At 39.8% G+C, this 144,179-nt stretch overlaps 2 long non-coding RNA genes and 1 pseudogene across 2 annotated transcripts; all 3 read right to left on the reverse strand.

Moving 5' to 3' along the window:
- Positions 1–9,193: 9,193 nt before the first annotated feature.
- On the reverse strand, positions 9,194–66,685 carry LOC148005871 (uncharacterized). The gene is made up of 2 exons (XR_015620278.1): positions 66,364–66,685; positions 9,194–10,138 (listed from the first exon to the last, which is right to left on the reverse strand). It is a non-coding gene; the product is annotated as an uncharacterized LOC148005871 (long non-coding RNA).
- LOC120103373 (U4 spliceosomal RNA) lies at positions 60,967–61,098 on the reverse strand (annotated as a pseudogene).
- A 3,351-nt stretch (positions 66,686–70,036) lies between the features above and the next one.
- Positions 70,037–75,529, reverse strand: LOC148005872 (uncharacterized). The gene is made up of 2 exons (XR_015620279.1): positions 73,383–75,529; positions 70,037–71,040 (listed from the first exon to the last, which is right to left on the reverse strand). It is a non-coding gene; the product is annotated as an uncharacterized LOC148005872 (long non-coding RNA).
- Positions 75,530–144,179: the final 68,650 nt, after the last annotated feature.

A 144,179-nucleotide genomic window follows, 5' to 3' on the forward strand; every position in this document is an offset into this window, starting at 1 on the left:
CTTCATTAAAAGTTACCAGAAAATGAGGGGAACCTATAAGACACTACCAAGATGAGGATCACAAAACCTAAAAGAAAACGAAGAAGGAAAACAACTAAATAAACTCCTCTCTTAGAAAACAAAACACTGTATTTGTGCACTTTTGATAAGGCAGTTGCTTGTGTTTTACAAAATTTTGTGTAATGTTTTGATTTCAGTTACTACTTTTACTGAAGTATGAAGTACTTTCGCAAAGACTTATTTATTTCCTTTTGAATGTTACCAAAAGGTAAAAAAAAAATGAATTCTAATTTTATGCAGTTGACCAGCAAAAAATATTGGCATTGGCTTTAAATTTAGACATCCTGTTAACATTCACGTACAGTACATGTAGCTTTACTACTTGTTCATTCAACAGCTCTGCTCACATCCACCCTTGTTTTTCTTGTAGAATTTCTTATGTCATTCCTGCTTATCGACTGAAATTTTAATTAATACCATAGTACTGCCAACATCCTTTTTTGGTTATGTCCTTTTTGAGAAAGCCTTTGTATGAAAATATAAACAATGGAAAATAGTTATTAAATTACCTAAACAAAACAGCTGTAAATGAACTGTCAAATAATAAGTCTTTACTATTTTTCAGGCCACTTAATAGTTAAAAAAATGCAACATAAAGTTTACTGAACATCTTCATAGTTGATAAATTGATTTGAATTGAGAGACAGGTTAAAAGTTTAGGAACAACAGAGAAATTTGAGTTAGAAATTAAGTTGTGGGGTTGGGGATTTAGCTCAGTGGTAGAGCGCTTGCCTAGGAAGCGCAAGGCCCTGGGTTCGGTCCCCAGCTCCGAAAAAAAGAACCAAAAAAAAAAAAAAAAGAAATTAAGTTGTACATTTTAGAAGCACAGGCAAAAGAAACTTTAAAATAAAAATCAACGATGGGACTTATCAAATGCAATTGGAATGAGTATGCACAGAGTCTGTGTGGATATGAAGTCAATGTTATTTGGAGAACATCTGAATGACATCATAGGAATTTATCCCCAACACATAAGGGATAGGAATACTCCTTCCTAGGGGAAACAGAACATCCATGTCACTGTGACAAGAGTCTACTGTCCTACTCCTTGGTGTTTTCAGAAGCATGCATACGCTTATAAATTTTATATGCTTTGAAAATAGAATATTAATTAAGCTGAAATGATAATTTAGCCAGAATATATACCATAAAATTGTAATAATTAGTTGATTGTGTTACTAAATTAAAGATGCAAAAATTAGAAATGTGGAACACTTCCATATATAGAACACCGTGGCACCATTATTTTTCAGCTTTCCTGATAAATCTGCACAAAAATATGTTGAATATTAATGCATAAATAATTCATTGGAATCTATTTTTGTCATTCTTCAACAGGCAAAACTTTCTATAACTTATCAACATGGCACCTAAAACATAAAAGGGGCTAAAAAAGCATATCATATTTTATAGTGAATAGATAATTAAATTTCTGTCTCTGTTTTGGGTATTGTTCATGTAAAAACAGTCAGAAAGAGAAAATAATAAAGATAAGGTTTTGCCAAACATTATTTATCCTCAATAGGATTCTGAGCAAAGCCCAATGTGTCCAATGTGAAATCACAGTAGGCAAAATGTTAATCTCTCTTTCTCTATCACATAAAATTCCAACAGTGGATCAATTTTTTTGTAACATTATCAAAATTTTGATAATGTTATAGTAGCCAAGTTTGACAAAACAAGTGACAGGTCATGCTGGTAAGCATGTGGGATAAGGGGAACATTCATCATTACTGGTGGAAGAGCAAACTTGTGCAGTCATTATGGAAATCAGTGTTGGAGTTATATGAGGAATTTGAGAGTAGATCTACCTCAAGATCCAGCTATACAGCTCTTGGGCATCCAAATAATCCTCCATCACACCACAGAGACACTTGCTCATCCACATCTATTAAAGTAGCTAGAAACTGGGAATACTCTATATGTCCATCAACAGATCAGTGGCTAATGAAAATGTGGCACATTGACACAATGGAACATTATTCAACTGATACACACAATGCACACATAACACACACAACATACAATACACTCAACACACAACACACACACAACACACACACACACACACACACACACACACACATCATGAAATCTGCAGGTACATGATTGGATCTAGAAAAAAAATTGTCTCAAGTAAAAGAATCCAGACCCTAAAAGAAAAATATGGTACATATTTTTTACATGTGGATGTTAGCTTTTAAGTCTCGTAATAGGCATGCTACAGTTCCTATAACCATGGAGGTTATATACCGAATAAGGAAGAGGGAATGGATTTTCTATACAAATAGAAATAGAGGAGGAGCACTTGAACAGGATTAAATAAGGAAGAGGAGGGAAGTGAAGGCAAGGGAAGGGAAGGCAAAGAAGGGAAGGGAAAAGGAGGGGAGGGAAGGGAAGGGGAGGGAAAAGAAGGGAAATGAAAGGAAGGGAGAGGAAGGGAAGGAAAAGGAATGGAAGAGGGAACAGTGTGGTGGTTTGAATGAGAATGGGGGATCTGTTAGTTACCAGGAAATAGATCTATTTGGGACAAATTAGGAAGTATAACCTTGGAGGAAATGTGTCACTGAGAGTGAGCTTTGGTGTTTCAAAAGCTGTTGCAGGATATTTGATCACACTGTTAACTCTGAGATTGTGGTATTTACTGAAAAACAAACATGTTTCAAGTTGTGGCATAGCTCAGCCCTAGCACATACCTTTAAACCAAGAACTTTCTGGTTTTTTGTAAACAGGATTAAATAAAGTCAACCATATCATGAGGCCCCCAGCAAGCAAACAGCTGACAGTTAGTGAACATGAACACAAGAGAGTAAGAGGAAGTCAGGAGGACAGATAGTCATACACGAAGTAGAATGAAGAGTCAGTTTGAAGAGTTTTTGAGACAGAGTGAAGGAGAGCTTGCTTTTCCTCTGGGACATTGTCTGAGGAGGATGGTCAGTTGGGTGCTTTCTCTACCTCTGTGAGCTAATCATACTTTCACTAGAGCATCCAGTTCCTGAATCTTTATTGGCAAAATCGAATGATTTTGTTTTAAAATCAGCAAAAAGCCTACACTAGCTACCCCCCCCACCTTGCTGTCTACTGACTGTAAATCAGGACATAGAGCACTCAACTTCTGCTCCAGTGCTGTCTGCTCCTGCCATCATGAAAGCCTCTAAAACTGTAAAGAAGCCCCAGTTAAATGCTTTTTTTACTTTTGTTTGTATGTTTCTTTGTGTTTGAGTTGCCTTGGCCATGGTGCATCTTTATATCAATAGAACAGTAGCTAAGACAAGGGTAAAGGAAGAAATATAGGGAAGGACAACTAATACAAAGGACCATTTAAATGTCATATGGAAAAATACAGTAGAAGCTTCTTAAAATATATACAAATATATAAGAAATATAAATGGAGTCATCAAATGACAAGGGGAGACATTCCCCAACTAGAAATCTTTCGCCACCAAATCAAACTCTCAGTACCAAGAATGGATTATATTCAGTTGAGTTGTTAACCAAAGAAGCACCCATGAAAACTCAAAAGAACTCATGCTGCTGTCAGTGCTGTTGGTGTCTCTCCACAAGCTGATGGCACAACCCTATGCTGAAGACAATACCCACACACCTCAGTGAAGGCAGAGAAGACGAGATGGTACTTACCTGGAGCCTTCACACTTACTGACCAAAATTTGTGATGCTGGAAGTTATCCTGCCTGATACCAGAGGAGAAGGGTAACCTCCAGCCTAGCATCCAACACTCTGATCTACCTGCATGATATGTTCGTGTAATAGTGGCATAATCACTGTGGAAAAAAACCAACCATTATCTCATTGGACTTGAGTCCCAGTCCATGTGATCCCAGAGACTGTTTGGATGGTGAAGAACCATGGACCTAGGGGAACACCAAAAACTATCATTCTCTAAAAGGATATAGAAATAATAAGACTCTTAACAACTTTTGCTATCCCTATAGATCAGTGTCTCCTTCAGTTATCTTTTAAAAAGTGTCCTCTGGCAATAGGCAGGAACTAGTATGGAGACCCATAACTGGACCCACACAGAGAGTGAGATACGTTGAAACATTCAATCCTAAATGGGGTGTCTCCATCAAATCTTTCCCTGCAAGGTGTGGGAGGAGGAAGACAAGGTAGAGAAATTTTAAGAACCAGAGCAGATAATAAGGAAACAAGGCCTTCCAGGAATAACAGGGCTAACACATATATGAATGTGGCTGAGAAACGTCAGAATGTCACAGAAAATACAGCAGTATACACCAGGTTAGTCCAGACCCCAGACCTATGAGAGGGGATGTAACCCACTTTCTCTAAACTAGAAACCATCTCCAATGGACAATCCTTGGCAAATGAAGACTTATTTTCTCCAGTGAAGTCTTGTTGGATATAAAAACTACACTTAACAGTAGGCTCCATGCCCAGCCATAGATGGCAAATACGAAATGATATTTCTGTTGTTTATATGGTCTCGCATTGCCTTATTTGGGCATTTTTTTAAATGACAGGAAGCATTTACTCGAAGGCTTGCTTACTGTTCACAGATTTAGTTCCTCATCATCATGGAAGGGAACATGGTGCATGCAAGCAAGCACTGGAGCAGCGGTCTACAGCGATATTCTGATCCGTAGGATGAGAGACAGGCTCTGAGTTTGGTACGGGTTTTTGAAATCTCAAGCCTATCCCAGTGACATATTTCCTCCAACAAGATCATACCTCTTAATCCTTCTTAACTTAGTGCCACTTTCTGATGACTAAGCATTCAAATATATGAGCCTGTGGGACCATTCATTTTGTTTTTAATTTAAAACAAGTTTTCAATTTAAAAATATTTTAATCATATTCTTCCCCTCTCTCAAGGCTTTTCACAGCCTCTCCTCCTCCCTCCTCATCCAACTTGAAGTTCTTTTTCAAGAACAAACAAAAAGTCAGTAGAACCACTGTCTCCCAAAAATGTAACCAAATGAAATACAAAACAATAACAATAAACTGTGGATATGCCCTAAAGTTGTTGATATATGGTTTTGGCATTTTCTTAAGTAACTGGCCTTTCGCTTGTATATTATGGTTTATGATTTTGTGTTTTTATGTTCTTGTGTGTATGTATGTTTCTGTATATATGCGTATATTGTGCTTTTCTTTTCTTTTTTCTTAACTGTGATGTTTTTTCCTGTTTGTTTTCTAAAAAGAGAGGGAAAAAAGACATGGAATTAGATGGATGGGGAAGTGGGGAGGTTCTGGGAGTAGATGAGGAGGAGAAACTAATCAAAAATATATTGTGTGAAAAATATTTTCCAATTAAAAAATGAAAAAACATTCAAGAAAAGAACCCATCATTCATGCCTTTCACTGTCATTTTATAAAACATCTAAATCAATGGTTTTGAAGTTGGATTCACTGAGCTACACTGTTTCCCTAAACGGCTAAATTTAGAGCAAATGAGTAAAGAGTAGTTTCTTATTCATAATAAAATTGATATGCTTTAAGGGGTTAAAGAATTACTTACTTGTGCTATACATCTTGTGATCTTAGGAGCCTTAAATAACACTTTAAATGCCATGAAATCTACATCATTGCAGACCATTTTAGTGTTCCCAATAAAGCTGTGTGCTATTTTCCACCAGCTTGTTCCCACGAAGTGTGGTATAACTCAGCCATTAGTTAATGCAACCAGCAGAGCAGGAAAGAGCTGAGTCCTGGCACTTGTCCTCTTTTGCTTCCTAGTTCATTTCTCCTCCCCTCTTTCCCACTTCCTTCCAGTCTTGTAGAACTCTAATTTTCATACTCATTATGCAGAAAGCTACAGTGCTAAGAAGTCACTGTCACAAAACCTGCCCTGCCCTGTTCTACATGGATTTGAATATATTTCAGAGCCCTTAAAAAAAAAAAAAAGGAATCAAAGCTAATTCAAATTGTAAGGCAGAGTCTGCTTTAGACTTTTGGAAGCATCACTTCAGTCTAAATGGGGCACTGAAGACAGGGGATAAGCCTGAGATAGCCTGTGCCTTCTTGCCTTTTCCTTTATTTTTCTGTTAGAGCCACGGAAGTCATATGCAAGCTTACAGAAGTTCTCTAGGGCTGTGGTATAGGCATTTGGGTGTAGGAGGACACATGAACAGATAAGTTTCTATTTAGAGTCATTAAAATAAGTAGTTAATTAAAGGCTGCTTGGCACTTACGTGTTGGAGGCAGGCTGAAAGGGCTCTGCTGTGAACCAGTCCAACGTGCTGCCAATGTTCACAGTCCAGACACTTTCTGAAGGCAGTCCTACTGGCCTTTATTGAGATCTGGGAAGTACAGCTCCACAGCCCCCATGAATCAATGTTGTGGGAAAGCATTGTGTATCTAGCAGGTTCAGCCTCTGCCACTCTCGCTTCAAATTGTATTTCTCTTCAGTAATATTTTAAAATTTGGTGATTGTCTTAGTTAGGGTCTCATTGCTGTGAACAGACATGACCAATGTAAGTTTTATAAAGGAAAACATTTAATTGGGGCTGACTTAGAGGTTCCAGAGGTTCAGTCCATTATCATCAAGGTAGGAGCATGGCAGGATCCAGGCAGGCATGGAGCAGGCAAAGCTGAGTGTTCTACATCTTTATCTGAAGGCTGCTAGTGGAAGACTAACTTCCAGGCACGTAGGAAGTGGGTCTGATAGCCCACACCCACAGTGACACACCTACTCCCACAGGGCCATACCCTCTAATAGTGCCACTCCCTGGGCCGAGCATATATAAACCACCACAGTAGTTTAATTTAATTTTAATACACATATTCATTTATGCTGCAGATAAACAAGGTCAGGCTCCTTTGTTTTAGATTCAGGATCATTGGTATCTGAACTACGGTTTCAGGCTGTTGTACAGACACTACCAGACACTGGTCGCTGATACTCTCAGAGTGGCTAATACCTGCATCATGTACTATGAAGATGGAGTGCACTTAACACTTCTCTCAAAAGTCTTAATAGAGAACTTGTAGTCTGATCCTGATTCTAAGTGCAAACATTGCATGGCAGAGGAATACGAACAATCACTAACACAATCCTTCCTTTTCCTGACATCCTTTGGTCAGCCAGTCCCACATCTCCAGACCCTGTGGGTTTACGCTGCTGATTTTATCTCTTGTCACTTGTGTCCAGACCTAATACATTAATGTGGCCCTTAACAATGAGGAAGAGAAAAAAAGAGAGGGAAGGAAACAATATCTTTCCCTCCATCGCTGACTCTGTGTTTGCGTTACTGTAATATTTCAGCCACCAGGGAATATACTCTTTCGAGATAGACTTAGATCTGAACGTGGGATATTCTTGAAAGATGAAGTGCGAAGAAAAGAATGATTTCTGCAAGCTTGGGAAAGTGTCTGTGGCTAGACCTGCAAAAACCAACGTGGCGACTATTGCCTGTCTCATTTGAGGCCACACTGCTTGCTTCAGCCTGAATGCTGTGTGCTCCTGAAACTCATGTTGAAATGGTAACCCCCAGAGCAATGCTATTAAGTGGAACCTTTGGGAGATGATTAGGCCATGAAGGCAGTCTTCAGGAATAGGATTAACATCCTTGGAACAGGAGCCCCACGGCACGTGTTCACCCCATTCCTTGAGACTTGAGCTAGGATGCATGTTGTTACCAGAAGAAGCATCAAATCTACCAGCACATGGATATGATGTTAGACTTTTCAGATCCAAAACTACAAAGTACATTTCTTTAATTTTTATTTACTTGATTCATTGCCTTTTAGTTACAGACTCTTGAAAAGGGTGAGACTATCCTGTCTCATGGAAAGTTCCATACACTTTAATCTGGCATAGTCATCCCAGAGAGTTCCAACGAGGAAGACTTAATGCTAAGTATCCTGTTTAAAGCATTAGATTGGGGGGTGGCCACACTTAAAAAGCTAACCATCTTAGTCATTTTGCTTGTGTTCTGACCAAATACCTGAGGGAAAATATTTGTAAGGATGGGTTTATCAAGGCTCACAGTTTAAGGGTGTAATCCATCACAGTGGGTGCGACACGATAGTGAAAGGTGTCTTAAGCATGACACATCTGCTCACATAGTGCCCAGTCACAGGACACAGAGATGATGGTGGTGTTCAGCTGGTTTTCCTCTTTTTATTCAGCCTAGGAACTACACTGATGGAATGATACGACCCACATTTCAGGTGAGTCTTCTTTAGTCGGTTTAAGGATTGGGAAATGGCCTCACAGACCTGCCCAGAGGCGGATCTTTCAGGTGATTCTAAATCCCATGCAGTTGACCCTGTACCCCTTATTAACATGAAAGGCTTTAAATCATAGTGGGGGTTTAAAACTTCATAATTACATTTATTTATTTGTATGTATGTAGTATTATCTTACTTGTGTTTTCTTTTTTTCTTTCTTTTTATTTTTATTGGATATTTTTTATTTACATTTCAAATGCCATTCTCTTTTCTAGTTTCCTGTCCATAAACCCCTATCCCATCCCTCCTCCCCCTTCCTCTATGAGGGTGTTCCCCCACCATCCACCCACCCCTTCCTGCCTCTCCACCCTGACATTCCCTTACACTGGGGGGGGGGTGAGCCTTTACCTGTGTTTTCTACCCCACATCCATTTTCTCCTTCCAATCAGCCCAGGGACATTTATTAACACGCCAGTTGCCTAGTTATTATAGAAAGACGCATCATATTGCAAATATGATAAGAGGTTGAAGGTCAATCTGGTGAGTTTAAGAAGTAGGAGGTTAAATAAAATATTCTTGTGTCTGGAAATATTAAACTTGTTTAGCCCACACAATGTCTGGGTTTAATCCCTACCAGCATGAGGAAAACATTCTTATTTACTTTCCATATCCTGAGCTTGTCCCTGTGAACTGGGGATGAGAATAGGAAGGACTAACCTCATAGAAATGCTGTGAGAATGAACTAATTCACCACACATGGGAGCCCAAACATGGGAAGCATGGTGGACGTCGGCTAATTCTAAAACTGAATACTTCATTTGTGTGCTATCATACTCACCAACTTTATGTGAGTTCCTTTCCTTCTCACCTGCAGGTTAGAAGGAGAAACCAGACAGATTATTTCAGGATGCGGGAGTTGAGAGGACATTGGGCTAACCCCAGTAGGTTGTTAAAGAAGGCCAGTACTGAAACTGTGACTTCCTCTGATTCTTACAAAACAGTAATCAGGAAAATGTTTAATAGAATAGAATCACAGTAGACAGACAGAATTATATGTAAGCTAGACAGGATCATATTTACCAACAAGATACATTTTACAATGTACAGCATCGTGATAGGAAGCATCGTATTAAACATTTCAGAAGAAAATATACACAGACCCATAGTAGATCAGCAACCACAATGTTTTTCTATCAGATGTGAACCAAATCTTACAAATCCACAGACAGCTACAGAACTGTTCCAACCCAGTTGAAAACACTGAGTAAGGGGCGGAGATGTGAAGAGCTTGCCGGGAAAGCATCGGACTTCTCATGTGTGTGCAATGAGACTAATGGAGGAGCCGGAACTTAAGACGCCATGCATGCCTAAGTTTGTATCTCATATGGCTTTGGGGGAAGCTTACATAATGTCTCTGAAACTCAGTTACACAATCCAAACACTGGAATAATAAATAACAGTAAGTAAAATTGTCAAGAGGATTAGGCATGCAGAGCCTGGCAGAGCGTAAGTGCCTGGAAGGCTCACCGAAGCTCAGCTTCCTTCTCTCCTCTTTACAGTTGTATCCGATCTTATTGCCGCACTTTTGAAGTTTGTCTGAAAACTTCTATTTTTGAATTACATATGTTGTCTCTTAGCTTGCACGTGTTCCTGGCGTTGGAGGAAGGCAGCCCAGCTAGAAAAATCTCTCCAGACTAGATAAGAATACTTAGCCTACAGAGACGTTAAAGACAATAATAATAAAACCAAGCAAGGCCTGGCTGGGCATGGCTGTCGTCCTTACACTTGAGATGTGGAGGCAGGATGGTTCAGAGTAGTACATTTCTCTGCATCCAGAGAGCAGGTGCAAACGAGAGGGCGATGATGTCATCATGATGTTCCAGAACATAAATTACTTGAATGCCAGTATTTGGAAACATTTTCAACCCTTGGGGAAAAAAGAATGTATACATTTAAATTATTTTTTAAACACTCAAAAGGTGGTAAACTAAATCTCAAAGGTGTGAAGGACACTACACTATCTGCACATTCATGTGGTACTGCAAAATGCATTATGGGATAGTAACTTCCTGATGTTATAGCTTAATAAAAATACACCCTTTTATTGAATGAACTAAAACACAGATTGGTTCCCCTGTCTCTAAGGAGAAGTGGGGAGGGACTTCTAAGAGTGGAACTGGGAAGAGAAAAGGGAGGGGTGCTGTGGCTGGGATATAACATGATTAAAAAAATAAAACAAACAACCCAAAAGATGATGTGGAACAAAAGGAAAAATAAAACATAGATAAATTTGCCTGTTGTGTAATTTGCCTGTTGCCTATTAAATGCAGGCAGGAAATCATTTTGGACAAAGCCATTAAGTGAAGCTTAAAGACAACAACTTATGATGTATTATTCCCTCTTACCATAGACCAGTACAGGCAGATTACTTCTCTTCTGAAAATGTGTCGTTAATGCTTTAAAAAAGAATCAGTGCTCGACTTTGTACTGTAACATGCTATCTTACTTTGCTTTTCTTTCCAGTTATATAGTTATATCCTAATCATTAATTTAACTGATTTCATAATTGTTATGTACACTGTGTGTTATATGAGAGATATAATGTCTAAACAATGACTAAGTTTGATCAAATGACCCAATGTGGTCCCATGTTCTGCCTCTTCTCTGGAGGTGTCCAGGCACCTCCAATATATCAACTCAGGGAGGACAAGGTGAAATTCTGTATGGGGGATCTGCAGTCTGAGTCTCCCTATGGGGAACTCAGAGTGCAGCTGTATGCCAGTCCAGAAAGAAAGAGCAGGGTCCTGGACAAGCAGCATCCCAGTCTGATTTGGAGTGAGTGTCGGGGCTGGGGATTTAGCTCAGTGGTAGAGCGCTTACCTAGGAAGCACAAGGCCCTGGGTTCGGTCCCCAGCTCCGAAAAAAAAAGAACCAAAAAAAAAAAAAAAAAAAGATTCTGGAGTGAGTGTCAAACACAGGAGGGACAAGAGAGGCAGGAGAAAGATGACCTTCTTTGGGAGTCTTAGTGTTACAATTCACTTTGTTAGGTGAAGGCCTTCCCTGGGGCAATCTTTAATGAAGTAGCTCTCTGAGATGATCTTAGCTTGTTTATATTTCTTTATTGGAGGTTGATGTGAACACATATTCTTTATTTAGGGTGAACCAGGAATTAAATAATTTTAGGGAAGGGTGTGGGTATACTTAGGAAGGGAAGGTCATTGGCTGAAGGCTAAGGCTACTGAGATGTCTTATTAGAATGAAGAGACATTTCAGGTGCTGGGCTACATGACTGATTACCCAGAGTCATCTTAGCTGAGGGTCATGGGTACATGCTCCCGAGCAGACATGGAGTCAGAGAGGGAACATTCCCTCATGCCATCTCAAATCTCTGAGATTCCTGGGGTTTGAACATGCACCCCCACACCAGTTCCATGCCCATCTGGTGGCATGGTTCGCATGCCCTACAGCCCAGCTGTAGCACTGCTTGTAGTTTATCTTGTCAATGTTTCTATTTACAGTATCTGTCCTTGTTTAGTTATTAGGTCTCTTTTCTCTGCAGACTAAGATAATAGGAATCCTCTGCCATGATAACTGTCTATATTATAGTGAAAATTGATCTGCTTAACGTATTTAATCTGAGAAAACTATAAAGAGTGATGTGATACTAAAATAAAATCAAGCCAAATATCAACACGTTTATGCTTGGTAATAATGTAGCAATTATATCCTGAACACTGGGTTAAGCAGAGAAAGTCAAAGAAAGGTCAACACAGACATTTGATTCTCTAGAATGTTCTAATCCAAAAGAGACTGTATGGAATGAGGAAGTTTAGACACAGTAAAGGACCATTTGAGTTGGAGTTCTTTAGCAGATATCTAGGTAATGAGAAACTTTTTTTTTTATTAACTTGAGTATTTCTTATATACATTTCGAGTGTTATTCCCTTTCCCGGTTTCCGGGCAAACATCCCCCTCCCCCCTCCCCTTCCTTATGGGTGTTCCCCTCCCAACCCTCCCCCATTGCCGCCCTCCCCCCCATAGTGTAGTTCACTGTGGGTTCAGTCTTAGCAGGACCCAGGGCTTCCCCTTCCACTGGTGCTCTTACTAGGATATTCATTGCTACCTATGGGGTCAGAGTCCAGGGTCAGTCCATGTATAGTCTTTAGGTAGTGGCTTAGTCCCTGGAAGCTCTGGTTGCTTGACATTGTTGTACATATGGGGTCTCGAGCCCCTTCAAGCTCTTCCAGTTCTTTCTCTGATTCCTTCAACGGGGGTCCTATTCTCACTTCAGTGGTTTGCTGCTGGCATTCGCCTCTGTATTTGCTGTATTCTGGCTGTGTCTCTCAGGAGCGATCTACATCCGGCTCCTGTCGGTCTGCACTTCTTTGCTTCATCCATCTTGTCTGATTGGGTGGCTGTATATGTATGGGCCACATGTGGGGCAGGCTCTGAATGGGTGTTCCTTCAGTCTCTGTTTTAATCTTTGCCTCTTCCTTCCCTGCCAAGGGTATTCTTTTTCCTCATTTAAAGAAGGAGTGAAGCACCGGAAGTCCCACACCGGCGGATCCCGGACCGCAGCAGCTCTCTGCTCCCAAACGCCGTGGGAGAGAGACCTCACCGCCTGATCAAGTGGGCACTCCTGAGGCTGCAGAGCGGAGGAGACCACCAACACTGCCCACCCCTGCCCACATCCCTGGCCCAAGAGGCAACTGTATAAGGCCTCTGGGTTCCCGTAGGGGAGGGCCCGGGAGCGGCAGGACCCCTGCGCCTGAGACACTGCCGGAACCTGAAGGAAACAGACCGGATAAACAGTTCTCTGCACCCAAATCCCGTGGGAGGGAGAGCTGAACCTTCAGAGAGGCGGACACGCCTGGGAAACCAGAAGAGACTGCACTCTGTGCACATCCAGGCGCCAGAGGAAAACACCAAACGCCATCTGGAACCCTGGTGCACGGAGGCTCCCGGAAAGAGCGGCGCAGATCTTCCCGGTTGCTGCCACAGCGGAGAGGACTTAGGCAGTACCCCACGAGCAAACTTGAGCCTTGGAACCGCAGGTAGGACCAACTTTTCCCCTGCAAGAAACCTGCCTGGTGAACTCAAGACACAGGCCCACAGGAACAGCTGAAGACCTGTAGAGAGGAAAAACTACACGCCCGAAAGCAGAACACTCTGTCCCCATAACTGGCTGAAAGAAAACAGGAAAACAGGTCTACAGCACTCCTGACACACAGGTTATAGGACAGTCTAGCCACTGTCAGAAATAGCAGAACAAAGTAACACTAGAGATAATCTAATGGCGAGAGGCAAGCGCAGGAACCCAAGCAACAGAAACCAAGACTACATGGCATCATCGGAGCCCAATTCTCCCACCAAAGCAAACACGGAATATCCAAACACACCAGAAAAGCAAGACCTAGTTTCAAAATCATATTTGATCATGATGCTGGAGGACTTCAAGAAAGACATAAAGAACACCCTTAGAGAACAAGTAGAAGCCTACAGAGAGGAATCGCAAAAATCCCTGAAAGAATTCCAGGAAAACACAATCAAACAGTTGAAGGAATTAAAAATGGAAATAGAAGCAATCAAGAAAGAACACATGGAAACAACCCTGGACATAGAAAATCAAAAGAAAAGACAAGGATCTGTAGATACAAGCTTCACCAACAGAATTCAAGAGATGGAAGAGAGAATCTCAGGAGCAGAAGATTCCATAGAAATCATTGACTCAACTGTCAAAGATAATGTAAAGCAGAAAAAGCTACTGGTCCAAAACATACAGGAAATCCAGGACTCAATGAGAAGATCAAACCTAAGGATAATAGGTATAGAAGAGAGTGAAGACTCCCAGCTCAAAGGACCAGTAAATATCTTCAACAAAATCATAGAAGAAAACTTCCCTAACCTAAAAAAAGAGATACCCATAGGCATACAAGAAGCCTACAGAACTCCAAATAGATTGGACCAGAAAAGAAACACCTCCCGTCACATAATTGTCAAAACACCAAACGCACAAAATAAAGAAAGAATATTAAAAGCAGTAAGGGAAAAAGGTCAAGTAACATATAAAGGCAGACCTATCAGAATCACACCAGACTTTTCGCCAGAAACTATGAAGGCCAGAAGATCCTGGACAGATGTCATACAGACCCTAAGGGAACACAAATGCCAGCCCAGGTTACTGTATCCTGCAAAACTCTCAATTAACATAGATGGAGAAACCAAGATATTCCATGACAAAACCAAATTTACACAATATCTTTCTACAAATCCAGCACTACAAAGGATAATAAAGGGTAAAGCCCAACATAAGGAGGCAAGCTATACCCTAGAAGCAAGAAACTAATCATCTTGGCAACAAAACAAAGAGAATGAAAGCACACAAACATAACCTCACTTCCAAATATGAATATAACGGGAAGCAATAATCACTATTCCTTAATATCTCTCAATATCAATGGCCTCAACTCCCCAATAAAAAGACATAGATTAACAAACTGGATACGCAACGAGGACCCTGCATTCTGCTGCCTACAGGAAACACACCTCAGAGACAAAGACAGACATTACCTCAGAGTGAAAGGCTGGAAAACAATTTTCCAAGCAAATGGTCAGAAGAAGCAAGCTGGAGTAGCCATTCTAATATCAAATAAAATCAATTTTCAACTAAAAGTCATCAAAAAAGATAAGGAAGGACACTTCATATTCATCAAAGGAAAAATCCACCAAGATGAACTCTCAATCCTAAATATCTATGCCCCAAATAAAAGGGCACCTACATATGTAAAAGAAACCTTACTAAAGCTCGAAACACACATTGCACCTCACACAATAATAGTGGGAGATTTCAACACCCCACTCTCATCAATGGACAGATCATGGAAACAGAAATTAAACAGAGATGTAGACAGACTAAGAGAAGTCATGAGCCAAATGGACTTAACGGATATTTATAGAACATTCTATCCTAAAGCAAAAGGATATACCTTCTTCTCAGCTCCTCATGGTACTTTCTCCAAAATTGACCATATAATTGGCCAAAAAACGGGCCTCAACAGGTACAGAAAGATAGAAATAATCCCATGCGTGCTATCGGACCACCACGGCCTAAAACTGGTCTTCAATAACAATAAGGGAAGAATGCCCACATATACGTGGAAATTGAACAATGCTCTACTCAATGATAACCTGGTCAAGGAAGAAATAAAGAAAGAAATGAAAAACTTTTTAGAATTTAATGAAAATGAAGGTACAACATACCCAAACTTATGGGACACAATGAAAGCTGTGCTAAGAGGAAAACTCATAGCGCTGAGTGCCTGCAGAAAGAAACAGGAAAGAGCATATGTCAGCAGCTTGACAGCACACCTAAAAGCTCTAGAACAAAAAGAAGCAAATACACCCAGGAGGAGTAGAAGGCAAGAAATAATCAAACTCAGAGCTGAAATCAACCAAGTAGAAACAAAAAGGACCATAGAAAGAATCAACAGAACCAAAAGTTGGTTCTTTGAGAAAATCAACAAGATAGATAAACCCTTAGCCAGACTAACGAGAGGACACAGAGAGTGCGTCCAAATTAACAAAATCAGAAATGAAAAGGGAGACATAACTACAGATTCAGAGGAAATTCAAAAAATCATCAGATCTTACTATAAAAACCTATATTCAACAAAACTTGAAAATCTTCAGGAAATGGACAATTTCCTAGACAGATACCAGGTATCGAAGTTAAATCAGGAACAGATAAACCAGTTAAACAACCCCATAACTCCTAAGGAAATAGAAGCAGTCATTAAAGGTCTCCCAACCAAAAAGAGCCCAGGTCCAGACGGGTTTAGTGCAGAATTCTATCAAACCTTCATAGAAGACCTTATACCAATATTATCCAAACTATTCCACAAAATTGAAACAGATGGAGCCCTACCGAATTCCTTCTATGAAGCCACAATTACTCTTATACCTAAACCACACAAAGACCCAACAAAGAAAGAGAACTTCAGACCAATTTCCCTTATGAATATCGACGCAAAAATACTCAATAAAATTCTGGCAAACCGAATTCAAGAGCACATCAAAACAATCATCCACCATGATCAAGTAGGCTTCATCCCAGGCATGCAGGGATGGTTTAATATAAGGAAAACCATCAACGTGATCCATCATATAAACAAACTGAAAGAACAGAACCACATGATCATTTCATTAGATGCTGAGAAAGCATTTGACAAAATTCAACACCCCTTCATGATAAAAGTCCTGGAAAGAATAGGTATTCAAGGCCCATACCTAAACATAGTAAAAGCCATATACAGCAAACCAGTTGCTAACATTAAACTAAATGGAGAGAAACTTGAAGCAATCCCACTAAAATCAGGGACTAGACAAGGCTGCCCACTCTCTCCCTACTTATTCAATATAGTTCTTGAAGTTCTAGCCAGAGCAATCAGACAACAAAAGGAGATCAAGGGGATACAGATCGGAAAAGAAGAGGTCAAAATATCACTATTTGCAGACGACATGATAGTATATTTAAGTGATCCCAAAAGTTCCACCAGAGAACTACTAAAGCTGATAAACAACTTCAGCAAAGTGGCTGGGTATAAAATTAACTCAAATAAATCAGTTGCCTTCCTCTATACAAAAGAGAAACAAGCCGAGAAAGAAATTAGGGAAACGACACCCTTCATAATAGACCCAAATAATATAAAGTACCTCGGTGTGACTTTAACCAAGCAAGTAAAAGATCTGTACAATAAGAACTTCAAGACACTGAGGAAAGAAATTGAAGAAGACCTCAGAAAATGGAAAGATCTCCCATGCTCATGGATTGGCAGGATTAATATAGTAAAAATGGCCATTTTACCAAAAGCAATCTACAGATTCAATGCAATCCCCATCAAAATACCAATCCAATTCTTCAAAGAGTTAGACAGAACAATTTGCAAATTCATCTGGAATAACAAAAAACCCAGGATAGCTAAAACTAAAACATTCACATTTTGATCATCCGTCTTGAGTTTCGTTTGTTCTAGGGATCTAGGGTAATTCAAGCATTTGGGCTAATAGCCACTTATCAATGAGTGCATACCATGTATGTCTTTCTGTGATTGGGTTAGCTCACTCAGGATGATATTTTCCAGTTCCAACCATTTGCCTAGGGATTTCATAAACTCGTTGTTTTTGATAGCTCAGTAATAATCCATTGTGTACATGTACCACATTTTCTGTATCCATTCCTCTGTTGAAGGGCATCTGGGTTCTTTCCAGTTTCTGGCTATTATAAATAAGGCTGCAATGAACATAGTGGAGCACGTGTCTCTTTTATATGTTGAGGCATCTTTTGGGTATATGCCCAAGAGAGGTATAGCTGGATCCTCAGGCAGTTCAATGTCCAATTTTCTGAGGAACCTCCAGACTGATTTCCAGAATGGTTGTATCAGTCTGCAATCCCACCAACAATGGAGGAGTGTTCCTCTTTCTCCACGTCCTCGCCAGCATCTGCTGTCACCTGAGTTTTTGATCTTAGCCATTCTCACTGGTGTGAGGTGAAATCTCAGGGTTGTTTTGATTTGCATTTCCCTTATGACTAAAGATGTTGAACATTTCTTTAGGTGTTTCTCAGCCATTCGGCATTCCTCAGCTGTGAATGCTTTGTTTAGCTCTGAACCCCATTTTTTAATAGGGTTATTTGTTTCCCTGCGGTCTAACTTCTTGAGTTCTTTGTATATTTTGGATATAAGGCCTCTATCTGTTGTAGGATTGGTAAAGATCTTTTCCCAATCTGTTGGTTGTCGTTTTGTCCTAACCACAGTGTCCTTTGCCTTACAGAAGCTTTGCAGTTTTATGAGATCCCATTTGTCGATTTTTGATCTTAAAGCGTAAGCCATTGGTGTTTTGTTCAGGAAATTTTTTCCAGTGCCCATGTGTTCCAGATGCTTCCCTAGTTTTTCTTCTATTAGTTTGAGTGTGTCTGGTTTGATGTGGAGGTCCTTGATCCACTTGGACTTAAGCTTTGTACAGGGTGATAAGCATGGATCGATCTGCATTCTTCTACATGTTGACCTCCAGTTGAACCAACATCATTTGCTGAAAATGCTATCTTTTTTCCATTGGATGGTTTTGGCTCCTTTGTCAAAAATCAAGTGACCATAGGTGTGTGGGTTCATTTCTGGGTCTTCAATTCTATTCCATTGGTCTATCTGTCTGTCTCTGTACCAATACCATGGAGTTTTTATCACTATTGCTCTGTAATACTGCTTGAGTTCAGGGGTAGTGATTCCCCCTAAAGTCCTTTTATTGTTGAGGATAGTTTTAGCTATCCTGGGTTTTTTGTTATTCCAGATGAATTTGCAAATTGTTCTGTCTAACTCTTTGAAGAATTGGATTGGTATTTTGATGGGGATTGCATTGAATCTGTAGATTGCTTTTGGTAAAATGGCCAATTTTACTATATTAATCCTGCCAATCCATGAGCATGGGAGATCTTTCCATCTTCTGAGGTCTTCTTCAATTTCTTTCCTCAGTGTCTTGAAGTTCTTATTGTACAGATCTTTTACTTGCTTGGTTAAAGTCACACCGAGGTACTTTATATTATTTGGGTCTATTATGAAGGGTGTCGTTTCCCTAATTTCTTTCTCGGCTTGTTTCTCTTTTGTATAGAGGAAGGCAACTGATTTATTTGAGTTAATTTTATACCCAGCCACGTTGCTGAAGTTGTTTATCAGCTTTAGTAGTTCTCTGGTGGAACTTTTGGGATCACTTAAATATACTATCATGTCGTCTGCAAATAGTGATATTTTGACCTCTTCTTTTCCGATCTGTATCCCCTTGATCTCCTTTTGTTGTCTGATTGCTCTGGCTAGAACTTCAAGAACTATATTGAATAAGTAGGGAGAGAGTGGGCAGCCTTGTCTAGTCCCTGATTTTAGTGGGATTGCTTCGAGTTTCTCTCCATTTAGTTTAATGTTAGCAACTGGTTTGCTGTATATTGCTTTTACTATGTTCAGGTATGGGCCTTGAATTCCTATTCTTTCCAGGACTTTTATCATGAAGGGGTGTTGAATTTTGTCAAATGCTTTCTCAGCATCTAATGAAATGATCATGTGGTTCTGTTCTTTCAGTTTGTTTATATAATGGATCACGTTGATGGTTTTCTGTATATTAAACCATCCCTGCATGCCTGGGATGAAGCCTACTTGATCATGGTGGATGATTGTTTTGATGTGCTCTTGAATTCGGTTTGCCAGAATTTGTTGAGTATTTTTGCGTCGATATTCATAAGGGAAATTGGTCTGAGTTTCTCTTTCTTTGTTGTGTCTTTGTGTGGTTTAGGTATAAGAGTAATGTGGCTTCGTAGAAGGTATTCGGTATTGCTCCATCTGTTTCAATTTTGTGGAATAGTTTGGATAATATTGGTATGAGGTCTTCTATGAAGGTTTGATAGAATTCTGCACTAAACCCGTCTGGACCTGGGCTCTTTTTGGTTGGGAGACCTTTAATGACTGCTTCTATTTCCTTAGGAGTTATGGGGTTGTTTAACTGGTTTATCTGTTCCTGATTTAACTTCGATACTTGGTATCTGTCTAGGAAATTGTCCATTTCCTGAAGATTTTCAAATTTTGTTGAATATAGGTTTTTATAGTAAGATCTGATGATTTTTTGAATTTCCTCTGAATCTGTAGTTATGTCTCCCTTTTCATTTCTGATTTTGTTAATTTGGACGCACTCTCTGTGTCCTCTCGTTAGTCTGGCTAAGGGTTTATCTATCTTGTTGATTTTCTCAAAGAACCAACTTTTGGTTCTGTTGATCTTTCTATGGTCCTTTTTGTTTCTACTTGGTTGATTTCAGCTCTGAGTTTGATTATTTCCTGCCTTCTACTCCTCCTGGGTGTATTTGCTTCTTTTTGTTCTAGAGCTTTTAGGTGTGCTGTCAAGCTGCTGACATATGCTCTTTCCTGTTTCTTTCTGCAGGCACTCAGCACTATGAGTTTTCCTCTTAGCACAGCTTTCATTGTGTCCCATAAGTTTGGGTATGTTGTACCTTCATTTTCATTAAATTCTAAAAAGTTTTTAATTTCTTTCTTTATTTCTTCCTTGACCAGGTTATCATTGAGTAGAGCACTGTTCAATTTCCATGTATATGTGGGCATTCTTCCCTTATTGTTATTGAAGACCAGTTTTAGGCCGTGGTGGTCCGATAGCACGCATGGGATTATTTCTATCTTTCTGTACCTGTTGAGGCCCGTTTTTTGACCAATTATATGGTCAATTTTGGAGAAAGTACCATGAGGAGCTGAGAAGAAGGTATATCCTTTTGCTTTAGGATAGAATGTTCTATAAATATCCGTTAAGTCCATTTGGCTCATGACTTCTCTTAGTCTGTCGACATCACTGTTTAATTTCTGTTTCCATGATCTGTCCATTGATGAGAGTGGGGTGTTGAAATCTCCTACTATTATTGTGTGAGGTGCAATGTGTGTTTTGAGCTTTAGTAAGGTTTCTTTTACATATGTAGGTGCCCTTTTATTTGGGGCATAGATATTTAGGATTGAGAGTTCATCTTGGTGGATTTTTCCTTTGATGAATATGAAGTGTCCTTCCTTATCTTTTTTGATGACTTTTAGTTGAAAATTGATTTTATTTGATATTAGAATGGCTACTCCAGCTTGCTTCTTCTGACCATTTGCTTGGAAAGTTGTTTTCCAGCCTTTCACTCTGAGGTAGTGTCTGTCTTTGTCTCTGAGGTGTATTTCCTGTAGGCAGCAGAATGCAGGGTCCTCGTTGCGTATCCAGTTTGTTAATCTATTTCTTTTTATTGGGGAGTTGAGGCCATTGATGTTAAGAGATATTAAGGAATAGTGATTATTGCTTCCCGTTATATTCATATTTGGATATGAGGTTATGTTTGTGTGCTTTCACTCTCTTTGTTTTGTTGCTAAGACGATTAGTTTCTTGCTTCTTCTAGGGTATAGCTTGCCTCCTTATGTTGGGCTTTACCATTTATTATCCTTTGTAGTGCTGGATTTGTAGAAAGATATTGTGTAAATTTGGTTTTGTCATGGAATATCTTGGTTTCTCCATCTATGTTAATTGAGAGTTTTGCAGGATACAGTAACCTGGGCTGGCATTTGTGTTCTCTTAGGGTCTGTATGACATCAGTCCAGGATCTTCTGGCCTTCATAGTTTCTGGCGAGAAGTCTGGTGTGATTCTGATAGGTCTGCCTTTATATGTTACTTGACCTTTTTCCCTTACTGCTTTTAATATTCTTTCTTTATTTTGTGCGTTTGGTGTTTTGACAATTATGTGATGGGAGGTGTTTCTTTTCTGGTCCAATCTATTTGGAGTTCTGTAGGCTTCTTGTATGCCTATGGGTATCTCTTTTTTTAGGTTAGGGAAGTTTTCTTCTATGATTTTGTTGAAGATATTTACTGGTCCTTTGAGCTGGGAGTCTTCACTCTCTTCTATACCTATTATCCTTAGGTTTGATCTTCTCATTGAGTCCTGGATTTCCTGTATGTTTTGGACCAGTAGCTTTTTCCGCTTTACATTATCTTTGACAGTTGAGTCAATGATTTCTATGGAATCTTCTGCTCCTGAGATTCTCTCTTCCATCTCTTGTATTCTGTTGGTGAAGCTTGTATCTACAGCTCCTTGTCTCTTCTTTTGTTTTTCTATATCCAGGGTTGTTTCCATGTGTTCTTTCTTGATTGCTTCTATTTCCATTTTTAATTCCTTCAACTGTTTGATTGTGTTTTCCTGGAATTCTTTCAGGGATTTTTGCGATTCTTTCAGAGATTTTTGCGATTCCTCTCTGTAGGCTTCTACTTGTTTATTAAGGTTTTCCTGTGTTTCCCTAAGGGAGTTCTTCACGTCTTTCTTGAAGTCCTCCAGCATCATGATCAAATATGATTTTGAAACTAGATCTTGCTTTTCTCGTGTGTTTGGATATTCCATGTTTGTTTTGGTGGGAGAATTGGGCTCCGATGATGGCATGTAGTCTTGGTTTCTGTTGCTTGGGTTCCTGTGCTTGCCTCTCGCCATCAGATTATCTCTAGTGTTACTTTGTTCTGCTATTTCTGACAGTGGCTAGACTGTCCTATAAGCCTGTGTGTCAGGAGTGCTGTAGACCTGTTTTCCTCTCTTTCAGTCAGTTATGGGGACAGAGTGTTCTGCTTTCAGGTGTGTAGTTTTTCCTCTCTACAGGTCTTCAGCTGTTCCTGTGGGCCTGTGTCTTGAGTTCACCAGGCAGCTTTCTTGCAGCAGAAAAGTTGGTCTTACCTGTGGTCCCGAGGCTCAAGTTCGCTCGTGGGGTGCTGCCCACGGGCTCTTTGCGGCGGCAGCAACCAGGAAGACCTGTGCCGCTCCTTCCGGGAGCTTATGCAGCCTCAGGAGTGCCCACCTGACCAGGTGGTTGGGTCTCTCTCTCACCGGGTCTGGGAGCAGAGAGCTGCTGCGGGCCGGGATCCGCGGGTGTGGGACTTCCGGTAAACACAGGACGTGCCCGGTCCTAGAGGAATTCTGCCTCTGTGTGTCCCAATTTCACCAGGCAGCCTTCTTGCAACAGACAAGTTGGTCTTACCTGTCGTCCCGAGGCTCAAGTTTGCTCTCGGGGTGCTGCCCACGGGCTCTCTGCGGCGGCAGCAACCGGTAATGAGAATCTTAACTTACCCCTTTCTAATGCCTGCACAATCGGAGAAATGTTATTGTCTTTGAAGTCATAGTGCGACTTTCATTTAACAGGACATCTAATGGTGGTTAATTAAAAGTAAACAAGACACAACACTTTAAACATGGAACACATGATTAAACAGCATGACTCAACAATAGTATCTTGTAAGAACTGATGTCTGGATCTTGACAAGTTGAAAACCACTACTGGATTCCTGCCACAAACCAAGTAGGTGGATAGATGGGTTGGAATAGCACATACAGTCACCTAAGAAAGTCCTAATACTAACAATTGCCCTGCAGTAATGCTTTCACAGATCTTTCCTTAACAAAGTATCTTCAATACTTAACGAAAGAAGTCTGAATCAAAATATGATATGCCATACAGTTCCTTCATTTAACATACATAGAGCAAAGCGTAGTAGGTAGTGCTGGGTAATAGGTACTTTGGATCAAATGGTGTCCTCAAGGGAGGGGTAGAACTGGAAAGAGAAGGCATGGCATGCTGAAGCTAGCGATCCTGTTTGTTGATGAGGGTAATCTTTAGACACAACTGTTGTGGGTGTCTAGTTGTCCTAAAATTTATGAGCTATACACTGAATTTTGCATTTTTTGTATATAGAATAGTATTCAAACAAGAATTCCAAATATATTAACTTAGCTTTGATGATTTTGAAAAGGTAAAGGTAAAAGCTCAAGGTAAACATCATTAATTCTGTTGTGAACATTTTACACTAGTAACTATAGTTATAATTAAATTCAGTGATGCATGTTATTTTATAGATGATTTTCAATAAAAAATATATCAGAAGCAGTGTCTCATATCAGATACCATTTTTCTAAGGCTTAATTTATTCATGTATCAAATGTTCCTTAATTGCTAATATTTTGTTAATGTAGATGTTTATATATCTTAAATTTCTAGGAACATAACAGCCTTATCGATCTCTGGGAATTTCACATCATGCACCCCAATCACACAAACTTTCCAGTTCTTCCATGTCCCCTCTGTACCCTTGTGACCTTCCTCCTGAAGAAAGGAAAAAGAAAAACAAGGAAAAAAAAGCAGATAAAAGTTTAATTTGTGTTTCCTATATAGTCACTGGAGCATGGTCGAATTCTCAGTGTCCTGGCCCTTAAATAGAACTAAGTCCTTCCCCTCCCACACCCAGGCCAGAAGCCCTCAGTACTAGAGAACTACGCTTTAACATCTCCATCACACTTTTTAAGAGTGATGGTTTCCTGTCTAGGTATTTACCTTGAGGGGTGCTTCAGGGGAGTAGGGGTTATTACAAAAACCTTTCATGTCTCCCCTTGCATTGATGTCTCAGTGGTGCATCTGCAACTATCAATACTACAACAAAAGTATCTTCCTTCACAATCAGAAACACAAGTCATGGGTCTCCACATGGATTCTGGTGAGAGTACAGACCGCAAACATGGTACTCAAGGCTGCAGTAGGACCCTGGACTCGGTAAAGACTTTCAGAAGCAGCCTGGCCCACAGACATGCACATACCCTCAGAGACTAGTACAGGCCATTCACATCAATATGACCCTGCTGCAAGAGAAGGTCCCTTAGACACCAACATGGCTTCAGAATGCAGCACAGATTACAGACAGCTGCATGGCCTTCAGAGGTAACATGGACCATGAACATCATCATAGACCCTGGGTAGAGCCTGTGGTCCTACCCTATGTAGGAGCACAGACCCAGACATGGCTCTGAATGATAGCATAGCCCATCTATATCAAATGGTCTTCAGGTTGCAGCACAAACTATGGACATCTGTATGGGTCTTTGAGATAACATGAATCATATACAAGGCCACCAGCCACATCACAGTGGGCAGCATGTTGGAATAGGGGGCTACATAGACCCTACTGGGCAACAACATGTTCCACTGTCAACCTCAGTCCTCTGTCACACCTATCACTCCTCTCCTGTCCCTAATTCTGCCTTCTTCCCAGTGCACGCACGCTGTGTTTTACTATCATTCCCATCTTTCTATTACATATGTGTTTATTATAGTGTTGCCCTGATAAACAGAACATGGCTGATTTCTGCAGCATCACCCTGGTGGGACAAAATGAGGCCTCTTAAAAAATTTTTGAGTCATGGTCCTAACCGGGCTAGCCTTGAACTCATTATATAAACCAGACTGGCCTTTGCGTTACAGAGATCTGTGTGGTTCTGTTGTTCAAGTTCTAGAATTAAAGTCATGAGTTACCATGCCTAATATTATCTATCTGTCTGTCTGTCTATTATCTATCTATCTATCTATCTATCTATCACTACATGTGTGTACGTGTTTGTTTAAAATCAATAAAGCACTAATTTTACATTAGTAAAATTTTTATACATGTGTACAGCATGATAAAATAAAACTACCCTGCTCCTGGCCTTCTTAACCCCTAATAACTCTATTCTGCCTTCATCTTGAATTCATTTTAATTTTAATTTAAAATTTTGAGAATTTCATACATAAATATTATATTTGCATAATTTTTAACCTTCCCTCTCCCTACTTCAATTCCTCCACATTCCCCCACTCTTCCTCAAATATGATCTCTTTAATTCTTATTTTTATTTACACTGGTACATATGCACATTAAGCCTACTGGGTACAGTTAGTCTTGCTCATGGGTATATGTATGTGTTCAAGGACGACTACTTGGGATTGGATAACCTATCAAAAGGCTTTTTTCCTCCGTGGGTATGAAAGCTGTTCTCTCTATTATCAGTCACTTTTTTTTTTTGTAGCTCTTAATTTAGTGATAAGAACTTGTGAAATTTCCCCCATGCATGTTGTCATGCCAATGGGTGTGTTCAATATACAGGCCTTCCCTGCTTAGACAACTAAATCCTTGAAATGTCATGGGTGCAGCTTGTCTGTCATACCTTGACATTCTCTTGAAACACATTTTTAAGAAACCATTCTTCCCTTTCTTCCATGAATTTTGGCAGCCTTAGGTTGCATGTATGTATATCATTTGGGGCTGAGCACTCTACCATCACTCATTTCTTGCATTTCAACAAGTTGTGGATTTCCTTAATAGATTCTGGCTATTGCCAAAACAGACACTTTTGTGGAAGATAACACTGCTTAGGACATAAACCTTGGAGAAATCAGCTGAAACAAAGTCCTCCCTGAGGACTAGCTTTCATAGTATTAAACCATGCTATGCAAATGTCAAGGGAAAGAAACGATCAAAAGTCCCATGCAGTGGTAAAGCCTAAAGACCACATCATCGACTTAGTGATAGACCTAGCAATGTATCACCAATGGTGTAACAGTGTCTCTTCTGTCTTGGGGGCAACAAGAAGTGTGGAACAAGAAGAAGTTCTAGGATGAAAGTCATGAGTCACCATGCGTAATTAAACACAAAAAGGCCAACTCAGGAGGAGGGAGTTTTAGTTTGGGGTTTTTTTGTTTGTTTGTTTGTTTTTTGCTGTGAAAAGATGCAGTGACCAAGGAAACTCTTAGAGAAGAAAACATTTAATTGGGGATGTCTTAAAGTTCAGAGGTTTAGTCTATTATCAATCAGGCATAAAGCACGTCATCATATAAGCAGACATGGTGCTGGAGGAGCCAAGAGTTCTATATCTTCATCTGAAGGTGTTTTCACTATCTGTTCAAAGTTTTCCTTAGCAGGTATTACACAGGTATAGCATTATTAATGTCTCAGGGTCTCCAAGGAAATTCAGTCTTCACCTTCACAGCTTCACACAGTAGCCTCTCTGGACCTCTATACAGGGACATACCTACCACATGCCTAGCTTCAGCAACTTTCTTCAGTCTTTGATGGAGATTACATAACGCCTTTCTTTTATTTTTAACTCTGAAGCCAGAACCATGTGGCCAAAGCTGACAAGTTCTGCTGCTTGTTGGAGCTGGTACATGAAACCCTTGCTCAATTACATCTCCAGCAACTTTCTATTTTTGATGGTTTCCTTCACTGTTTAAGCTTGACTCTTCTGCAGTTTGCTCTGCAGACCAGGCTGGCCTTGAACTCAGAGACCTGAATGTCTGTCTCCTGAGTGCTGGTATTAAGGGCGTGAAGTACCACACCCAACCTATGCTTTCCTTTAATTCTTTATCACAAGCTGCGCAGGATCTTGTCACAAGGTCACCACTCCTTTAATTCCATTTAATATCTTTAGTCTGTTTATCTCACTGAACACAGGTGTTGGCTCCATTCCACTCAGTAGTGCCCTTTTGATTCTTGAAATATACGTTTTGTAGTTTTTCTTCTTCAGCTTGCAAAACACTCTATAAGTGTGAACCACAGGACAGAGTCTATATTAGGCTGTTTTGAGGTTTCCTTTGCCAATGCAATTAATATAAATCCCTTTACCTTAGCCTCAGGCAGACCCTTCAGATAAAGGCAAGATGCAGTCACACTCCTCACAAGAATTATCTCTTGGCAACGTACTAAAATTCTTCTCCGAGACCTCTTGAGCCAGGCTCCTACAGACCGAATCACCCTCAGCACCACTGTCATCCATGCTCCTCCTAGAATGGACCATTATAATCTACTTGAAGCTTTCAACTGCTTTTTGAATCCACAATCCCAAAGTCTGCCATATACTTTAAAGAAAATAAAATAGCTTTAATAAAAGCCTATCACAGAAATATGCCAGCCTCTGGTAACAACTTCTGTCTTCGTTGGGGTTTTATTGCTGTGAAGAGACACCGTGACCAAATCAAATCTTACAGAGGAAAACATCTAATTGGGGCTGCCTTACAGTTTCAGAGGTTTAGAGCATTGTCATCATGGTGGGCAGCATAGCAGGAAGCAGACACACATGGTGCTGGGAAAGCCCTGCATTCTACATCTTGTCAGAAGACAACAGAAGCAAATTGTGTTCTACACTGGGCAGAGGTTGAGGACATATGACCTCAAAGCCCCCCTTCCATAGTGACACACTTCCTCTAACACTGTCATACCTCCTAATTATGTCACTCCCTATGACCCTTCTTTCAAACACATATCTATGGGGGTCATACCTATTCAAAACACCACAAGGGGATTGATTCATTGCTGGTTCTTAAATCTAGTCAACTAGCCATGGCTAGGGAAGGCCAGTGTCCTGTAAATAACCTATTGCCTTTTCCCTGAACTAATCTAATATCTAGCTGTATTCTATATATTTATCCTTATACCCACAGATGAGTGTTGCTCTCGCTTTGCTTTATAGTATAATGTTTAAACGCAACCACGAGTGTTAAGTATTTGTCAAAAATAAATTCCTGTGTATAAAAGCAATTAGCGTTTTGAAATAGATTTTTTTCTAGTTTCCTTTCACTATTTGAGCTTATTTATCTCAAATTCTCACATATTGAAATTTGAAGAATGCTACAGGTTAAAAGCTTCTTTCTTTACAAGCTCTGCTGGATTTAGTCTTCAGACTGATCTGTGTTCTACATCACTAGCTGCCTCTGCTTCTTTTTCTGGAATGCTGTTTCACAGCTCTGTCAAGATTGTGTTATTCCACCTTGTCCTGGTTTCCCTAAGAAGTCTCAGATTTTCCAGTTACTATTGTTTAGGGTCAGTGTTTCGCACTCATTCAGACTTAGAGGAAACCTTTGCTTTCTTTAAGAATGTGACTCTGTTTCCCCGTTTATGCTTCAGGCATCTAAGTGAGCATATTTATCTTTAGGTTTTCAACTTTGTTCTGGGCTTTATAAGTTTAGAAACAGACCTAGGGTGGACAGGGTATCCTATCCATGTAATGTGGGAAAGATAGAATGATAGCCAATCATCCACAATTACTACTGATGGAGCAAACCTAGTTCCAAAGGGCTACTCCTCATAATCCATCCATATCAAATAATGTTAAAAATTCTTAACCTGACATTGTGATAAATTAAACTCTTTGTAGTTCATGCAGAAGAACATCTGGCTTGGAGGCCAGGGTTGCGATTTCTGTGTCTTCTCAAATAGAACAAAGAAACCCGAACTTTCCATTTCTCCCACTGCATTTGTATCTATTAGAAAACACAAAGTGCATTTACATCCGACAGATCATCCATATCATCCTCTTCTCAGGCCCTGCATTTCTCCAGGTAGGGGGAGGAAGGCTAATGTAGTCAAGTTTTGTCCTATCTCCGTGAGACAGGGCCTTACCATTCTACAGCATGGGAGGTGGCCACTGAGGTCCGTGCCAGAAGCGGTAGAGCCAGGGCAACAGGCAGCAGATGGCTCAGGGCTTTATCCTGGAGTTATAATGTGCGGGTGGCACGCCTTCCTTCCTGCCCTCTGTTGGTCCTGATTCTGAACCACTAGTCCTTTTCCAGTTTGCTCACCCATTGTCTTTTCCCTGCTGTCATTTGTGCTGGGCTTGGGGAATAATGTTGCTGGCACACAGAGCTTTTGAGAGAAATGTAAATCGCAAGCAACACTGTGTCCTTCTGTTTTCTCATCAGAAAGCAGCATCTAGGTGTTGAGCATGCCGAGCTGGCTGAACTGGCCACAGAGCTGGATAACCATACGCCCCGAGTTCAGGAGCAGCCCCCTGTTCCCAGGCCCTGGTTGTGTAGAAATGGGAGTTTCTGAAGAGGGGGCACTCTGGGAGGGAGGGGAGGAAAGGGGCACTTTCCAAAGCAGATGCTCCTGGCTTTGCAAGGAAAGCTGCTCTCAGAGGACTTCAGCAGGCTCACAGACAATCCACAGCTTTGGAAAGCGACAAACAAAACAGTCTCTTAGTCCTGTGCATAAATGTAAGAGGCTTGTCTTAAGTGTGAGTGCAGGACTCCAGCGGACTGAAAATGTTACCGGAGTCAAAGTGAACCTTTGTTTAGGTTTTAATGAAGGCAAGCAATTTTTTTTTTAACAACAGAAGTTCTGTTCTGAAACCCCCCTCTTGTCCCCCACACTCAGTTCCTCTGCCCCTGCACCTGCTTCATTTTTGGCTTCTTGGCACTGATGTTGCCAGAGACATCAGCTGGCAGTGGCAAACCGCTGAGAGCTCCCCTGCCACGCAGCTCTGCAAATGCCAGCCATTACCCATGGTGCATGCCCGCCTAGAAAGGCCCCCTTCTCCCTCCAGCCCCACTTTCGTCGGTCCCCCAGTTTTACTTCCACATCGTAGTCAATGAGGCCGACTAAGCGGTGGTCGCGCCCTGTAAGAGCTGCCCCTTGATTGTGGCTACATCTCTTTTACTCCATCTCTTTGCTTGGGATCATTATATTTTGATCCAGGATGTGCAGAACACGTAAAGGATGGGACTGTTTCTTCTATTCAGTAAAGAGCGGTTGGTCCACAGGCTCCCTTCTCCGGCCTTGGCAGATGGCGGGGTGCTTTCTTGAGGTCTCTTCGACTTGAAACAGCCTTTTTGTTTTTGTTGCTTACTGAGAGGCAGTTGCCCCAAATTCACTGAATAAAGACATACACTTTTCAGTTTAAGCTAAGCCCCAAGAGATAAATACTGACTCGGAGTCGGGGGCTGACGGACAAGCTGGAAAGGCAAAAGGGGGCTGTTGGAAGTTAAGTATTCAGCACAAGGCTTTGCAGTTTCAAAAAAACCCACGGTGGCTTTAAGATCCCATTCACCACAGCGGTTCAGGCTGTGTACTGAGAAAGTGTGAGAAATCTGTGAGAAATTCCACATATATTTATTTTTCTTGGAAATTAGAGAATATCTTCACAGTGTACACTCTGAAGGGCTTTTGTTTTGTTTTGTTGTGTTTTTAATGATCTAAACCATCTGGGGAGTTGATAAAGAATGTGATTTTCACAAGCTGAGCTTGCGGAGTCTATTGCTAAATCCCAAACCTTTATCCAGCCTACAGATAAAACCAGGGTGGGAGAGCTTCCTTTCCAGATCCAAATACTAAGATCCCACGGGTGCCAAATGCTTTAGTATCTGGGTGGCAAGAAAAATAGACAGCTGACTAAGGGAGCCTGGCCTCAGACTAGAAATTGTAGCTATTTTTTTCTCTTTGCTGTTGTTTTAGATTTGTGAAAGTCACAACTTTCCAGAAAGTCTGTCTGGAACACAAAACTCTATCATGCTCGTCTAACTTTTTTTTCTTTCTTTCTTTTTTTTTTTTTTTTCTCTTTTTTGGTCTTCTTAATCCAGGGACAAAAAAAAAGTGAAAAAGAAAAAAAGAAAAAGAAAATACATTTTTAACTAATTTTTAAAAAAATTCTTTCAAACTCTGGAGCCCTAAATTTTTCTTACTAGACAGTGTCTTACAGAGGAAGCAGACCTAGAGGTATACGGGCCAGAATACAATTGGCTGCTTTTTAAAAACTTATTTATGTGGTGTGTGTGTGTGTGTGTGTGTGTGTGTGTGTGTGTGTGTGTGAAAGAGAGAGAGAGAGAGAGAGGAGAGAGAGAGGAGAGGAGAGGAGAGAGAGAGAGAGAGAGAGAGAGAGAGAGAGAGAGAGAGAGAGAGATGGGGTGGATGACAATGTGCAGGAGTCCATTCTCACATTTCACAGATTGATTCCTAGATTTGAACTAATATCTTAGAAATTGGTGATCAATTTTTTTATGTAAGGATCCACGTCTCTATCCTTCTTGGGAATTTTTGACAGATCTCTATATGCTCCTCTGGATTTGTGTCTCAACAGTCTTTCCTCGGGTGAGTAAGGCAGAGGAATCACATTTAACTGACCACACACTATCTTCATGTATTATATTTTTTATTTTGCATGAAGTCCTTCCTTTCCCCTGAGCTCAATTTCTTCTTTTGTGTTTGTCTCTTAACAACAAGTATCCTTTGGAATACAAACATATATTACTATAAGTTTAAGTTTAACTATGACTTGTGTTAAACAAATAACCAAGAAGCCAAGCAGTATTTACAGGGCTTGGCCATGAACTACCAGTCTCAAGGCAATCTTTCGGTAGTTATTTGATGGTTATCACATGCTACCTAAGCTTTATTCAGACTTAGGCAAATGGCATCGTACTCGACATCCTGTATTTCTGGTTGAAAGGATTTCATCGTTAACAATTTGCTTCAACATTCAAAGGTATCACCCTTCTATTCAGAAGGCTGGAAGATAAATCATTTTGAAGAAATTCAGGAGGCTACAGCTAACTAAGGGTGACTGTTAAAATATGTTTGCTAGAAATAACCATAATAATAAAATTTTAGCAGTAGAGAAGACTAAGCAACAATACTTGTTTTTCAGGCCTTTTCTTATGTCACCAAGTTGGAGAACTCCATGACCCTCCCTCCTTAAATTCTGTGATGTGCTTGCAGTTGTAAGAAATGTATTATGGCACCTGAGAGCCAAGTATAAGCCCCTGCTTCCAAGACCAAGTTAAATTGCCTCTCTGAAGCTAACTGTGATGGCTTGTATGTGTTTGGCCCAGGGAGTGGCACTATTAGTAGGCCGTGGCCCCGTTAAAGTAGATGTGTCACTGTGGGTGTGGGCTATCAGACCCACTTCCTAGGTCCCTGGAAGTCAGTCTTCTACTAGCAGCCTTCAGATGAAGATCTGTTCCAACAGTCAGCTCTGCCTGTACCTGCCTGCCTGGATTCTGACATAAGGATACTGGACTGAACCTCTGAACTTGTAAGTGAGCCCCAATTAAATGTTGTCCTTTTTAAGACTTGACTTGGTCATGGTGTCTATTCACAGAAGTAAAACCCTAACTAAGACCTTCTTCATATGCAAGATGGAAATGCTGAGTTATTACTCACTCATGCTCAGACTTATTATAAGAAAAACTTAGATAACCTTGTTGTACCTCAGAATCACTATATGGTAGAATGCATTGGGAAACACCCAGGACTATACCATTATTGGTTGAAGTAATTATTATTAGGCTAGAGAGATGGCTCAGTGGTTAACAGCATATACTGATCTTCCAGAGAACCTGAGTTTAGTTCCCAGCACTCATGGTAGGCTGCTCACAAATGCCTATAACTTCATCTCCACAGAATCTGATACTCCCTGCTTTCCTCCACGGGAACCTGCACACAAACACACCACATACACATATATTTATAATATTTATAATAAATGATAAATAAAAAAGATCTTTCTGAGCATTTCTGTGAGAGAGACTCTTTTGTTGTTGAATTACAATTCATGTCCGCAATGATGACCCTTTAGAGACAGTTTGCTTCCCACAACTATATGGAAACAGAATGGTACCTTGACCTCTGTGTAACCGTTTAGCTCATGTACAAAGCTTCCTTGGGGAAGAAATTGGGCAAGAAATAGTTTCTAGAAATGTCTGAGAATGCCTTCACTTTGGACAGAGGGAGGAGTGACTGAACCAGGGGAAAAAAGTAGGCATTTGGCTTCTAGGAAGGCCAATAAATATCATCAAATTCCAGTGGAAACTGTAGGCTATCAACTAGCCTTGAAAGCAATCTTTTACACGACAGGTAACTTGTACACTTATTTCTGAATAACAGAGATGAGCAACTGAGTCCTGCTGTTAAGGGCGGTTGTCTTGATTTTTCCAGTGAGCGAGCATTGGAGGTATTTCTTTCTGGTCATGGACTGTGAGGTCTAAAGGGTCAACAAGCAGAATACAATCCTATGTTTCCCCTAAATAATTGTCTGATATATATCGTTTCATGTTATGTCTATAATCACTTATAAAACATGGTGTGCAAGAAATAGTCCTCAGTAAGCACTCCTCTGAGGATAAGACCTCACGCTGTCTCCAAGGGTCTGCTTAGCACTAAGGAGGAAGGAAGCCCAGCAACAATCAGCAGTCACTGCATTAGTGTGAGGCTAGGAAGAGACAATGGAGACGAGACTCACTCGGAACCAATGAAGCGGTGTATTATAAAGACGACCACAGGCACACGGAAGAGGGAAAGCGGCAGAGTGAGAAGGACTGAGGAAAATAGTTAAAGACAGCTAGACCCTGGAGAAAGGGAAGATTTTTCATGAAAGGAGCACCACGCAGGAGCATTCTAGATCAAAGAGCAAGCTTATATAAGGGTACAAAATTAATCTAAAACTAGTAAGTGCTCTCTCTCTCTCTCTCTCTCTCTCTCTCTCTCTCTCCAATGAGTAATAAAAAGGTGGCTGTGAATAAAGCATGTAAATTGGCTAAATGCAAACATAATTAGCAGTACAAAGTATTATGGGAAATTTAAATTCCAGTTAAAAGTAAAGATCTTTCACTTGTTTTCAGGTGCTTGCTTTAAATACATTCAGAAATATATTCTCTAAAACAAACTGACATTTATTCTGTGGTAGCTGAAAATTTTATTATAATTAAAGAGCCATAAATGCCATATTTTCATGTACATGCATGTGTATACACAGACACATACGTACATACATACATACAAACAGACACACACACACACACACACACACACACACACACACACTGATATCATCATGATAGCATGGATTCATAGACCCTAGAGGAACCTATAATACCATTTTGCTCAATTGATATAGTATCCAGATGTCTTCTAAATATTTATTCTTCTACGTATAAATCAGTTCAAATTTCATGCTTCATCAAAGTGGCTTCTTCTTTCAGTGGGTGAAGTCTATTGCAAAGAAACACAACCTATAAAGGTGTAGACAGTAAATGACTTTGAAATGCCATTCCCCAGTGGGATATCTAGAGCATAACTCTAACACATACCTGAGGCTCAGGGAACATTTCAGAAGAGGGGCTAGAAAGGTTGGAAGAGCTGGAGAGGCAGGAGAACTTCTGAATATGACAGGAATGCTAACACTCATTAATTCTTAATTCTATGACTGCTTGCACAAAGTTACACCAGGAAACAATCCAGCATGGATGGAAGGAGGGTTCCCAAAGCCCCACCCTTTTGAGGAGCTACAGGCAGTCAATTGCTGGTGAGAGGAGACAAGTCAGTTTTCTGCATACCTGAGAACATTTGATAGCTCATGTCCAAGTGGTCAGTCCTACACTCAAGTACATACAAGCAACACTGGCTGAACACTAATTTGACTTTGTATGCCTCACATACATTTGTTTTATATATATATATATATATATATATATATGTATGTATATGTATATATACGTATATATACACTTATTTATACTTATATATAGTTATAGACTAAGAAGACATGAATTGGAAAGGGGGATGGGAAGGCATAGATGTGGTGAAAGCACATTACACCCCATATATGAAATTCTAAAAAGAAAATTAAAAAGAGAATATATATATGTATATCACAGTAACATAATGTAGTCATGTTATTTTTAAAGTTTAAAATATTATGTTTGACTTTTTAAATGTTGAATATGTTATACAGACAAACATAAAGGTAATTGCACTGTATTATTTACAAGTACATTCAATATAAAATTATATATAATGATGGGTTAACACTGGTTTTGTGGATGGTTTGAATCACTCATGCATTTTGTAATGTTTAAATAAGAATAAATCCATTCATCAAACCAATGTCATTTATTAAATAATTTTGAAATGAGAACAAAACCAAACAAGAATGAAAAAGCAGCTCTATGATGAGGATGCTGCCTGCCAAAACTATTGTCAATCAGTTCATTTAACAAATAGGGAGTCGAGGCCCAAGGTTGTCAATCTGTACCTTCCTGTCTCCTTTCCCCGCACCTCCCTGTGTCCTCTCTGCAGTCAGAGCTCTTTATGCTGCCTGACATCGATGGTGGCCACAGCCATGCAAAGCACAAGGCGTGCCTCATTGCAGTGTCGATTCCTGGACTGGGCTCTGAAGAGTCATCAGAAGAGGCCTGGGCAGAAATGGATGTTGAGTGCAAGACAATGGGGAAGGAGCAGGGTCGCTGACCTCCTTTCCAGGGTGTTCAAAGGGGATGCAGGTCAGGTGTGGAGAGGTATGTGTGACAGAGTCTCCAATAGCCCCTGCTGCTATGATACCGAATGAGCTAGAAGGTCTAGTGAAAATAATGTGTTCTCAGTGGGAAGAGGATGAAGAGGTTCCTGATGCTGGCTGACAACCACAGAGAAGTCCTGGAAAAACTAGCCTCAGGGTTCTGTGTTAATGAATACCATGATTTCATACTAAGAATGTATAAAAGGCATGACACTAGTTTGTAAAACAGGGTTATGTGAAGGTTTTGTAATTGATTTTGTTGTTGTTATTGTTGTTGTTGTTGTTGTTGCTGTTGTTGTTGTTAGACAGGTTGAGCAAAGTAGGAGCTGGAAGGAAAGAAAAGTTGGAGCTTTCCAATCCTTTAGCTACCACACTGCACTGTGAATCATCTCATTCCTTACCAACTTAACAAACACTCATTTTCTTCACTTTTGCTCTCCCAAAGGATAACTTTGGTGGCTTTCAAGTTCCTGCTGTCCTTTGTCCCTTGCTAAGTATCACTCCTAATCCATATCCAAACACTCCTGGACCATCAGATACATACCCAGTTTGCACTGACCCAAGTCTCTAGTCTGGAAGTGCCTAGCTGCTGCAGAAGGCCATGTGTCTTTGCTGTGATTGTGAGGATATTGTTCCATTCTCGTGGTTCACTCTATCAATGCCTCAGTAGTCACTAAGGCAGAGATTTTCCAGACAGTTGGAATGATTAAGAAATAAGTCATAAAAGCTAAAAAGAGGCAGCGATAATCTAATCTATTTTATAGACTATTGATGTCAAGATACAAAAAAAATGTGAGAATGTATCCAAATCCAGAAGTTTCTAAAGACCCTATGTGAATGCAGGAGCCAAAGCTAAGCTAGACATCCTTCTCCAGTACCTATGAAGGGCAGGAATAAAATACACAACAGTCTCTGAGATGGACTCCATCACATTGCTGGCTCCTAGCCCTTATTTTGCTTAAGTTAATTTTCTGAATGAAGTACAGATAAAAATTTTATGTGTTAACTATATACAAACTGTTCAGCAGAGGTAATTTCTTTTCACTGAGATCATAATGTACTTACACAAGAACTGGGAAGACTCAAATGTAATGGGACCAAATAAAAGTAAGATGATTATAGTTAACCATTGTCACAAGGAAAACTGCGGGCAAATGGGGCAGACATCCTTTCATGGTCCAACACACTTGGGAAAGCTCCTGAGGAAGAAAACTTAGTGAAGATTATAGAGTTTCTACCATCAGAAAGCACGGGGACAGAAAAACGGGGTTCAAAACGAGAAATGACTTGGAAGAATCTATCTATAATTTTGAGCAAAATATCCAAAATGTAGATGACTACAGCTGTAAGAAGGGGGCCTTAGATATTCCTTTAAAGATTGTATCTGCAAGAAAAAAAGAATAAAGCAAGCCTAACCTTTGGTTGATTTCTAATGCAACGTTTCAGAAAAAGATGTATCATGTAATTTGAAATTAGGACAAGAAAAGTCACTGCCTCAAACTGAGAGCAAATTTCCTGAAAGATACAGGGAAAGAAGAGGTGATTCGAAGAACAAGGGCACAGGGAAGGCAGCAATGGAGAAACCAGGTACCTGAAAGACAATGTGGGCACCACTATCAAAGATGCACTCAGGCACCAGCTGAGGTGATAAATTATTAACAGTCATTATAAGCAGAAAGGCCAAAGTCCATTGAGGAAACCTAAAATGGCAAAGTTGGAAGCCAATTGGAGTGGTTTTTCCAATGGCTTGCAGTGATCAGAGAGACACGACACGGCAGTGCAGATCTTGGCACAAGTGCATTATCAAACACTAATTGAAACTTGGGAGACTTCTGGGTTACCGATGATAAAATGCAATAGTTTTTCTATTTATTAAAGAAGACATGACAACACTTCGTGTATCTGATTTCTATAAATTTGGGAAAGAGGATTGGTCCACTTAAACTGAGCTTTTCTGACGCGTTTTGTCTGTTGAAGAAGATAAGCAACAGGAAATGCTTTGTTATCTTCATGACAGTTGGAAAATACTGACCCAATAAAAACCACCTTGAAGTAAGGCTTCCCCTTACACTCAGGAGGACCCACACAACAGCTGGCTTAGCAGTGTGTGCTTGGAGAACCTGCATCTGCCTTTGCTCTGGTCATGCTGCTCCACTTGGGGGAGGCCTCAGTGGGCCCAAGCATTGTTCTCACTTGAGGTCAGTCTACGCTTCCACTTGTAGACTCTACGACAAGTACTTAACTCTCTACCTGCAGTTTCTTCTTAGAGCCATTGACTGCCCTTCCAGACCAGTGCTGGCTTCACTTTCAGAGGCCACTTTCTGGGAGACGGACTATAAGAAGAGCATTTGCCTCCAAGTGTTACAGAGGCCTAGTGGCCGTTGGCTGCAATGTGTGCATTCATAGTAATCAGGGTTCTAGAGAAGTGATGCAAATCATGGGCAGGTACACACGGCCCTTTGAGCTCAGGATGGAGCAATGATTGAATGGAGACTAGATTGCCCTCTAATGTTCCTCTGTGAAACTAAGGAACCAGTCGTGTATAGTATTACCTTCAAGACTGGGGAGAGAGAGAGACCATATTTAATTGGACCATTGTTGGGTTGATTTACATATTTAGATAGTTGGTATGAGTCCAAGCCTGAAAATTCCTGGAGCCTGGATGACTCCCTGGTCCCATTCAGCATATGCAAAATCCCATGGAAGAAAAGATTATATATTCCTTTCTCAGTTTCTTTAAGCCTATCTGACAAGATGCTTTTGTGCATGTCCCAACTCAAATTATACTGAACTGTTAAAACTAAGTAAATTGTAAAGTACAGTGACCTTATAAACCAGTAAGAATGCGCTATCATTCCCATAATCAGAACACTTTCAGGGAAATGGATGGGCTGATATTTTCATAGACTGCTTGAATCACTTTTGGGAAAGTACGAGGTGATTACCATGACAGGATGACTGTTCATTCTCTTAACAGTTTCCAACATGACAATGGTTAACTCTAATCTAGTCTTACTTTAATGCAGGCCCAGTATATTTAATTCTACCTATTTCCTGTGTGCAGTTCCCTGTGTAGTACATTATGAACTCACCAGTACCAGACTCAAATTAAACCGACGGGGAAAATTGCAGACACATGAAGTTGAAGGTGGGGAGAAGATGGAATATTCCCAGAGGCTAGATATTCCTTTATCCCATTGCTGAGAATATGACCTCTTGATTAATTTTTTAATTTATTTTATAGTTTATTTAAAGAAAACTTTCAAAAAATCACACATGATGAAATTAACCAGACCCAAAGTCTACATAGCTCAACGAACGTCTACACAGTCAGAAAAGCCATTCAGAGAGGAAGCTTCCCACTGGATTTTACACTTTTATACACGATCGAGTGTGTTTCTAGGCATGCATCCATCACTAGAACAAAAGTCCTATTGAAAGGGAACCTTGAAAAGCTATCTTTATTTCCCCTTCATGTTCGTATCTACATCCATCCTTCCTCATTTCAATATTTAATATTTGTTGTTCTCCTTCCTCCTTGTATTAATTTCTTTTATATTTTTTTCTTAACAATCATTAAATTCTGTTGCCATCCTTTATTTTTCCCTAGAGTCCATTTAATTCCCACTGCTTCACAAGGCACCTGTCCCATGCATGTCACCTCATTCTGTACAGATGACCCAGTTTCAGGAAAGTGTTTTTCTGCATCCTAAATCCACTGTGAGGAAACAATTGTATTTCTTTATTTCTTTCTGTGTGTTCATTATTTATAAACATAACAAAAATTTACCAAATCATTTCTACTTGCACAGATATTATTGATTTTTATGGTAATTTTATAATAGCACATCTCTTTCACTTAAAAACTATTCTTTTTAAAGTCTGAGTAATTGTTCCAATATCTGGAAGTTAGGTTACAATATTAAATATTTTCCCCAAAGGGATTCAAGTACGGTGTTCCGGCAATGGGAATGTAAGTGTATTTCTCACTTTTTAATGAGATCACTATACTGTATCATTCATTTCATTGTTAACACTTTTGTTTAATTTTTGACAATTCCATACATATTTATAATGTACTGAGAACTAACTCATCCCATTCACTCTTTTATTCCTTCTTATTCCTGGCCTCTAAGTGCTCCTAAGAAAAGAGCCTAATAATCCTTCTCTTCATTTCATTTCTTAGATACTGCTTTTTGCGTGTACGGGCCTCACGAAGGTGGCCACAGCCACTGCTGCTGTGCGTCTGTGATCACATTGGCCATACGATATCCAGAAGACAGTGCTCTATGGGCCTCTTCTTCATCCTCCGACTTTGGCACTTTCTGTGGTGTGCCTGGGTCTTCGTGGGGAAGGTGTATGATGTATATATTGTGTTCAGGGCTGCACTCATCTCCGGTTTATTCTCAGTGATTTGAATCTGTATTAACCACCAGCCATTGCAAAAGGAGACTTATCTGGCCAAGTCAGTATTTCTTTTCACTGATACACCTAGCTCAGCAAATGGGGAAGCCAGGTTACCATGATTGCTACTGCAATGACAGCTATGACATTTCCAAATTCATGAACCCAGGGCATATTTACTTTTTGATTTCGGTTAAGTCTCACTCGTGGAGTTAAGACTTTTGTAATATTTTATGGTAATTCTGATCACTTGTCAGCAGATGATCATCTTAAAATTCTTTTCATATAATTATCTTCCTACAAGATTTGCTTAAACAAAGAAATCATCTTTGCTTACAAAGCTTTCTAAAAGCCTCCAATACCAAACTTTCCCTTTAATTACTGCCTTCCAGTAATTTGGGGAGATAGTCTAAGCCCCTCAAGCCTCAGTTTCCATGTCTGTAATTGGAGTGGTGACACCTAACCTCCAGGGTTCCTATAGGCACGGGAGGAGGAGCACACTGGCATCCTGGAGCAAACAGCAGCAGCATCTCCACCATGACCTGCCACTCCTCAGCAAAACTGTCTCCCACAAAAGGGAGACACGTGGTTTCATTTTAGCCCTTCACTTGAAGAGTCAAATTGTACTTTCCAGTAAACATTTATTATTTCTAAATTGATTTCCTTTGCAACTGGTTGGACTATCTAGTTATATATCAATTTGGGTGGATACTTTTTTTCCTTTTGGTATATTATATTTCTCCCTGCTTTTGTCAAGAGAAGAAAGACATAGCTTTTTCTTCTACAACAGATGGGAATAGCAATTAGAGGCAGCAATAATCCCGACCCTCAGTGGCAGGCCAGTTCCACTGCGCAGAACTGGGATGCAAGATGACCTAAGTCACTATAAGTGCAAAATTGCCCAAAGCAATCCCCTCTATTAAAAGGAAATTCACCAGGTGTCTGCCCCAAAGCCAACCTAACAGCACACAGAATGGCTGCTCTATGGTGTTTTCATTTTGTTATATCCAGGAAATGACTACATTTCCATGCTTCCCTCCCCCACTCTCTAGCATCTCGCTAGCTAAGCACTAAGTGCTTCTTGATGTTAACTATCCAAGTTGTCTTAGCTACGGAAGGAGAGGCCTCTCCCAGTCTCTTGAAGGCTGGCATTAATTCCATAATTGATATTCTATTGATAGATGACTTTAGTAGATACAAGATATTTTTCGTTAGAAGTCCTTCTGGTTATGGGTACATTTGGAAATGATGGCTTTGAAAGCATTTATGCTCTTTTGTGAAAATTCCTCATTATATTAACATGAAATGATAGGCCTTATTCCAATCTAGTTTGGGCATCTACTAATCTTAGCCAAATGATTGTGTTCTGCATTGATCACAAATAAAGATAAGAGCATAATGGCGTTTCTATTTCTAAAGACCAGAGTTGTGCATGTGGTAAGTTCAGTTGATGTTTATATTGAATACTGACCTGACCAAAGAAAGAGACAGTCATTACCTTGGATCTTCCCACATGTATCTGTGTTGTGAGGAGGGGGAGAGAGATACTCCTATTCTACACCTATCTGTACACTTGATATTTTCAGAAAATAGAGCCTTATTTTTCCCCTTATGGTTTTTATCTTTAAATGCCTTGTTTTGTAAGTGGTTAATCTTCTCTGTTGTTACACAGAATCTTTTGGATCTTTCCATAAAGATAAAGGAATATTTTATACTTGTCTATAATTTACCCAACTTCAAAATTGTCATTGGCACATGAGTATTGTGTATCTGTAATATATTCCATATCATTTGTGCACACACACACACACACACACACACACACACACACAGAGCCGTTTTCTTTTCTTCATAATGAGAACCTTTCCAGTAAACTTTTAAAATGCTCAGTGCAATTTTAATAACTCTACTCAGATACTGTACATTAAACTTTCAAAACATTCCTCTATAGATCTGAAATTCTAGACTCTTAACAGCCTCTTCCCAGACCATTGCAACAAGCACGATAGTTTGAGTTTCTGTGACTTTCAATAGTGTTGATTCCTCACATTGATCAATTCATATGTTGTTTGTCTTTCTGTCCTGGCATATTTCTGTTTGCATAATCCTCTAGTGTAGCTATTTTATCGAAAAGTGCCAGAAAGTTTTCTTTTTTCCCTTCTTCCTCCCTTCCTCCTTCCTTCCCTCCTTCCTTCTTTCTTTCGTTCATTTCCTGAGACATGTATGGTTGTCCTAGAACTATGTAGACCAGGCTGGCCTCAAACTCAGCGATTTGCCCACCCCTGCTTCTTGCATATTGAGGCTAAAGGTGCATTTCACTATGCTGGCTGAGATTTTATTTATTTAATGTGGACTAATATGTCATTGTTTATATAGGCATACATGGAATTTTTCTGTATCCTTTTATCTGCTAGCAGACATACTATACTATGCAAAATGCTGAAATAGAGTAAGGGAAAACTTATCTCTTGGTAAACTGATCTCATTTTCTTTGAATATATATGGTTAGATTACTGGATCAAGAGAGTCTTATTTTTAATTTTTCAACAGATTCACACTATTACCCATACTGCCTGTACCAATTTACATTTCCACCAGTAATATGCCCAGGGTCCCTTTTCTCCACATCCTTGCCAACATGCATCTTTGTCTTTGACAATAGACAATTTTAGCAGACATAGGATATGAAGAGAACAATCCAGGATAAATAATGATGGCCGTGGCTTTTCCGAACTGGGAATAATGACATGACTGGACTGAACAGGTAGGTTTTCTTCCTATTTTCTACCTATGTGTTTCTGAGATTCTACCATTATTTAAACGTATTCACTGCATCTTGGTCCTAAGTCATGTGAATGGCCTGGAGTTTGACTGCTGTCCAGGGGATTTGGCCTTCCTAGTTTCCAGTTTGGGGATGAGAGCAGAAAGTAGGATCGTTTTAGAAGAACTGCTTTGTTGTTCATTTGTGCTTAGAAAAACTAGGGACTGAAAAACAATTGCCTTCAAATAGTGACATTTGGCCAGGGAGGACAAAACACCACTCAAGTAACAGGAGGACCACAGCTCTAGGAGAGGAACTAGGAACTGTCTTGCAACTCAAATGGCCCCCCGATTTCATAAATAAAAGTGGTTTTGCTACTGCTTGTTTCCAGGACTGGAGATTGATCCTGGGAACTCCAATCTGGGTGAGGGCTGTACCACTGAGCCATATGTCCAACCTTGTTGTACATTTTACAACCTGGTCTCACTAACGTACCCAAGCTTCCTTGAAGACACTCTGTATTTTGAGCATTTGAACTTGCAATCCTTCAGCTGCAGCCTCCCACAGAGTGATGGTTACACCCCTGCACCACCAACCCAGCCTGGAAACAAGGTGTATTAAAACAGAAATGCCCACTAATTTACATGGTGTTTTGGTGCTGCAGAAGCAGTTATATTACTGTAGACATATTAAATGGACCACAAAGCTTAGAATAGTTCATTGCCCTTTATGCAAAAAAAGTCTGACCTAATGTATAGATGCTTTTCTTATAAAACTATTTTGTAACTTGCAAGTCAGGAAATTCATATGAAAGTCTATAAAAAGAAGTGAGCGTCCAGCGACTAGATCATCTTACTAAGTCAATATTACAATCCTGTATGAAGATGGGAAAACGACTTGAGGAACTTTGGGAACGGTTCTGTTTTTGAGCACAGTGGTAAGCAAGTGGCTGTCCCTTCTTAGTGTACAGGATTAATTACTTCAAGGAAATGCTCTTGGCTTCAGCCATTCTGAAAGTGAATCACATAGTCTCACTTCCCACTAACCAGAGTGCCCAAAAAAGACATTAAAAATCTTTGGAAACAAAAAGAATGTTTCATTTTATTTTTGTTTTTAAATTTAGTTTATTTTTTACTATCTTTCCTTTTAAGTGGCTTGAGAGATATTAAAAATATTGGAGCAGCCTGAGAATCCAACTTCAGGAAAAAAAATAGCCCCACAAACTCAGCATGTTAGAAGTTCAAAAGGTCTGTTGCTCAGTCACTATTAATCTCTCTATACATATTTTATTTAACCTTCTGTAAATATTGTTATTGTAAAGTGCTTTGGACAGGCTAATGGATTGTAATGTTTTGTTAATGGAAACAAAGACAATACTGCAGAAGGCAAACAGAAGATGAGAAGATGGGGGAAGTGAAGGGTGAAGACCTGGGGCAGAGCCTGAGTTGTCTAGGGGAGGTGAGACTGGGATATTGCGTGAATCTGACTTCTTCATTAACAGACCTGGAGGATTGCCAGAGCATTGTAACGACATCACTGGACTTGGGGGTGATGATCAATCCATCATTCCAGCCTTTCCTCCCCTCCCCTCCCCTCTCCTCTCCTCCTCTCTCTTTTCCTCCCTTCCCCTCGTCTCCCCTTCTCTCCTACCCTCCCTTCCTTGCTTAAAAGGGAAGCACAGTGATTTTTTTTCTTATTATAGTTTAGTCTCTTTTAGTTCTGGCTAATCAAAATAACTTCAGCCTATCTTAATAAGAAGTGTTCCTGCGCTAACACTGTGTTCCTCTACAGTGGGTGTACCCAACAGGTTGCTTTCAAGGATCTACATACCCATCTCCCAACTTTTCATCACGCCTTAGCAGCCCTCTAAAGTTATTTCTTAGGGGTTTCTGGGGTACAATCTGTGTCTTGTGGACTCCTTCCCCATTTTGTTAAAGAGCAATATTGTTTGAACTGGAGGAGAAATTTCTCACCCCTCCCTTTCTCCCCATTCTGTCTTCCTCTTTTTCTCTTACTTCCTCTTTTGTTGTTGTTTTTTGTGATTCTCACAGCAAAAATCTGCCCCCAGGACTGTCTGAGTCCACACTGGCTGCCCTGCTGATGGTGCAGGTGTGTGGGAGCCCTCCTCCACATGGTCTCCACAGCAACCCGCCACTCTAATCTGCTGAATATGAAAAGAAGAAACAGAAAGAGAAAAGCCATCCACCCCCTTCTGCTCCATCCATGAGTCCAAAAGAAGGATACCGTCTCCAGGCATTCCTGATAATCCCCCAGCCATTGCCCTGGCAACAGTCACAGGGAGCTGGCGTGGCCTGTGGAGAAAGCAGTCACTGTCTCTAGCTCAGGCGGCTTCCTCCTCCTCCTCCTCCTCTTCTCCCACCATGGATCTCCTAATAGCCCCTAACAATTGTGCACCCCACTTTTGGCCCACTGCCCCATGCCCTCCAGCCTTCCAGTGGGTCACTGACAGAGAATGTCGAAATCCACATATTTTTTTTCTCCTAATGGTACTGAAATGATACTTACATGCATACATGCATGCTTCTAAGCGTATGTAGATGTGATTATGTATGTGTAAGCATGTGCCTATGCATAGATTTGAAAACCTCTTCCCTCTAGGCCCCCTGGAGATGAGCTGTGTTTACATGCTAAATGAAGAAGTGGAGAACATTTCTTATCAAAGCTAAGAGCTTGGAAAAGCCACTGCTTGCAACTCCCATTCTCTCAGCTGAGCTGGCTGAGGAGGTTTGCAGAGCCCTTTGCTCTGAGCCTCATACCCAGCAGTGAAAGCTCTCATTTGTCTTAAGGCCATCATGTTGATGCAGCTGGCTTTGACACTGCTTACCTCAGCATTTTTTTTTTTTTTTTTTTTTTTTTGGTTGAAAGACAGAAGGCTTCCTTGTGATCCCAGCCTTGTCCTATCAAATGACACTCAGCCTGGGTTTGGGTGACTTATTTACTGGCACTGGACCAGTAAAAACAAAAATGAACGTTCACAACTAATAAATCCTCATGCTTAGATAGCTAGAGCCACGGTGCTGGGATTACACCAGAATGCTCAGACCATTACTGGAGGGCTCCCAGGCTGTGCAGAACCTAATAAGTCAGAGGAGGAAAAGGGACCACACCAAGGAGCAGAGAAATTGTGTGCAGTGTGGGTTTCAGACACTGAATCCCTTTTATCTGCAATCTACTGTGTGCTTCCTCGGTTGGGGATTCTAGAGGCAGAAATGGGGTTCGATGTGCTGGCGTCATCAGGATGAGCATGCTAAGCTTGCCACCTTGACCTTTCTTAAAAATCAAGCCACACCCATCTTCAGGAAGATGAAAGAGACCAGCTAAGATTCTAGACAGCGCAATCACAGCTTTTCAGAGAACTGAAAGGAGCTATTTTTATAGAGGGCATGAGGTCAAGAATGTTTAGCAAACAAATTGAATGTCATCTACTCTCAGAAAATTCCCTAAGGATCGTCCTTCTCCCAGGCCCTTGTGGAAAGTGAGGGCACCTCTGAGAGGCGGGTGTGTGGTTTTTAACTTGTTTCAGAATTGATCTTTCATGTAGAAAAACATTTTTATGTTAATATAAATCCAGAAGAATCCCACCATATAATATTGATGTCAGCCAATACTCTCCTTATTCCATGACTACTTCCGATTCTCTGAGAACCCACACTTCCTTTTTATGGTTAGCGCTATTGATGCAGCTACCATTGTGTCACAGTGGAAACCCTCATAGGATTTAACCTAATGAGACAAAATAGAGATTAAAAAGTGGGAATTTTTTTAACTATAACTCAAATGGTCTTTCTCTACATTAATAGGCATTTGACTCTTTGGAAAAGTGACAGACTGTCATTCATTTCTCTCTTCCTTTTTCAATTTGACTTTGTTTTCATGACTGAGAGACTACCACAGAGAATATTGACTGGTGGTGACATAGTAGAACACAGCCACGAGTAGTTCTACTTGTTTGTACAATGCCTTTAATATATGTTGTTGCCACTGTTATTTGCCTGTAACATCCCATCACTACAAAAAGAAAAATCCATAATAAGTGGACAACGTGAGCTATGTTTTCCCAAAACACCCAATGAAAGAACAGATTACAACTCTTTCAGAGCTCTGCGGAATTATTATCTTTGAAGGCTTTGACAGTGCCATCCTTAAACTTGTGAAGGAAAAACCGGAGGATGAATCGAATGGGCATAGACCAGCTCAGTCCCCGTAAAGCTTTTAGAATGTTTGCTGTCTGTCTACTAATGAAGCAACTGCTTCAAATGCCTTTAAAAATTCCCAGGGTTGAAATGTAATCTCTCTGTTATTGAATAGCGTTAGACACCCCTGTCCTCTTCAGGGTGTATGTGTGAGTGTGTGCGTGTGTTGGGGGGAGGTTGAGAGAGAGGGAAAGAGAGAGAGGTATATTCTCTCTACTCATTGTCTCTAAGGAGAATCCAATACTGTGTATGTGTGTTCATATGTGTATATGTGTGGGTGGTATATGCCTTTGGATATGCACATCCATGTGTATGCATGCAGAGTCCAGAGAAGGATGTCATTTATCTTCCCTGTCCTGAGACAAGGTCTGTCACTGAACCATTTTTATTAGACTTTTACCTGGGTGCTAGATTTAACACAGGTCCTTGTGTTTATAGAGCATGCATTCTTAACTACTGAGCTATCTTCTAGTCCCAAGGATCAATTACCTTATGATTGTTTAAACTTTTAGGAAATAAGCTATTATTAATTTAAAGAATTTAAATCTTGTGCAAGTCCTCTATTTCTTTTTATGATTCTTCTTCATTAACTGTTTTGTCTATAGAGGAAGGTACATTTTTTGTGCTTCTAGAATTCATAGATAGGGAGACAGGTACATAATATTTAATACCCAATTTTTACTGAGTGCTTGCTATGACCGAGATGCTATCACACCATTTCCAGAGTGTTAATTCACTCAAGTCTTAAAACAACTCTGTTAGACAAGTAGCAGTATTCTGTCCTAAATGAATCAAGGTGTACATGATTATGTTACCCACCCAAAACTACGTTTTAGCATTATTTATAAAGAAGTACTTTAAAAAATCAAACCATCCTCATGTTTATAAGGTACCGAGTTTAGCATCCTCAACACACAGTCAAGAATCAAATCTTCCAAGAGGAAAAGGCAGAGGAGGTTTCAATGGGGGGAATTTAGAGTTCAAGAGTAGGCCTGGAGGTAGTACACAACTCCTCCGGGTTTCTAAGCACCTCCATTTATGTAAGGGTCAATATGTTTTCAATCAAGATATTTCTAAGGACGGCTGTTTGTACTGCCATTTATATGCCCTTCACCTTACTTAGTTTAGATTATTTGAAATTTAAACGAGTCGTTTCTAAAGCATGTATAAGAACACGCTTAGAAAAACATGCACGGTATTTGGTATACCTCTTTAAATTTTTTCATTTTCAATATTATTTTTAAATTTTGCAAATAAAAAAAATTAATCAGATGCAAAGTCTCCACAGCTAGGTGATCATCTACAGAGTCGCAGTCGTCGCCGGGAGGCTGTGCAGCTTCACGGTGGATTTTATACTTTCCCTTTAAATATATTTTATGAGTTTATCCAACACCAAAAGTGAAAAATCTATGACAGATTCAGAATTAGAAAAACAGTGAGCTCCATATACTTTTTATAACATTCAGCTCATCTTCCTCTCCTAATATTTGGCATGTCCTGGTTTTCTTCTACATTTAAAGTGTACCCAGGTGCACATTTGTTTACACATATATTTATGGCTGGATTTCACATATGAGGGAGAACATTTGGAATTTTTTCTTGCTCAGATTGCATGGTGCTACTTAATATCATACATTCAGAATCTACCCACTTTCCTAAAAATTTTGATTTTATTTTCCTTTGTACCTAAATGGCAAATGCTCATTACCCAGCCTAAGTGTGGATGGATGACTAAAAGTCCTTATCATTATTAGTAAAGGGATTAATGAATACAGCCATTGTGGGTATCAGTTTAGTGATTTCTCCCAAAATGTTAGTAAACAACAAGTTTAGAACCAAAGTATAATTCTGCTTTTTTCACTCTTGGACTTACACACACACAGGAAACTCCATACCCTAATGTGGAGATATTTTCGCCTCCATGATTTTTGCTGCTTTATCCACTATAGTAAAGAATTGGAACCAAACTAGTTGTTCATCAATAGATGAATGGTACATTCAGGTTGGTGCTGTGTTATAATCAGAAACTCACACAGAGCTTTGATCTAGTGGCAGCATAATCAAAACTATGAGAAAAACCACTCTGTGGTGGAGCCGAGGGAAGACAAAACAGTGGTACTAAGGCAGTCCTCTCTTGAATCAGTAGAGCTTCAGTCTTAGATGAACGACCCAGGTAGGCTGTGATGAAAAGAATAAATAGCAAGCAAAGGTGTGGTAGAATCTTACCCTTGCTTCATGTAGAAGATAATGTCTCTATCAATGCAAGGGATCACAGAAGGCATTAAGCTGCAATGGAAGATGAGACAGTTATCCAATATAGACATCATTGTCAAAACCCTGGGAGACGCTGCTATAGAGGCTGCTGACCAAGAGCTGAATAGCATCATTCTAAGGATACTAAGGATGCAGAATCCATAGACTCTGACCCTGAATCATACATAGAGCTTCCTGAGAAAGGAAAAGGGACCTGGGCTAGAATAGATGACTACTGTAGGTTGACATTCAGGATGACTAAGGTACTTGCAAGAGAGGTAGTGTGTTTTCCATAGCTACTTTGTGAAGATTCACAGAATAATAATCTGTTGAAGGCACTGTCTGAATCCCAGGAACAGAAAGATTTTGTATTCACGAATGAAAGGAAGGATTTTATGAAATAAGAGCATATGGAAGCATCAACGGAAAACAAGACATGGAGGAAAACCTAGTGGATATGGAAGAATTTGGGGAACTAAAAGAACACATAGCAATTAGGCAAAACATCCTATAGGACTACTTAATCAAAGACTGTAGATAATGAATGGAACCAGGAAAATCTTTTAAAAGCAGAGATAAAAAAAAAGCCCTTTTTCTTAGTTCAGATACACTGAACTAAGGATACAAACAAAGAGCTAATAATTTCTTTCTATGGCTTCTAGTCCATCATCAGAGCTAATCTCCATTTTTGACACTGTCCAATTGATTTCATTGCACCAATTCATTATTAACACTGATCCTTAAATACACACACACACACACACACACACCACACACACACACACACACACACACACACACACACACACACACAGAGCTTACTGTCAAGCTTTGGAAGCATAACTGACTACCTCAACTCTGTAGAGGTCTTCAAGAACATTCAGTTGCCTGAAAACTGCAGGTACTGTCAATCACTGATTTAAAAGCACCATTTCCTGTAAAGGTTTGTTCTGCAGAAGGCTAAGTAGAGGGGAGATCATGGATCCTAATTATATCCTTTGTTCTAAAGTTGCTTTTGAGAAATGAACATCTAGCTTCTGTTTCTTAGCCTTCAATATTCCACTGTTGGAGAGGAAGCATTTGGGCCACAGAGGAAAGTCACTTCTGGGACAATACACTTCCCTTACAAATGTTTAGCAATAAGGAGACTGTGAACTGCAGGCCTAAGTAAGCAGGACGCTGCTTGTGTGTGAAGCCTGTGTAGGAGAACAAATTGAAAAAAAAAAAAAGTGTTAATTACAATGCTCTACCTGACAAAATTATGATGAAATGAGGCACCTTCCCAGCATTTATTTGATTTTTCATTTCATCTTTATGAATACTGGCAATTGTTTGCATGTGTACTAAAGTTCTCATTTTAGAATAGACCCTTTCTTGGTTTTGTGACTGTAAAAGAAATAAAACTTTGTCCCTGGGACAAACATATGTCTGATGTTTTGTTTAACTTTATAAACAGCTCATTTTTCTCTGGTGCTCAGACTATGGAAGGGGCACGGGCAGATATACATCAGAAGAAAGGCCAGAGACACCCTAGTTCTGTCTCCATAAACAGGGATATTAAAGATATTAAATCTGTGAAATGCATAGGCGACCAATTCAGATCACAAGAATAGTAAGATGATGGTTCCCTATGGGAATAATTCCATTGCTGAAGAGAAATCAACACTGTTAGGAGGCAGTTCAGGTAGCCTTACCTTGGGAGTCTAGTAAGTGCAGGCCAGGGGTGCTGCTAAACACCCTGTAATGTACAGACAACATGTTCATGGCATTGAAGATTAAAATTGCCTTAAAGGCAAAAAGACAACACATGGATTAATGCTGACACTTCTAGGAGAAAGAGATAGCCTTCGTGTCCCAATTCTCAGTGGTGGACAAGTCCTTCAAGAAGCATTACTTTTGGAATAAGAGATAAATGGCGAATAAAGGTGTCATCATTATATGCTCATTGTTGCTCACTTAATCACACTCGGTGCAGCCATACTTCCTGAGTACTCACATAACATCTGAAGTAATGGAAAGCCTTCACCTTGAGATCGACATTTTCTTTATAGATTGTCCTGGGTCACAGAACAGGCAGTCTTGGACAGGGGTGACATGCTAGAGATTGTCCCTGAAAATAACGACTCACCCAATATCTAACACTAGGCACGGAGAACCTAGTCAGGAGTCTAAAAGGAGCTTGTCTGCAGCAGGAACTACTCACACAGGCTACAACCGGTTTCTATCTGTTACCAGGAGTTCACCGGTAAAACAGTTAACCTAAGTGCAGTCTCCTTGTTGCTGCACCTGGTATCTACTGTACCTAACCACTCACTACCAAACCTATGACAAGGAAATGGTGAAGCCCACAATCAGCATGCCCAGGGAGAGCCGAATGTAGCATAACACCCAAAAGATGCATGAGTTTTTTTCATAGTATAATAAAGCAGGCAGGTCTGCTATGGGCATAGAATCCACTCCTTCACATGACCCAGAAGACTAACACATGAGTTTTAAGATGCTAGATCCAGAAACCAGGTCTTGGGGGCACTTGGTAGAGTGCTTTTCAGGCTGGGCTATGTGGGTCTCTTTTCTCCCCAGGGTTGATGGACACCGGCCCACAAGGATGAAGGGAGCTGAGTCCGCAAACTGGGTTTGAGTGTGAAAAGTAAGAGTGGCACACTGGGACCAGCTTCAGGGAGACAAATGAACAAATCAATGGTTATGTAGTTTTAGGGAAGTAGGTAGGAATATTCAGGGTAGGCAATACCTGATTAGCATGGAGAGGCATTCCAGAATCTCAGGTGCCTGCTCATAGGGCTCTTATTGGGAGAAAGGTATCTGAACGTGTACTCTAACCAAGGCTATGGGACATTATGCAAGTAGAGGTGCGTGTGTGTGTGGGGAGTGTGGGGGGTTGAGTCATTTTCTCATTTCATTTTTGTTCCCATTAAATTTAGTGAGGTATAAGTGACACAACGTATTGGATTCAGTAAGATTTAACAAATACATACACCTACTCTCTTATTTTCCTTTCTGTTGTGAAAAGAAAACCTTGGTAACAGCAGCTTAAGGGAATAAGTTTATTTGATTTAAAACTTAAGGTAGTAATGAATGGCTGTAGGGTAATCCAGGTGTCAGAAACTTGAAGCAGCTAGTTATATCACATCCACAGTCAGGAGCATTGAGCAATGAATTAATGTATGCATGTCTTGCTCTGCTCACTTCCCTACTCTTACATAGTCTAGGATCTCAAATTAGGGAATGAGGTCACAGCCACTGTGGGTACATCCCATACCCACTATGGGTATATCCTCTCAAGTCAACTCATACAATCAACTAATGCCCCACAGAAATGTCCACAAGCCAACCTGATTTAAGCAACCTCTCACTGAGACTCTCTTTCCAGGTGATTCTACAGTGTGTCTCATTGACAAAACTATCACATCTTTGAAGCAATCACTAAGAAATACTGACTATATTGATTATCTCCATAATTCACTTATATCCCTTTGCTAACCTAGCCCTTGGGATGAAGTAGGTAATCAAATCTTTGTTCCTTCTTTATCAGACGGCTTTATTGTTAAATGGGCTTTTAGAGTTTCTGTCTATAAATCCCTTTTTAAAGTCACATATTATTTTCAAGTAAGTTCTTCCAGACTTTGGCAAGTATTTTCATCCTATCAATATATATTTTTAAAATAGAAGTTTTTAATTTTGCTTAAATCAAATTTGTATATTTTTAGCTTATACTTAATGTTGTATTTAAGAAAAAATGTTGCCAAACTTACATTCACATAAATGTTTCTTTTTTCCCCAACAAATGCTATGGTCTTGGTTTTGTAAGTGTTGAGGTGTGAGAATTAATTTTCATTATCAACTTTACTAGGTTTTGAATCTTCTAGGAGATACACTCTGGGCCTGTCTCTAAGGACATTTCCTGAGAAGTCTAACTGAGGGACTATACTCTCTGTGGCCAGAACCTTTGCATGGGCTAGGGATTTGGATCAATCAAAATAAGAAAAAGGAGAAAACAAAGCAAACAACAATGTCGCTCTCTCCTTGCTTCCTGAATGCAAATACAATGCAACCAGCCACCTCAAGCTCCTGCTGCTGCAGCTGCCCTGTCTTCCTATGGTGAACCTCATCTGCTCAAACCAGGAGTCGAAATAAACTCTTTCTTCTTTAACCGGATTTTCTCCAGGTACTTTTTTCTCAAGTAGTTAGAAAAATAATTAACCCATAAACTATGTGTTTAGGTCATCATTGTTGCTGAGATGAAATGCCATGACCAAAGCAAGTTGAAAAGGAAAGGTTTTAGTTGGCTTTCACTTCCATCAGAAAAAGTCAGGACAGGAACTCAAACAGGGCAGGAACCTGGAGGCAAATGCTGATGCAGAGGCCATGGAGACTTGCTCATCATAGCAAGAACCCAGGACTTTTCAGTCCTGGGACAAGCACCATCCACAATGGATTGGGCCCTCCTCCATTAATCACTAAGAAAATGCCCTACAGGCTTGTCTACAGTCCAATCTTACAAAGGCATTATTTTTCCTTTCCTTTTCTTTTTTTATTCAACATAACATTTTTATTGAGTCTTTGAAACTTTCACATTATATGACCAATCACATTAACTTCTCAGTCCTTCCATATCTGCTCCACTTCCCTTGTCTCCTATCCTCAACAAAAGGACAACAAATAAACAGGTGAAATACCTTTGAGAAAGAGGGACTTGGAAGGCTTCTCTGTCAACTCCCACTCCCCCAAACACCTCCCACACACACTCAGAGTATCACCTTAAGCAGGAAGCCATTGAAGAGAACTCTCAAAAGGTGTGATAAGGATGCTGAGGTTTAACTCTCCAAAACTGATGGCTTCCAATGGGAGTTCAGGAAGGAAAAGACATTTCTATTTAAGGGCAGACCACAGATAATTTGACCATTCTCCAGGGAATATATAGATTACACAAATTGGAGGCATTTTCTTAATTGATGTTCCTTTCTCTCAGATGAATTTAACTTGTGTCAAGTTGACATAAAAGTATTCAGTACAGTACAGATAAAACCATACTTTCTCCTCCTTATTATTTTTCTATCTTTGTAAATTTCAGATATATGTGCATGAACACATATGTAAGTGTGTTTATTTCTTGAGTTACTGAGCCTTCTGTTGCTGTGAGGGCAGAGTTGATGCTGTCAACCCTTAATGACAAATAAGGCTTTTTGGCTCACTGTTTCTAAGGTCCATGGCTTCTTGACCTCACTGGTTTTAGAACTGTGATAGCATAGTATATCATGATAAAATGTGGAAGAGGAGGTCTGTTTACCTCTTGAAAGACAGGGAGTGGAAGGAGAAAGAAGGCAGAAGTCCCACTGTTTCAGGTCAGGAACAAGTAATACAACTTCATTTCCTTAAGCTCCAATTCTAAAAGCTCCTACAATCTCTCAATACACCCATAGGCTGGTGAGCAAACCTTTGACATATGAACTTTTGAGGTATGATTCAGATGCAGCATTTCTGAACTCTATTTGAGGTGTCCGTTAATATAACCATTACAGTGTTTTTAACCATGTGGGCTTATCTATGTCTACCCCAGATCCCAAATAATAATATGGGAGGCTTACATTTATTTACAGTGCATATGGCCTTAAACTAGGCTTGGTCCTTGATTGGCTCTTAACTTAAATTAACCCATTTATACTAAGCTAAGTTCTGTCCATATGGCTGGTTACCTCTCCTCAGTTTCATATGTCCAACTTCTTCCTAGTCTCAGAGGCCAATCTCCTGCCTGGCTCTTTCTGAGCATTTCTATCTCTGTCCAGAAGTCCTTCCTGTTCTCCCTTGCTCTGCTATAGACTATTCAGTTTTTTAGAGACAGGTGATGCTTTTACTCACTCCACAAGTGATTATCCCTATGCAGTGTGTTTATTATTTTATCTTCCTAATACAGTTTTGAAATCAAATAGCACAAAATATCCATGTATGAGAAAAGGGGTACAGGATTGGTTATGGAGAGAGGGGGTAGGATAGAAGCCCAGAGGGCCAAGAGAACAAATGAAAATATGTAGTCTTTGGGGTGGGGTGTGTATGGAAGTTGGGTGAACCCTCTAGAAAGTACCAGAGACTCAGGAGGTAAGAGAGTTTCAGGACTCCATGGGGGCGACCTTAGCCAAAATACACAATGGGGTGAGGGAACTTGATGAGTCTCCCTCCAGTAGATAGACAGGACCTCAAGTGGAGGAATGGGGTTACTAACCCACAGTCAACAGTTCTGTCTAAATATAGAACTGTTCCTGTCTAAAAGAATTGCAGGAACAAAAAATGAGAAGAGACTGAAGACAGGAGCCTAGCATGGCTGTCCTCTGAGAAGCTGTACCAGCAGCTAACTGAGACAGACGACCAGTACTTACACCCAACCATTGGACTGAAGTCAGGGACCACTATGGTTGAATTAGGAGAAGGATTGAAGAAGCTGGAGAAGAGACTGACCCCATAGAAAGACCAGCAGTCTCAACTAGCCTGGATCCCAGGGAGGTCCCAGAGACTGAGCCATCACCAGGTAGGATGCATGGGCAGATCTGGGAGCTTCCCACCTGAACACCCCCTCACGTGCCCCCTCCCCACTCTGCCCATATATAGCCGAGGTCAGCCTGGTCTGGCCTCAGTGGGAAAAGATGTGCCTTCACCTAATCCTTGAACCTAATCCTTCAGAGACTTGAGGTCCCAGGAAATGGAGAGGTCTGGGGAGGGGGACATCACTCTCTCAGAGGCAAGGGGGAGGAGAAGTGGGATGAAGAACTGTGGGAGGAGGGACCAGGAGAGGAGACCAGGAGGGGGAGCAATGGCTGGAATGTAAATAAAATAATTCTTTAAAAAAATATTTATTCTGTGAGCTTTGTATTTTTATATGATTTTATTATAATCAGGTTTTTTTTAATTGCACACAGGAAAATGCTGTATTTTGACTGAAATTTTGTTGAAGGCATAGACCAGTTTGACAAGACAAAAACAATAATTTGTCCAGGTTCATCTGTGTGCAATGGAAAACACTGTGCTCTTTCCCTCACATTCTTATAAGGTGATTTCTAAAAGTACGTTTTCTACAGCACCTAGAATGATATGTGGTGTCTGTTACTCAAGCATCCTCTTCTTAGATACAGTACAATGCATAAGAATAAAGCCCTAAACCCCCAGCACCTTTCAGTGCATATTACTTCCTGGTACCTACTTCATCTTAAAAGCTATATGACCACTTTATTTCTTGAACCCCCTTCATGGTCACACCAAACCCATTCTCTAAACATTGCACGCTGGTTTTGGCCTTGTGCTTTCTCTCTGTACCATCACTGCTTCTTACAAACAGCCCCTTTCTCTTTTACATAATTCAACTCACCATTCCAGACATGGATTAACTGTTGTCTTATGACTTGAAGACATTGTACTCACAGCTTACTGTTTTGTTGAGTTTAAATAGGATGTACATATATGCACTGCAATTATATATTTGAATGTTTGGTTTGGTTTTTTTTTTTTTTTTGGTATACATTTCCTAGAAGAATTTATGACTCTTCTGGGTAGGACAAATACTACTTTTTGTATAGCATCATGTTAATGCTTATCACAGAGTCAAACTCATAGTTTGTGCTTATTAAATTTATATTGAAAAATATGTAAAGTTTCATATAACTTATTACAATTAAAATCTGTTCTTAATATGCAAACATACTTGCTATTTGTATGGGGATGGGTATTTAAAAAAAGTTCAGCAGTATTTCTATTTTGGTAGTTTTGCCACTAAAGTTGTAGCATGAATAGTAATACATTGAGACAATACAAACTCTTAATTTCTGCCCAGCAGGGAAATAAAAACAAGAGAGAACCAGGAAAGCATCTGGCACCCGGCTAAGAGGGGATCCCTCTCTTCTGCTCTTTTGGCTCCAGTGAACGCCAGAGCAGAGCAGAGGGAGCCCAGCAATAGTTGCCTTAAGGGTTTGCCAAGGAAGCCCTCAGCAAGATAATGGGCTATTTATTAGGGCACTGCTGAAGGATATGAACTCTACCAAAAGGAGGCACTCAAATAACTCTGTGCAAACTCAGTGGACCACCACATCCCCATGGCCAGCAAAAGAGGTTTTAGCCTGCGGAAAGAACCCCTGGCCAAAGTTAAGAGTCTCCAGGGAAAGGTCAGTGGAAATGCTTCTTTGTCTTGCAAAAGAGTTCAGTTGATAAGTGTTTGTGGTTTACCTAAAAGTGAGAAAGTTGTACTTAGGACTCCCACCTTAAATAATTAGCTTTCCCATTGGCAAACTTTAAAATTAGACTAAAATGTTTACTGTAAGGAATATGGCATGCTGTTTTGACAGAAGAATTTCTCCCTAATTCAGTCTTAGAAAAATTATCCTTAATCCAGATGTGAGCAAAAATAAATTGAGAACATAAAATATTTTAAGTCTACTCCCATGATAGGCCAAACTTGGTATTATGGTGAACCAGGGTCTCTCTTTGGAGTAAAGTATTTTCCTCCATGAAGTAAATAACTTCTTCCTAAGCATGAAATGTTACTCTCCAGGGGGTATTTCAGTTGCCTGAAGTTTCTGTAAGATTGAGATTGTTTGGGCCAAATTTGACTTGAATCTTGCTTGTTTTTCCATCTCCCAGGCTCTAGTCTAAATAATTTAGTCAGAAAATAAAAGCGTCCTGTTCAATCTGATTCTTCACGAATTCAAATGATTTTACTAGAACAAAAGGAAACAAAAAGAAGAAAGAAATTTCTGTTTTACAAAATAATGAAGACTCCAGAGTTAGGTGTAGAGAATATCTAAATGTCGAGACAAAGATTATGAAGGAAGACTTTGCGAGTATTTTAACACAGGAGGAGTTTGAGAGTCTTTCTACCTGCTACATCTTCAGGACTAAGTCTAACGAGTCAACAAGCCATAATCACTGCTGGAAAGCGACCACTGCAGACACTCAGCAACCCCTGAACAGAGATTAATCAGCTTAGCCTTCATTGCTTCTCTGAGGGACAGGCAAAGAGAAATAAGAGTTTTACCCAGAATCTGCACACGTGTTAAATCTTTTGGAGTCGTTGGTAAAAGTGGGGTTACATAGACCTTCATAAACATTATAGGCTATTACCGTTGCTCACGGTCATCTTCCAGAACTGGTTCGTAAGATCAAACTGCTAAAACTAGTACATTCTTGAATTACATAACATGTCAAAATCAAGCTGTTATGAACCTCGATGCTTCATCCCTACTGGATATGTTTCATGGTGCTGGAAAGCTCTGGACAAGCCGGCAGAACAGAAATGGAATCATCATTCTTACTCAACAGTGAACTTTGCAAGATGCAGTAATGACCAGCTGGACAACAGTGCCGCTGTAATAGTGGCAAGACTGTTATGCAGGTAACCAACTGCTTTCTAATTGGATTTAAGACCTCTTCTGCAATTAAAAAATGTACCCTCCTCCAGAATCATAAGGGAATTTTACATGCTCTGCTTAAGCTTTCCTATTTCTAGTTTACATGTAACTGTAAAATGGGCTAGTTACTTCATTTTTATTGCATTTTATACCTTAAATGTTATTTTATATAGTGCATGATACGTTTATCAATTTTTGCCTATTATCACCATCATTATGATTATTTATTCCACTCATTTCATTTAGTTCAATTTCCTTTTTTTCCATACTTTTTAGGGATGAACCATCAGGAATAAATCATTTCCATGTTTCATTTGTATGAAAATTTTGCATTTGAGTTTTTGTTTTATACCTAAATGATCATTAACTTGACCATGTTACTTATGTTTTCTATCAATGTTTTCTAATCTTTCCTGTTGGAATTGTATATACTTCTATTTTTACTTTGCCTCTTCTCTTTCAAGTGTCCTGTCTTCAGAATGACATTTCTTTTTTACTGATTCCTATTAATTTACTAATTTTGGGCATGAGTATTGAATGTTTTGACAGAAAAGTAAGCAGAATTCAGACAAAGATTTGCAATGTTCTCTAAGGTTCCTGACCCCTGCACCTTTATAGTCAGGACCTCCGCCTACCAACTCAGCTGTCCTATATGTGCTTTATGTAGTGAAGTTTTGCCTTTTCAAGGATCTGCTTTGTCTCTGGAGTAAAGTAGCATCGTGAAATCGGCCCCCTGTGTGTATTTGTTATTGCATTTTCTGGCAATTTCTCTGCCTGTAGAGTACTATATTTTACTCTGTTATGACTTGTTTATCATTTACAGTTAATGGGTATTGGGCTGTATTCACTTATTGTTGGTAATTATGAATGTCTGTTTGTTAACATTGATATAATACATTTGTATATAGGAATGTGCCATGTATGTTTTATTTCTCTTGGGTACATATGTAAGGAGAAAATGACTGGTTTGATTAGTGTAGTATTGGCTTTTTACTTTTCACTGTCTTTGTAGTCTTATTTTTAGAATGATTTTTACAATTTTATATTTCAATATGGCCATAGAACTTGTTTTTATTTCAATCCTTTATTTAATCTATTTTGATCAGACGGAGTTGGTATCTCATTGTGGTCCAAACTACGGTTTCCCTCATGATTAAAATGTACCATCTTTTAGTGTGCTTATTTATCGCATATCACTTTCTAGAGAGAGGTCTTTACAATTCTTTGGTCATGTTTAAATAATTTTATTGTATCATTTAATTGTAATAGTTCTTTGTAATAATTCTATTCTGGGTCAAAATCATGGTACTATGTGTACTATACAATCATCTCATAATCCATGACTTGTCTAAATCCATAGAAATATATTTTAAGAGGTTTTGTAATTTTTTTCTTTGAAACAGGGTTTCCCTATGCTGCCCAAACTGGTCTCAAACTTCAGATAACCTTCTTGCTTGTGATCCTAAATTGTAGGATTTCAGGCTTGTATGATCACACCTGGGTGAGAGATCTGTGATTCTGATGAGGTTTACTATTATCATTATTTTTCTATGCCGGATTAGTATTTTGTCACAAAATATTTGAGTACAATAGCTTTTCTGAAAAGAGATATTTTGGTTCACATTTCAGAGTGTTCAGCTTATACTCCTTGGCTCTGCTGATTCTATGTGTGTGGTGAGGCAGAATGCCATAGTAGCTAACAGGAAAGAGGGAAGATACATGTGTGTACACATCACGTATCATGTGTGTACACATGCAGGTAAGGGCACACGTGCGTACACAGACATAGACACACCCAGACACACACAGACACAGACACAGACACACACACATGCACACACATGGACAGAGAGAGAGAGAGAGAGACAGAGAGAGAGACAGAGAGAGAGACAGAGAGAGAGACAGAGAGAGAGACAAAGAAAGAGAGAGAGTTTATTTAAGATTCAAGATACAAACCCCAAGAACCAACTTGCTCCCGAGGACCTACTGGCTCCAACTACCTTCCAAACTTTCCAGAACATTCCAAAATAGCACCCTCACTTGGGAACTAATTCTTTAAAACCTTCTGGGCTATTCTCGGGGAACATTCACAGCAGTTATAACTATTTCTTTGATAGTTTATGCTTGAAAAAGATAATTATACAGATTAACAAGACTTTTCTAATTTTTAAGAATTTATTATCTAGTTTTAAAGAAATAGTTTATTTTTAATTGTTTATCTATCCCTAGCCAAGAAATATTTGCCTGGCTTAAAACCATAAAGATTTTGTGCTATGTTTTAAGAAGCTGATTTCAGATACTATGCTTTATTTTGTGTTAGTTCTCAATTAGCAATAACTGTGCCTCGGATAAGCCTCACTGGCTACAACACTGACACTGCACAGAGCTTTTGCTCTGTGTTAGCCTTCACAGTGTGGCAGGCAGGAGTCAGACCGCACGGCTGCACCGAAGCTCATCGTGCTGTGGTTGTTACCGGGAAGGACACCCAGATACTACCTGTGCAGAGGAGAAGAAAGGTCAGTGGGAAGGCCAGACAATGGCACTGTAGCCCCAAAGACTGGCATAACTATGAACATCAATTAAATTAAAGTGACAAATCACTTGATTGTAAAATATAAGCTTTCCCACACTAGGTTTAAACATTATAAAGAAACATTGTCTCCCCTAGATATCTTAGGAGTATGGAATGGATTTTCAACTTGTTGTGAGTGAGTCCTGATAGGACTACTAATTTTAAGTAACAAGAACACCTGCTTTAAGTATCAGCATTTTTCTAGGCTTTAATAAAGGTTTGCAACTTTATTTTTAAAATGAAGCAGAGGTGTGACCATGTAGTATTCATTTTGACTGTTCCTGGTAATAAAGCAGGGTGGCTCTTAGGACCAAGCTGTTTTCTGCCTACTGTTGCTATCAAGATGGCCACTGGCTAGAAGACGTCTCCCTTCAGTGTTGTGTAGATGAGTATTCCTGATTCCTATCCCAACTATCCCAAACCTAACACAAGCCTGGAACATTCTATGTAAGTTTTCTATCGTCTCAGAGGTAACAGCAAATTCTACGAATGTTGACCACAAAAAACTGTGTTTGTGGAAACTTCCTGCCTGTTCTCAGGAATTCTTTTCTTCTTAGGGTTGTTAATGGGGCAAATATGATGCTGAAAATGGTCTCATCCTGTAAGAAATACCCACTGTCCTACCAAGGGGAGGCTGCTCTCTGTAATGCCATCTTACTAACGCAATTCAAACATTCAGAATGGAGAAATTGTGGTTTATTTTCTTTTTCTTTTCCCTTTTTCTTCTTTGTTGTTTGTTTTTGTTTTCGAGGCAGGGTTTCTCTGTGTAGCTCTGGCTATCCCAGGGCTTACTCTGAACACCAGGCTGGTCTCGAACTCACAGATCTGAATGCCTTCGCCTCCCGAGTGCTAGGATGAAAGCTGTGCACTGCGCCACACCAAGCAAAAAATTGTTTCCTTTTACGTGACCAGCTGTGGGCTTAGGAAATATGAAGAATAACAAGACTCCTTTCTTGTTTTTAAGCAATTTATAATCTAGTTAGAGTTAAGAAAATGCGAAGTGGACCCACTGTTGTGGTTCATGCCTTTAATCCCAGGCAGAGGCAGGCTGCTCTCTGTAAGCTTGAGGCCAGCCTGGTCTGCTCGGTCTGTGTTATACAGAAAAACCCTGACTAGAAAAAGGAAAGAAAGAGAGAAAGAGAGAAGAAAGAAAGAAAGAAAGAAAGAAAGAAGGAAAGAAAGAAAGAAAGAAAGGGTAGAGGAGGAAGAGGAGGAAGAGAAGGAAGAGGAGGAGGAAAAAGAGGAGGAAGAGGAAGAGAAGGAGGAAGAAGAAGAGGAGGAGGAGGAGGAAGAGGAAGAAGAGGAAGAGGAGGAGGAGGAGGAGGAGGAGGAGGAGGAGGAGGAGGAAGAGGAGGAAGAGGCCAGAAAGTAAAGCAAACTCAGGGCACTGTTGGCTGGGTGGATTATACCTTGGCATAATGGGAAGTTTGTGGTACATCTCCTCACTGACTACAGTGGGCCTTGTTTTTAGAAGTCAGGTGTTGACAGTGCCTTTGTACATTATGGCCTCCAGTCAGAGCGCATGAATATTCAAGCAGGGCCTGAAATCCCCTGCAGCCTCTTCTCACCAGGCTTTCCTGGTATGAGAATGCCAGACAAGTCTGTTTTCTGCTGGCTTTCACCGAGCCCTGGTTGCTTTCATTTGGGGTGGGGGTTTCTCCTGCTTGCTCTTGCTTTGTTTTAACTATAGGTTTTGCTGAGGGTGCTTTATGCCCGGTGCAGATCCAGACAAAGAAAACTTTTATGCAAGTAAACAAAACAGATCACACCGGGCCAGGATTTCTGTGCCGGCCATATTCCTTAGACTATTTCTGAGCAGTTATTTATGGATGTCTGTTTATCCCCTGGAGCCTGACTTCACCTCTTGGTGCAGTGAAACCACTCTGTGTTCAGTGCAATGATCTGCCACCCCAGGGAATGGGTAGACGTCAAATATTTACCCCTGTGGGATTGAACGCAAGTCAGAGATACACGGAGAAAATAGGAGTTCAGTGCAGGGTCCGCCACGGGAACTAGCAGCAATTTGGGGGAAGTAGATTTTAAAGGAAAAAAGCAAAATGAAATAAAGAAATATCACAGCTTTAGCTTTCTTTATGGGGCAGGGAGGAGAACCCTCTAAAGTATAAAGTAAGTTCAAGTAGAGGAGGATTTTCACCCTCCTGCTTTCTCAGCAACCACACCCACCATTTTCTCACCTGGCTCAGCACCAGGCCCAGAGGGAGACATTTTAAAATTTTTATTCTTTTAATTGGAAACGGATGCTGCACCTTGTCTTTCAAGTCTGCATTGAGAGGGAGTTAGGTAGTGAGGTACTAAAGGGGGGAAGGAAGATGAAGGGACAGTGGGAGAGAAAGGGGGAGAGAGAGGAGAGAGAGAGAAGAGAGAGAGAGAGAGAGAGCGCCAAGTATTAGTTTAGCCCCAATGAAACCTCATAAAACTTTGAAATCAAACTTGGCATTCAACTCTGTAGATAATCACACTGGAAAAATCCAGAAAGTCAAAAGAAAGTTTACTGTCTTCCCCAAGGGTCTTCATTTCAATTCTCGTGTCTCACTGGTCCCTTCCCCTGCCGTTTTCCTTTGGCATTGGACTTACTGTATTATCAGGTACAAAACTACATTTCTACAGGCTCTGTCAAATCATGCCAAGTTGCAAAACGGCTTGTAAAATAATCGTGGACAAGGAAACCGAACAGTCACTAACACCGTAAAGGGACTACACCAAAGGCCAGGCTCGAAATAAAGTCCATGTGACCTATGTAACAGTAGAAGCCTCTCAAATCTGGAAGACAAAGTACAGGCATGTTCCTTCGTTTTTCTTTTCACAGGGCACGGGATTTTACTTTGCTGTAGGCGCACAGAGCGAAGGGGAGTTTGTTGAAGCCATGCTTTCTGATTTGAAACCTGTACACTGTTTAGATAAATGACAAGGCCATCACTGCTTACACATCAGAGTTCAGAGCGACAGTAAATTCCAGTTGAGCCAGGTATCCGTCTGCAAGAACTCCTAACAGCTCACTTGTCCTGGGAAGCGACCCTAGGCTGCCCTGCCTTTGGTGAGGACAGCTTCGCCTTGCGGCTGGGCACACCACATTCAAAAGCAAACATTGGACAGCTTCACCTTCTTCCAGTTTGGCAACGAGAGTAGAATCCACAAAGGAGCATTACTTTAGTTTGTATTTAGAAATGTAAGTCCCGGCAGACTTAAGAGCTGGTGCCTGGGAGGCCCCTGCATTGTGAACCCCTCTGCAGCAGGCCGGCTTACACAAGCAGGCTTTGTTTTAATTAGCACAGGAGTAGCCCTCCCCTCCTCCTGCAGGGCTTCCAGTTTACAATTGTCTGGGAACTCCCTCAGCTGAAAATGGTTACTAAGAAAATTTCCACAGAAATCCAACCCAAAGGGCCAGGCCAATGCTGGGCTTTTAAAAGAACTTTTCCAAATTGAGTCTTGAAGCAAAGTTGTTAGCAGGAGTGGAATGCTTGCTGGAATGGATGTCCACTCCAGGGAGAGCCCCAAGGTTAACTAGGTGGTTTGCTTCAAAACAGTAGTCAGTTCTCCCTTCGTTTTGCCTCCCCCACCCCCCAAAAAGGTAGAAAACAGCACGACTTCCTTTAAATGTGTTATGGATCTGGTGTAAAGTGACAAAAGCCGGGAGGATTTAAAATAAAAGGTGACTCCAAGCTAGTTTTCAAGAGTGCGTTGAATCTGAGTGCAGAAGGTGCCAGCAGCAGCTCTCCATGCTGCCCTCCCTTAACCTCCGGCATTAGAGAGCTTTGGGACCATTGGTGCCTTGAAGTAGTCAAAGAGAAAATCAATCAAGGTGGGCAAGCGGAGCTTTGGAGGCAGTCACAGCTCCTGGAGTAGGCCTTCACAGCTTTGCTCAAGAAAGTCATGTGGTTCCTAGCAGACATATTACCACCTGATTTGTTGTCATTTCTCCGGTTTTCATTTGTCACTTTTTATTTTCCGCACGAGTATTTTCAAACCGAAACTTGCAAGATGTGCACAATGAAAACTTCATCAAATGTGTACATATTTTATAACTCAATTTTGAATTTAATTGTGTTTTGAGATGTATGTGTCATAAACATATTTATGTGATATAAAGTACAATTCATTTGTTCACTTGGAAAGCTAGCACACTTTTTAAAGTAATTAAAATATAGTTTCATTTCTTTATTAGGTTTTTTTTTTTGGATTTGATTTCTTACTGCTCTGTTTTAAGAATTTGCAGCTCAAACTGAACTATTAAGTGTTCTGATCTTTAGGTAAAACCAAATACAAATACTTGAGTATTCTTATTTAATTTCCATGGCGTCTAAGGAAAATAGGTGCATTTCTTACCAAAATTTTGAATAAACCATCCCACTTCTGCCAGTGAATAGTAAGTTGGTGCTGGGAACCACATTTGATCAAAAGTGAAATCTGCAGTTTCCCAGAGCCAGATTACAGATGCATGAGAGGCAAGTTGCTCCACTATAACCCAATGAAAAATAAAATAAAATAAAAACCACAGGTCCATGATGATCCCTCTGGGTTTTTCAGAGACAGAAAGCTTACAAGTTGCACTTATGTCTGCTCTCACACAAAGAAGAGACGAACACCAGCAGCAATTCTTTGATTAGGTAGGTTCTGTGTATGACAGACCTCACAGAGCTTGCTATTCTAGCTCTTTCAGAGCACATTTATAAGCACTGCTAGACGGCTGAATTCAAAGATAAAATTAATGGCCAGAAGAAAGAAATCTTTTATCTCAGTCAAGGATGAAGCCTCTCATGCCTTGGCACTGTTAATGGGTGCCGTTCTACAAAGGGTTATTCACGATTGCTGATATGAAATTCTCTGCCCCATACCTTCAGAGAAAAGGAACTCACAGTGAAGTCTCAGAAGACACCAGTCAAGATAGGAAGCTGCAATTGGGGAGGAAGGACTAGATTATTGGGATCCAGTACTATTTTTCTAACTTGTGACCGAGGTCCCTGAGAAACATCCTTCCTTTTTCTTAGCAATCAATAAAACAGAGATAATAAGTGTTAGGTCTCAGGAACTGCGTATGTTGAGAAATGTCAGTCTTAGCTTACCTCAAGCCGGATATAGAAGCATTTCTGGTGGATAGATAAAAGCCAGTATTCTTCAGGAACTTGTGAAATGGCTTCATTCACCCCAAAAGGAATCATTTCTTTTGCTGCTGACAAAAGGGACATATGACTGTTTCAGTGGCCATACTAAAGTTCTGGTTCATCTCATCTTTCCTCCTCCTCCTCCTCCTCCTCCTCCTCCTCCTCCTCCTCCTCCTCCTCCTCCTCCTCTTCTTCCTCCTCCTTCTCCCCCCTTCTCCTTCTCTTCCTTCTCTTCCTCTACTGTGTTATCTCCCAAGCAGCTCCAAAGGTCCACTCCCTTTGTAAGAGCAGTTTTTCCTTCTGGTATGCTAGTCTCTACTATTCTCTCTCTTACTATTCTGTTAATATCCCTGAATCCTTGGCCCTGGTAATGGCTAATCTGCTTCTTTCTCTCTCTCTGCTCTAAACTATTTCAGATCCCTCTGGACACATTCCCCCTCGCCCCCATCCTCAACCAAAACCTTCCCTCTACTCCTAGAACTGTCATTTTCAGTGATTTCTCGTTTGCACCCCTCACTTAAAGTAAAATCACCCCTATAAGGAAGGACCATACAAATTATAAAACTTGTATTTGAGAGTGAGAGACAAGAGAAACACTTGGTAATGGTGTGACAGGGCAGGCCAGTCCGGAGGTTCCTTTATCTCGTGTGCCCGCTAACATCATATCAAGCTGAACTAGAAATTTGATCTCCTTGATGAAGAATACCATGAAAAATCAGGGCCTGAGGTCAAGATGCCCCAGCTAACTGATCTTATCGTCTATTAAACTGCTTGCTTGTACAAACCTCTCCTGCAACTGCTGAGTGAGTTTGCAGTTTTTACCTTTAAAATTTTCACGATCTGAACGCTGAGGACTATACTTGGGTCCCCAAATACCCGAGTGTAGTCCCAGCAGGATGACATAAAAACTTTCAGTTGGCTCTAAACCGTGACTGAGTGGTCATCTCTAGAGGGCTCCCTGTAGCATTTTGGAAGTCCCAGTGAGATCCCCAGAACGTGGAAGTCAACATTAAGGAACCGTGGAATCTCCAGGAGTGTGAAGAGTATGCCAGATGAAGAAGGGTCTTAGGAAACGCACTCCCCGAAATGTTCCAGGGTCCAAGGAAAATCCCTTCTGACTGATCACTATTTGGTGCACCGAAGGCACCCTACCCAAAAGAAGACAAATTAAAAGTCATCTGCTGTGAACATCTCCAGAAGTAAGTTTGGTGTACAAGAAGCACCATCTGCTTAGGACACAAAAAAGAGACTAGATCCTGTGTCTGGGATCCATGTGAATCATTATTAAATATTCTTTGTCTATTCAAGTGTATGAACATGTGATAGCTACACCTAGGTGTGTTTACTATGTGTCTCTGTAAGACTGTGTCTCTCTGTCTATCTTTCTGTATTTTGCTCTCAGTTATGTTGGTTGAAAAAATGAAAACATATCTAAAAAGGAAGCAGGGCATACTAGCCAAGAATTCAGCCACTGCTGCCATGAGGTAGAGTATAATTTACCACAGGTTCATGGACCATGCTGGGTAACTCACATGAATGCTATGGTAACCTTCTTCCCTTCCCATTGCAAGTGTAGCATAACTCAGCCAGCCATATTTCAGCCACACCTCAGGCAAGCCTTGGGGGTGGCCACTAGTTTCCGTGTAAAAACCAATGGCTTTCTTTGATGCAAGACTTTTCTCCTCGGTTTAAGACCTGTGCCCTCTTGTTGAGGACCCAAATTACTTTGGCCCCAACACATTTCCCAAAAGAACCCCAAAATCTCCTCCAACTTTTCTCTCAGCCCCAGCAGAGGGAATTGATGGCTCCCTCTTCCCTGTCTGGAGCATGTAAATCCAGCATGTTGTTTGATTACTGTGTGTAGTCCAGGAATCCTGGTATGATTCTCAGGGTGGTGGTTGGGAGAGTCTCAGAGTGTTCACAGGGAAGAAAAATAGGTCCCTGAGCTGTATGTTCTCTGTCCCTTCCCTTGCCTCTTCTAAGAAGCTGGCCAGGCCCAGTAAAGAGAGAAGTAATTCCCCCAGTCGCACTGGGGATAATGAAGCTCAAATCCTCCTGCTTCATAGTTTATGCTCTCTTCTCCATTAGTGACATTTATAATTGGAAGATCAAAATCTTCCATTTTCAGAAAAAGCTCCAATCTGTTACCAGCCTGTGAGAAACTATTTTAAAGTAGAAGGGTATGGGATGTGGTGGGGTATTTTTTTTTCTTTAAGCATTATGGTGGGGATTAAAAGCAGCAGCAACCAGAATACCTACCAACTTATTCAAGGTAGGTCAGGCTATTCAAAGACCTGATGGCCCACCAGATTTCTGAAAAAGCTCTGTGAAAGATATTGAATACTTATTCCCACAAACCCAGAAGCCCCTGAAGAACAGAAATCTACTAATACTGCCTTTGTCATGCAGTCAGACTCAGACATAAGGCAAAATCTCCAGAAATTAGAGGAATTTGGATAGGTCTCCACTTTTGGAATTTCTCAGAAAGCTTACAACAGCTCTGATTCAGCTGAAAACAGAAAGGGAAATTCTCCCATGTGCTGATCCCTGCATCTGAGGAACTAGACAAGAGAAAAATGGAGAAATAGACCAGAAGAATGGAGTCAGGGATTTACCAGCATCCTAAATACAGGTATGTTAGAATTTAGACAAAAATATCTACAAAGCACCCTGCTCCAGTGTGTATATGGCTTCTTCATAACTCCAGCCACTGAGAAGGACTGTGGACAGTCAGCACACGTCATTTTAAAGGCTTTCCAAGCCCTGAGGTAGAGAATCAGCTAAGCAGGCTCAGGAATGCATCCCTCAGGCCATGAACCTTTGGAAGGGTGACTTTGGGCTCCCATGGCAGGTTAAGTAAAAAAGCTGCAATGAAGTGATAGCTAGAGTCCAGTGGCTGGCAATTTACCCTACTGGTGTGTTCACCTCAGATAACCACTTGCAATTTTCCTTTTCAGAAGCAACAATTGAAGGAATTATGGGTGATGGAGACTCAACATAGTTTTATCAATTTTTTGATCATTGTAAGTAGACAAGCAGGTAGGACTTGAGAGTTAGTTCCACCCAACCACAGGTGTTTAGTTCATGGGTCATGGTTGCATTTTTCACTGCAAGTTGCAAGGTTTGTTTTAATAATCCTGAAAACATTTCTTCTAACCATATTTTCTTTTTTCCATTTTTAAATTTTTTGGGGTATTTTATATATTTATATTTCAAATGTTATTCCTTCCTCCTCTCCCATACCCCTGCCCCATTCCCTGGCTTCTATGAAGATGCTCCCACTCCCACCCACTCACTCCCACCTCAACAGCCTAGCATTCCCCTACACTGGGGAGAAGGACCTTCACAGGACCAAGAACTTCTTCTCCTATTGATGCCAGACAATGCCATCCTCTGCTACATATGTGGCTGGAGTCATGAGTCCCTCCTTTGGTTGGTGGTTTACACCTTGGAAGCTCTGGTGGGATCTGGATGATTGAAATTGTTGTTGTTCTTATGGGGTTGCAAACCCGCTCAGCTCATTCAGTCCTTTCTCTAACTCCTCCATTGGGGTCCCTGAAAGACCCCCGAAGGGAGCCCCCCACTCAAGTCTCGGGAAAGACGCGCACCCAGTAGGACACAGACACCGACCTGCTGTAATCACACGAGGAAGATTTATTGTGAGCGAGATGAAACGAGAGCTCAGGCCAGCATGCTGGGGTCGAGACTCATACACCACACAGGGAGTAGAGGAGTTCGACCCCGACCTGAATTTTCACAGAGCTTATAAAGGAAAAAACCACAAACCAGGGGGATCAAGAGGGAGGGAGGAGGGGAATTCCAAAACCATAAACTGCCCATACATCTAGGCCATATGCTAGCCACGTGCAACACTAGGCAACACACCCAGGACTTTGCGACATTTTACAGGGCCATTGGACCATTGTGGCCGGAGGCTATGGGTCATTGTGGCTGTTCCAGGAAACCTTTCATGCAAGAATGTTCCGGGAACCATTGCACAGCAAGGGAGGGGCGAAAAGTTCATGTTCTCACAGACCCTACCTCTTCTTTTTGGGTAGCTAGGCGGCTTATTATTAATTTTAATCCTTCATTCCCCACTTCTTCTTTTTTTGTTAATAGTTCTAATCCTAGAACTTCATGGAGAACTCAGCTTCATCTAGCATAACAGCTTGGTATTGTAGTCTTAACATGAGGATTCTAACCTGGACACTATCCAAGCCTATCCACCAAGGTCATGACTAGGTTTTAGAACTTCTAAGCTTATACGGACTGTGATCCCTGAGGCACAGTCCCAAGAAGTGTTAAGAGTACTAACATATGCAATGTTACATCATTTGTAATGGAAATCAAGCCTATCCCACACCTATCTTGATAGAACCCAGGACAAACATGACTGAATTTCCCTCTAGGTCCCAGCTCTCAGCCCCAACAGCTAGTACACGGCTGGTGAGGGCTGAGAATTGACAGCTGTCAGGGTGGTCAGCAGCACCAGGTACGGTCCTTTCCAGCGAGGCTCGAGTGTCTGGACTCAGTGTAGCTGCAACCTGGAACTGATGGGATGTCTCAGGGGTCTCCGGGGCATAGGCTGCTGTCAGCTGTGAGCAGATTTCTTTCTGTATCACCTGTAGGTCTTTTAGCCTGGCACACAAATCATTATTACTATGGCACTATGACATGTTGGTTCAGTAACATCATCTAATACAGTCAGGGGGGCTGAGGCCCCATATAAGATCTCAAAGGGGGTAAGGCTGAATCTGGAAGGGGTATTTCTTGCTCTGAAGAGAGCAAGAGGGAAGGAGTGTCACCCAGTCTGTGCCAGTCTCCATGGTTAATTTGGTCAGGGTCTCTTTTAGAGTTCTATTTATTTACCCTACCTGTCCTGAACTTTGAGGTCTGTAAATACAATGTAATTTCCAATTGACCTCTAAATACTTGGCCACACCCTGGCTTACCTTGGCAACGAAAGTAGGGCCGTTGTCTGACCAGATTACCTTGGGCATTCCAAATCAGAGGAAGATTTCTTCCAGTATCTTCTTGATGATTGCAGAGGCCGTCTCTTGTTTGGTGAGGAAAGCTTCTATCTATTCCTGAAAAAGTATCTACAAGCACTAGGAGATACTTGTGATTATATTTTTCTGGTTTTATCTCAGTGAAGTTCACTTCGACTTTTCACCAAACTCTCTAGGTCTCTTTGCCCTGTTTGCTTGCTAAGCATTCACTTATTGACATACCTTATACTTTCTACTGTCTCTCTGGCTAAAATCTTAAAGTCTATTACATACACTTAACTACTTGGACAAACTTTTTATCTCCTAAATGAGTCCATTTCTGTATTTGGCAAAGTGAGTCTTTTCTTTGTTCTCTGGGAAGTATAGCTTTCCCCTCAATGTGCCATTGTCCTTTATCTTTTAAGCAATTTGGGCCTTTTCTAAGTGAGGCCATCCCTTAGTCCGATCCCAGTTCCCAGTGGCTGTCTCTTGCAGGCCTGCAACCAGGATGGGCTCCTGCATAACCATTTTTCGAGCCACTTTATCTGCTTCGTTATTGCCCCATGTCACTGAATCTCTTCCCTCCTGATATCCTGAGCAATGAATAGTACTCACAGTTGTTGGCTTCACCAGGGCATCCAAGAGATGGTAAAGGCATCTGCAGTGCTGATGTACTGGGGGGGTAGAGGTTCAGCCATCCCAGATGACATTGTGTTGTCCACCATGGCAGCACCCACTTGTCTCTGACCTTCATTCATGAAGAGAACTGTTCCCGTCTGTGGACAAGGTCCTCGGCTTTCAGCAGGGGTCAATCAGCCAGTCGCAGAGGTCTTTCCTCCACCCATGGGCTTCTGCCAGTACTTGACACTTGTGCTGTGGTGGCTCCAGGTCCAGATTGGGCAGCAAGGTGACCAGATTGTCCCCAACCGGTGGAGAATGTAGTCCATGGCAGCTGACCAGTGGTCCCATCTTTTGGGACACTCTATTCAAAGGCAGAACATCAGCCACTCTATCACAGTTTAAGTCCTGGATTGGGTGATAATTGTTAGTGCCCGGCTGGCAGGAGTGATATGTTCCAAGTAGAACAGCGCTAAGCCATTCGTCTCCCAGCATCAGGTACTGGTGCACTGAGACAGGTCTTAAGCTCCGCATACACAGTCTGTAGATATGCATACACATGGCCTCACCCAGCCATTTCAGCCCACGCAAGCCATTTTGGAGAGCAATTTTCTCATGAGCAAGGGATAGGGGCAGTCAGGGATGACTATGAACTAGTGGGTTACCCGGCCCACGCCAAGGTCCACTGTTCTTCGGGCAGTCCATAAGTATTGTTTGTTGCCAGTAGGCCCCTGTACCCAAGGTCTTTGGATATTGGCCCACTGGAGGGGGGCATAGGAGCACAGAGCATTGGGTCCCTGCATCCACACTTCCCTTCTATCTCTGTACATAGCCAGCACTCTAGGACCAAGAGGCTCTCCAGTGTCCCCTCTTGTTCTTTCTGGGGCAGTCCCTGACCCAGTGTCTTTTTTTTTCTTTGCATTAGGCACACTGATCTTTAGCCAGGAATTCTCTTCTGTTGCCAGGTACTGTCTTCCTAGGTTCCCTAACTACTGTGGCCAGTATATGTTCCTCTCTTGTCTTTTATCTCTCTTTAGCTCTCTAGCTTCCTCTTCTTTTAGTCTCTTTTCTTCCCTAGCTTCCTGCACTCTTTACCTCTTTCTTTCTTTCTTTCTTTCTTTTTTTTCTGTCTCTCTGCATCTTCTTCTACAGCTATTAGGTGCTGTCCACTTTTCTGCACAGACCCTGAACCACGCATCAACTTATTTTCTCTGCAACTTACAATAACTCTCTCAGCGACTTAGCTTAACCCTTCAAGTTTCTGTAACTTTCTCTTCATATCTTTTCTTTATCTTAGCCAGATTGGTGGTGCACTTTCCAGCCCCTAGGAGACCCACCCTTGGAGCCTGGGGGCAGACCTGGAGCACTCCCTACCTTCAGGGGTATGAAGAGAGCAGGCAGAAGTGAGGGCCTTCTATCCGTGTCTGGAACATTTTTTTCTGGTCTCCAGTAGGATTCCGTCTTTCATCGGTGGTAAAGAAGACCTGTAACAGTTACTAACAAGCATATCAAATGGGATGGTGAGAAAACAAGAGAATCTTGAGAATAGAGTCTACCGAAGAGGGCAAACAGCATTTAGTCACACAGCTAAACCAGGAGGCCTTTCTTGGAACAAAAAGGCCATTGTCAGTGTCAGCTCCATGGCTTTGCCTCTCAAGAGAACCAGCCTCCAAATGACACTAGGCTTCTAGTAACAACTAATAACAAAAGGATGGAGAGATGGTTAGAACCTGGGTGCTAGATGCCAGGGGGCTGATAAAAGAATTGTAACCAGTTCACCTGGGGCTATCAGGACCTCAGTAGTAGCCCTTTACCAAACTGTCTCACTGGGTTTAAAGGCCCATGGAAAAGAAAACATTAATCCTGACCTTGGCTACCTCCAAGTAATTTAGTGCTGGAGACTGACTCCTCCCTTGGAATAAAGACAGCAGATAAGGCAGGCTTCCTTAAAGAACTTCTCTAAATGAGCACTCTCCTTCTGTGAGCAAATGTCAGAAATTCCTTTCCTGTTCTTATTTTCCTTATAGCCCCACCTAGCTCTCAGCCTTTTTAGATTATTCTTCTGTAGCATTTCTAACACAGCCTGTCCCTTTTTTATAGCCTATTAACAGCATTTCTGATCTTTTAGGCAGCTAAGCACTAAGTGTCATACCGGCTGAAACTCCGCCTTTAAGATTCTTTGCTCCCAAGCAAAATTTAAATCCTTTTCCAGCTTATCTCAGCTGTCCACCCTGAGATTCCCAGAGATCGCGAACCAAGGTGTAGTAATTCACTAAGAAATCTCTCTATAGTGTTTCTTTTTACCTTAAGCCTTTTCCTTTTAAACAGCTCCTGAAGAGCCAGAAAAATTGGGTGAGACTCGAGAAGTCCCCATGCTCGCTGCAGCAGCTCCGCAGCTAATTTCGCTCCCCTCTACTGTGTGCTGCGAGCACAAGCACAGATAAAACACTATTTTAAAAATTAACTTTGGCTATCAACCAACACACCGCCACTAGAGCGGGGTCCATAAGATTAAGTTTCTTACTCACTAAGCATTAAGGGGACCAAGTAAAACTCTTCAACGAACAAAGCAAACAGTTTCATGATTTCAAACACAGTCGTCAGTCCAAGATTTTAAACACGGTCGTCAGTCCAAATTCAAACACGAAACAAAAGTCAAAAAAAAAACACTGGACAATACCACAGAAAACAATCCAGACAAACAAGACCAAGACAAAGCATCCTATAACCAATTTCCACAGATGCCTGGTACCTTCAGTACCTGGCCCAAACTGCAGCTTAACCTTAGCTGCTTCTGGGATACCAAACACAGAAACAGAATACAGACAACAGACACTAACACATCTAAGCACACTTGTCCGTGCCTATACTTAAATAGGCAGCCGAACGCGACCTCCAAAGTCACAGTCAGATCTTTTTGACTGTCCGTTGCCAGGTCCTCCCGACAAAATTCGGCTCGAGGAACGTTTCTCACGCGTCCCAGAGCCAGGACCCAACAAAGGCTGACTCGTGGAACGTCTCTCACGAGTCCCAGAGCCTGCGCGATTGGGGCGTCCCCCGGTGCGCTTTCTAAAAAGGAAAAAAAAGAAAGAAAAAGACTATTCGGAGTAGGAATCCTTCATCTACTCACAGGCGCCATTTCGGGGTGGGGAACCTTCTTCCACCCGTGCACAGGGCAGGAAACCTTCATCTGCCCAGACAGTGCACTAAGACTCTCGTGCACAGGGCAGGAATCCTTCATCTGCCCAGACAGTGCACTAAGACCTTAAACCGGTACCGAAAAACACAGACTACAGGACTTAATTCACACACACTCACACACACGAGCACAAACAAAAGAGAAAAAAGAAAACAAAACCGACGTCGACTTCGTGTCGACCAGAGGCACTGAAACTGATCGGCAGGTCGCAGACCTTGCCTAACAAACCGGTCGTCAAGGAGTAAAGTCTCCTCTGGACCTATCAGATGGGGTTCACCAGGCGTCCCTGGTCCCCCCTTGTCTTCCTGGGACGTCTCCCAGGGCGAACGGACGGTGGGTACCTGGACACGTCTATCCCTATCCACCCCGCTCTCCTTCCTGGAGCGCGGTCTCATTGAGCGTCCGCAAAACCGAAACAGCGATCGCACCAGATTCCCAGACAGAACATAGACACAGACCCAGACACAGCGCTGAGATAAAACAGAGAATCTTACCTCCAAGTGGGTCTAGGACCCCTGGGTGGTCGCGCAGATCCCGGACGAGCCCCCAAATGAAAGACCCCCGAAGGGAGCCCCCCACTCAAGTCTCGGGAAAGACGCGCACCCAGTAGGACACAGACACCGACCTGCTGTAATCACACGAGGAAGATTTATTGTGAGCGAGATGAAACGAGAGCTCAGGCCAGCATGCTGGGGTCGAGACTCATACACCACACAGGGAGTAGAGGAGTTCGACCCCGACCTGAATTTTCACAGAGCTTATAAAGGAAAAAACCACAAACCAGGGGGATCAAGAGGGAGGGAGGAGGGGAATTCCAAAACCATAAACTGCCCATACATCTAGGCCATATGCTAGCCACGTGCAACACTAGGCAACACACCCAGGACTTTGCGACATTTTACAGGGCCATTGGACCATTGTGGCCGGAGGCTATGGGTCATTGTGGCTGTTCCAGGAAACCTTTCATGCAAGAATGTTCCGGGAACCATTGCACAGCAAGGGAGGGGCGAAAAGTTCATGTTCTCACAGACCCTACCTCTTCTTTTTGGGTAGCTAGGCGGCTTATTATTAATTTTAATCCTTCATTCCCATGCTCAGTCTGATGGTTGACTTCAAGTGTCTACATCTGAATCAGTAGGGCTCTAGCAGAGCCTCTCGGGACATCTCCATATCAGGCTGCCAGGAAGCACTTCTTGGCATCAGTAATAGTGACTGTGTTTGGTGGCTGCATATGGGGTGGATCCCCAGATGGTGCAGTCTCTGGATGGCCTTTCCTTTAGTCCCAGCTCCACTCTAGGTTTTCCAGTTTTGTTGAAGATAGGCATTTGTAATAGGATCTGATGAGTTTTTTATTTTTTTTCACTTTCTGTTGTCATGTCTCCCTTTTCATTTCTGATTTTGTTAATTTGAATACACTCTCTGTGCCCTCTGTTTTATCTGGCTAAGGGTTTAACTACCTTGTTTATTTTTTCAAACAATCAGCTCCTGCTTTTGTTGATTCTTTGTATAATTCTTTTTGTTTCTACCTGGTTGATTTTAACTCTGAGTTTGATTATTTCCTGCCATCTACTCCTCTTGGGTGCATTTGCTTCTTTTTGTTCTAGAGCTTTCAGGTGTGCTGTCAAGCTGCTGGTATATATCCTCTCCGGTTTCTTTTTGGAGGCAATCAGAGCTATGAGTTTTCCTCTTAGCAATGCTTTCCATGGTATGCCATAAGTTTGGGTATGTTGTGCCTTCATTTTCATTAAATTCTAAGAAGTCTTTAATTTCTTTCTTTATTTCTTCCTGACCAAGTTATCACTGAGTAGAGCGTTGGTCAGCTCTATTGAGGACCAGCCTTAGTCCATGCTGATCTGATAGAATGCATGGGATTATTTCAACCTTCTTGTATCTGTTGAGGCCTGTGTTGTGACTGATTATGTAGTCAGTTTTTGAGAAGACACCATGAGGTGCTGAGAAGAAGGTATATTCTTTTGTTTTAGTATGAAATGTTCTGTAGATATTTGTTAAATCAATTTGGTTTATAACTTCTGTTAGTTTCACTGTGTCTCTGTTTAGATTCTGTTTCCATAATCTGTCCATTGATGAGAGTGGTGTTGAAGTCTCCCACTATTGTGTGTGGTGCATTGTATGATTTTAACTTTAGTAAGGTTTTTTTCAGTGAGGTGCTCTTGCATTTGTAGCATAGATGTTCAGAACTGAGAGTTCATTTTGGTAGATTTTTCCTTTGATGTGTATAAAGTTTTCTTCTTCTTCTTCTTCTTCTTCTTCTTCTTCTTCTTCTTCTTCTTCTTCTTCTTCTTCTTCTTCTTCTTCTTCCTCCTCCTCCTCCTCCTCCTTCTCCTCCTCCTCCTCCTCCTCCTTCTCCCTCTCCTTCTTTTTCTCCTTCTCCTTTTTCTTCTTCATCATCATCTTTTTGTTTGTTTGTTTGTTTGATAACTTTTGGTTGAAAGTCATTCTTATTAGATATTAGAATGGCTACTCCACCTTGTTTCTTGTGACCATGTAGGGAGTCATATTGGATTTGGGCCTGGCCGCTTTGTGACTGTATGGCCACAGTTAAGATTACTGCCATAAAGTCTTGAGATTGTTGGACAAAAAGCCTCTCCCATGAATTAACGGCACAAGAAGATTACAATCAGGGAATGCTTTCAGCCTGAACAAGACCCTTCTGAGTCTCTTGCAGGGTTTGACCCCTGCTGAGCCCTGCTGATGCATATGGAAGCCTTTTGTTCCTAACAAAGGAGCAGTCTCACCTGGTACCACACACCTGAGTGGTTGTCAATTCTTTCCTGCCTTTTGTCTTCTTGGTCTTTGACTTTAAGATTTAGGCTGGTCTTCCTGGATATTTCCCTAGTTTATTCAGGTCACATAGTAGGTCTTTTGTTACCAAAGTCTCGAGCCAGGGTTTCCCACTGTGCTTCCCAGATATTTTCTACCTGGTGTACTTAGGGTATATAGTTTGGTGAATAAAGTTACAGGAGGCCCTTCCTCTTCTTGCTTGACACGAATAACCCGCGCGCGCGCGCGCGCGCGCGCGCGCGTGTGTGTGTGTGTGTGTGTGTGTGTGTGTGTGTGTGTGTGTGTTTCTTTAATCCCACAGGCTTTCGCCTGATTCTCTGTACTGTGTCGGTGCAGGCGTGGGGCACCGATAGGACCACTTGTGTGGAAAGTTGTTTTCCAGCCTTTTACTCTGAGGTAGTGTCTGTCTTTGTCACTGAGGTGTGTTTCCTGTATGCAATAAAATGCTGGGTCCTCTTTATGTACAGTCTGTTAGTCTGTGTCTTTTTATTGGGGAATTGAGGCCACTGATGTTAAGAGATATTAAGGAATAGTGATTGTTGTCTCCCATTATTTTCATTGTTAGAGGTAGAATTATCTTTGTGTGACTCTCTTCTTTTGGGTGTGTTGAAAGAAAATTACTTTCTGGCTTTTTCTAGGATTTATTTTCCCTCCTTTTTTTGGAGTTTTCCATCTATTACCCTTTGTAGTACTTGATTTGTGGAGAGATATTGTGTAAATTTGGTTTGGTCATGGAATATCTTGATTTCTCCATCAATGGAAATTGAGAGTTTTGCAGGATATAGTAGTCTGGGGTGGCATGTGTATTCTCTTAGGGTCTATATGAAATCTGCCTAGTCTTCTAGCTTTTGTAGTCTCTAGTGAGAAGTCTGGTGTAATTCTGATAGGTCTGTCTTTAGATGTTACTTGAACTTTTCCATTACTGTTTTAATATTCTTTCTTTGTTTTGTGCATCTGGTGTTTTGATTATTATGTGAGAGGAGGAATTTCTTTTCTAGTCCAATCTATTTGGAGTTCTGTAGGCTTCTTGTACATTCATGGCCATCTCTTACTTTAGGTGAGAGAAGTTTTCCTCTATAATGTTATTGAAGATATTTACTGGTCCTTTAAGTTGGGAATGTTCACTTTCTTCTATATCTATTTTCTGTAGGTTTGGTCTTCTCATTGTGTCCTGGATTTTCTGGATGTTTTAGGTTAGGAGCTTTTTTCATTTTGCATTTTCTTTGACTATTGTGTTAATGCTTTCTATGCTATCTTCTTCACCCGAGGTTCTCTCTCCTATCTCTTGTATTCTGTTGGTGATGCTTGTGTCTATGGTTCCTGATCTCTTTCTTAGGCTTTCTACCTCCAGGGTGGTCTCTCTTGGTTATTTCTTTATTTTTTGCTACTTTCATCTTTAGATTCTGGATGGTTTTGTTCAATTCCTTTACCTGTTTGATTGTGTTTTCCTGTAACTCTTTAAGGAATATTTCCTCTTTAACAGCTTCTACTTGTTTACCTGTTTTCTTCTGTATTTCTTTTATTTTTTCCATTTTTATTAAATTGGGTATTTATTATTTACATTTCAAATGTTATTCCCTTTCCTGGTTTCCTGTCCCTCAGCCCTCTAACCCCTCCTCCCTTTCTATATGGGTGTTGCCCTCCTCATCCTCCCCTCATTACTGCTCCCACCAACAATCCCATACACTAGGGGTCCAACATAGGCAGAACCAAGGGCTTCCCCTTCCACTGGTGCCACAAGAAGGCTATTCACTGCTACCTATGAAGTTGGAGCCCAGGGTCAGTCCATGTATATATACTCTTTGGGTAGTGGTTTTGTCCATGGAAACTCTGGTTGGTTGACATTGTTGTTCTTATGGAGTCTCAAGCCCCTTCATATCTTTCAGTCCTTTGTCTAATTCCTCCAATGGGGGTTCTATTCTCAGTTCAGTGGTTTGCTGCTGGCATTCGCCTCTGTATTTGACATGCTCTGGCTGTGTCTCTCAGAAGAGATCTATACCTGGTTCCTGTCAGCATGCCCTTCTTAGGTTCATCCATCTTATCTAGTTTTGGTGGCTGTATATGGGTCACATGTAAGGCAGACTCTGAATGGCCATTCCTTCAGTCTCTGCTCCAAACATTGCCTCCCTATCCCCTCCTATGGATATTTTTGTTCCCCTTTTAAAGAAGGAGTGAAGCATCTCCACTTTGGTCATCCTTCATGAGTTTCATGTGGTCTGTGCATCTTGGGTAATTCAAGCATTTGGACTAATATCCACTTAGCACTGAGTGCATACCATGTGTGTTTTTCTGTGATTGGGTTACCTCACTCAGGATGGTATTTTCTAGTTCCATCCATTTGCCTATGAATTTCATGAAGACATTGTTTTTGATAGCTGAGTACATCTCCATTGTGTAGATGTACCACATTTTCTGTATCCATTTCTCTATTGAAGGGCATCTGGGATCTTTCCAGCTTCCGGCTATGATAAGTAAGGCTGTTATGAACATAGTGGAGCATGTGTCTTTGTTGTATGTTGGAGCACCTTTTGGGTAAATGCACAGGAGAGGTATAGCTGGGTCCTCAGGTAGTGCAATGTCCAATTTTCTGAGGAATCTGCAGACTGATTTCCATAGAAGTTGTACCAGTTTGCAATCCCACCAACAATGGAGGAGTGTTCCTCTTTCTCCGCATCCTCACCAGCATCTGCTGTCACCTGAGTTTTTGATCTTAGCCATACTGATTGGTGTAAGGTGGAATCTTAGGGTTGTTTTGATTTGCATTTTCCTGATGACTAAGGATGTTGAACATTTCTTTAGGTGCTTCTCAGCCATTTGATAATCCTCAGCTATGAATTCCCTGTTTAGCTCTGTACCCCATTTTTAATAGGGTGATTTGGCTCTCTGGAGTCCAACTTCATGAGTTCTTTGTATATTTTGTATATTAGTCCTCTATCAGTTGGAGGATTGGTAAAGATCTTTTCCCAATCTGTTGGTTGCCATTTTGTCCTAATGACAGTGTCCTTTGTCTCACAGAAGCTTTGCAGCTTTATGAGATCCCATTTGCTGATTCTTGATCTTAGAGCATAAGCCATTGGTGTTCTATTAAGGAAATTTTCTCCAGTGCCCATGTGTTCGAGATTCTTCCCCACTTTTTCTTCTACTAGTTTGAGTATATCTGGTTTGATGTGGAGGTCCCTGATCCACTTGGACTTAAGCTTTGTACAGGGTGATAAGAATGGATCGATTTGCAATCTTCTACATGCTGAACTCCAGTTGAACCAGCACCATTTGTTGAAAATGCTATCTTTTTTTCTATTGGATGGTTTTGGCTCCTTTGTCAAAAATCAAGTGACCATAGGTATGTGGGTTCATTTCTAGGTCTTCACTTCTATTGCACTGGTCTATCTGAATGTCTCTGTACCAATAACATACAGTTTTTATCACTATTGCTCTGTAAGACTTTTTGAGGTCAGGGATGGTGATTCCCCAGAAGTCTTTTTATTGTTGAGTTTAGTTTCTGCTATCTTGGGTTTTTTCTTATTCCAGAGGAAATTGCAAATTGGATTGGAATTTTGATGGGGATTGCATTGAATCTGTAGGTTGCTTTTGGTAAAATGGCCATTTTTACTATATTAGTCCTGCCAATCCATGAGCATGGGAGATCTTTTCATCTTCTGAGATCTTCAATTCTTTCTTCAGAGACTTGAAGTTCTTATCATACAGACCTTTCACATCTATCTAGGATCCTCTGGCTTTCATAGTTTCTGGTGAGATGTCTGGTGTAATTCTGATAAGTCTGCCTATATATGTTACTTGACCCTTTTCCCTTACTGCTTTTAATACTCTTTCTTTGTTTTGTGCATTTGGTGTTTTGACTATTATGTGACAGGAGGCATTTCTTTTCTGGTCCAATCTATTTGGAGTTCTGTAGTCTTCTTGTATGTTTATGGGCATCTCTGTTTTTAGGTTGGGTAAGTTTTCTTCTACAAATGACTGTACACAGAGTGGCAGGTAGAAGGCATCTGAAAGGGAGCATATATGTTCTTCAATGACAATACTGAGAATAATCTCCTTTTTGAGTAATACTGATGTTCTTGTTGGGGGGAGACAGAGACAAACAGGCAGGCAAGCAGACAGACAGACACACACACATACACACACACACGAGGAGAGAGATACAGAGAGAGAGAGAGAGAGAGAGAGAGAGAGAGAGAGAGAGAGAAACAGACAGAGAGACAGAGAGACAGAGAGACAGAGACAAAGATCGTATCGTATCTGGCACAGGCAAGCAGAACCTTAGGTACAGATAGAAAATTGAAATGTACCAGACAACAGCTTTCTTAGAAACTTCAGGTACTTAGAAGAAAAAGGTAATTTTCTTCCTTGAAATGTGTTCTGTTACTTAGCTGTTTATTATTTCTCCGGCCTTTTCCTCCATATTTAAAAAATAGATAGATAGATAGATAGATAGATAGATAGATAGATAGATGGATAGATAGATAGATAGATAGATAGATAGATAGATAGATAGACAGACTATAGAGAGATAGCAAAATACAAGTATGTAGATATTATATATGTAGCTATTTTAGTTCATTATCTTTACTATCATCTTTCAAAATTGCTGCAAAATATCCATCATGCATATAAGTGGTACTTTTCTGGCTGGATATTTAGATTGTTTCTAACTTTTCCCTGTAAATAAGCCTACAGTGAATAACCCTGCTCATAAATCTTTGTCTGCATTTGTTTGTTTCCTTGGGATGAATTCCTAGAAATGGAATTACTGTATCTAATGGCATGGCTTTTTTTCAAAGCTCTTTATACACTAAAGCCTAAGAGCTTGCCAAAACACTTATACAACAACTCCATAGTTCACGGTGCACAAAACTGGACAGAGATGGTTGTAGTTTGGGACCTCTGAATAGAAGTCTACATAGTGAGTCTTTACTGCAAATTTTGTAAAGATAAAGATGAACTTATTTATCGGGACAGTCTATAGTGAAGGCTTTTGCTAGACACATTTACATATCTTAATTTATAATTCTGCTGGTGAAGAGATACTTCACAACTTGTGAGTGGTAGAGGTGGATGATTAGTTTTAATTCTGACATTTTGATCTTGCCCCTCAGAGCTTGTTTATCCAAGAGCTACATTGCTATGGTTTGAAGTGTTTCTCACAAACACAGGTGCTGAATGTGCCTGCCCAAGCAGGTGACAGTGATGCAGTTCTGGAGACATGTCATTGAACGGTATATGCAGATTCTGTCCTTTCCTCTTACTGTGCTTCACAGCCATTGTCCCTGGCACATATTCTGGCTACCATGAGGCCAGAATCCCTTGAATTAAAATCTTTGAAACCATTCCTACCTTGGCATTGTTTATTTCATGTATTTTGTAATATTGCAAAGTAATTAATACATAACTAACCCTTTTTTCTCCTCTGAAGATCATATCAGTAACTTTCGTTTGTATTTTGTTTATGCACTCCCTTGGAATGCTGCCTACATCACAGTACCTGTACACTCTGAATATTTTATAACCCCTTCTGTGCTTACTTTTTAAAACATACTGTTGTACCTTTGCACATTAACTCTTATTTCATTTAGGTATCTGTAAAAAGCATCGCCTCTGAACTAGCATACATCCTGAGTAAGCTTAGTTCTTTCTTTAAATTGCTTCATTCATTGCTAGAAATTATCATTTAACATCACATATTAATTTTCCTATTTGCACATTGTTCTCTTCTTTGTTCTACAACAAATTAGACTTAGTGAAGGCAGAGCTTTGTCTGTTTCATTCACAATCATATCCTAGTGTGCCCAAAGTATCTAGCACACAGCCGCTCAATAGAGGATTGATGAAGTAATAAATGAGCCAATAATTTTCCCTACCTTTAACTTCCTTTGAAAAATGGCTGCATACCTGTTTAATTTGCTAATGAAAATAAGCACAGCATTCCGTCTTTGCCTCTTTTCTATGAGGTGCCTTTTTTTTCCTGTGGGACTCAATGTTTTAACTGAATGTAAGACCACTTAAACACCATTTAATGAGAGGAGTCATTTCCTGCCTAACTTCTAATCTGCAAATTAATCTCCCACTGAGTAGAAATATGGACATAGTAATGCTTTCTCTTCCACATTTTTTACATCTGCCTGGGCTCATAGATTTATTATTTACTTATCTCATATCTGCTATCAAAAAGCTGGATAAGAAGCTAGCTGTGGAATGATTTCTGGTGACAGGTATGTATGGGGAGTCCATCAGGGGGCCTGCTCAAAATGACTCACAGTGAGTGTAGAAATAACATTGGATTCCTCTTGCACTTAACAACACGATTTTAAAAAAGCAACAAAAGTTCCTCAATTTTCCCCTATTCAGAACAAACATTATGCAGTCCTTTACATCAGGCAGAACATTTTTGGCCAAACGTGTATTGAAATTTGAAGAATTTGCTCATTCTTGTGGTAGTTAATTTAGCCAAGTTGTAAAAATTGAAAGATTTTATATGGTGAAATTTAAATTTTTCACTTGAAAGAAATGAGGAATATTGTAACCATGGGGAAACATTTCTACTAGTAATAATTGCCAGAGGGAGGAGACACGCCCTTCTTCAGTCTGTGCAGGCATAGTTCCCAGCTGCTTAGTACCTCAACTCTCTTTCATGTGTTAGAGAACTGTGTCTTTATTCCAACTTTATCTGTAATTTATGTCATTGTCCAGGGTTCTGTGAACATTAGAAAGGGATTTTACAACCCTGAGCAGGTGATGTGGTGAAAATTTTTCTTACTTCTGGTGTCTGTCTGTGGAATTAGGTAGTTAATCTTTGTCTTGTGGTTCAGGAATTAGCTCGAAATTACTGAAGTTGCCTACCCAAATAGATATAGAACAAGTATCTATGGACTTGCTCATACCCTCATAAATACTCTATATTTCCAAGTGGGACCTCTGTGGTTTATTGTGGATTTTCTTAATGGCATTGGCTCTTTTTAGGAAGAAATCCCATGAACCTTCTCTTTTCTGTCTCACTGCATCACATGAGGAGACAGCAACAAATGTCAAGAAAAGGCTTTCAGAGGGAAATGAAGGGTTATTCAAACTAGCCACTCTTGTGCATTTTCTTATGGTAGCAAACTGACTATTAACCAACCCTGGTCAGAAATTATTTACATGATCATGAACAGAGAAAACAAGAATGACAAATGAGCTGAGTTTTAAAAATAGAGTATTTTTACGTCTTCTCTTGCTCAGTCAGGGCTGTTGCCTTGATTGTCAGCCCTAAGCAAGCTTGCTCTGGCTCACGTCCCTGCTGATTTACTCTTCAACTTAGGAGAGCATGTGGTTTGCATCTGGACAAATGTACCGTCCATATACCATTGTGCTGGAAATCCATGCCTTCACATCTGTCATGAAATGATGGTGTTGTCTCCTTATGACCCTGTAAGATAATCTCATCCTAGAGAGCTTGGTCCAGCTCTGAGCGTTGCATTTGTTTAAAATATTCACCTAAGAAAAAGTTCTCTAATTTTCTAAGACTTTAAAACTTTAAGTTTATCCTGGTACCATCTTAAAAGCATAGTTACCATCAATATCTTCCTACTTAAAGGCCTTGCCAGTCCAATTTTGTACACAGTTCTTCAGCCAGAACTTACCCAGAAGGTCTTTTTGCTTTGGGTGCCTGTTTTTCTTCTCTGCTGAGATAGGAGACAACAGTTGTTAAATTTCTCAATCCTTCTCTTTATTTTCTTTTTCAGACTCTTGTAGGTTTTGGAAATTACCCTGTGTAGCTTTACCTGTGCATTTCTTTTCACTTTATACCTTCTACTTTCCCAGTACCTTAGTGTTCTGTCCAACTAGGGTTAGCATTTCAGTTCCCGAATTACAAAGTTACAAGAGATACTGTGAAAACATGTCTCTGATATATCAAAAAGAGGATGCAAACATTAGCTTAGGATCATGTAGTTTCCCTACCTTTGCAACTAAAATATCAATCCAAGGAAGTGGGAAACTGATCAGAAGCTTAGCTTTTCGCAGAATTAGATTTCCAGTAAATACTTCTGGTCCATCCTAGTTCCGTTGATTTTAGCGAAATGCTATTACATACTCAATGCCAGATCAATATAAGCCTTAATAATAGTTAAGAGAAACGGTAATTGCAGCCTGAAATTCTCAGCTGAAGTTTCCACTTAAAGACACTCAGTATTCAGGAAAATGGAATGTACACTTTGTTATTCTTGATTTTCAAGTCCTTCCCAAAGCAATAGCCATTTACATCGTTTTTTAGCTATGAATGACAGAGTTGGCTTCTGAAAACCTTGAGATGATCACTGGTCAAATGTTTGGACAAAGTTTTGAGGTTCTTTCCCACCTCACCTACCACCTGCTCTCTTCTATGAAGTTTGAGAGGCCGTGTGCAGAGTCCCATTAGGAGGACATTTCAAGTGGCCCCCTGAGCAGTACGAAGCAAGAGGGGTAGGTAGCCCACAGCAGCAGAGAGCTTCTTCCATTGCTCATACAATTTAACATTGGAGAGCAAGTGTTATTTGAAAGTGCCTTTGTAAATACTGTCCATTTGAGTGAATTTCATCATGGGCAGAGTTCTGAAACACTCATCCATCCTAGAAATGACACAGAAACACAAAGCACAAGCCAGATCAAACATGCTGAATTTCTGATATATAAATTTCTTTAAAAATTAATTTGAGGTGTGTGTGTGTGTGTGTGTGTGTGTGTGTGTGTGTGTGTATGTGTGTATGTGTGTGTGCCATTGTGGAGGTCAGAGATCAACTACCTGGAGTCGCTGATTTCATTCTGCTATGTGGACTCTGGTGATCCATCAGGTCTGCTATGTGGACTCAAGTCATCCATCAGGCTCATCAAAGAGTATCTTTCTCTGATTGGCCATCTCACCTGCTCAGCTTTGTAATCTGTTATCAATGAACCCAACCTTCTTTCTGATTCTTCTCAACTTTTATTTACATGGGCTCCTAGGAGGCCCAGATGTTCACTCCTGTTGTGTGCGATGAGTAGTGGGCTACAGGTCTGCCTTTGCTTTTTTTGTCAGCAATTATGGTGATTAGGGGAAACTTGAGTGGAGTTAGTAAACAATGGTAGTCAACCCCATGTAGGGGCTGCCCATTTCCCTGTTTGTCAGATTGAGATCACTATGGAGACAGTAATAAATTTCATATTCTACTCAACTGCATGCAGCATGTTAGGGATTTCAGATATAGAAGCAGAGAGCTCTATAATTCCCACTGTGATCATAACGGCACAGCAGCCACACCGCGAAGTATCCTCATGTGCTAATAATTACTGGCTGTCCGTCATCTTACCACACAGAACAAGCTGCCCCTGTTCTTCACACACCTGTGTCTGAAGTGCTCCACATGAGTCTGCTAGGTAAAATGTTGTGTTTATGTTATTTTGTCTGAATTTGCCACTCAGAGTTGAAAATAATCACGTATCCCACACTCTCCTCCATTTTGTTTATAATAGTCTACTCATGTTATGAATCAATGGAAACTATTGTATTTATAATTTGCAAACTGAAGTGACCTTTACCTGAAACTGTGTTTTCCTATAATCGGATGTTTTTTTTTAAGTTTGTTTAGAATTTAAAACATTGAGGCTAATTCTGAATTCATGGGCCGATTAATATAATATATAATATGGATGACTTTGAAGTCAAATAGATTCATACAACTTTAAGACAAGAAATTCTCAAAGCAAAGTTTTCAGAGTTTGTAGCTTTAACTCAAAATGGAACTAAATTTAATATCAAACTAACAGGTAGTTGGCTGTCTAATGATGTAAAGTTCCAGTAAAACCCATGGCTCATGGTAACTTAAAATACACTTAACACAACATTTTGAAAGGTAGAAATTTATTTTCCTTCACGGGCATTCAGAAATTATAGTTGAGCGAAGGCATGAATATAAATAGTCTCTTTCTCCTGACTGGAGGTGTTACCATCCACCTGGCTCACTTCCTTCTCAGGTAATTACACAGGCCTCTTAAAATCACCCCTGATGCTCTAATTAGACACAATCTTCTTTGTTTCCTATTGAAAACTGCTGCCTTGAGTCTTGCTCTGGGTGACTTTCAAACCCCAGCCCCCTTTTCACTTCCTAAGCCTTCCTGAGACTCTCCTAATGAGTACTGTTAAGTAACAATTGAGCCTTACTAAAGGGCTCGGGGGCATAATGTCTTATCATTTTAGCACTGTCCCTCAGACATGCTCAAGTCTTCTGAAGACAGTGGAGGTAGAAAAAGAAACAGCACAGTCTACCCTTGTGCTGCGGCTCATTGACCTCTTGGAGTGTCTCAGGCATCCATCTGAGTCTAGAAGAGCATAGTGCTAGATAGTCAATCACGTTACCAGTGGGGCAGTTACTTTATCAGTGGAACACCAAATATGGGTAACAGAATGGACTGGATTTTCTCAGACGGCCTAAAAGACTATTGGAACTGTGGTTCCAACAAAGCACCGAAATCAAGAGTGAATTACCCTTAAAAGGAATGGAGCGAAACAGAATCTGAGAGGTGCTTGCTCACGCTTGTGGTGATTTTCCTGCCATGCTGTTCCCAGGGGCTGTTCAGATGTAAAAATTCTGGTCCTATAAGGTTATAAGAAAACTTCTGAAATTGTATAGAATTAGTTTATAATCTCTGTGTGGACACTACTATAAAGTCATTACTCTTCAAAATATTATAGTTATAATTTTAACTATATATGTTATATGTCCACATATATGTTGTAAACACACACACACACACACACACACACACACACACACATACACACATGCACGCACGCACGCACATGTGGGTCTGCCTCTAGCCCTGCCACTGAGCACAGCCTTTGGGAAGTGGAACTCACATGTCACTGGCCCTCAGTTGCTGCTGGAGAACCATACAAAGAAGTAGGAAATGAAGTAAATGAAGTGTCAGGGGTCTACTGGCCAGCAATGAGTCCAGGACCTGGGGCTTCCAAACTCTCGGACATTTAGGTGCTGCTGAATTACATGGAGTTGAGAACAGAGTCGGGAACCTGAGGTCTGAAGACTGCTACTAACCCAGGGCTGGGATCAATGGCAGCTCCAGCTTTGCTCATCATGGAAGGTTCTTGGCTTCCTGGTGGTTCTGGCCAGAACCACAGATGGGCTTTCTACAGGAGATTTACGTAGCAACTCTGTAGGTGATGTCCTGATCCATGCTCTACATAGATGTTCTCGATGGAAATGACAATCCTCGGTTCCAAACTGTTTATTGGTTGTTAATCATCGAAATAGATGCATACTGTACCAAAATCTCAGGTGGACCTGAGATTAAATAAATACATTTTGCAGGGAGGAATATCTGGGAAAGGAAGCATTTTGCTAAACCCTCAGGACCTCTAGGTACCTCATTGGCATGGAGAACTCTGTTCTGGGCCTGTCACAAGTCATATTTTCTTATGTGAGAAGTGTGGCACATGTTCCAGGCAGGAATCTGGCAGGGATCAGGGAGGCACTACCATCTCAGGTATGCACCCACCAAGTCTGGGCTCTCAAACCACTCTACCTACCAAGTTTCGAGAAATACACACACACACACACACACACACACACACACACACACACACACACACACATGTGTATATATGTATATATATTTCCAGCTCATTGACCACAAATATAATAACATTCCATAGCAGCTTCTGGTCATTATAAAGCTCAATGGTTAATACCAGAGTCACATAAGTAAGGAGGATACCCCTTGGGTTATTTTCTTTAAACTTGACAATCTACATTTTCCAAGAGAACTACTAAAAATGAATATTGCCCATGGACCTTAATGTTAGGCATAATTCCACAGATTCTCTTCCTTATCTCATTGCTTATGGACTTCCTTTCTTGGGATCCCATCAGCTTACCAAGTCTCTCTAGGAACTGGATGTAATACATTTTTATTACACACACCTTAATTTCACTTTCTTATCATTTATCACTTGATACACTGCGTCTGAAACTAACATTCTGGTTAGAATTCTTTTACTGAGTGCCTATCCTGATAGAATAAACTGGGTTCTGGTTAGACAAAAAGAGTCATACCAGAGGGACACCTGGTCACAGTTTAGTCCTCAGATTTCCAGAGACATACTATGAACATTCACAGCCAAATCACCTGGATTCCAGAGTAGAGGAACACTGGCGCTTATTGCCATACTCAAAAGCAAACTAGATAGAAACCATAATGGGAAGAGTCAACAATGCCCATCAGAAATAGTGGGTATTGTAGGTTTTTTGCAACCTACTTTTAATAAGGGTTTAATCTGTCCTCTAGCCCCACTTAGCAGAGGAGGTGGAAGGGAAAAGTTATAGGGTATAAGGGAAGTGGACCTGCTCAGCAATAGTTCTTTGCAGAGCAAACTAGATCTTCTTTGGTAGCAGTTTAATCCCATAGCAAACAGCAAATATGACTCAGCAGCTGCAGACCAGTCGTCTAGGGCAGGCAGACACCACACAGGAACTGTCAGCTACAGACCAGTCCTATCAGCAAGCAGACACTGGGCACGAACCAGCAGCTGTAGTTCAACCATCACAAACCAGCCTAAGGTGAGGCTGCAGAAGTAGCAAGCTGCGGCAGGAACCTCACAAGCAGTTCTTGGGTGAGTTTCTTGCAATGGCAGGGTTACCTACCACAAGTTGAGTTCAACAATGCTATGTAAGGCAAACCAGTACCTGCATGTCTTCAGCAAAGTATAAGAGGCAGAGCAAACCAATGCTCAGTGCTCCTCTCCCACTGCCTGTGGGGTCATATTTATACTCCTTCATCAAGGGTCCTTTCACATGTTTGTTATGTCCAAACATCCTTTCACCTGTGTCTGCTTCAGGAAAACATTCTTTCACCTATGTGCCCCAGCAAAATATCATTTGACATAACTAACTTTCCAAAGAAACTAGAAGTTTCCACTTCAGAGAATTGTGTTTTCCAAATTAGAAAATAACAAAACCATCTGCACATGGAGTAGTCACTTCTTTGTGACGATAGAGTGAGTTCTGCAAAATTTTCTCTCCAGGATGTAAAATGGAAGAAAACTTAACCAGGTTTCTCATTGAAATTCCTTTGCTTCGAGCTGTTTAGAAATGACTCAAGTTATAAGATTGAAATAGACCAGGACAGAAATATATTTGAACAATAATCTCTGTCTTCATTCCTGGCTAGCATTTGCGTTGTTTTCAACTTCTCTTTACTAATCCCAAGTTTTGGACATTAGACATTTTCATATAACATAGCAGGCAGAATTGAACAGCTACACTTCTGACGAGGTAATTCAATAGCACATCCCCACCCCACCCCGGGGCCACTGAGGTGAGAGCTTCTGGAAAAAACCTACTTGAAGACTGTTTCTTCTCCAGAAACTTCCTGCACTTGGAGTAGGTTCTAAGTGCTAAAAATAATTTGATCTTCCACCAATATGTCATTAATTTTTCTTGTTTTCTTCTGGGAAAACTAGAAGGCCATTCTTTAGTTTTCAAACTGTAATTAAGGAATGTTTAGTCAAAGCTGAACCTCTGATTAGAAGAGAGTTGAAAATTACAGGTGCAGATTCTGGGAGGGTGGTGTCAGGTGTTGCAATGCTATTGTTAGTTATGCCAGCGAAAATACGGCCCTGGAAAGTCAAAGGGTGGAAGCTCTTGTGCTAGCCGATGCTGGTCTACTTTCTTCTCTTTTTCAATGAAATCTAAATATGTAGAGCCAGGAGAATGGGATGGTAACTCTGGCGACCAAGCAAACACTGCACATATTTACACCATCAAATGCAGAGCCTCCTGTTCAACTCTGTTCAGACGATGACAGTCCTGTAGGGCACTCCCTACAAGCCTTCACACTGAGGCAAGGCCAATAACAACATAGAAAAATATGTGAAGAAAACAGACACGAGTGCAATGAATTAAATGCTTCTGCACATTGACATTATGTGACTTTCTAATTCACAGTGTGAACCTATCTGGACAGCTAAGTATCCCACATTTCCAAGGAGAGGCACTTACAACTTGGGAGGTGGAGTGGTGGAGTGGAAAGAACATGATTTAACTCATAAGCCTAGGTTCCCATCTAGCTCATACACTTAATAGCTCATAAACTTAGGCCAGTTAGTCTCTCTGTCATTGTTTCCTCGTTTTAAAAGCTCCCACTTTGTGGTGTCTTGTGAGGACACGATTAGAGCAAACATTTGTAGAATGTGTGCTTTGGAAGCCGAAAGGACTCCACCACATGGATGCTTTGACTTCATTAGGTTGGCCAAATGATTTTCCTTCATTGATCAAGCTGACCTCATTTAGCGGTACTAGAAACACACAAGTACTTGTAAGTGACAGTCTTAGTGAATGTAATTCAGTTGGTACTAAAACCTGAGACTTTCCATTAACAGCCTATTAAAAAAGATTTTTTAAAAATTTATTTACCTTATTATTTTACATCTATAAGTATTTTTGCCTTTGCATGTATGTGTGTGTGTGTGTGTGTGTGTGTGTGTGTGTGTACCTGGTACCCAAAAAATTAAGAGGAATCGATACAATTCCTGGAGACTGGAGTTACAGATACCGTGTAGGTAGTAGGAATCAAGAATAGTCAGACATTCAACCTATGAACTCATGAGCCAGCTCTTAATATTCTCTTTTGGTAGCTGTCTGTACTGCCTTGATTTTCTATCACATTCCAACCTCAGTACATAGTTTGCAAAGCCAGTGATCAATGACCTTACTTTCTGGTCTTTGCAGGGCAAGGTTCCTCAGGAGTGTTTATACTCCGCATGATGCATTTATTGAGTCCTTGCTGAACACATAACAGAATTCATAAAACATTATTACTGTTCCACAATGTTTTGACCTAAGAATGTGACTTGTTGATACACATGGTCCTTATGGAGATGGGCAAGTCAGTAAGAACAAAAACGACACCATCAATTTTCTTTTACGACAAATTTATCTTTTCAAATAAGCACATAAAGTTGCACATACTTATATATAGCATGAGGGTTTGAAATATATTGTGGAAAGATTAAATCAAGTTAGAAAAGTCACTACAAAGCTATCCCTTTGTGACAGTACTCATAACCACTCTTGTAGCATTTTTAAAAATATAGGAATTATTAACTATAGCCATCATGCTGAAAGTTCATTTTGATAATTCTAAGCTATTTGATCTGTTTTATCTTAAAATCTTCAACGTCGAACAAAGAGAGGAATTGTGCTGGTCTAGTAAGGTGGTGGTAGCAGATTGTTTTACTAAGGTTGATGACCTCACTAGCCCAGGGAAGCTGGCTTGGCTGCCATTAACAGACATAATTTCCATCCAGGGGAGTAGGCCTTAAGTCCAATTAGGCAGCGGTTGGTTACCACCAACACGTGAGTGCCGTGTGTTGCACTTGAACGTGTCTTGCTGAGCCAGTACTTGCTGTAGTTCCTGCTTGTTGCCACTGGTAGGAATACTTAATTACTTCTCTTCCTTGGCAGCTGCATAGAATTTCCTGATATCATGGAATCTAAACTACAGACAGAGGCCTTCAGGTCAGATCCAGCTCAAATCATCTGAATTCTGTGTTCTAAGTTTGTCGTGTCTTCAGCAACAGGACTTACCTTCTTCCTCTGAAAGGCAACCAAGGGAAAAAGCAATCATCTCTATTGTTTGGGGGTCACTTGAACCACCCTGATGGATCAACCATTAGGCAAGAAATTTTTTATGCCTGGCATTGGGGTTTCTGTTAGTCTAGGGTTCTCGTGGAAGCACTGTCAGCCTAAGGGTCATAAATTCCTTTAAGACGTCTGCATACAAACATGCTCATATAGACTGCACATAATTGTAGGTAAATATAAAATAAGATGATCCCTTAAAGCTTTAGCAAACAATCTTGATACTATTTGTCTCTTGTCCCTCCTTCTACTTCTGTATTGACCTCCCTCCCTCACTCCTCCATAGTTGAGGTCATCATCTATTTTCCTTTCAAAATCTTAACCCACAGATGAGTGTAGTTACCACCCCTCACCAAAGAAGCCTCCTTTACAGCAAAAGGAAGACCATCACTGAGGATCACAAATGCTGAGGTAAAAAGATTGAGGGAAGCCAAGCACCAGTGGATGCATCTGCATCAGATCTAGAAGAGGGCTCAAATATGAGAAAGTCTACGGTGAAACAGTTTGGATAGAAATGGCTGTACAAATAAGACTGGAGCTACAGCAAGTCCCACAGACACACTAGTGTGGAAGATGAAGGAGATCATGGTCCCACATACATAGACAAAAATCTACAGACGGCTGAGAGAAGGCAAAGCAGCCACCCTCAGGGAGGAGCCCCTTATTGGTTGTCCAATAAAGGATTCAGCTCTGACAATATATGCACAAAAACAACAAGGTAGACTGACTCATCAGGTTGTAGTTATAGATCTGTACACACACACACACACACACACACACACACACACACAAACGTGGTTGTGTGTGTGTAATATTAATAATAACAAAAGAAGCTATGAACTTGAGAGTTGGTGAAGGGAGGACAAGGAAATGGTTAGAAGTAGAGAAGGTGGAAGAGGCTGAGGGATGGAAGGAGAAAGGGTAATCATATAGTTTTACTCCAATTAAGTATATTAAATAAATAAATAAATGCCATTAAGATAAAAAATGTTTAGTGTGTGTAAAAAGAGAGAGAGACTCATATAAAGAGACTCCAAGTGCCAATGTTCTTACCTCCTCCTCCAGGTGTGATCCACTCACTCTGAAGAACAAGACGTGTAAAAACTCTGAGGAGGTTTTCTCTCTCAAATAAAGGGTAAGAAACATTCTACTTTAAACTAGGAGACACACGAGGACCTAATCATTTTCAGTATGACAGTTAGGAACACATCAGGACTGGATGCCAAGAATTTTAGTTAATACATGTTCCTTTTAAAACATTACAATTAAACTGTTAAAAAAAACATCTAAACTATAAATTGGGAGAGTGAGAAAAACTCCTGGCAATAATAGAATAAGTCATTCTCCGACACAAAGTAAGACAGAGAAGGCTGGCAGGGTCTCTAAAGAAAAGGCCAGTGAACAATACAATGACAGAGACAGAGTTTTAAAAGAATTAATGAAAAGCAAGAATTCTTATATTTCGGAAGCATGACAAATTATATAATAGAAATTAATTCACATCCATACCCATATTTAAAATTTCCTAGGCATGAAGAACAATAGTCTAAATAAGAGGGGGGAAGATAATTTAAGTGTTACAAATTACAAAAAAATTCCCAGATTTCTCAGTTCTGAGAGTAGAAGCCAGATAACAAGGGGATATTTTAGGTGTTGGAAAAGGAGAGGGTAATGGCTTGTCAATCTGAAGCTGTAGCTTAAGAAAGAGAGTGAAAACAAGGTATTTGTTTTCAGATAGCCTTGGAGAAATAGCCTTCAACCCTTTGGGGTGGGAGATGTTCAGAATGAAGTTCAGTCACAGAATTGGGTGTGGCCCAAGAAACAGGACACACCCAACTAGGCAGTGGCTTTATAAAGTAATTTTGAGGACAAAATTGGGAATTTAATAGCAAGTAGAAACTAAAACAAAGACCAATCGATGAGTGGCAGGAGGCCAGGGAACCGGATAGCACAGGTTAAGTTGTGCTAAGGAGCAGGGCTAGGGATCTTTTGTTGGTTTCACCTGGTAAGTTCTTTTCTTCCCCAGCCACCCTCTCTCCTAGAAGGCTGACTTGAGTGTATTATGTCATCATGATTCTCAGCTTCTGTTTGGAATCTAGACTGGTAAGATTTATGTCACCTTGACATAAGCTGGAGACATTTGAGAAGAAAGAACATCACTTGAGAAAATACCTCATCAAATTGACTTGGTAGCTGACATGTGGGATGTTTTCTTGATAAGTAATTGATATTGGAGGGGCCAACCCATTACAGTTGGTACCATCCTTGAACAGGAGGTCCTAAGATATGTAAAAACAGAGGGCAAGCAAGTAAGAGGGAGCAAGCCAGTAATCACTCCTCCCCTCTGCTGCCTTGGCATCAGCTCCTTCCTTCAGGTTCTGACCCTATTTGAGTTCCTGCTTTGGCCTCCCTCAATAAACTGTGATTCAGGGTATCCAAGACAAAGAAATGCTTTCTTCCTCAAGTTGCTGTTAGTCATGGTGTTTTTCATAGCAAGACAAAACCTAACTAAAACAAAATCTCTGACTGATGAAATAGAAGAAGTAAAGAAAGGTCAAGTGAATTTATTCTCCTTTCTGTATTTCTAGTTTGCACCCAAGACTGCCTATTCCTGTATTCCTGTCAGTATAGATGATTACTGCTCAATCAGGCCAAGATAATAAATAAATAAATAAATAAATAAATAAATAAATAAATAAATAAATAAATAAATAAATAAAATGGGTTTTTCTAGGTCTATCCCTTTTCTTTGAGGCTAGAGTATGTGGCATTTCCAGGGGATGATATTTCAGGGTCATTCATATCTCTGTGTGATTTCACATCTTTGCAAATAGCTTTGGGATAAATAAACTATTCACATGATTTTTATTTGAAAGAATCATTTCATTTTGACCCTTGCCTAAATCAAAACGATAAATGTATCAAGTTTAGACTTTTTTTTATTAGATATATTTCTTTATTTACCCTTCAAATGTTATTCCCTTTCCTGGTTTCCTGTCCAAAAGCCCCCCATCCTCTCCCCTCCCCAATATGGGTGTTCCCTCTCATGCACCCCCTTACTGCCCCCCACAACATTACCCTGCACTGGGGGTCCAACCTTGGGAGGACCAAGGGATTCCCCTTCCGCTGGTGCCCCAACAGGGCTATTCTCTGCTACATATGCAGTTGGAGCCCTGGGTCAGTCCATGTACAGTCTTTCGGTAGTGGTTTATTCCCTGGAAGCTCTGGTTAGTTGGCATTGTTGTTCTTATGGGGTTGCAAGTCCCTTCAGCTCTTTCAATCCTTCCTCTAATTCCCACAAAGGGGGTCCTGTTCTCAGTTCAGTCATTTGCTGCTAGCATTGACCTCTGTGTTGGACATGCTCTGGATGTGTCTCTCAGGAGAGATCTATATCTGGTCCCTTTCAGCATGCACTTTTTAGCTTCATCAATCTTATCTAGTTTTGGTGGCTGTATAGATATGGGCCACATGTGGGGCAGTCTCTGAATGGCCATTCCTTGAGTCGCTGCTCTAAACTTGACCTCCATATACTCTCCTATGGATATTTTCTTCCCCTTTTATGAAGGAGTGGGAGCATCCACATTTTGGTCATCCTTCTTCTTGAGCTTCCTGTGGTCTGTGGATTGCATCTTGGCTAATTCAAGCATTTGGGTTAATATCCACTCATCAGTGAATGCATACCAAGTTGTTTTTCTGTGATTGGTTACCTCACTCAGGATGATATTTTCTAGTTCATTCCATTTGCCTATGAATTTCATGAAGTCATTGTTTTTGATAGGCGAGTGACACTCCATTGTGTAGATGTACCACATTTTCTGTATCCATTTCTCTGTCGAAGGGCATCTGGGTTCTTTTCAGCCACTGGCTATTATAAATAAGGCTGCTATGGACATAATGGAACATGTGTCTTTGTTGTATGTTGGAGCATCTTTTGGGTATATGTCCAGGAGAGGTATAGCTGGGTCCTCAGGTAGTGGAATATCCAGTTTTCTGAGGAACCTCCAGACTGATTTCCAGAGTAATTTTACCAGTTTTCAAGTTCAGATCTTTTAAAGCTAAAAATAAAAAAAGTAAGAGGGGTCACAAGGGGATTGTAAAGCAAGTTATGCACTTGTAAAGACAAAGGACAACAAAGATTATTAAAAATAAGTTCAATTCGATAAAATGCAGCAAAGAAAAATCCTAGTAAATTCAATGCTGAAAACATGCCATAGAAACAAAATGTGAGCTTGGTGCTGACCACTGCACCCACTGTTGGTTAACGTTATAAAAGTTGGACAAAAGCAAAATAAAACCAAACAAGAACAGTACACAAGCCCAAACAGGAAGAAACCACAACTGGACAAAAGAAAACTTGCACTTTCTAAATGTACACAAGATCCAATTGGATCCTGAACCAAATAGCATATCTTAAATTTCTTTAACACACACACACACACACACACACACACACACACACACACACAAACACACACACACCAGTACTTACATTAGGTGACATATGGCCAGCTGGCCAATTACCTTACAATGGGTATATATAACAAAATAATAACTTTAAATATTTGTAGTTAGGGAATACATATTTGGTTCCTATTCCTGGAGTTCAGACAGGTAATTCCTAAAACTCTTGACACTCTTGAGTAATGTGTCTTTTATAGCAACAAGGCAACTAGTACCACTGAAGGTATGAGAGATATTCAGACTGTAAAGAGATAAGAGCATTGACAGTCTCTGGAAAGAACTAATACTAAATCAATACTTGATTAATCAAGGATCAATCAATACTAAATCAAGAGATAAACTGTATTTTATTTTCTTATGGTAAAACTAATTGAAATTTACTCATTTAACACAAAAGTATGTATTAACATGTACTATGTCTTTAATATGCATGATTAAATCTATCTCAGAAAAAATATTTATAATAAATATTGTCAAAAAAGAATGAAACAGCAACTAGTTGGGATTTTTAAATTTCATTATTATTATTATTTAAAAATGTTTCATACTATACATTTTGATTATATCCTTTCCCTCCCTATCCTCTCTAGCTTCATCCCACCTCCCTACCCACCCAACTTCATGTTCTTTTGTGTCTCACAAAAATAAATAAATAAATAAATAAATAAATGGATAAATAAATAGAAAAAGAAAATCAAAACAAAAAAAAACCCTAAATAGGAGCAAAAATAACAAATGTAAAACACACACACACTAAAACAAGTGTCCATTTTGTGTGGGCCTGGGGCCTGGTCTGGACAGAGGTTGACATCCTAGTTACACTCCATTAAAGAAAATGGACTTTCTTTTTCCCTGCAAGTATCACTTGCAAAAAGCATCTGGCCTAGGAGTGGGGTTTTGTGTTCACATCCCCTTCTCCATGTTGGGATTTTTGTCTTGTTTGAACTTGTGCATACTGTCAGTTTCTGTGAGTTCATATGTGTATCAGACCTTTTGTGTCTGGGTGATGCTGTCTTCTTGGAGTCAACCACCACCTTATAATCTTTCTTCCTGAGATTTAAGAGAAAGGCCTTGATAAAGACATCCCATTTGAGGCTGAGCACTCCAGTGTCTCTCACTCTCTGCACATTGTCCAATTGTGAGTCTCTATATTAACTAACATCTACTACAACAAGAAGCCTCCCTGATGAGGATTAAACAGTGCTTTGATCTATAGGTATAGCAAGATCATCAAGAATCATTTTGTTGATACTTTCATTCAGAAGAATAATAAAGCCTACTACTAAGTAGAATGATAATAGGTTTTCTCCTAGGGCCCATGAGCTGTCTTAGGTTTGTGGCCATTTTAGCAATGTCAGGTATGGTTTCTGTATTGTATACTCGGTTTTAAAAGCAGCAAAGCAAAAATTGTTGGCTACTTCCACAAAATTAGTGTCACTGTCACTGCTTTACCAATATATCTTGTAGGCAAGTTAATGTTATGTTGTAGTTCACATGATTTAGAACTGGGCAATGTTCCTGATTACTTTCCTCCTTGGGTAGAATGTATAGTTTATTCTAACGCCATGAAAGCTAGTCACTAGTGGTGAAACTTCTACCTGAGCCCCCTCTCAGTTCTTTCACATTCAATAACACCATTACGTTATGTCTTCAGCAATTGGGTCATATTGTTGGGTTGTGGCAGATATCGAATAGACTTAGCTATGGTCTGGGATGTTTGTGAGGCATATGAGACCTGTTTAGCCAATGATTCACCAAGATGTAGTTCATCCCTGTCTGTGTGTCTTTACACACAAATACACACATTCGTAAAATGTGTTACAGTAGTAGGTTTCCATAGGGTTTTCCAAAAGGCCTTTAGTTAATTGTCCCTCCCCATATATATCTTCTTTCCCTTTCCCTTGCATGCTCCTCCTAATTTAACCTTCCTATTCCAGTACCATCTTTATCTTTCCTATAGCTCTATACTTTATTCATTTCTCTTCCGCTTAAAGATTTTCTTCTCTCCCCTAGTCCCTGTCTACCCATCTAACCGATGTTTGTAATAGAAACACACACGCATAGACACACAGACACACAAACACACACACACACATACATAGACACACAGTCACACACAGACACAGACACAGACACATACACCCAGACACACAGGTAGGCACACAGACACACACATACACACACACACACACATACAAACACACACACACACACACACACACACAGACACAGACACATATACCCAGACACACAGGTAGGCACACAGACACACAGACACACAGACACACAGACACACACATACAAACACACACACACACACACACACACACACACACACACACACACACACTCTTCCATACTGATTTCCAAAGCAGCTGTATAAATTTGCACTCCTACCAGCAATGAATTAGTTTTCCCCTTTTCCTGCATCCTCACCAGCATTTGCTGTCATTTGTCTTATTAATCTTGGACATTCTGACTGGATTAAGATGAAATCTCAAAGCAGTTTTAATTTGCTTTTTGTTCATGGCTAAGAATATGGCATTTAAAAAAAAGCATTTCTCAGCCATTTGTTGCTTAACTTTTCAAGAATTTTGTTTAGTTCTATAATCCCCGCTTTATTTTTTTTATTGATTGATTGACTCATTCATTCATTCACTTTATATCCCAGTCACTGTCCCCCTTCCTGGTATTCCCTCCCATAGTTCCTCCCCCATTATTGCTCCCCTTCTCCTCTGAGAGAGTGAAAACTCCCCCCAGGTCTCCCCCAACCCTGGCACATCAAGTCCCTGCAGGGCTAGGTGCTTCTCCCACTGAGGTCAGACAAGACAGGTCAGACAGACAGGAACGAAATCCTCAGACAGGCAACAGCTTTAGGAACAGCCCCTGCTCCAGTGTTTTGATACCCACATGAAGACCAAACTGTACATTTGATAAGATATGTGCAGGGGGCCTAGGTCCAGCCTTTGTATCCTCTTTGCTTGGTCTCTGAGAGTAAGTACCCAAGAGTCCAGGTTATCTAACTATTGGTCTTCCTACGGAGCTCCTATCCACTTCAGGGCCTGCAATCCTTCCCCCAATTCTTCTCTAAGAGTCCCTAAGCTCCATTCAACGTTTCCCTGTGGGTCTCTGCATTTGTCTGAGTCAGCTTCTGGGTGAAACCTCTTTGAGGACAGCCATGCTAGATTCCTGTCTACAAGCATAACAGAGTATCATCAATAGTGCGAGGGATTGGTACTTGCCCATAGGGTGAGTCTCTAGTTGGGCAGGTTATTGCTTGGCCATTCCCTCAGTCTCTGCTCCATCCCCTGTCCCTGCCTTTCTAGTAGTCAGAATACATTTTAGGTCTAAAGTTTTATAGGTGGGTTGATGTCCTGATCAATTGCTCCACTGGTGTTCCCACCTGACTACAGGAGGCAGCCTCTTGAGATTTCATATACCCACTGTTCTGAGTCTCAGCTAAGGTTCCATTGATTCTTGGGAGCCTACCATACCTCAGGTCTCTGGCATGTTCTAGAGATGCCCCCCAATTCCTACCAGCTGCAGTTTTCCATTCATCCTCATAGCCATCTGGCCATCTCCCTATCTCTCCCCACACCTGAATGCACCACCCCCAGTCTCCTTCCCATCCCATGTGCCACCCAGTTCCCTCCCTCCATCTGCCTCCTATGACTATTTTTTATTCCCCCTTTTAAGTGAGATGCAAGCATCCTCTCTTGGGCCTTCTTTCTTGTTTAGTTTCTTTGGATCTGTGGAGTATAGTGTATTTTAGGATTAATATCCACTTAAAAGTGAGTACATACCATGCATGTCCTTTGGGGACTGGGTTACCTCACTCAGGATAGTATGTATTCTCAAGTTCCATTTATTTGCCTTCCACACTCATGTCTTAATTTTAATAGCTGAATACTATTCCATTGTGTAAATGTAACACATTTTCTTCATCCATTCTTCAGTTGATGGAAATCTAGGTAGTTTCTAGTTTCTGGCTATTATGAGTAAAGCTGCTATGAATATATGTCTTTGTGAAATGGTAGATCACCTTTGGGGTACATGGGTCTTGAGGTAGAACTATTCCCGTTTTCTGAGAAACTGCCAAATATAATTTCCAAAGTGGTCGTACTAGGTTACATTCCAACCAGCAATGGAGGAGTGTTCTCCATGCTCCTCATCCGTGCCAGCATGTGTTATCACTTGAGAGTTTGATCTTAGCCATTCTGACTGGTATAGGACAGAGTCTCAGAGTCCTTTTGATGTAAATTTCCCTAATGACTAAGGATGTAACGTCCCTTTAACTGCTTCTTGACCATTCAAGATTCCTCCGTTGAGATTTCTCCGTTTAGCTCTGTACCTCATTTTTAAATTGTGTTATTTAGGATGTTGGTCTCTATTTTCTTGATTTATTTATAATTTTTGGATATTATGTAGGGTTGGTAAAGACCCTTTTCCAATCTGTAGGCTGTCTTTTTGTCCTAATGACAATGTCTTTTGCCTAACGAAAGCTTTTTGGTTTCATGAGGTCCCATTTATCAATTGTTGATCTTAGAGTCTGAGTCATTAGCATTCTGTTCAGGAAGTTGTCTCCTATACCACTGAATTTAAGGTTATTCCCCACTTTCTCTCCTACTAGATTCAGTGAATCAGGTTTTATGTGGAGATCCTTGATCCACTTGGACTTGGGTTTGCACAGGGTGATAGCTATGGATTTTTCTGCATACATCTCCATGCTGACATCTAGATAGAACAAGAGCATTTGTTGAAGATGTTTACTTTTTTTCTATTGCTTTCTTTGTCAAAAGTTAGTGTCTATGGGAGTGTGTGTGTTTCAAGGTCTTTGATTTGATTTCATTGATCAACATTTCTGTTTCTATACAAATACCACACAGCTTAATAAAAACTATTGGTCTGGAGTACAGCCTGAGGACAGGAATGGTTATACATACAGAAGTTGTTTTATTGTTCAGGATTGTTCTTTCTATCCAACTTTTGTTGTTTGTTTGTTTGTTTTTCCTTATAAAGTTGAGAATTGCTCTGTCTTTCAAGGTCTGTAAAGATTGTGTTGGAATTCTGGTAGGAATTGTATTGAATATGTAAATTGCATTTGGGGAGGTATCCATTTATGATAAGTTAATCCTACCAATCTATGAGTGTGGGACATCTTTCCATCTTCTGGTACCTTTCTCCATTTCTTTCGTCAGCCACTCGAGGATCTAATCATATATGTTTTTCACGTGGTTAGAGTTACACCAAGATATTTTATATTATTCATAGTTATTTATAAAGGGTGTCATTTCCCTAACTTCTTTCTCAGCCCATTTATCATTTGCATAAAGGAGGACTACAGATTTTGGGTTTTAGTTAATTTTGTATCTGGCCACTTAACTGAAGGTATTTGTCAGCTGTAGGAGTTCTCCGATAGGATTATTGGGGCATATTACCACATCATCTGCAACAGCAATACCTTAACTTCTTTCTTTCCAACTATCGTATCCCCTTTAGGTCCTTTAGTTGTCTTATTGCTCTGGCTAGTACTTCAGGTACTGTATTGAATAGATAAGGAGAGAGTAGGCAGCCTTGCCTTGTCCCTGATTTTAATGGAATTACTTTAAGTTTCTCTCCATTTATTTGATGTTGGCTATTGGCTTGCTCATGTTGCTTTTATTATGTTTAGGTGTATGCCTTGTATCTCTCTAATACTTTCAACATGAAGGTGTGTTGAGCTTTTCAGCTTCTAATCAGATCACCATGTGGTTTTCCCTTTTAGTTTGTTTATATGGTGGGTTATGTTGACGGTTTTTCACATATTGAACCATGCCCGTATCTGTGGGATGGAGACTACTTAATAATTGTGAATGATGTGTTTGATGTGTTCTTGAATTTGGTTTGTGAGTATTCTATTGAATGGTTTTGCATCAATGTTCATAAGAGAAATTGGTCTGAAATTCTCTTTCTTTGGTGAGTCTGTGCAGTATAGTTATTGGGGTGACTGTAACTTAATGAGTTTGGAAGCGTTCCTTTTGTTTCCATTTGCAAAATAGTTTGGAGTATTGGTACTAGCACTTCTTTGAAGGTCTGGTAGAATTCTAAACTAAAACCCTCTTGTCCAGGACTGTTTTTGGTTGGGAGACTTTTAATGACTGCTTCTCTTTTCTTCGGGGTTATAATACTGGTTAACCTGATCTCAATCTATCTTTGGTAGGGCTATATATCTAGAAAATCATCTGTTTTGTTAAGATTTTCCAGTTTGTCTCTTGTTATACTTACCTGTTCACTTCTTATTTTGCCTATTTGAGTCCTGTCTCTGTCTTTTGGTTAGGTTGGCTATGGGTTTGTCTATCTCGTTGATTTTCTCCAAGAACCAGCTCTTGGTTTTGCTGATTCTCTGTATTGTTTTCTTTGTTTCCAATTGACTGATTTCAGCCCTGATTTTAATTACTTCCTGCCTTTCACTCTTATTTGGTGCATTTGCTTCTTTTCTTCCTCAGAGCTTTCAGAGATACTTTTAAATTGCTGGTATGAGAGGGAACATTTAACTTCTTTATGGAGGGAGGCACTTATTGTTACGAACTTTCCTTTTAGCACTGCTTTCACTGTGTGACATAAGTTGGGGTATGTTGTGCTTGCATTTCCATTGAATTCTAGAAAGTCTTCAATTTCAATTTTTATTTCTTTGCTGACCCAGAGTGAATTATTCTCTTTCCATGAGTATGTAGGCTTTCTGGTGTTTCTGTTGTTGTTGAGGTCCGGCTTTAATCCATGTTGGTGAGATAAGATGCAAGGCATTATTTCAATTTTCTTGTATCTGTTCAGGCTTGCTTTGTGAATGACTATATGGTCAGTTTTGGAGAAGGATCCATGAGATGCTGAGGAAAGGTATATTATTCTGTGTTTGAGTGAAATAATCTGTAGATGTCTGTTAGGTAACTTTCCTTATTTCTGTATTTAGTTTTAGTCTGAATGACTTGTCAATTGGCGAGAGTGGGTTGTTGAAGTCTCCCACTATTAATGTGTGGAGTTTGGTGGACAATTTATACATTAGCAATGTTTCTTTCTACAAGTATAGGTGCCCTGTTTTAAAGGTATAGATGTTCAGAGTTGAGATATCATCTTGGTAAACTTTTCCTTTCATGAATATGAAATGAGCTTCTCTGTCTCTTTTGATTAATTTTGGTTGAAAGTCTACTTTATTAGCTATTAGGGTGGCTACTCTAGCTTGTTTCTTGGGTCTGTTTGCTAGAAAAACTCTTTTTATAGCCCTTTCCTCTGAGGTAATGTCTGTATTTATGGCTGAGGTTTGTTTCTTGTATCCAACAGAAAGCTGGATCCTGTTTTGACATCCATTCTGTTAACCTCTGTCTTTTTATTGGGGAACTGAGTCCAGTGATGTTGAGAGAAATTAAAGACCAGTGATTGTTACTTCCCGCTATTTTTATATTTGTGGTGTTGGGGTGTGTGTGTGTGTGTGTGTGTGTGTGTGTGTGTGTGTGTATGTGTATGTGTGTGTGTTTGAGTGTATGTATGTGTGTATGTCTCTGTGTGTGTGTGTGTGTGTGTGTGCATGAAGATATTGTTTGAATTTGGATTTGTCTTGAAATATCTTGTTTCCTCCATTTGTGATGATTGAGACTTTTTGCTAGGTATAGTAGTCTAGGTTGGTTTCTGTGATTTTGAGAGGTTGCAAGATATCTGGTTCAGGCTCTTCCTACTTTTAGAGTATCTGTTGAGAAGTCAGGCATAATTCTCATAGGTTTGTCTGGCCTTTTTTCCTTGCTACTTTTAATATTCTTTCTTTGTTATGTAGGTTTTCTGGTTTGATTATTATGTGATGGGAGGATTTTTTCTGGTCCAGTCTAACTGGTGTTCTATGAGCTTCTTGTATATTTATAGGCATCTCTTTCCCTAGGTTGGGACGATTTTCTTCTATGATTTTGTTGAAAATATTTTCTGGTCCTTGGAGCTGGGACTCTTCTATGTCTATTATTCTTATGTTAGGTCTTTTTGTGCTATCCCAGATTTCCTGGAGATTTGTGTTATTAATATTTTAGATGAACATTTCCTTTGACTTATGTATCAATTTCTTCTATTTTATCCTCTATGCCTGAATTCTCTCTTCCATCACTTGTATTCTGTTGGAGATGCTTGCATCTGTGGTTCTTTTTCTCTTTCCCAGGTGTCCCAAGTCTAAGATTTCATCAGTTTGTGTTTTCCTTACTGCTTCCATTTCTGTTTTCAGGTCTTAAACAGTTTTATTTATTTCCTTCACTTCTTTAATTTTGCCTTGTAATTCTTTAAGGGATTTATTTGTTTCCTCTATCACCTTTATAAGATTGGAGGTAAGGTCATTTTTCTGGTGCTTCGGTTGTGTCAGGATATGCAGGACTTGCTGTAGTAGGGTAGCTGTTCTCTGAAGGTGTTTTATTACCTACCCTGGCTTTTGTGGATTATGTTCTTTTGAAGACCTTAAGCCATCTGGATAGCTTTAGTCCCTGGTTATTCCTGTTGTTGTAGGTATTGGGAGAGGCAATAATCCTGCGTGGCAGGACTCTGATGGATATTTTTGGTCTGTCTCGTTCCAGATCAGCAAGTATAATGCAGGTGGGCTAAAATGTAGTGAGAGAATGGAGTCCATTGGGGATAGAAGTCTGCTCAGGGAAGCTGAGGGTACCCCCAGAGGATTCATCAGGCATGGAAGATGGAAAGCTGGGTCCAGGAAGGGGATCTAACATTTATGCTTCTGGATCAGCAGGTCTGATTAAGGTGGATGGAAAGGTGGAAGGATAATGGAGGTCACAGGGGATAGTAGGTGGCTCAGGAAGCTGGGAGGGGGTCCTAAAGGACTCAGCCCTCCACTTTTACATTAGATCATTTGTTTTCTTGATGCTCATTCTTTACAATTCTTTTATATTTTAGGAACTAACCCTGGATTAGAAACATAGTTGACAAGTTTTGTTCCTTATACTGTAGGTTGCAAATTGCTTGATTGATGGTATCTTTTGCTGTATAGAAGTTTTTAACACCATTAGGTTTCAGTTATTGATTGTTGGTCTTCATGACTGTTCTGCCAGTGTCCTCTTCTTCAGAAACTCTTTTCCTGTGCCAATGCCCTATTTCCCCTTATATTAGATTCATAGTATCTTCTCTTTTGATGAGGTGTTTGATCCATTTGGAGTTGAGTTTCGTACCAGGTGATAGACATGGACCTACATTTGTTCTTCTACACACAGCTGGCTAGGTTTACCTCATCAGTTGTTAAAGATGATCTTTTATTCAGTGTGTAATCTTGGATTTTTTGCTTATTTGTTTTCTTTGAGACAGTCTGTCTAAATAGACCAAGATATCCTGAAACACACTATGTGACAGTGATTAGTTTTTGTCTAGATGACCTGTCAATTGGGGAGAATGGAATATTGAATAAACCCATTATCACTGCATGAGATTTCATATGCGATTTTAGCTATCATAGTGTTTCTTTATGACCTTAGATGCTTTTGTGTTAGTGCACAAATGTTTAGAATTTATAGTATCTTGGTAGATTTTTCCTTTAATAAATAAGCAGTGTCTTCTCTATCTCCTCTGACTGGTTTTGTCTGATATTATAATATCTATGCCTTGTGTGTTTATTTTGAGTACCTACAGAATCCAGGAAATTAGAAAGGGACCAGAGGTACAGATCAGAAAAAAATCTGGAGGGAAGAAAAATAATGAAATGCAGGTGCTATAAATGTGGGTGGGTTAAGTGGGGACAGAGATGACAGCATAAGGCAGAAGAGAAGGAAGGAAGAGAGATAAATAACACAAATCTATTTTATGGAAATTTATATTATAGAATTCACACACACATACACACACACACACACACACACACATATATACACACGCGCGTGGGTGCGCACACAGGCACAGTATCACTGGGGTTACCCTACATTGGTTCATTGGTTAAAAAGTAAACAAACTAAGGAAGAAACAAAATAAAAATGTCAGGTGGGGGTACCTACTTTTAATGTTTCATATCACTTGGTTGCCGGCAGGACTACCTTTAAAGTGGGTGTTACACATAAAAGAATGTGGAGGTGCTACAAGACAGTTCAAGATCCACCACTGCACTGTCCCATCACATAGTTACCGAGCTCGAAGTCTAGAGGAGCAGTTACAGAATAGATTTGGGCACTCATCTTAGGATTGGATACTCTCTCTTTGGACCTCATTTTTTGTCTAATAAATCTAATAAATGAACACATTGAGTTAATTGCAGGGAAATGAGATGTCTCTAAAGTTAATTATTCTATTCTTTTCGGGTGTTGTTAGGCAGCTAAACTCGTTTCTCCCCTGAGGTGTGCGAGAGAGGCTTCTCATATAGAGAGAAATGAAAGTGATGAGAAGGAGGAAGGGCGGAGCTTAAGAGCATAGGCAGAGCACACTTATTATTTTTTCACTTAATTTTGAGAATTTTTATTCTTGGCTATGTTCCTATAATGATAGCCATAATCTTAGTACATGTCTTGCTACCACAGTGCATCTTTCTGAATCTTGACCTGAAACACCTTGGAAATGGCAATTGCACTCATCAGACACTGGTTTTGTTGCTAACTCCTCTCATCTATGAACTGACTGTTTCACACAATACTGTTTCTCCTCCACTGTTATAAAGTCTTACATAACGTCCAATTTACTCTTGCTAAGACCACTGATAACAAATCTGAGGATGTTAATACAAACAAATAAAAAGTCCTAGTCACATGACACAGGATCCTGTCAGAATTGTGAAGAGAAAAATTTGTCTCTGCAATCCTGAGCTATTCTCACGTTATAGCACGACTCAGTTGTCAGAGGGCCTTCCAAATCAATGCTTGCTGACCCTCTAGGGAGTCTTCTGAGCTTTCATACAATTACATTGCACACAATATTTCAGTCACTGATAGGTCATATGTCCAACTGTGGTCTTCTAAGATTGCAATGGAACTAGAAAGCTTCTTGCCTGATGATGCCCCAGCTGCTGTGTCCACAATACAATGTACCGTTCATGTGTTTCCGGTGCTGGGGATGGAGGCAAACTCCTGTCCTGAAATTTCCACACAGGTGTAATAGCATGTACAAGTATGTGTATTAGGTAATACTTGACAATAAGAGTATTACACTTTATACATTTATCATACTATATCCTTCTTACTGATATTTTAGTATGCATTCTTTCTACTAAGGAAAGCTTATTTTGCTGTAAAGCAGTATGCTAAATTATAACACAGCACATTCACCTTTCTATGTCAGTTATTTTTCTGATTCTGTGACAGAATAAAAGGATCAAGGCAACTTAAAGAAAAGTTTATTTGTGTTTATGATTTTAAAGGGATGAGATTCCATCATGGTTGGGAATCATGTCAGCATGTATCAGGCACCGTGGTAGCATCCTCCCTCACTGAACCACATGCAGGAAAATAGAGAAAATGAACTGCGGATGGAGCATGGACTTGAAACCTCATAGCCTTTCCCAAAGGTACACTTCCCTCATCCATCCACACCTCCTAACCTTCTCCCACTCAATGAGCACCTGAGTACCAAGTATTCAAATGCAAGAGACTACTGGAGATATTCACACAGAAATCACTATACTTTTCAGATCCCTGAGCTCGTGTGAGTGATAAATGTCTCAGAGCACATCTTACTGGTGAAGCATGCTTGATGACACAAAATGGCATCGTCACTTAAGTCTGTGTCTAGAATAAAGAAAAATATTTTAGTAATGATATTCACTAACCTCAAAGATGATTTGACATTCACAAATTGTCTCCCTAATTTTCCTATTTCTGGTCCAGGGTACAACACAAAATCTTGTGTTGCATTAACTTCTCATGTCTCTTTCATTTCCTCTAATCAAGAATATTTCTCATATATTTTTCTCTTGATGTTGACACGTTTGAAAATACTACCCAATTATTTTGGGATAATGTTCCTTAATTGGTATTTGTCTGATGTTTTCCTATGGTTTGATTAAGGTTATGCATTTTTGGCAATAGTATCACATGCATAATGGACTGTGTGCAGTGCATCCTATCAGTAGGTATATGATGTCCACATGCCTTATTGCCAGCGATGTTAACTTTGATCACTTGATTAAAGGCATGTCTGCCAAAAGGTTTTATTTTTCCCCTTGTAATTAATAAGTATCATATGGGAGAACACTATGAGACCATTCACATATCCGGTTTCACATCATGCTGTCACCTATGAATTTCAACATCCATTGATGATTTTTATCTGTAACAATTCTTACTGTGCTGTTTGACTCATTGGGTTCTCTGTCTATTATTCCTTCTCATTCATTCAGAATTTTTGTGGCTAGAGCAGTTGTCTATCTCTCCATTAGTTTGTTGAATGGGTGACCTGTATGCCACTACGACGTTGTGGATATGTTTTATTTCATGGCTGTCATCTATCACTTTCGCAACATTTTAGTTTCTCAAAATTCCCCATACTTGGCTAGATACTGATGTGGTTTTGGTATATTCCATTTTTGAACACTTTATGAACTGTTGGTATGCAAGATACCCAGAATTCATTTGCACATCAGCAAATAAATTGCTTAGATACAGTAACATTTAAAGGCAGAGTCTAAAATAAATTTATATGATTAACAATGACTTAACATAGAAATAGGATACTCAGGAAGAGAGGATAAAAAAATGGACAAAAACAAGTTACAAAAACAACTGTAACAAAGTTGGTAGAAATGTTCTACAGTGGTTTAGTCTCACACATAGATACAGAGCTTTCAAAGAACCCTAATAAGGGTACGTAAAAGGAACAGTACCAATACCATGAACATGCCTTAGGTACTAAACCAAGAATGAAATGTAACTAAGGAAAAAAGTGCATGAGCATCAAACAATCAACAGTGATTATATTGGCTTATGTTGTAAGAGAAACTACAAAGGCCACCACTCAGTGTAATGTAAAATTTAAGGTGTTGAAAGAAAACATAAATTTAACTAACCTACAACCCTAAAGCTAGTACTACCCCACGAAAATAAAAAGCAAAGAGAAAGTGGAAAGTGAAAAGAAGAACTGAAACCCTGTTCTACAAACATTAGAAAGTATGGTAGCAGACATAGTAAGTACACAGCTGAGAAGATATAGTCTTATATGAACACAAAGCCACATGGAGTAATAAGAGAAATTTAGACATCAAATATGTGAGTAAATATAAAATAATACTAAAAGCTTAAAACAAAAACTAGAAATATTAAATATTAACTTAAAGTAAGTAGAGCTACCAGACGCATAAGGGAAAGGATTGGCAGGAGTCTTGGGTTATTTGGTAAATATTAAAATGTATAAATTTAAGGCCTACTATAATAAGTCAAAAATGCAAATTAATTTCTTGAGTTACCTAAACAAATAATACAGAGACATAATCAAAATATAACAGAAAGTTTCAAAAGAAACAATAGAGTTGTGGTTGTTTTCAAACATCACAAGAATAGGGGAGAAGTAGAAAGAAAAAAGAAATTAGACTAAACAAGTACATATCATAGGCTACAGTAGATTAAATTATTCATTATAATAAATGTTATTATACTGAGCATTATAATTAAAATATAGAAACAGAATAATACAACTATGTACTGCATAAGGTAACAAAATTTAAATGTAAAAAACAGATACCTCAGAAATAAAAAGGTGGAAAAAAACCATTATATAACAGTATATAAACATTAACCAAAATAAAGCTGATACAGTATTATCATAATTTTGTTATTTCAAGTAAACAAGCTATTAGAGGAGAAAAGTAACCAGTAACCATCAATCTTACCCGCCCAAATCCTTGTGAGTCATAATAAAACCTGGTCTGGAAAGATCTGCCTATTGGTACAACAGTGGCCCAGACATCATGGGAATAACCAGTCATATTTTTAATGCATTTAGTCTGTCTTTGCAAGATTAAGCCTATACCTCGCACCATCATTGGGCTAAGAACCCATAGCTAGACAGGCTAAAGGCTCTAGAGGAGAACCTATTGCTCTTATATTATTAATTGGTCAAAGTATTAAACTGACTCAAAATGATTTACCTTTATACACATAGGTTAATTTATCCCTCAACCCTCACTAGAAAAGCTCCTATTTGAAGTAGATGTTGACAGAGTCCCATAAGTGGCCAAGATGCAGAGAATAAAGGAGGGTGGAATGCTCAGCTCTAAACAGAACAAATACAGTGTACGCTGACTCCCAAGACTCAAAAGTCTTGGCAGAAGAAGGTTGGAAAGAGTAGAAGATCCTGGGGCTCTTTCTATAGGAAAACTAACTTCTAGATACGGCAGGGCAACTGCACACGTGTAGAACTCACAGTGTAGAACTCACAGTGTCTGTGACAGCATGTAGAAGACCTGTGTGTTGTGGGGGGTAGGGAGTGAAAGTGAAATCACTCATTAGCAGAAAAGCTATGGGTGATGATAGTTGCTGGCAGAGGCAGAGGCAATTTCTTCTAACATTGTTGCCCCTGGTAAGTCAACTATGCTCCAGAGGAAGCCCACACATGCAAGGATATTTGAGGAGTCCAAATTGATCACGATAGATTGCACAACCAAAAGGACACAAAGGTTGATGAGTAGGTAAGGGAGAGTGGATCTGGATGGGAAGTATTGGGAGTGTGAATGTTATCAATAAACATTGCTTGATATTCTCAAAGAACTAATAAAGGTATAAAAAGAGAATTGATTGCAGAGCTTATTATAAAAATATATACTTTATGTAGATGTACCATGTTTTAGTTATCCATTCTTCAGTTGAGCGACATCTAGGTTGTTTCCAGTTTCTGGATATGAGGAGTAAAGCTGCTGTGAACATAGTTGAGCAAATGCTTTTGTGGGATGACAGAGCATCTTTTGGTTATATGCCCAGGAGTGGTCTTGAGGTAGAACTATTACAAGTTTTCTGAAAAACTGCCAAATATAATTTTCAAAGTGGTTGTATGAATTTGCATCCCCACGGGCAGTGAGGAGTGTTCGCCTTGTTCCCCCATCCTCACCAGCACGTGTTATCACTTGAGTTTTTATCTTAGCCATTCTGACCAGTATAAGGTGGAATCTCAGAGTCCCTTCGATGTGCATTTCCCTGATGACCAAGAATGTTGAACATTTCTTTAAGTGCTTCTTGGCCATTGAGATTCCTCTGTTGAGAGTTCTCTGTTTAGCCCTATACTCCATTTTGAAATTGAGTCATTTAGGTTGTGGTCTCTAACTTCTTGAGTTCTTTATAAATATTGGATATTATCCCTCTGACAGAAGTAGGATTAGTGATGATTCTTTCCCAATCTGTAGGCTGCTGTTCTGTCCTATGATAGTGTCCTTTGCCTTACAGAGGTCCCATTCATAAATTGTTAAACTTAGAGCCTGAGCCATTGTTGTTCAGTCCAGGAAGTTGTCCTCTGTACCAATGTGTTCAAGGGTATTTCTTACTTTCTCTTCTATGAGATTTAATGTATCTGGTTTTATGTTGAGGTCTTCATGTGGGTCCAGAAAAAACTGAGCAGGGGCTATCCTAAAAGCTACTGTCTGTCATAGGATATTTTCTAGCTGGATTGCCTTATCCAGCCTCAGTAGAACTGGATACATCTAGCCCCGGAGAAACTGGATATGCTTGAGGGGATTCCCAAGGGGGCCTCCACACTCTCAGCGGAGAAGGGCAGGGAGGATAGGGGGAAGGATTGTGGGAGGGTATGACTGGGAAGTGGGGGGGGGGGTTGAGCAGGATGTAAAGTGAATATTACACACATATTTGTATGCTAAATAAAAATATACCTAAAAGTATATATTAAACATTGTTAGAAGTATGATAATAACAACATCTTAAAACCAAATGAAGTATCTTCAGAAAAACCCAATGGTCATTTCTAATTCTTAAATTTTTAGCTATAATATTCATAATGTATACATATATATATATGTGTGTGTGTGTGTGTGTGTGTGTGTGTGTGTGTGTGTGCGTGTGTATTTCCTAAGGCAGCTGTTAGAAAGTCCTACAAACTTCAGTGGCTTAAACAACACATTTTTCATGATTCTGGGTCTCAAAAACATGAAATTAATCTTATCGGAGTAAAATCAAGGCATTGATAGGACCGGCTCTTCTGGAAAATGTATTGGGGAGAGTGTGCATCTGTATTTTCTACCTTCTAGACAGTTACACTTTTAGCATCAGACACATCTCTTTGATCATGTCACCTTTCTCCCTCTTCTTCCATTCCACCATGATCTCTCTTAACCTCTAATTTCCCACCTCCTCCCCTTCCAGGAACAGTTTTGATTATATATGGGTACGCCAACTAATCCAAGGAGATCTCTCTATCTCATGGCATCTCAAGATAGCATGCATGCAAAGTCCCATATTCTATATGAGGTAACATTCACAAATCCAGTTATCTGTGTGTGGCATTATTTAGTCTACAACAGTATAATATTGATTTCTTGCTCAGTATCCATATACGCATCTTAAAATAAATATTCAAATCATTTACACACAGATTGAGAAATTGAGAGCAACCGTGAAAGAAGGAAGGTAAGAAGTAAGCAGACAGGTTAGAAATGGTTAGTTTGGTGCGGTAGAGGCTGCTATGAGGTGAAATTGTGCTGTAGTAAGATGAAAGGATAGCATAGTGGAATACCAGAATGATTATTTTCACAGCTGGAACCATTTCAGCTGGTGCCTGTATCCAGGATATGACCACAGGCATAGCAGTATGTCCCATGTTGGGGTAAGCTCATTGTGACTAAAACGAGGACTTGGTTCTGACAGAGTCATCAGCACAGAGTGTGCTTCATTCTAATAATGTGTGGGGACACATGTGGAGAAGAGATGGCTGAATGACCAGAGAATGGCTTTAAAAAAGTAAATAGACTGAGATGCCATTTACTGGGATCTGGAATGGACATACGGCAGACAGTAGGGGGAGGTGAGTCTAACTTTGATTTTGTGGGGTTTATGTTGTCTATGTAATAGCAAAATAGTTCTGTGCAGTAGGTGGCTGCCTATAAAGGTGGGCAAGTCAAAGTAAAGTAGACATTAACAATTTGTAGATACTAATATAAGTAAGGAGACTGAAATAAGAGAAATAAAGTAGATTTTGTAAGTCCTATTAGAAATTTAAACTCTATTAGAAAATGTAAAGTCTATGACACTTGTACTTTAGTCCCTGAAACTATTGCTCAAATCTTTATATGAAAATATGGTGTTTGTCTGTTTATTTTTATGTTTTGTATGCACAGGAAACACATAAAGGCACACACATGTACCTCATTTTCTGAACTTGATCATTAGATTTTTTTTAAATTTTAAGACAGTATTTTATGCCAAGCAAAGAGTGACTGGACATAATAGATAATATGTAAATAGTACTTGTTTTATAGTACTTTTTTTATTTACTAGTTTTGTCAAAATTCAACCTATGTTCTCAATTATGACTCTGTTATAACATTCAACATTCAAGCCTTTCTTCTTTGTTCACCTCACTTTAGTGTAAAATTTATATATATATATATATATATATATATATATATATATATATATATAGCTTTTCTACCTTGAGTTAGGGTAAATTTATTCTCAAGGTAACTGAGATTTCCCATAGCATAATAAAGGACACATAGGATGCCCAGTGTCAGTCTGAGGTTTTTTCCTTCAAGATCAGAGCATCCAAGATGAAATCTATAAACACAAATGAATAATGCCCTCAGACTTGAAGAGGAATGCAGATGGCCTGGCCCTCTTAGAAAACCCTATAAACAAATTAAACTAAGTATGCCCCTGGTAAAGTTGAAGAATACAAAATCAACATATAAAAATCATTGTGGCTGAAAATACTAGAAAACAAGCAAGCAAACAAACAAAAGCCCAACCATTAAATAGCAAACAGAAAAGTACTCCCATTTGTAAAAGCTTGAAAAGAATCAAAGGACCACTCACCCTAGTGATAACTTCAACTCAAGAGCTGAAAGATCTATAAGCTATAGAGCATTTATGAATGAAAGTTTAAAGAAATAAAACAAATGAATTGAGATGCCATTTTCATGGAGTGTAATAATTTATATTGTTCAATGGTAAACCCTGTCTAAAGTGAATTACGGGCAACATGGAATCAAATTCTGGTGACATTTCCCACAAGATAGAGCAGCAATCTCTACATTGGTAGGGATCTAGAATGATTCCAAACAGTCAATGCCATCACCGCCAAAAATACAAGAGCTAAAAGTGTCATATTTCCTGACCCAAGATAACAACTGCTAGAGGAAAACACAAGAGTAAAGCTTCCCTCTCTGAGACTGGGGTGAGATATGACACCACAGCGTCAGACAGCAAATGCATTGGAAACAGGAAGACAGCCATGCAGTGCACGGAAACATTATGTATGTTATGTCTCTGATAAGAGAGATTCATATTCCAAATTTGTAAAGGGATCAAAAGACTCAGTTGCAAGAACACAAATAACCTGATTGAGTGATGGGCAGAAGCAAGAAGAGATATTGGTCAAAAGGCACTTGTAAACAACCAATAGGAAGGGAGAAGGTGGGAGAGAGACACACACATGCACATGCATGCACATGCATGCACATGCACACATGCACACATGCACACATGCAGATGCAGGCACACAGAGACAGAGAGACACAGAGATAGAGACATTGAGAGAGACACATACCAACAGAGACAGACACACACACACACAAACACACACACACACACACACACACACAGAGAGAGAGAGAGAGAGAGAGAGAGAGATCCAGTCTGTTTTAATATCTATTATGAAAAAGACAAAATAACAAGTGTGGAGAAAGGGAGAGCTTTATATAGCACTGACTTGATTGTTAATTAGTGCAGCCATTCTAAAAAATAAAATTGGAAATTCTCAAAAAAGTTGCCAATGACACACCCATCTTATCCAGCTATTTCACTTTTGTGTGCAGCCAAAAGACCTGGAATCAGTCCATGAAAAACTATCTTTGCTTCCATAGCAATCTGTTTCTCACTAACCACGATGAGGAATCAACCTGCTTATCAGCAGATAAGTGGCTAATAAGGGATGGGGAAATGCTACTCAGTTAAAGAAGAAAGAAAGCCTGCCATGGATATAACAAGAGGTCATTATGTGAAGTGAAAAAAGCCAGACCCTGAAAGACAAATACTGCCCAATCTCACTTAAACAACGCCCTAAAAGAACAGAATTTTAGAAGTAGAATAGGGAGAGTGAGTGAGAATGGGCAGATATAGTTTATAGGTACAAAGAGTCAAACCATATGAATATATTTTGGAAATAGACCACATAGCATGGTGAACATTATTCATATAGTGTATTGAATATTCAGAAATACAGAGGGAGCTTAAATGTTATCACATACACAAGAAGAAAACTAACATGTTTAATTTTAGATCATAACACACATCTAACAACACATCACATTGTGCACCAGAAATACAAGCAATTTTTATTTGTCCATTATACCCTCATAATGTTGGAGAGAAAAGTAAATGAAAAAAAGATGTCGAAAGACGTCAGGAAGTCAGGCCATATGAATAATACAGGGCATCAAATTGATTATGTTTCTCTTTAGGACCCATTCTCAAAACTAATTGCTTCTTTATGTAGGATTCTAAGTCCTGACCTCAAACTGAGTAAATAATGACAAGTTTCAATCTTTAATAAGCATGATAGGATTAATATAATCAATTTTCACACCGTATCCTAAAGCTACAGAGCAATGAACTCGAAGTCTGGAAAACCCAGGTTCAAGGTCTCCTGTTGTAAGTTACATTCATTCTGGCAAGTCTATTTCTCTAGCTCTTAGCTGTATCAGGAATCCTGGGCGTAATAATGAGAAAGATGTAAAAACATCTACATTCATTGTTTTCTCTGGTTTTGTGTTTTTGAATCCAGGATTTGTCATGTAGGGTTGTGTGTCTAGTCTGGAACTCACATCATAGCCCAGGCTAGCCTTGAACCTGTGGTCCTCTTGCTTTTACTTTCTAAGGGCTGGCAGGAGAAACATGTGGCACCATATGTCGCACTAGTCTATGGTACTCATTAAAGCCTCTCCCAACAATAAAATTGCACTTTAAGCCAAAAGAAACAGAATATAACTCAGTATAACCATGGTGGTATGACAGTTTCTACCTAGTCTCTGTACTTAAAAGAATACTCCTGTCTAAGATGCTAAGATTTTTGCCTTTTATTTTATACCAAACATGTATAAAAGTAAATCAAGGTGTGACAACTCAAATTGCCAAATGAAGTGCAGTTCGGTGCTGACTTGGCAGTGTTAGTGATTAGGTTCTGTTTGCTGTGTAGTTGCCAAATTCTACAGCGTTCATACTCCCATGCATTTTCGTGTAAAACCCTATAAAAAAGGTCAGGTGCAAGAGAAACTTTCAGCATAATGGAAATGCCATGGTGTGCTAAGATAGCACTGTGAACAACTCCTAAATCAATCTGCCCATTTCAGCTTCTCAACTGTTGATTCCATAGAGAGGCAGTCATTGGTTGGACTGTGTTGCAAGCCTGTGCTCTTCTATCCAGCCTAAACACTGGTCCTCAGTTTCTTTCTCCAGTGTTTGGCTAGCAGTAGGTCTGTTCTTAATTTGTGGTCAGCTGTATGGGTGAGTTCAGCATTGCTAATTTTGGAACGAATTATTTGAGGTAGAACCTTTGACAGGGGCTGAGTATCAAAACCTGAACTCCTAGGCCAGTTATCTGGAGTTTGCTATAATGGGTTTCTTCTGAATCAAGATGTCACCATAGTATGTTGGAGTCCTAGAGTCTGCATCACCAGCAGTGGGTATACACAAAGCCATGCTGTTCAGAACTGCATTCATGGTGAAGTATGATTAAAACTGAACTTCAAGGAATTCGGGCTTTAAACTGTTAACTTGCAATAACAACCTTATGGGTTGGAATGAAGTGTTCGAGTTGATTTCCACTAGAAAGTTTCGGCTTATTAGGGTTTCCAAGGGAGACAGAGGTTTCTAGCTTCCTGTTTGGATACTGGGAAGCTTGTCTGGTTTTCCTCCGGTTGATCTACTGCAGATACTGTAAGTGTTCCAGACGCAGTTCTGAGGTACAGGGAAAGCAAGCAGCAGGCTCGGGGATCCTAGCTTCTCCACAGCATGGAATTAATTAGGCTGCACACTGAGCAGAGCTTAGAATGTCCCAAACATTTATTCCAGGATCTTTGAACTGAGGAGGAAAACGTATACCCTTTTCCTTCCAAGGGCCATGACATTTCTCAAGTTGAGATGGAGGAAGACACAGACTCTTACTTTTAATCCACTAAATAGAAGATTACGAATTTGAAGCATAGATCTTATTTAATTGAAGAACTTTATAAATAATGTGAGTTTCCGTGTCACAATATGCTCTCCTTTGGAATGTGACTCGGTGGTGGGGTGCCTGCCTAACATGTGTGAACATTAAATAGAATTTCGAAGAGCCGAGACCCTAGATTGGGGTTAGATATGGAACATAGGCTAATGAGGTGACCTGTGCACTCTGTGAGCTTTCATTTCCCCTTTCTAGCTCCAGTAGCAATAGGGGTGTTTTCTTGGCCAATCAGCCAGCGGTGTGCTGTTTACCATTACGGAGTACTGGCCAATCAGCTGGCTTTCCAAGATTATGTTCACAGTTATAAAGAAATGACGGTAATGCCTACGTTTCAAGTCAAGATCAAATAATCTAATATACAAAAAGGCCTTCTTGGGAGAATCTGAAACTCTGTCTCTACCACCATGAAGATTAATAATCATAAAGAAAATAGTACAGCTTGAGTTTTAATGAGGTATAATGAATGGTGACATTTATCACTACTTTAGATTTACATGAGTGATTCATATCACAGAAACACTTGGTTCAAAATGCTACTGCATGACTTAAAAAATACCCTATCATATACCTTCTCACACTAAATTGCTTGAGCAGCACACATTTATAATAAATTATTATGACATCCCTGTTATTATTCTTGCTAGTTAGCTCAAGTTATAGGTTTATCATAGAACTAAAATGCATTTACGCTTTTACATATATATTTTGTGTTTATTTGTGTGTGCATGAATGACTTGCCAGTGGATGCTTACAGAGGCTAGAAGACACCCTGGGGCTGGAGTTCCACTGGCTGGGAGTTTGTTCAGCACCAAATTTCTACAAAAGAAGCAAGTGCTGTTAGCTGCTGAGCCACCTCTGAATCCCTAGAACTAAAGAAAAGTTAGTAAGAAAGGTTTAGTTACGTAGCTTATGCGGTATCTATAGACAGAAAGTTCTCATTTATTCAGCTGTGTATGATGAGAGAAAATCCAATATTTAAGAGAAGTTATTCTGTAGGGAACAAGCTGAAATGTGGTATTCCTTGTGTTTATGTTAAAATGAGATTTAAAGACAGCTCTTCCCATCCTTCAGTGGGAGATATGTTAAATCCCACTGCCCAATCAATTCTTGGCCAAACACACACACACACACACACACACACACACACACACACACACACACACACGCACGCACACACACATAGTAGTTTTCCCTCTTATCAAACCATGGGCTTTAGCAAAAAAATGGGAAGACAAAAATAAACATTTAATTTTACAAGTTACATGAAATGTGTACAGAAGGATACAATTTGTAATTGTATCTCTTAGTTGAATTAGGCCTTTGAGACTCTTCCAATGTGGAGCTTCTAATTTGATACCCTGGGAGTGTGAAGTGAGCATTACCTAGCTCAAAAAAAGAGAAGCATTTTCTTATTTTGGTTGTTGAATAGCCTCTTCATATGTCTTGTCTGTAAAACAAAGCATACATATTGTAGAAAGGACAAATTCTGCATAGTGTGAAAAGAAACCATCTAGCGCACATAGGCACATATTTTTACATATTTATTTCTAAATGTACAAACAGGATCTGCTCTACAAAATGCTCCAGGATAGTATTTGTTTCAAATTTATGTAATCAGCCATGTTGCAAGATGGTATTTAAAGCAAACTTAAAGATGTGTTGTCCTTGTTCTGTACTGACAACCTCTCCCTGTGGACCAATAAATGGAGAGACAAAAAATATCTAATGTCAGACAATAGAATATGGAATACCTTGAATCGTACAGCACAACCACATCTAGGATACCAGTTCCAGCAGAAGAGAGCATTTGTGTGAAGAAAGCTCATTTAAGAATTGGGGATCTGGCTCTTCTGTTAGATCTTTAAATTTGTAGGCAAATTTCCATGTTACACTATGAGGCTATAACTCGAGTTCAGTTCATTAAAATGCCCTCCTTCTCTCTCTCCCTTTCCTTCTCCTCTCCTTTTCTTTGCCCCTCTCTTAATGGTCCTTTGGCAGGCCTGGTCTTGTATTTGTAGTGTTAATGACAGGCATTACCCTTCAGCACATGGTTATCTGAGTCCTGATTCAAAGCATTCAAAGCAAGATCTGTGTTTCTGGAAGACCTGGCTTTGCCAAGAGTGGCTGGCAGAGCATCTCAGTTGACTGCAATCAGACCTTAGGATCTTTTACTAGTGAAACACAACTTTAGCAAAGGGAAGGAAAGAAAAGAATGTAAATACCTTAGGCAACTAGATCAATACTGGACTCCTGCCTACCGGTTCATGGTGCGGGGTTCCAGTAATTCTTACTCTAAATAATAACTAGAGTTTTTCAAAGATTAGGAAATTATTCCAAAATAATAAAACTCCATGGCCTGGTGGAGGAAGACTGAGTCATCTTTTATGAGGAAACTAATATTTTTCTGAGTTACTAAAGTAGTTGCATAAGGTCACAATTAGCACATTTGCTGGCTCTAATCTCAGAGCGATAAGATCAAACATCCCACAGAGCAAGATAGATGGTATGTGTTGATAGAACAAATGGTGGATTTTCAGCTAGGGTGGGAGTATAGTGCCTGCTACCTGTGTTATGATTTTTGGCAGACACAACCATGACTTTAATAGGCTTCATTCTCAAGCTCTGAAAGCACTTCTTACAGTTTTACTACTGGAGGAATTTGGAAGGATCCATTAAACCAAAGGCCAAAAAAAAAATCTATCAAAGTTTAAGGCAATGAAGAAGATCTTTCAAAAAGAGTAATTGATAAGACAAAATAAGGTGAGGAAAACAGGGTTATCAGGGAACAGCTAATACCTGTGTACCTTTAAAATAAATCACTATACTTTCTTCAATGCTACATCTAGTGGACAGAGAAATAACTCAATGGATAAGAGAACTTTTGCTCATACAGAGAATCTGGGTTAGATTCCTAGCACGGGCACAATGGCTTACAATCATCTGTAACTCCAGTTCCAAGGCACCTGATACCCACTGCTGGCTCCCTGTAGACACCAGGCAGACAAATGGTGCACAGACACACATGCAGGCAAAAACATCTAAATATATAAAAATAAAATTATACCTAATGTACATTTTTATTAGAAAATACTATAACTTTTCATGTTTTGGTCTGTCTGCTCATAAAGTATTTATAAATTAAGTTTATAAATCATAAATATCAATTTTACTCTTTGTGGGCTTGCATTTATGAAATGAATAAAGAACATTTTAATAGAATTCAAAGAAGAAAACGGTAACAGTTCTTCAAAAAAATAAGTAAATAAATAGTATCGGAAACTAAGAGTTAGCAAACTACTAGGTCAGCTTATTATATTAACCCCTAAGCTGAGGGTAGTACTTATATTTTCAAATTGGGGAAGGGGGATGAACGACAAGAAGAAGCATATGAACTGGAGACTTGTTGACTCAGAATGCCAACAATATTGACTCTCTGTCCCTCCACAGACAGAATTCTCAGCCCTGGTTCTAAGAGACCTTCATTCACAGGTACACAAACACCCTTAATTTCATGCCAATACATCATTCAGAGGCTGGGGGTAGAGCCCAGTTGGTAAGAGTGCTTGCCTAGCATGAGGCCTTGGGCTTGATTTCCAGCACTATTTAAAATCTGCCCGACAGCAGACCCCATAATTCCAGTACTTGGGTTGTGGTATAGGCGGATCAGAACTTTAAGGTCATCCCTCTGCTACAAGAGAGGTTTGAAGCTACAGGCCCAATCTCAAAGCAAACCCACAAAAAACAAACATGAATCACTACTGAAAATGAAGACCCCAAAAAGGGCTAGTATGACCAGAGTTTGATGACCCAAGGTCTATTACTAGAACCCTTGTAAAGGAAGAAGAAGACAATGAACTGTAAAAGGTTTTCTGACCTCAATCTGTGTGCCATGGCATGTGTAGCTACTCCAAATCATACATTTATATAACTAATATTTCTAAAACAAGAACAGAAAGATACATTTGAAAATATTGTTGTTACATTGGCAGTATGCATAGATCAGTGGTTGGAGCAAAGTGTGGAGCAGAGATTGATATCGGGCCATTCAAGGCCCAGGGCATGTGGCTATATTTTATCATTGTATATAATTCTGGGTCTGATTTCAGGTCCTTTCTAATGGGACTAGGAAAAGCCAATGATGGATGAAATGATCATTTTTTAAAGAAAGTTTTACCTGGAAAAGAAGCTCTTAGAAATGACTTCTTTCAAGATCACAGCAAACTTGAAATAATAGAAGAATACAAGAAAACTAATTCACACAGTAAAGATTCTCTGACATTTGAGATTTAAGGCGATGGAAAGGTTAGTTTCAATAGATTTGGGGAAGGGAGAGAGGGGGGAAGGGGGGAGGGAAAGAGAGAGAGATGTTTGAGAGGGAGAGATGGCAGTCTAGCAATTCATCAATTTATATTACCCACCGGTGAGCACTGAGGTTAAGGTTGGAGGAAACCCATGAGTAAGCTCAGGACAGTATCAAGTCAAAGATGCGTTATGACAAGTGGACTGCTAGTGGAAGCCAGGGAATCAGATTTGTGAGGAAGTTGGGGGAAGGGGAACCAAGATAGCCAGTTGAAGCACCAGAACTAGAAGCAAAGCCAGGATAAGAAGCAAAGAGAGACAGGAAGTGGGTCCTGACTTTAGCAGCCTTTGGGGATCTGGAGGAACTCTATGTGGGTAGTCTGTGGGCACAGCACGCTCTGGAGTATGGACACATAGCCTCAACACCAATCCTTTGGCTCAGTAGAACCACCCTAACTTTATACTAGTACTGCTCAAGAGCTCACTTGACATGTTCTTGGATGTCCTTGTGTAATGTGTAAATAATCCAGACAAGATGAAAAGTCCTTAAAGCCTAGTTCTAAACAGAGTCAACTACTTCTTCTATTCACTCTGGACCCCAGAAACTTGATGTGAAAATTGAGTGGGTCCTTCGAATGTAGTCAATTTTTTATACTATCTAGTGAGCTGTTTTTATCAGTATAGTTATTAAGGCTGTATACAAATTAACTGGAAGTGTCTGAACTACAGGACTTTACACTTTAATAATTTTGCTTCCAGAATCATCTGTATGGCATTGCCACAAGAAGCAAAAGACTGAAAGAAAATTTAATAGAAACAACTTTGGTAATAATCAGCAAAAATAGAATTATTAAAATCATAAATGTAAAATATTTACTTGACAAGTAAATATTTATAATTAAATGGATTTAGTAAAATGGGCATTATGTCACCCACATGGTAGACATTTACCATTTTATTCACTCATCCAACTTTGCAAGGCAAGGGTTATTTTATACAAGCAAAATAGCTACGTCATAGAGGTGTTCATCGGGCTGTGATCGTGGTTGGTGGTCTTGTTTGGTAGGGCTTTTTAAAAAGGTCAATAGAAGACAAGATAGATTCCATCCTTCATTACCGTGGAGAGTATTGGGTAATGGCAAGACGTTTCCACTTTTAGCACAAAAAGACACAAACATGAGCCAGCAGCACATCCATTTCTGATGTTAAAGGAGGATGGGTCCTTTTCCTGAGGGTGGAGAAATGGAGGGTAGTCAGCAATCCATGCATCCGTGCTTTTGGACAAAGCAACAGCAATAACAACGAACAACTCCCAGATGTACGTGACATTCGTTAAGTTAAAGGGCAAGAAAAAGGCAGAAACTAAAACTACAACACATTTAACTCCCATGTGGAGAAAAGACATTTGAGGACAGAGCTGTTGAGTGGAGGAGTTAGGACATGGGGAAACGTGATTCATCAGTCCGAGTAAACTAGAGGCAGCAAAGCATCCTGGAACGTTAGCTGGTTGGCAGTCAGTGACTTCCTGCCTGTACTCCTGCCCTGACATGGGTCAGCCTGCCGGGTTCTCCTTATCTTTGTCTCTAGAGGGCCCAGGCTGATGGGATTTCCTTTCCTCCAGTTTTCATGAGGGCCAAATCAGGAAAAGGGCATGGAAACGTAAACAGAACTCCTTCAGCTGCATCCCGGATCTGAGTGGTTGCACTGCTAACTCTGCATTGGCAAACTTTTCACACAAGCAGCCCCCAGGCTTAGTAGGAAGGGAACAAACCGTCTGTGCCCAAAGAGAGAAAATTAGCATTTATGAATTTCTCCTGGCACAACTAATCCTGTGATTCCGAAGATACTGTTGACAGTCCTGTATACTAGTTAACCGTAGTTCTCCATTCTCAAGACCTGCCTTCCACTACAGAGAGCTCACATTCTTTTTGTGGCTTCTTTTTGGTCTGCTAACCTCAAAATGACAGGTATTCTAAAAGGATCAGTTAGCCAAATGAACATTCAAATTAAGAAAGGCAATTTGCTGGCTCCCAGCCAGCCTGAAATCCCATTATAAAGTTAGTGCAGAGTCAGCTGCACTGGGCGGTGCTCTTTCTTGAGTGCTGATCCAACTCATTTTGAAGTTGGCTTCATGTCCTTGTCTTTTTCACTTCACAGTTGTCAGTGTCTCTCCTTTTACATTATCCTTCTTGGCCACACCTAGAGATCTAGTGGAAGCTCCTCCTTTGAAGCATACCAAGGTTCTAAGCCCTAAAGTCTGACCTGTAAAGATTACAAAGAATTAAAAGGGGCAAGAATTAAGCAGGGGTGTTCTGGGATAATTATGATCATATCATAGATATACCTATCTATGGGTATATAGATAGATATAATAGGAATATGGGTAAATGCATAATTTAAGGTTTTTAGAGAAAGACATAGGTACATATATTTCCATGTTAAATTCATGTTTTTTTAATGCCTTCACTGAGTATTATAAATATATCAATTGTCTTTACAGTCTCCTATGATGAACTATAAAAATACTTATAGATTTATTATGGACTCTAAATGAAGGCACAGTTATGAAGCTGTGCACAGAATCATAGAAACCAATGGCAGCAATGAGGGACACTCAGATATTGTCTTTGTTCACTTTGTATTGCTGTTATAACATGCTGTGACCAAATGTAACTCGTGGAGGACAGGCTTTATTTGGCTTACACTTCAACACCACAGTCCATTATCAAAAGAAGGCAGGGCAGGAGCGTGGAGACAGAAACTGAAGCAGAAGGAACTCTGCTCACCAGATCGCTCCTCCACCCTTGCTCAGTCTGCTTTCTGATAGCACCCGGGACACCTGCACAGAGGTGACACCACCCACAATGGACCGGCCTTTTACCGGAACGATTAATAAAGAAACACCAAACAGACTTGCCTAGAGGCCAGTCTTAGGGAGGCATCTTCTCAATTGAGAGTCTCTCTTCCCAAATGACTCTAATATGTGTCAAGTTGAAATACAATGAACCTGAAAAAATATCAATATAAGAAAACATTGCTTCCTATTATCCCAGGAATCAATAACTTGATTAAGCAATAAACAGCCCAGAAGAAGAACACATACATTAACTTTTTGTATGAGTGTTTATATTTAAGTAATAGATTCATTTGTATAATTTTAGAAAAAATAAAAAGAACTGGAAAAAACTTCAAATCCTTGCACAAACACATTATGTACAAAAGCATCATCTGAAATACGAAAGAGACTAATGAAATGGAAGTAATGAAACTATTAAGAAGAAACAGAAGTGACCATTTTTAACGTAAGATTTGTTGTTGACCTTCTAAAGGATATCCCAAATCTAAAAAATATAAAGAAGAAACCAACAGTCTTTATACTGAAAAAATTATGATCTTTGTGGAAAACATTATTAAGTCATTTTTAAATAACAGCCCAAAGGATGATACATTGGAGAAAGACTCTTATGAATGTAGAATGTCTCCAGTAATCAGTAGGAAACAAGCGGCTATGCAAATCAAGGGAAAACTGCGTAAAGGCAAAGAGAAAATGGATAATCAGAAGACCTCTCTAGCAGGTAAATACACTGGCTTTATTGGCTATCAGGTAAAGAAAAGCAGAAAATACTATCGAAGCCATTTTCTTCTCACACATTGATGAAAAAACTTGTTCTAAACCAAGTGAAACAAAGCACAAGACGGTAGGTACTCGGAAGCATTGTTGAATGAGAATGAACATTTACATTTTCAAGAGTGCAATATGGCGGTCTTAATAAACAAGAACACAGCCCTTGGTGGCAAACCAGAAAAGTGAGTATTAATATTAATGCCCTTTGACTGTATTTCGATCTCTTCTTTGTCCTCTCTTATCTGTAGCTATGTACTATAGCTTCGTTTGTACCTTAATTTTCTACTGCTGTAACAGAATGCCGTAGACTGACTTATAAACAATAGTTTATCTGGTTCACAGCTCTACTGTCTGGGAAGATCAGGGGCATGGTGCCAATCTCTGGCAAGGACCTCTGTGCTGTGTCATATGACAACAAGCTCTGGAAGTATGGAAATGGCTGACTGTCACAGCAAAGCACCCGCATGAAAACAAATGCACTCGCAGGAGGCATTATAACTGGATTCAGGGACATAGAGTCTCCGTGACCTAAAGACTTCTTAATGTTGTCAAATGCCAACAGTATAACAGTGGCAATTAAATTTCAATGTGAATTTTAGGGACGCCATTAGAATCACTGCAGGTCATAATAGAAAATATTATGATCATTTAATCCATCAATAAGCAAACTTACAAAACATGCAAACACATGTTAGGTTCATTCATGTTGGAGAATGAAAATAGAAAGTTATATATATATATAAATTCTGTGTGTGTGTGTGTGTGGGTGTGTGTGTGTGTGTGGGTGTGTGTGTGTGAATTTCTGGCCGAAGATACTATAGGGAGAGAGTAAGAAGAAGAGGTATAGAATAAAGAAAATCTTTTAGATTTATCACATGATACTATAGTTGAATGTCTTGTAGTCAGGTTTAAAATGAATTGATAAGACTTTGCCTTCTGTCTATAATAAAATCCCAGAATATGATTTTATATTCTACCATAAAAAAAACAAAAAAATTTCTATAAACTGTAGGAGACAAATAAACAAACAAAAATTAAGAAAGTGTAAGAATTAGTCCCGTGGTAACAAAGTAATGCTGCGCCGGTTGTGGTGGCGCACGCCGGTAGGATTTGCTGAAGGAGGCAGAGGCAGGAGGATCACAAAGTAATGCTGGTGTGTTCCCTGGGAGATAGGACACATCGAGACAAAAAAAGCACATTCATCTCACGTCAATGAAGTGAGTTTTTAGGCCATAGAGAAGAGAGGCAGCTGGAACCTGGAAAAGCCTGTGACTTGAGGAAACATTGACAAGCATCTGAGGAGACTACATGGCTAGAGTTAGCTCGTCAGGAAGAGAGTAGCATAGGTAAGGAATGGGGATTCCTTCCAGGCCGTGGCTGAATACAGGCAGATGCAAACCCTGAGAAATGTGCATGGCAGGCAAAAAATACGGAGTAAGAGCTTTGGAACTCAGTAGTCACCGAGACTGAACTGTTGTGTGCTCACTCCAACCAGTGGCAAGTCTCCAGGCTCATGCGACATTGGCAACTGTGTCCATTAGTATTTGGTGTCAGGAGTCGGGAATAATTAGCCCACATTTAGTATTATCCGGGTCTTAACAAACCTTAAACCCAAAAAAGACAATAATATAAACCAATTTCAAGTTACCTAACATCTGAGAATAAAACTCAAGAATATTTATGAGCATCCAAAATTATCCCAGATACCAAAGGTATACGGTAAGCTCTGACATTTAATCAAAAATTACAAGGCATGCAAAGTATCAGGAAAATATAAACTACAATGAGGCAAAACAGAAATTAATCAAATTCATCACAGACCTGAAGCAGATGTTAAAACTAACAAAGACATTAAAACACAAATTATAACTGCATTCCATATGCTTTAGACCTTAAAGAGAAACATAAAACTATAACAAGAGACCCAAGGAGGAAGTTTTTTGAGATTAAAAACTATAACCTGTGATCATGAAAACACACTAACAACAATCACTGAATTTGGAGACATCCAGCAGAAACTAAAGGAAGGACCATAGACAATAAATTAAATAAATTTTTTTAAGTGGGTGAAATGTCAGCGTGCCATGGGAAGGCCTCACACTGTTCTCTGACGGTGGACCAATATCACTAGAGGAGTATGATTTTAAGGTAGAAAGTGAAGAAAAAGGAACAGAGGAAAGATGGGACAAATAGCAAAAACAGTTGAGGGAGCTAAGTACGCATTCAGCCATAATCACATTAAATGATGTATTACAGTTTATTGGAGAATAAACTGTAATAATGATAGACAGTGTGATAGAACTGCACAAAGGAACAGAAACATACAACTAACCTCAAAGATTTAGACCATGGATGTCTCTCCATGGTAGACTTCTTGTTCAATTTGCTCCATAGCCAGGACTTGATTCTCATTAGAACAAAAACTAAAATAAAAGAAATAAAAAGAGAATGGCCAATGATTTTAATAGCTTTCTCAATAATTGAGAGAACAATATGTAAACTGAATAAAATTATTGGAGTTATGAGCAATTCTATTAATCAAAATTGACTGTAGACAACGATAGAATACTAACCTCATTAATAGAGGGCCGCACATGCCAGCATTTGGATTTTTTAAAAATAAGTAAATTTCTTATTCTCTAAACATCCTGGTTAAATTACAGACATTCTTGGGCTGAAGAAAAAGCAAAATAACAATTAAATGCAGCTTACAATAAGTAGACTAAAAACAGTGCGAAAATAGGTTGATCATAAAGGGATGGGAAAAAAGGGAACCAGTAAGTTGACACTAATTAAAACATCAGTGTATCTCTATTAGAGTCAGAAAAAAATTTTTGGGGGAAGAAAGAATATTATAAGAATTGTGTTCACAGCTTTCGCTGCGCCACCTCTTGCTTGTTGAGCTCCAGCCAAAGGAGAAGGAGAATAAGTAAGGAGGTGCCCAAATCATGGCTCGTACAGAGCAAACTGCCCGCAAATCCACCAGTGGTAAAGCACCCAGGAAACTGGCTACAAAAGCCGCTCGCAAGAGTGCGCCCTCTACTGGAGGGGTGAAGAAACCTCGTCGTTAACAGACCTAGTACTGTGGCACTCCGTGAAATCAGATGCTATAAGAAGTCCGTGGAACTTCTGATTCTCAAGCTCCCCTTTCAGTATCTGGTGCGAGAAATTGCTCAGGACTTCAAAACAGATCTGTGCTTTCAGAGTGCAGGGATTAGTGCTTTGCAGAAGGCAAGTGAGGCCTATCTGGTTGGCTGTTTTGAAGCAACCTGTGTGCTATCCATACCAAACGTGTAACAATTATGCCCAAAAAAATTCCAGCTAGCAAGCTGTGAACATGCTTAAGAGTCCACTATGAGGGGAAACATTTCATCCCCCCTCCACAAAATGTTTCCTCTTCTTCTTATCAGTAGTTCTGAATGTTAGATATTTTTTTCTATGGGGGGATATTTTTATGGGGTACATAAGTATACGATCGTGAGTAGAAACATAGGGACAGGATCAGGTATTGGCAGTTTCTCCACGTTCATTTGTGTGTGAATTTTTAATATAAATGCAAGCTGTAAAGCATTAATGCAAGCAAAATGTTTCAGTGAACATATTTCAACAGTTCAAATTTATAACAATTATAAATAAACCTGTTAAAATTTTCTGGACAATGCCAGCATTTGGATTTTTTAAAAATAAGTAAATTTCTTATTAACAGTAAAAAAAATATTACGAAGGATAAGGAAGATAAAGTCTTATTGATAGAGGACTCAATTTATCTAGAAGATATAGTAAGAGGTTATCCATTTGACAACGTCCTCCAAATACCTGGGGCAAATTGTGATAGAACTGCACAAAGGAACAGAAATGTACAACTAACCTCAAAGATTTAGACCATGGATGTCTCTCCGTGGTAGACTTCTTGTTCAATTTGCTCCATAGCCAGGACTTGATTCTCATTAGAACAAAAATTAAAATAAAAGAAATAAAAAGAGAATGGCCAATGATTTTAATAGCTTTCTCAATAATTGAGAGAACAATACGTAAACTGAATAAAATTATTGGAGTTATGAGCAATTCTATTAATCAAAATTGACTGTAGACAACGATAGAATACTAACCTCAATAATAGAGGGCCGCACATTATTTTAATGGTCACACAATAGTTTATCAATGTGAAAATTATTTTTAATATAAAATGAATAGCAATGAATTTATAAAGAGCCAATTAAATACAGCACAATGAAATTAAATTAGAAATTAAAGAAAAAGATAAAATTGTCAAATGTGTGGAAACAAAATTAAGTTTATATTATACATATATAAATTTAAAAAATAAAAATTAAGAAATAAACAGATGCATTATTTAACATTGCTCACAGGAAAGTACTGAATGTAATAAACATCTTAGAGAATCTATTGACAAAGAGAAAATCACGTCTGCTTCTTTTTTGGTTTTGTTTTTAAAGATTTTATTTTTAATTATGTGTATGTGGGCATCTCTGCGTGTGGGTGTGCGAACATTTGTGCCCACAGAGTCCAGACCTGTTGATAACCTGAAGCTGGCGCTAGAGATGGCTGTGAGCGAACTACATGGCTCTGGGAACTGAGCTCTGGTCCTCTTTATAAGCAGTGTCAGCTCTTACCCAGTGAGCCATCCCTCCAGTCCCCACATCCTGTTTTAAAAGAATGTAAAGAAAGGAAGAATAAACTGTAATAATGATAGACAGTGTAGTATGAAGATAGCATCACCTGAATTCTAACGTGCAAACAGCAAGTATTTCTGGAGAAATGGACACGAAAGACATATACATCTAGAAGTGTGTTTCACTGTTAAGAGAAAAGGGAAAGGTGAAGTTGGGACTTCAGCCCCATGTACAGTGTTAATTTTTATTTTTATTAATAGGATCTAAAGTAAACACAATAAAGTATTAACATCTGCTACATCTGGGTGGCCAGTATTTTATATCTCTGTTACCACAAGCTATGACCTTTCCAGAATATGTGAGATATCTCATCATTCAAAATAGAGAGGAGAAAGTTTAAATAACCCTTGTCACAGAGTTTTGGCAAAGGTCTTTTGAACAGCAAGATAAATTAAATTTGTGATTTTTTTTCAGGCTTACTTCCCCAGTCAAATAACCCAAATGGATTAATCAGTGATGATTTCTATTTTTAAAATGTATTTCTGGTTTCCCTCTGATAAGTCATAGGAGTAGGCTGAGCATTTTCTGGCAACACACATATACAATAAATGTCACATTTCTGAATTCTGAATCCCACTCAAATAGTTGAGGCCTATAATCGTGATAATTGAACCACCCAAAGTCAAGACACAACCAAGCTCTCGGCGTACAGCAGCAGTTCCCCATTAGTACCTCGACTCCTCAACCAGCTAGAGGTTCTGCCAAGCCTGCCCCACTAGTATGAAAGCATGAACAAATGTGCGAGCACATTTGTCCTGGTTCCGTTGGTTAGCCCCGTGTCTAACCAATGAAATGTTTCCTGCATCTTTAAGTACAATGTTGCTCAACAGCCTGGATTTGTGCGTTCTGACCATTTCCCTCTCCTCTTCCCATGGGAAGTCCATTCTGTTACTTGTAAAATCCACCTAAATCTGATCCTCCTCCCTCTCCTAGTCTTGGGGAAATTTCCACCCACCTTAGTCAAACCATGGATAACCCACCTCCTCCCCTGCTTTTAGCGGGTCTTCTCGTTGCTTAGTGATTTCTCAGCTTAAGCCATCACAAATGAGCACAAGTATTAGCTTGGGTCAAGATTGTGATTTGAGATCAATTTTCCTTTTTAGGAGCAGGGAATGTAGTGATCGCCTAGCATGGATGAGACGCTGGGGTCAGTTGCCAGCACCACATAACTTTTCCCATCCTAACTCTGTGCTTGTAGTTCTGATGTGCCAAATCTCTTAATAACTCCTTGAGGTATAAAACTCAGCACACCAAATTTGGCTGCCTTCTCATGGAATAAGGAAGAAAGAAAGGAAGAACGAAGGAAAGAAGGAAGGAAGGAAGGAAGGAAGGAAGGAAGGAAGGAAGAAAGAAAGAAAGAAAGAAAGAAAGAAAGAAAGAAAGGGGACTTCACATATTAGCCATCGAGCAAAAGCTTCACTTGATAATTCTACAATTTCTGTGCAAATATTGCATGATCACACTGCACTATGAAATTTCTGCTGATTGTCCGTATGTTAAGAGAAATATATTCAAAGGAATTTTCTGACACAGCTGCACATCGGCTAGGGAGAGCCTTCCTTACCCTTTAGTTTCTTCTTGATGCCTGGCCAGGGGCCAGGATTCCAGTGTACAATCTATCTACCTTAGCTTGCCAATTCATTTGAGCACACCTTGTGCTTTTAGCGTTATTTGTTCCTTTACCTCTGACCTGTCTCTGTCAAAAGGCAATTTTAGAGTGGGGAACTCCCTAATGTCTTCTTCAGGAATGACTGAAGCCAAGAATTAATTGAGTCTCTCTGCTATCTTTTCTCATTTTCTTGATGGACCTTTTGCACTGTATCCATCTCACTATTCCTTGGCCTGCTCCCCCCCCCACTAATTTACTTAAAGGACTGTACATTATGGGCTTTGCTGATTTTTTTCAAAGAGCTCTTAAAATTCTTCTAGGTGTCTTTACTTTTGAGCTTTTGTCTAGCCACCTTGTTTCTTCTGTTGCCTTACTTCTAAGCTTCAATATTTTTACTCTCTTTTAGAAAGGTGCTTTCTTACAGAATAAACCCTTTAATTTATTTGTTGTTTAATTATTTGATGTTTATCTATATAACAGCCATCCCCTTTGGCCTTCCAATAGGTGACAACATTTATAGACACGTCTAGACTTTTTGATGACATTCTGTAGGTGTTCGGTGTATTTGTGTGTACATAGGTTTATATCTCTTCTTCTAAAGCTGATGTCTGAAATCTTGTGATAGTTCTATTTCTCAAAGCTGAGGAATTTATCAATGTATACTTCTTGGCTCTTCTTTATTTATAAACTATCAAACTCAGTTCTTTATGCCCAATCTTTGACACATTCTATCATATCTTTCTACACAGCTAATATTTATTGCTTAGAACCTCATCGAGTTAGTGTGCCACTATAGGTTGAATATGCAACTCTGGCTTGGGCTCTGTTAGTCATTGTAGCCTTGTCTGACATGGTCTTGGTTAGGACAGAGACTTTTTACTGTATAATGTTTTATAGTATAGCAGACTAGTGATAGTTCCTTTAAATGGAGGAGTTCGTTTCACAGTAGGTCAGAAAGGCTTTTGAACTCTGAATTGGAATATCACTGTTTAAGCCAGATTCTATCATTCACACATACTATTGGCCAGACAAATTTTTGAAGAGTAGCTTTGATGTTATTTTATAAAAGCTAAAGATATAAGGAGGTAAATAAGTTTCATTCTCCCCAAGTCTTTTCTTAATGACTATCATAATCAAAATGATCATTGATCAGTAATAGGCTCCTAGTCTTCAAATTTTATATCTAAGGTGAAAGGTAGGCACTATTTATAGCCTTCATTTCTTAGTTGACTGGTTGAAAGAAATCATTTTTCTTTTCTTAGTTGTATTCTTAAAATCTGGAAAGCATTTTCTCATAGAAATGAAAATGGTAGTTTGGGATAAAGACATAGCCATTCCAGGCCTTAATTTATATTACATAAAATAATGCTAAATGATACCATAAGTACTATAGGAAATAATTACCTTTATGAGTGGTGTGTTTAAACATTTGCTATTTAATTAGTGTGAGTGAGTCTGCAGTAAGTCTCTCACCAGCATCCTTCCCACTTCCTAATTTGGGGATGAAGTCAAATAATGACTCACTCAGGAGGAAGGGTGTTGCATGCCTTTATGTGGTAAGCCCTATTAGATGTGTTATGTAACTTGTACAATAGCCCACTGAAGGTAACATCAACACACCCTCCCATGTCTATCTGAAGAAACTCAGAACAAACGATGCATAACTTGCCCATGTTGTAATGCAGGAAATTGCCGTGAGTAGCAAGTCTTCTACTCTGCCCGGCTGCTACTAGCATTGAGGACCAAGCACCAGCACAGCACTGTGAATAAAGCTCCTGCTAAAACAAGTTTGCCATGTATAAATACAGGAGTTTCAGATTTGTCTCGGGGAACTGTCACTCATGTGGCCATTTTGTCTCCAATGACGCCATAAGAAGATACTGTTCTCCTTCATAGGTTCTTTTGGTATAATCACTCTGAATGTAGCCATGTATGGTAGCAAGACCACTTGAGGTTCTAATGTCACTGCATGAAGAGTTTTGTTGGTTCAAGGCATAACTTAAGTTAAAAGAAAGATGTTGAAGAATAACAATAATAAAACAGGGTGGCCAGGGTGAAAGTCATCGAGGCCCATGCAGGGTCTTATCATATAAGGGTTCTTGTCACCCTTATATTGCAGAATGTGTATATTTGACTGATAATATATATATAAAAAACACACAATTCCTGTTTCAGAGTCCCCTACCACACACTTTACAAGCCTCTGCTGTATCATTAAACATTTCATCTACACCCCTAAGAAATCTTACTGAACTTATTTTGATTCCCCACGAAGCTCTGACTAGCTAGGAGTCCAAATCATGAAAATAGATCGTCTCCCCTCGGTTTTATTGGCACACTTTAAACATCTCTGGCTAAGTAATTTATGCACTGTAAAAGTTCTGAAGGTCATCATCTCAAACTTGTAACTGATTTGTTTTGATTGCAATAATGTTATATGTCAAGAGCCACAAATATAGCATCTGCAAAGTAAGTGAGGCACAGCTAAGTGTGAGCTAATTGGAATTAAAAGGGACAACAGGAAGAGGACAGTCTCCCACTACAGGCATGCTAATCTAGAGGAATAACAGAGACATGTTAGCCAAACAAAACAAGCACATACACCAGCACTGTTGCCAACATACCACTTTGATTATTAATGCACTGTGACTTGTAGACTGGCCCCCAAAAGCTTCCCACATTTAGTCACTGTAAAAAATAGAATGGCCCTTTACTGAACCTTTAACCTTGAAAAAATGCCAATTTTAGCAATATATAAAAACATGACCATTTTCCTAACTGTGGGATAGCATGTGCTAGATAGAGCCATGCGTACTTTGTTTTAACACATCTATCTTTTCTAACATCATTTCTTTGTGGCTAAGACATTCAGATCCTTTCTTTTAACGTCTTGCAGTATACAGCACATGATGTCAATGGTTAGTGAGCCTACTGTGCAATAGAAAACAATTACGACCTTGTAATTACAAGTTACAGTTTTGTGAAGATGAGCTTCATACTCAAAACCGTGAAGTTATTGACGGACAATGCCTCAATAAAGCTCCCCTCTTAGCCACATCCTAGCAATGGGAGAAATAATCCTCTATATTCACTCATTGAAATAAACATTCATTCATTCTGTTCATTTATTTTTCAACTTTAAGTGTTTTCTTCACTGTCAAAAAAAAGAATTGCAAGTCTGGTGGCTTCAATGTCCTGTGTGCAGGGGCATTCTTGTCCTCCCAAAGCATATGAGGAAAAGTGAGGGTAGCCTTGTGGGTGGGAAGGCTCTATGCATCCTGAACACTGTCCACTATGACAGGGTTCTTACTGCAGGGTAGAGTTTCAAGCAACACTGGAAAGTTCAAGTCAAGGATTAGAAGAACAATATTGAAATTACAAATAGAGAGTCTGCAATTAATGTCTAATTAACTATCAAACAGTCTGTACAGAAAAAATATGCTAAACATTACCAAGGGAGAAGAAAACAGCTCATTCGAGAATGGTTCAGTTTTGAATGCAAATTGGGTGAGAACGGTCAAAATGATGGGAAGGACTAAAACCATTTCTGTTAAGCAGAGTAACTTGGAGAGCCTTAGTTTCAACACCAGCCTTTGCTGCTATTGCCTAAGCCAGCGTTTCTATCTCCTGATCGTCATCATATTGCTCCAGTGGTACATAATACACTTATCAGAATTGTATTTGTGCTGTCAGATTTTCTGCCCATTCCATGGTGTTTTCAGGACCTTGGGGGGAAGCAATCTGCATTTTCACGCAAAAGTAATTTCTCTATTCTCAGCTTTTTCACCTATTGTGAGTTGTATATGTGTTATGAACATGACACACACACACTCAAAAAGAACCTTTTCTGGACAAGGCAAATTCCAACACTGAACTATGCCTATAAACATGAATATTTACCATATACCAACTCATAACATATGTGTAGCTACATATATCTGTTTAATTTAATATGAGTTTAAAAATCTCCATTCTTAGTCCCGAGGTGTCAATCTAAGGGTTTTGCCCAAGTGTGCAGTACCAGATATGTGTTTCTTTCCATGGAAAAGGCTTAATCCAGCCAGAATGTACTTGGTTACCCCCAAACAGTCATGCCACTATTGCATTAGTGAGGCTCTCTCTTTTTTTTTTAAAGATGTATTCATTTATTATATATAAGTACACTGTAGCTATCTTCAAACACACCAGAAGAGGGCATCGGATCTCTTTACAGATGGTTATGAACCACCATTTGGTTGCTGGGAATTGAACTCAGGACCTCTGGAAGAGTAGTCGGGTGCTCTTAACCACTGAGCCATCTCTCCAGCCCCCGAGGCTCTCTTTTTAAGGTTGTAGGTGACTTTTTTTCTAAGTTTCTTAAACTTCAATTTTTAATTTTTACTTCTTGTTAGTTTTCAACACTATCTACTATTTTGACTCACAGATTCAAAGCTTTCTTCCAGGAAACTTACCTTTCGATTTCTACCATATAAAACTCTCATAATTTTCTTTTTTTCTTCTTTGATTGTTTTTAAATCGGGCCCCTTTCTTCTTTCTCCAAGTCATGTCCAGGTGATTGCAGAAAGCTGTGCTGGTCCTGTCCTCTCTTGTTTAATATTCCTCCCAAGGTCAAAATAGCTGGTCTAATAGCATTAATGATCATCAGTATGTAAAAATATACCTCAAGCATGACTCTTTTCTGTGGTTGAAATCCATTCCATGTGCCTACTTCTTTACTTGGATGTCTCACAGGTTTCACAAAATCAGAAGCAAAACTCTCGGTCTAGCCCAAGCCCCTGCCTTTGCTTCCCTGTCTACTTTTATTAATGAATAAATTCACAGATGCTACACACACACACACACACACACACACACACACACACACACACAAGGAATGGGGTTAGGAGAAATAATGTAACTTTTTGTCTTTATATCAAAATGTGCTTAAATCAGTCACTTTCTATCTTAAGACAAACAAAAAGCAACTATGAGAAATAAGATTAAAATGTTGAAAAACAGGAGATTCCCTCCTCCCCCAAATTTAATGGTTTAAGATGTTTGGGCATTTGTCTCTGCCACTTGGTGTTTTTCACTTGTCACAGAATAGGACTGTGGGTGTGGCTGAAAGATTTTGGGTATGGACTGTGTCTCATAGGAATCAGTATTTCTTGCATCTTCTTCCTCAGTTTTTCTCCAAGAGTGTCTTAGATTTGCCTCTTTCTTATTATAAATACTTCTTAGGTACAACTTCCTTAGATGGATGTCTTGTGCTTTACTACACATAGCATTAATATTATTATAAATACCGTATTACTCTCTTTGAAATATTTGCAAGGGTCTGAAATTATCCTGTGAATTTATTGCTTCACAAATTCATCAGAAACCCTGGCTTCGTCAGAGGAAATATCCAACACAGAGCATGATAGCAGTCTGGGGTAAAAAGCTGCTTTGTTAACAATTAACGAAGGGAAGCCATGAATGTGAGAGAGAACAAGGCAGATACACAGGAGGAGTTAGAGGGAGGAAACAGAGGTAGAAGGGTGTAGCTACATTTTAATTCCAAAAATACTAAAAAGAAAAGATAAACTGTAACAAGCGAAATACTGTGTTCGTCCACTATCTGCTATATGTGAAAACACCCCCAAGAGAACATCCGTCAAGCGGACATTTTTATTTTGACTCATGGGTTGAAAGACTTTGGATGGCTCAGTAGGTCCTGGGCCTGTGGAAAGGCAGAACATGATGGCAGGGACAGCGTGTCAGAATGTGCTGCTTACCTCCTGGTAGCCAAGAAGCCAGAGAGTACAGGGACAGAGCTGAGGACTCCAATGTCCTTCAAGAGCACTCTCTTGAGGATTTGAGGTCTTTCCCTGGCTTCCTTTTCATGACCCCTCTCAATATTTCTAGCACTTGTGGAATAAGCCTTCATTCTGTGAGAAGTTTGGGGGAATCCACCCAGGACAAATATAATTGAATCCCCTAGCCCTGCCTTCATTTTTACCCAACTTTCCTTCCTTGTTTTTGTCTTTGTTACATAACATGTCATGTAACATCTATAATCAGTTTCTGTGTTTCTGTTTCCCCCTAATTTTTTTATACTAATCGTTCTAGCCTATCGGCAATATTACTTTTGAAACTTCCATTTGAAAGTAATTATATATTTGCATTTATATATAAGAAATAATAAACTTAACCTTTACCACATTTCTCCCAATTACTACTGTCCTGTAAAGTCTCAATGAAGCCTAGCATTCATCAAAACATTGACACTCCTCGAGCCAAGGCTGCTCTCACTCCCCAGGTTTTCTACCAGTGTTATCCGTTCAGTTATTCTAAAAGTTTAAGAATATTGCATAAACGGTATCATATTATACATATGTTCTAAGGGCTGCTTTTTTATTGAGCAATCAGAATCTTGGCTCACACAAAAGCCTGTGCACAGAAATTTAGCATCCATTTTTATACAGTTAGCCCACACCTGTGGAAAACACAAACAGATCTCCTTCAATGGATGAATGGTAAAACTGTGGTACAACTATACACATAACCTACAGGTTCAATAAATAAATCTCATGAGATACAACCTTTATTTATCTGATATCAATGTAAGATTTCCTGCTGCTTAATGTTTCCATGTTATGTCTTCTTCTGTTGTTTACTTTTACTTTGCTGAATGCCTGTAGCAGTTACTTGAGTTTGCTGGAGACATACAGCACATTGTTGGGCCATCCATCCTCACAATTTCTTTCTTTCTTTTTTAATCAGGGCATTTACACTACATGAATTGGGTATAATTATCAATATTTTTAGAGATTAAAGATAAACTTTATTTCTCCATTTTGTACATATCCCTTCTGTTCTTTTCTATTTCTCTATATATGCCTTTTATGAAGTGAACATTTTTATATATTATGTCTTTATTCTTTAAATTTAAACAGTAGCATACAAAGCAATGATTCCATTATGGTGTGTCTGTGTGTGTATGTGTGTGTTATTATACATTATTTACTTCACTCCCCTCTCTTCTTCCCTTCCTCCATAGCCCTTTTCTTTTCCCTTAACCTACTCTTGCTAGACTCGCTATGTCCTACAAACATCCTCTACATCTTTCCTGTCAAACATGTCCCATAATGCTATCCATTTCCCTTTCCTACCTTCTGCAATACCTCTCTCTCCTTACTGTAATTTGTCTGTCGTCAGTTCCTTACCTGGGGTGAGTCGACATTTGTTCTTCTTTCTCCAGGATCAATGTCATATAACAAAGGCTTCTTCTCCATGCACTGAGATGATCATGTGACTTCTGTCCTTACGACAACTTGCAGATGTTGGGATGAAAGAGTTTAGTTATGCTGTATGATCTTAATCTGGCCTTGGATTGGGCTCACAAGGCTTGCATTGAGAATGTTTGTATCTATAGTTCTCGAGGAAATTGCAGCATATTTTTTATTTTCATTGTGTCTTCATCTAGTTCTAGTGCCAGGTAGCACTGGCTTTATAGAATGGGCATGATAGTGTATTTTCCATTTCTATTTCATGGACAGTTTTTAGGAGTATCCATGTTAATGATTCTTTTAGGATTTGTAGAATTCAGTGGGGCTCCACCTGGTCCTCCATTTCATATTGACAAGATAGAATGTCTCTACTGCTGACCCATTGTCTAGAATAATCATTGTCTCAGAAGAAACCAAAACAGGATTTGAGGAGTTACCCAAGGGTACTACTATCTCTTTCTTCACCAGAGCCATCTGGCTTTCTTTCTTTGGGGGTATGGCTTCTGACATTTCTTCACCTAGGATGCTGTGTGTGTGTGTGCTATGTGCGTGTATGAGCACACAGGTGGAAGGTGGTTATTTATTTTGAGTATATTGTTTATCATTCTTTCTGCTCATTCTTGTCATACTTTAAAAGCTGTTCCAGGCCACTGTGGAACACAGTCTAGCTTTCTCTTACTCTGACACTTTTTGACAAGCTCAGTAGAAATCAACTCCCCTTCCATCACCTTATGCAGAGGATGTATATGAACATACTTGAGTCTCACGTTTATGTTGCCTCAGGGTCTATCTCTTTGTATATCACTCTGACTTGTTACCCATGTGTTAACCATCAAAGTCTCTGGGTCTTGTCATTTTACCAGCTCTGGTAAAGCATGAAAATCTTAACTTCCTTTAAACCCTTCATCTAATTTTTTAATTATACTTATTTTAAATACTTACTTTAGATAGATTTTCATCACTACAGACAATGGGGCTTTCTTGTTCTGACTACCAAACATAATTGAAAAGCTAACTTAAGAGTAACATTTGATATTTATTTGGACTTTCCTTATCACATAATTTCTGATCAGAAACTGATTTTTTTTTCTGCAGGTGAAAAGTCCTTTTATGCTTTCTCTTCATCTCTAAACAGCAAGGAGTGCTTCCTAAACAGCCTTCCCTAATATCCCACAGAGCAAGGCTAAAGTTGGGAAATCTCTTTTCAAAATGGCAATGGCAAAAGTTTTGGATTGTGTTACTCTGTGTGGAGAAGGGTATTTGATTTGTTTTCCCTCCTGTGATTAAAAAAAGCTGGCTCTGCTAAGCTTCTCTTGCTGGTTTTACTTCTATTTGGGTTGACAGAGAAACATTCAGCTGTAGCTTTTTGTTTATTTGGCATTGTAAGCGTTGACATTTTGGGATTCCCAGCCTGTTCAGGTGACTGAAATTTATATGGAGAAAGAAAACATGAGAACGTACCTCCCCACTGTTCTTCGGAGGGAGTTGCTAGCTGATCTGGCTTTTCTCTGCCTTTTACAGGGTTTATTATTTGGCTTTATAATATGACAAACAGAGTTTTTAATTGTACTTGACAATAGCAATTGGGGAGAGCGAGTCTGCTTCATTTCCTGGGCTGGAAGCTCCTTCACGTGTTCTTTAGTCATTATCTATGTCTGTGGCTTTAGATACAAATTTCCTCTTTGTAATATCTTGAAACTGTGCTTAGTGTTTACTCTGATCTCTGACAGTCCATTATTTATATTTTCTGTTGATTTGTAATCTATTTTTTAAGCTACTGTAACAGCCATTAAGTTCTTTCTATAAAAGACCATTTCCCTGAAATACTGAGTTCTGAAAATTTTATAGTCACAAATCCATTTCTTCCCTATAATGACTGTGCTACCTTCGTTCTATAAATTTTTATTGATTGCTGCACTTATGCATAACTTTTAAGTAATATTACACAAATTATAATTGGTTGTAATTACCATAAACCAAGACGAACACTTTAGGAGTGAGAAGAGGCAGACACATATCTCACAGGCACTATAACTGCTTTGAATGATAAAAACACTCAATAAAAAATAAGTTATAATAGTAATAAAAAGGAAGCATGAGGAAAGCAAAATCAAGAAAATACAGGAATAAAAAGATGTGAAAGCTTTTTTCTCTCATGAAAACAATTTAACAGTACCTAGATTATTTCTTTCTGTGAGAAATTCAAACAAGCTAAGTGGCACTTGCACTCCTGGAACATAGCTAATCCAGTCAAAGACACTTTGTAAGCTCTGCACCATGGGCTCTTGTTCCAGCACAGGGCTTCATACAGCAGGGAAACTCCCAGCACAATACCACTGAGGACAGGAGTAAGTAAGCCTGGACGCTTGGTCCAAGGCTCTGATTTCTCAGGAAGTAACCCAAAGAGCCAGCTTTTGTCTTGTCTATTGTAGAGTGAGCATGGAGCCCAATAAATGCAGATGCCAGCATTCTTGTGAGAAGAAAATGTGACAGCACATTAGTGTCCCAGAGGCAGTGCACTGCAGACAGTGACCAGAGGAAGTAAGAGATTAAGCACTCCTGAACAAAGAAAACAAATGTCATTATGAGGAATTTACAAACACAGATCAAAGAAGATACTATGTGAGACTGCTACCAACCAAGAATTAAGGGAAAAGCTTCAACTTAGGCTACTTTGGAAAAAAATCAGTTTAAAAATCCACTCTTATAAAACTAGAAAAGACATTTCAGTTTTGCAGATCTCAACACAGAATAACAAGATACAAAGAAACAAAGAATCCTGGCCCAACCAAAGGAGCAGGTAAACTAGAAATCAGTGCTAAAGAGGTAGAAATGCATACAGTATCTGACAATGGATTAATTTCACTTGTAAGGATGCTGATAAACACAGGCAAATGATGTCTAAACATGAGAATTTTAACAAAGTTGTAAAGGGACAAAGAACTGAAAATTCAGCCTTGGTGAACAGAAGTAGACTTGATCATTCAGAAGAAAGGATCACTGGACTCAAAGACAGATCATTTTAGATTATACAAGGAGAAATATTGAAAGAGAATATGAAAAAGAATGAAGACAACATAGAGTATCACACAATCAACTACTCCATAATACATGGCATTTGCAATATGTGTTCAACAATACACTGAAATAGATAAGGCAAAGGAAGGGAGACACAAGCAAGTAGCAACATAGTAGCAGTAATAAAGTTAT

The sequence above is a fragment of the Rattus norvegicus genome, chromosome 5 (assembly GCF_021556685.1).
Source record: "Rattus norvegicus strain SHRSP/BbbUtx chromosome 5, alternate assembly SHRSP_T2T, whole genome shotgun sequence".
In the NCBI taxonomy this organism is placed as follows: domain Eukaryota; kingdom Metazoa; phylum Chordata; class Mammalia; order Rodentia; family Muridae; genus Rattus; species Rattus norvegicus.